Source organism: Salarias fasciatus, chromosome 9 (genome assembly GCF_902148845.1).
Source record: "Salarias fasciatus chromosome 9, fSalaFa1.1, whole genome shotgun sequence".
Lineage (NCBI taxonomy): Eukaryota > Metazoa > Chordata > Actinopteri > Blenniiformes > Blenniidae > Salarias > Salarias fasciatus.
In genome coordinates this window covers 12,659,884-12,773,172 of record NC_043753.1, presented here as the reverse complement: position 1 = coordinate 12,773,172, position 113,289 = coordinate 12,659,884, and the positions used below count along the sequence as shown (strand labels likewise).

Below are 113,289 nucleotides of genomic sequence, written 5' to 3'. Positions count from 1 at the left end.
GCAAATTTTATTTATTCATAATACATTTTTTTCCTCAGAGTACTGTGGCACATAGAGAATCTGTATTTTTTGCTTGTTAATATTTTCCCAGACATGTAATATGGGTTGCAACAAACATTTGCACATAAAAGTGAGTGGCCCTGCCTGTGGAGCTGTGCACCCTGAACCTCTTCATAGTCACTCGCTCTGGATTAAACAGGAGCAAAATTAGTTTCCTTTAACCTCTGTGTGAATCTCTTTATTTCTGAATATCTGGGACACTTACAATAGCAAATCAGACTTCCTGTGTGAATCCGACCTTACAAGTCAAGACGATTATACACAGTCTCTTGCACACAACACTGAAAGATTTGTCAACTATGATTGGGCAATAAACACATTAGTCTATAACATATCCATCTTTTTCACACATATACATATATTAACAAATTCTGTGATGAGATAATACTTTTTTTTTATACATTAGAAAAATACAGGACACTGATGATTGGACCCTTGTGTTGTGCTTCTCAAGGGAAATCTTTACATCAATTTGATAAAACCAGAAACATGCTTTTATACATCAACACCTCTGGAGTACAAGATTGACAAAAATACAGGATCAATGTGCAAAAAAACCCCCAAAGATGTGAAAGGCTGGAATGAAAAAAGGTCATTTTATAGGAGAGGCAGAGCATCCGTGCACAATATCTCCCAGTGCTCCTTTCAGGAAACTCAACTCTGCTCTCACGCCGTTTAGCCAAAGCAAAAAAATCTTTGAACATTCGTATGCATGGCTAAAAGTCAGATGTAAGTGGTTTCACAGTAAAGTAAACCCACACACACATAAAAAAAAAAAGAAAGGCAGTATTCTCAAACCTATAGTGCAGAAGCAGTGCACGTGTAGCACGAGTCGTACCGGAAATGCCTCGTCACCTGCGCTCTCGTAGCGTTTACCAGCGCCGTGACTGGCAGCACGTCAAACGGTAAATGCAGGCTTACACTGAAAGCACCTTGAGTCATCGCACACGAGAGAGTCTGATGGGACCGACTGAGGAGGGTTCCTTTGAGGAGAGAATAAAGCCTTTAATTTGCAATAGTACTTGTTTCAGTGGTATTGCATAAAAACGTTCAGTAAAGTACAAAAATAAATTGCTTGTAACAAAATCATGGTTTCATGGCATTTGTTAGATATAGCCCATCGGATGTCATTATGTAAAAACTTTTACAAGATTTTCTGAAAGCAACACAATAGTTCAGACATGACCCGGTAAAGGGAAAACATGAAAATATACTTTTGTTCAAAAATAAACAAAAAAAAAAAAAAAAAAAAAAAGGCCACGAAGTTTGAAAGTAAACAAAGAGAATGTGGAGGAGGAAGTGAAATGAGGAACAGGGCTACTGCGTGGAGGCAGGATTTCAGACCACGTATCACACCACAGGCAGAGATGTGGGTCTTCATTCAGGAATCAATAAACTACAGTTCAATTGACATGAAAGTACCATCCTACAGTGAGTCTGTAATGAATCTGTGGGTTTGTATACAAATCTAATCAGCTTCCTCTTCTTTACTAGACACTCAACAGTCACTTCATTACACAACCACTCAATAAATGGTACCACTGCCATTGCTTTTCACTTGACAGTCGAATAAATGTATATAATGGCCATTAATGAGGTTGCAGTGGTCCGAATATTCTCCTCTTGTGTACATTAATGGAGGAGACAAAGTAATTGAAAACCCACGAATATTGCTGACATGTTCCGTGGAAAACCTCAGAACGGACAAGGTCGCTACATTTATACTTTAGTGACAGTGTGTGTGGCAGATCTGCTGTGTCTGATCACTGAAAGGTACGAGTGACGGCAATGAAGTGGCTGAAGAGTGTGGGGGAGGTTAGCAATTTGGCTTCAGTATGCTCAACATAAAGACATGAACAGCAGCTTAAAGACTCAAACCAGGCAGCAGGATGGAGCTCGGCTGAGAGAAACAGAAGAAATTACAATTACAATTTCTGTGATTTTGAAGTTCTTGAACAAACTGTTTGGCCAAAGTGTAGTCCAGACTTCAGGCACACGCTTAAACTGTGTCTTTATATTTAGCATACTGATATTATTTTGGTGGAGATTTTACTTATTTTGCTCAAGAAGGTAAATTAATTATTTCCAAATTGTCTACTAACTTGTCTAGAATAATTTTGCATTTTGCAGTTATAATTTATATTTCTCCCATTGAGCATATAGTGGCAGTAACGGAGAGAAACAGTTTGGCCTGGACGTCGAAACAATGTTTTTTTTTTTAAGTACACAGACAAAGATTTATATTCATTAAAATATCAAAAATAGGCAATATGATCAATCTAAAAATAAGGATTACCATCTGATAGCTTATGTTCATGAGAGAAAAAAAAAAACAGTGCTGAAGGGGTTCAGCAGTATCATGAATCTGCTCGTATTTCATTTCATATGAAAGAAAGATGCGGTACAAAACACGGCTCAGCCTCTTTTTCAGACACTGAATCACAGAGAGTTTCACATGTTTTTCCACAGCTTCATTGTACATTTAATCACAATACTCTTTGCAAACAAATAGGAAAAGGAAATGAGCTTCTCTTTGTCTGTACAGATATTCTTTTTTTGACTATGATCACGAGGAGTGTTTGCAGATTTTAAGGCAGAGACACTGGCTGCTGAGTCACCTTTGCATGATAAATAATATGTTGGGGGGGTAACCGAGGATTAACGGGTGAAAGGAGTCATGTTTTCTGTGAGGCATCCAACCGAGAGATGAGGCGGGTGGGTGGGTGACACAGGACAGCCGCCGGCCCCTGCTCGGCCTGGAGTTGGAGGCAGACGCTGGGTCAAGGCACTGGACGTGAGGGGCCCCTGTCCCTGGTGGGGGGTCTGAAGTAGCCCTGAGGGACTTGTTGTGCTGTTGACTGTCACTACGGTCGAAAGACTTTCACCTGCTGCTCTGGTTCCAGCTTTTCTAAAACATGAGTAAAGTTATGCAACTTTAGTAAAAAAAACAAACAAACAAAAAAACTGGGTTATTCAGAGAAAAGAACATCGGCGGCGTGATTGAGCAGACGTGTACCTAAATGTGAGACGCAGCTATAAATCTGGAGCATACTGTATGATAGACTGACAGAAAAAGCTGCTCTTCAATGGAATCAATGACTTGATTACATGTCTTGGTCACTGATTTTGCCCTATTGTCCCGTCGACTGTCCGTCTTTGGTGCCATGCTGAAAAAGCTGCCCTGAATCAGAACCATTGTGTGCCTGCTGCTGGTGAAGGAAAAAAAAAAAAAAAAAGGAGAGAAATAAAGAAAGCCTCAACAGAAAAAGGCCTTTCACCACCGTGAAAAGGAGCCGATTTCTTGTTGGTTGATAAAACAACCTTATCGTCCTGTTCTGCGCGCGTGTTTCCATTTGGCTGCTTTACATCTAATGGGGCTTTTCAGTTACTTAGCCCCCTTTCAGCAGACGTATTCACTTCTACATCCATTCAGAAGCAAACCTGTTCTCTTAGGACAAAGCAGGAAATGTGTGACGTTAAGTAAAGATGAATAAAAGTATGGCCCCGTCCCTGTTTCATTCTCCAGCTGTCTCGGTGGTCAGGCGTGATCTCACACACGCTGGATGTGTGTTTTTTAACAAGACCGAAGGAGTCAGATTTACTGTTTGCGAGGTGGTAGGTGGGAAAACGATCACGTCTTGGACTCACAGGCCGTGTGTCTCATTTTATTAGAAAGACACTGAGAATCAAAGGGAGATTCGTCATGGTTGATCATTTAGATTTTCTGCCTTTGTAGAAAGTTTTCTTTGAAGTGAGCAAAATAATGTGTTTGGTACCTTTGAGTGGAGGCGCTGGGAGCTTCCTCCTCTGATGGCGAGATGAGTCCAGGGTTTGAGGCTGGAAGGACAGCATTAATGTGATGACTTTCATACTCAGTATAGCATGTTTTCCTTACAAATACTGTAATATCGACTGCATATTATGAATTCTCGGAGGCAATAGACATAACATTGAGATTAACATTGAAATTTTTCACATTAGGCTTTAGATCGCTATTTTCAAAGCATAAGATGGGGCTAAAGAGCTCCTTGGGGGCAGCAGGAAAAGTGAGGGTCCGGGAGTTCCTCTTTCCCATCATGGTTGTTTTACTTTCAATTTTTAGGAAAAAAAAAATCAGAATAATAAAATACTAACATACATTTTTAAAAGCATTTAACTAACATGAGAAGCGCCATGCTTCTTTATGGCTTACTAAACTATTTACAACATTTTCATTTTGGATGTCAAGCTACAAGTTTAAAATGGTTTCGTCAGGAAGTGAAAGCGTTCAGGAGGGACAGCGGTCACTGAGGTACCTTCGACTTTGGCTTGAACTTGGAGAAGCGGTTGCAGACGGTCACATTTAACCCGGCTGTTTTCAGAGCAGATATCCTGGCTTCAATGTTCGAGATCTTCACACAAAAAACAAAATGCAATGAAACGCAAGTTAGGATAATTTACAGATGAGTTGCAGTTTTCCATCATAAGTCCGTCCTACCTGCAGTTCCGACTGCTGGACCTGAGCGGCTGCAGTCGCCACCTGATCCTCCAGGAAGGCCAGCTCCGTGTCCGTCGTCCCGCTGCTGATGCTGCGGGCGCACTCCTCCAGGTCCCCCAGGGCGCCCTCCAGGCCGTACACAGCTCCAGCAGCCAGGTACACCTGCACAGAGGAGCAGTCAGGCGTTTAATTCCCACGAACACGAGCCTATCGAGAGGCTGCCGTGCTCCTTCATCTCACGTTTTCCTCCATCTTTGTGAGTCTCTGATCCAGCTTGTGAGTCTCGGAGCTGCTGGATATCGGCGAAGCGCACACGGACTCGGGAGGGGGGAAGTTCTCACCGCCGGCCTCGCCGATCAGCTCCTCCGTGGCGTTCAAGACCTTCAGCACTTCCGTGGTGATGCTGCAGAGCGAGGCCGCCGAGTACTTCTGCATACAGAGTGTACCACCAACACTTAGTGAGCTAGAGAAGGAAAAATCCACTTCACTTATAGAATAAATGTAAGCTCTGCATCAAAAAGGATCATCCAGAAAATCTTTAAATATCCTAAGCTGGATTTAGTACCTCATTATTCCATTGACTAATATAACAAGTATCATTCAACACACAGAGAAAATATATAATTTGGAACATATAAACACACACAAGTGGGGACAAACACTGATATTTCTCAGGAGAAGCAATTCCACATCATGTGACACTGTTTTTATATGAGCACTTTTATCTAATATCAACTTGATCACAGGTATATGTTCAGCGGTCGTTGACAGTTCTTAAAATTAAACCAGAAAACAAATTGAAAATGCAATTTTCAATTGTAGTTTTAATCTTTAAATTAAAAAATTACTATTTTTTCAATCAAACATTTTTTTTTAAAATTGATTAATTTTAAATTAAATTATTTAGGGGCATTCAATGGAAACATTAAAACATAAGCAGCAAAATTAAATATTAAGCTTAAAATGCAAGCAAAAATGGCAAAATACATTTTAAGAGCCAACATTAAACCATTAAAAACATTAAATGAAACAGAAAATCAAGCATTAAAAACATTAAAACCAGAAGACTAATTAAAAAAACAAGAGCACAACATGTCTTGTGCTAAATGATCCAGTATTATATCAAAATTAAAAAAAAGAAGAAGAAAGAAACCAACCCCTCCTTCAAATTCAAATTAAGATTAAGTATGATTTCCAAAGTGATGGAAGAAACTGAATTTATCTTCCAGGCATGGACTTCTTTTCACTAGTGAATGTGCAAAACACACTGTTATTCATTATATTTACAGTGAGTCTCCCTTAATTAACTGAAGCAGCGTGTTTATCCAAATCCATTTCTTCCCTCTTAAACTCAGGCTGCGTCTCACATATAATAGTTCAAAGGTGAAGATTCTGGCTAAAGAAACCTGCTGTTTTGCTCTCCTTGAACAGATGAAAACAAGAATCAAGTAAAGGAACAGGTAGTAAAGAGAGTGATGGATGTCCTCCAGTAATGACCGAATCATTAGATGAAGCTTTTATCAGTGGGAACAGAAGCATATCGATCCTCCTCTCATCCAGACTCTAAAAGGTTTGGTTTTAGCTGAGCAGTGATGTTTTCTGCCATGAAGTACTCTAAAAAAGAACCTAAAAAGGAGAAATGAATATTTTTGAGGTATTGATTGGCCACTGATAAAGCACACGAGCACTTCTTATAGCCAACTATATCTTGAGGAAATCCTTAGTGTGCATAATAATCTCAATGAAATGGAGAAGATGGATCGTATCAGAAACTCTGACTCTCGTTCACTTTCTTACTTCCTTTTTCTAAAGCTGCCTTTTTATACATGCAGTTCTGCTTTCTGTGTTATTCTGACTTCCATCAAATGCATACTGAGACATACACTTAGAAGGAAAACATCTTTGAGAGATTAAAGTTTCTGCCTTTCTTATGGGTTTTACTTTTTTTTAAGGTTCTATACCTGTAGTTTAGCTGGTTCTACTTTGTCTGTACTGATTACTACCTCGGCTATGTCCAAATAGCAAAAAAAAAGAGACTGTCTTCTTCTTATTATTGTTTATTTCTGCACCATTTAACTATAAGTCAATAGTATCTGGTTTGTCCATGAGCCTTCAAAGAATACACAACATCATATTGAGGAAATAGTTTGCCTTCAATGGGCTATGCACAACTCAGCCACTTCCTGAACTTCAGGAGGCTCCTTGTTTCCTGTCTTTCACGATAGGACGAGCTGATTACTGCAGGTGTGTCTGGCCATTTACTGAGGCCAGACACACCTGGATTAATCAGTTCATCCTATCATGAAAGACAGGAAACAAGGAGCCTCCTGAAGTTCAGGAAGTGGTGAAGTTGTGCATAGAGTCCATTAATTTACTTTCTTTTCAAATGCATTTACTGTATTTTTACTTCTTTCTTTCATTCAGTCCTAAATGCGACTCATGAATGATGCATAAAAACAAAAACAGAGGGAACTAAAGCCACAGAATATCACGGTCTGTCAAATGTTTTTCCCTCATTCACATGAAACACAGACAGGCTTGTAAAGGGAGATGTGAAAGCCAGCAGGAATAAACCACACGCTTACATATTTCACACACATTGTGAGGAAGGAGCATTACTCATAGCTCTCATAATGAGTCTGCCTAACGACCCATATCGACCTCCACGCGTCAGACGTGTCGTCCAAATGTGTGTGTGCTTGTACTGACGCCTCTGTGGTACAAATCCCATCTCATGGAAAAGTCTAGTCCTTTTAATAAATGAAAAAAAAATGCAGCCATATAATAGAAATAAGCAAAATACTAATATTATGAAATGTGCTTTTTACTGATTTGCATACATTTAGGTCAAACAGAAAACCTTATATCTTAATACATAGAGTGGATTTGCTGTGCACTGAACATTTACAGTTAGAGTATGATAGAGTTAAATCAACCCTTTTAATTTGACTCCATTTATCATAAAATAAAACTACTTAAAGTTATTTCCATCCTCTCAGTGTTAATCATTTGTTTTGAATGGATTTGTGCTACAATGTTAGAAAGAGAGAAAGAAACATGCAACTCTACAGGGAATCCATACGTGATCCTTCAACTCTTTGCAAAGCTGACAAGCTGTAACTGTGACATTATAGAAGAGATGTCATAACATCCACAACCTAAAATCCAAAAATAGTTGATTGATCTCTTTGAAAATAAAATGCGATGATAAGCAATATGTAGGAAACTTACACTTTTGCAAATCAGATGCTCAAAAAAAGATCTATTATTAAAAATGTGTAACATGTATGTGTTTTGTAAATCTTTGCAGTTTTTTCTGATTGAAGTTAAAAGATTCCACATTAGACCATCTCTAATACGTTCGCACAATCATTAAGCAGTTTGCTTCGACATGCCTGTATGTTTACACCACACACAGGGTCCTTACTTACAATAAATGTCTCTTTTAATGGGCGCGTGCAGCATCACCACACATGTGGTTATTAAATAAATTCAGCGATGCTTGACTCGGGTTTAATTAGCTCTGCGCCCTCAAGCATGACTTGCTGTGAGACACAGGACAGCTCTGCCTGCCATTGGAAATATCTCACCTGGTGCAAGACAGAGGAGAGCAACTGAAGTCTCTGCTGTTGGTTGAAGTCATTAAATTCCACCTGATACACACCCACACACACACACACACACACACACACACATACACACACACACACACACACACACACACACACACACACACACACATACACGAAGAAGTATATGGAGCAGAGGCGAACGCAGCAGAGACAGGGGAGGGAAACACAGGATGAGGGACAGAACAGGACATTTATTAGCACATAAATACACATGGATAGTAGAGGGTGGAAGGATGTGTTTGAAGGAAGAATGAGAAAGACAGAAAACATACATTTATTAAAACAACAAAATCTGACAGACAAGGCTGCACAATGAGAACCAGATGGAGTCTCACCCAATTTACCTGATTGTTGGACAGCACCCCCTCCTGGGATGAAGGTGTAACAGCAGGTGAGCTGGCACTAGATCCGCTTCTTCTTCCTCCTCCTCCTCCTCCTCCTTTTTGTCCCCCTTCTTTCTCCATATCTCTTCGGTGTTGCCTCTTACTTTGTCGGGTGGACTCTCTTCTCCCGCCCCTCTTCTGATCCCGGTCCTCGGCTCTGTCTTCTGGACAAACTCCTCCTCCTCTCTCCAGCCTCCTCTCCCGAACTCTTCCGTCTTCTTTTAGCCTCTCTCCTCGTTTCAGCTCTTGTCCGTTCACTGGTTCCACTGCTTCACTTGCCTTTTCTCTTGATTTGTCACTTGCCTGCTTCCTTTCTCTCTCGGCGTCTTTTAGCCTGGACTTCTCCTTCTGCCGGTCGGGTTCTTTCTCCACCGGCCTCTTCGAGCTCTCCTCTTCAGAAGAGCTGCTGTCTTTGCTGTTGGCATGGCTGACCAGCTGACTGAGCCTTGACTGGAGCTCCTCTTCCAGGGGGTCCACGGAGCCAGGCGGCAGCCCCGGGCCGAGGGACGAGAGCTGGAGGCCCGGAGCCAACGAGTGGGGCGGAGGGGGGCTGGGGGCCGGCGAATTTGGCGCCACTGTGTCCGAGTCCTCTGGCTCAGGTGTCATGGCATCTAATCTGAAAGTGTCCGGTGCAGCTGTGGCCGCTGGCAGGCTGTCAGGAGCCGGCTGCTCCTCGCTTAAAGTCCTCTTGATCAGGGCGTTGAGCAGAAAGCCATTGTTCTCCTTGAATGTGGGGACAGAGGGACACGGATGCATATAAAGAGAGGATACATATTCATAAAAACTGAGCGGACAACATAAAAATCATTCACTGACGATAAAGTGTGTAAAGAGGCAGAGCTACGCTCTCCAATAAAAACTCTTCATTTGCTGCCTCCCAATGGAGAAACAACATTTAACAACCACTGCAGACTATCGGTGATGTATTTTTTTATTGGCACGGTGAGCCTTTAAACTAATTGAATGTGAAGAATCAATTAGAAAACAATTGTTTACAAAGGCAAAACGGGGGTAAACTAGATTGTTTTTACCTGCACTATGGGGTAAATAGACTGTGCATGGCTCTGGTTAAGAAGCCTGCTCTGCTCTGTCGACGTCTCTCTCTTGCTTTTCCGACGTCGCCTGGATCTTCTGACCGGGTCGTTCCGTCTCTCCTCCGCCTCACTGCTGTCTCCCATCACCTGGGAACATGTAATCCCACTTTCTACTGTTAACTCGCGATATTTCAGACAGAATGCCAACATTCATTCAACTTTTCTGTTCAGATTCTAGTAATCTCATGTAAAAATGTAATAATTCCAATAGAATAATAAGCATTTTTGCATTAATCGCCCAACCTTAGGGTTGAAATTCACATCCAGGGCGTCTGGGTGGAGTGGGTACGGAGTGAAGTTCTTCTGAAGGTGTTGGTGGTAGAGCGGCTGGTGATGGGGGTGCAGATGCGTATCCGGCGGTCCTTTCTTCCTCAGCAGATTGTGCGGCGGTTTACGGGGGCAGGCGGACAGCACGGAGGACGCCTCCGAGTCCGAGTTGAGGGTCTCGGTGTTGGTGTACTGGCCGGAGGACGGCGACGTGACGGGGGGGTGCTGGGTGTACGTCCACTCGGGGTCGTGCTGCGAGTCGGTGTAGTACGTCTCGTCGGACAGCTTGCGGCGGAACTGCCTCAGCGCCGTGCCCCAGCCGCCCTCGTCGTCCTCCTCGGAGTCGGACCCCATCTCGTCGTAGGCGGAGACGACGCCGGACTCCTTCTCCAGCACGCTGAACACCAGGCTCTTCCTCTGGGTCAGCAAGCTGGGCCGGGACAGCTGGGAACTGTGGAGGGCGATCCAGTTCCCGTCTGGGCTCTGAAGCACCGAGGACGCACCTGGAGGAACATCCAGGAAGAAAGTATAGTGTATCATAGAATAAGCATTTGGAGTTTGTTACTATATTAAATATTTATTCATTTTTGACAGGTTTTTACTTGTCTACACTTGAAAATAAATATCTGTACTTTCTAATGCACAGTATTAAAACTAGTTCATTCCTTGTTTTAACTAGGTGCAAACCCTGTAAAAGTCAACGGCTGAATAGACACGTTCGCTTCACATAAACTAATCCTCTGAGGTGAAAAGGCCATGGAATATTATTAATCGATTATCATTCTTATAGCGTTCGAGTGAAACCAATTTCTGATAACTAGTATATTATGGTGCAAAAGTACAAAGTTCTCTTCTGAAACAGCTATTAAAGGACAGGGCATTGAGGTGAAAATTCTTTTTCTCAGTGAAATAGTTTGTAAATGACAAATGATATTGTGACAAACTGCGATGAACAAAAGTAGAAAGAACCAGAAAATCACTCCTAAAAAAATAGACCAATTGAGTCCAGACCAATGCAGATCTAAAGGACTAATTTTAATTCAAACTGTGGGCGTACGCTGTTGTAATTCAGGGTTTAAAAAATTGTGACGAGTTAGTTTTGATTTGTTGCTTCCACTGGGTAATAATTCCAGCATTTTAGACTCAACCCTTTAACAATACATGTATTCAAGCAAACAAGCTCCAAGTGAGTTGAACGAAGCTACTACAACAGAATAAAAATATATCCAAAGGTTTAAATGAGACCAAAAATTCTTTAAGATTTCTACAGAGCAGAGGTTGAAGAGTGTGTGAGTGATATTTACTGGAATTATCCAGCCGGTCCATGCTCTTCCAGCTGGGTAAGGACGTGGCCTTGGCGTCCCTCTTCAGAGAGGCGTACTCCTGCAGGTCAGCACCACCACCACCCCCTTCACCACCACCACCACCACCACCACCTGCACCCGCACCCTCCTCCTCTGGACCCTTCTCTGGGGAGTCGTCGCTAGTGAGGGAGAATGCTGAGCGTGACCTCTGCAGGCACACACAGGTACACACACATCAGCGAACAGACGTAGAGCCACAATGATGTGCGCAATCTGCTGCAGTCCATTTCATCGAAGCAGACAGACGTTGGATTCAGATAATTTATCTCTTCCTCTGTTTCTCTTTTTTTAATTGAGTGATATTCCTCAAGTCTTTGAGCAGGTGAATTCATGCGAAGGGATGACGGACAAGGACACATAACCAGAAATCACAACGTTTTTTACTGTGTGAGAGAAAGCATTTCTTTCCCTGGAAAATGTGTACAATTCTTGCTGTGACTTACTGTTTTTGTCAGCAGGTGGCGCTAGGAATCAACCTAATAAATGCACAGTGAGGTCAGATACTCTTAATGTGTAAATCTTTGAATAATACTACCATGATGAAACAAACCATAATAGTCAAACATTCTTAAACGACAAGGATAATAAGAAAGCGTGTCACTCGACTTTTGTAATTCCATGTCAGCTAATTTACTCTAAAGCCACATCGGGTGTTTTACACTCGCTCAAGGTTGCATTTTATTGGTCGTATACTTTTATGAAAAGGTCTCCTGTTTCTTAGAAAAGCTTGGTACCACCCTATAAGTACAGACCGATGCACGACAATGACATCCGATTCACAGGAAGAACGCATCCGTCTTTAAAATGGGAGGGACACGACATTAGGTTTAGTGTTACTGTGCTATTGTACAGATGTGAGTGTAATTGTGCATGCATTGTACTTGGTGAGTGTGTTTGCAGAGAGCTGATAAACAGAGGGCCGTCCCACGGCGGGCTGAGCGGTTGAGGATCCCTGTGACTTTGATCTTCACTGAGCGAAACAGCGGGAAACAGAACGGAGAGGCCCGGGGAGCGCAGCTTTGAAGCTTTACATACACACGCACGCGCACGCACACACATAGAGACACACACACACACACACACACACACACACACACACACACACACACACACACACACACACACACACACACACACACACACACACACACACACACAGTCTCGTATTTCTATCCTCGTGGGGACCGTCCATTGACTCCCATTCATGTCTAGCCCCTAACCCTGACCCTTACCCTAACCCTAACCCACACCACAACAAAGCCTAACCCTAAAGAAATGTTTTTGCACTTTTACTTTTTTCAGTAACAACAACATGGTCAAGAAAACACTGTTTCTCCTACTTAGGACCGGAAAAAGGTCCCCACAAGGCACGTCGTTCCACGTTTTGCTATCCTTGTGGGGACATTTGGCCCCAACAAGGATAGAAATACGAGAACACACACACACACACACACACACACACACACACACACACACACAGGACGATGACAAATCTGCAGGAGTCCCTGCTGACTAGTAGTGTGAACAACTGCCAAGTGTGTGTGTGTGTATACACTGCTGACTTTTTGTATGTGTGTTCCTGTGTGTACTTCACATAACTGGGAGTCTGTTGAGAGTGTGTTGTTGCCAGACTGTGTGTATTTTCCTCAAACCTGGAACACTCAGAGCAGCGATGCAAACTAAACTGTCTGCTTTGGTTTTGTCTTCAGGCGGTTCACTCACATGGACCAGAGCTGATTCATATCTGGCTTAAATGACATTTAAAATGTTGTGCAACTGTTGCTTTTGCACGCCAAAGAAAATAAAAAAAAGGTATTTTGAAACATTGAAGGAAATAGCTGCGTCATGTGTCTTTAGGTCCACTTCACTGCTGCTCACTGGTGTGTTAAACAAATCAGATGATTTAGGAAAAGGGTTTATCTTCTACATGACTATCCAAAAAACTGATTCATAAATGGAAGTCCTTAAACCAGTAAATTTAAAATTGACCATAATTTCAAATGCACTTTAATCAAATGTACCACTTCATATAAACACTCACACATCACATACAACAGCGGCTTTGCTCACCATCAAGAGCAAGTTTGGGGTTTAGGATGGTCCCCAGAAGACACTTTGACACATGCAGAATTGCAAACTAAAAGCCTGTAAGCCAACCTGCTCCAACACCTGAGCCACAGTTGCCCCACAGACCCCGCCGTGGTAATTTTTTAATGATAACCGAGATAGTGGTTTGCTCTCTGTTCAGATGGGATTAAGTTCAACAACTCAAAGTTGGGAAAAGCGAAGGATGGAAAATAGAAACCGAGTTTCCATGATTAGGGGCTGCTTAGGGAGCGACGGCAACAATCTGTCTCATTTAAACCTCTGACATCAAGACCGCGCTGTTCTCACTGCTATCAAAGTGTCAAGTGCCAGTTTCTCCAGGACTGGCTGCCAGAGCCGATTCGGTCTGCGAGGAGAGCGATCAAAAACAGGAATCCCAGCATTTTCATACAAGACCTGTGAGACACTGGCGTTAAAGGGCATGAGTCGACAACAAGAAAATATTCTCATAAATGAGAAATTCCTTTATTTGTTATATGTAAACACTAATAATTTCCCTCTAAATTCAACCCGTCTCGAGGGAACAATGGCCAGCTGTGATGTAGGGATGCTTAGGAGCCCACAGTGACGGCAATTAAGGTGGGAAAAGCTCCTGCTCCTCCAGGGATTTGAACCATTGAGTCGGCGACCTTCCCATTACAAGCTTGCATTGAGAACATTTTATGAGCTGAATAACACACAGGCAAGACATTGTAAGAGTATTTTTGCTTGGCATACACCATGAGATTCCATTTAAAAGTAGAATTTCATAACAAATATGCAGCCAGCTGGTGGAAATATTAGAGACTGGGGGGTTCGCTTCGCCGTCTCTGGGACCGGTTTGCTTGGAGCCACTGAGTCAATAATGGATTCTGCATCATATCAAAGACAGCTGGAGGATGATTTCAGACTCTATGTCCACAAGTGAGCATTGAACTAGAAGTGGACTTTTCTGCTTGGATAATGATCCTCAGCACACCAGCAAATCCACCGAGGAACGATTCAAAGGAATGGAAATGCGGGCTTGTGGAACGGTTGAGTCAAAGTGCAGATTTGAGCTCCATTGAAATGCTACGAAGGGATTTAAAACTGGCAGTCCATATGAGAAAATCCTCAAACATTTTGCAGCTGAAGGAATTTTGGAAAATAACTCAGAAATTCATTGCGGGCTGATGTCAGACAATCAAGCAAAAATATGATAAAAAGCCAACAACGCCCCTGTATTATGTACAGACTGAGTTGCATGGCTGACTTTGACCCATTCAGCTGCAAATTGTTTTTCTCTGTCAAACAAGACATTCCCGAGTCTTTGAATGTTGGCAAACACACTGAGACAATGACCAGTTCGACAAAACACAGACAGGGGAAAATTATACAGCATGGGCTGTCAACTCAGCGAGGAGTGGACATGTTCTTTGGTGAAAACAGACCAAAAAAAAAAACAAAAACAAAAACACACGTGGTGCACAAAGGACGAGCGCATCCTCCTGGACAAGCCACACCAGCAGGACAGTTTCAATTCTGAATGTGGAGCCTCACCCAGAGGGAGTAGGAGGTCTTGTTGGGGTCCTGTGGTCCTTGTGAGGAAGCGTGGGGCTGAGACGGAGAGGGGAGCTCACCGGGCTGGATCAGAGACTGAGGCTGAGGCCAGACAAAGTCATACTCTGTCTGCATCTCTGAACGCTTCCTCCTCTGAATGATCTGGGAGCACCAGCGGGGAGAAGAAGACCATCAAAACAAAGAGAATAAATACCAGAAGCTGTAAACTTTATTTAGAAAATGAATTGTAAACCAAATGTACAACCCTACACTGGCATTTTATATCGCAGCATGAATAATTTATTATGAAGACCATTTACAAAACCAATTATCCAGTTTTCATTTGAGCGTTCGCGGAATATTATGCACTGAAATCCTCAAAGTGAGGATAAAAAGAAACATTTCTATTGCACTTGATAGCTGGTAAATGTTGGTGAAAGGCATTTAAATAAGTGCAAACCTCATCTGCACGCACAAAGTGCATGCAAATTGGAAAATATGATTAAGGCCAAGCAGACGGCATGTGAATTTTAATGTGACGGTATGCAGATTCAGACTCAAGAACTTTCTGGGTTGTTTCTTCAATGCATTGTTTTGCCAAATTATGTGTCAATTTAATGCCATGTAATCAATGAAATGGGAAATGAACCAACAAGAAAACCCACACTGTTATTCAACCTACTTTTTGTACGATTGTTGTTGCAAGTTCCTCTATGAGCTCTTCCTTGTGGTCCCGCAGATACCGAGCCTCATTCTGCTTCTCCTGCAAACACACACACGTACACACACACACACACATATTCCCCTTCAAAGCATCCGCGAATTACCCCAGCAGGGCCGGCGCAGACATCTCAGCCAGAACAACCATGACTGCATCCTGCCGATGCCGAAGCCGAGATGCAGACGGAAGGGGAGGAAAATAAAGAGGCCGTGACAGCCAAAGCAGCAGGGATAGAAGGACGGGAAAGGAGCAGCGGGGTGAAATTGAGGAAAAAAAAAACACAATAAGAAGGGATGAAGACGGAAGGGATGAGACGATGGGATCTCTCACCAAGCTGTCACTGAACTCCTCTGCTTTCGCGATTGCCTCTTCTATAGCTTCCTCGGCGACACGCAGGGCGACTGTGAGCGTCTCTGCCATGCTGTGCCCTGGAATCACACACACAAACAAGCGAGGTGTGCTCATGAACCCCAGTGACATGTGGCCAGCTGAATGTTTTCTAGCCACATAAAGAGAAGTTTTATCCTGTGCCGAGTTTCATCGTTTCCAACCAGAAGTGCCCAAATCATTTCAGTTCAGGGGCTGAACGCAGCCTCATTTGATCTCATTTGCGTCAGACCAGCACAAAAGGAGCACGGCAACCTAAAAATGAAAGCAACTCTGGATAAATAACATGAAAAATGGTACATCCAATTAAAATTCTTTTCCAAAGAAGGAGGAATCTGTTCAGTGAGTCAATTATAACAATTCCTCTCAATGCAAAATACAGTGAAACGTTGAAACACTGAAGAACATGCTTCATATTGAGTTTTGCTTGTTGCATCTAAAAATGCTGCCTGAAAGGCCATGGGTTTTCTATTCAGTGTGTCGCTGGCTAAAGCCTGTCTCTTCTCAGGACGCACCAGTTCTGGAGTCGTCAGCATGCATGCATTTCCATGAATGTATCCCAATGATGATGCATTTAGCACTAAAGATTGTTTATTTTGGATTGATGATTTCAAATTACTACGATTTGACCATTTTGTGATCGATTGCTGCAGGTTGAAACCCTCGATTGATTCAAGTTGAGACGGTTGATGGTACGAGAAGTTGAGAGAGACATGAGGTTAAAATACTGCGTGTGCGAAAAAGCATCAAACTCACCGTGTATTCTGCAAATAATTGACAAGTTAGCCGTCGCAGTCTGACCCGCTCTCCTTCACTGACGGGGGTTTTTACAGTCACAGTGACAGAAGGCAATTAATTACCGAGCACAGCAGAAAAATGAGAGCTATGTAAGAGTCCGCCGCAGCCTGAAGCCGCCGATGCTAATCAAGTGTCTAAACTGTGACAGGATGTAACAGAGCCCTGAGCGGGAAGCAGTGTGTGATGTGAGAGCTAATAGCTGGCCTGCGTCTCCAACAGAAAGGAGGTATTTCAAGAAGACGGAGGGAGGTATTGGAAGAAACCTAACAGCAACAAAAAGCCTACAATTATGATTTTGCTGCACAATGTAAAGACAAAAAAGCCCTGTAAGCATTGTGGAATCTTTTAAAATGTTATTTGTGGCACAAGGTTAAAGGTACAGGCACAATGATGACGACAGTAAAGCGACCAGGACGCCTGATGCATTGCTCAGCCTTTACTTTTGCATTGATGGACTTGGCGCCGTATACTGCAATCAATCAAGCACGAACTCAGCATGCTAAGTCATTTCTAGTCCAAATATCTGCTGCAATGTAAAGATCCCATCAAATAAATAACTTTTCCTTGTGCATGTTTGTGTTAATTCTTCATATTTCTTGTGAGAAAATATCCTCTCTCACATCCAGTTCCCTCCCTTTCTCTTTCTGCACATTCAGATCTGTGGCGGCTCGTTCTGCCCAAGGGTGTTTACTAATGAGAGGAATTATTTATTGACCGTATAGACAGTGAAACTTGCCCTCTGAGGTGAACCCGCCCCTGAGGGGCAGTGGGCTGCTGCAGTGCAGCGCTCGGAGGGCTTTGCAGGACTGGAGGTCGTGTTCAGGGATCTACAGCGGTGACCTATTGGCACAGGGATTCGAACCTCGACCCTCCAGTCACCAAGCTCCATGGCACCAGGTCGCCACCCCAGCTAGTTATGTATCCAGTAGAAATACCTGAATATGTATGCTCCATCTGTACCGTTTAAATGCATAAACAGCACCGACCAGCACAACTATGTGGCGGTTCAAAAAGCGGAATTAGGATTTGAAGTCCACAGGTTTGATCTGGTTACCGCTGTGGCTCCCCGAGCATGACCTTTCACCCCGACCGCTCCCTGGGGATGGGCATGCAGAGTGAAATGGAGACAATTAATTCCCCCGAGGGAATCAATACAGCTGAAAGTAAAAATCTTCCAGAGTGTTTATACTGGAAATACACAACCAATGAGTTGGACTTCAGTTAGAAATTGAAAAGGAATGGTGAAAGGAAAGTAACAAATTAAAAGCACTCCCTTTACTGTGACTGAACAGTATGACTATTTCTATTAATAAAGTAATTTTACTTGTGCAAAAAAAATATCTAACCCATCTAAACTACTTTACTTGTTTCACAATCAACTGCAACAGAAAGAGTACAATTTAGGCATGCTGACAGTGTAATTTAAATATAAATGAAAAATGTTGACACTGAAGAATAAATGCAGTGATTTAGAACTGAAGTGTTTTCAGACACGTGGTTTTATGAGGAGCATACAGACAGTGAAGGCATCACCTGCTGTCCATCACGGTCTACATGTCTCCACCTTGGGGACAGATTTACTGAGACTGAAGGCGATCCGTGCATTGCTGCACCATGATATGATATACCGCCAGTGTGACGCCAAAGTCACACGCACACTACAAACTATCAAGTATTAAAACTTGATGCCTTCTGCAAACAGAGAACCCGCTGACCCCTCACTACTGTAAATACTATCATTAAGAAGCATCTCATTAAATAATCATTTAACATCACTTAAACTCCTCCAGTGAGACATTATCATCTATGTTGCTGTGCTTCTCACACATGTTAAGTGTGTTTGTTTGCAGCCTGCCATTATCTGCATGGCGGATCTTGATCACTCCACAAACAACCCATAATTACTAGTGACCAAATTAGGATTGGCTTTATTATTAGATTGTGGCTTTTAGTTGTGCTTTTAGCTAGTGCACTGATATGCAGATCCAGGTGTGTGTGTGTAGGAATTTCATCTGTCTGCGTGGTGAGCAGGAAGCTGTGATTTGATGAGTGTGTGTGTGCATTTGCAGGAGTGAACGCCAGTGTTTTTATTCGTTCCCGTGGATTTATGTTTGGAGTGTGTGCATGTGAATTTCAATGTGCATGCAATCCAGTGATTAAAAAGAGGACTTCCACTTCGTGTGCGTGCAGTTAATTTTCGGGTTGTGCAGCGGTGACGCGGCTGTCCGCCTCTGGCAAAATGGTGTCATTTGTTAAGGCCATAACTAATGAGCAATAAACAGAAAGACCTTTTAGGAAAACAGGAACCAGTGGTGCAAAAATCAATACAAAGCAAGAAGGGACCGTAAAAGTGGAGGAGATAATGTTGATTATAATTGTGGTGGAAATTACCCATCTGCAGAGTCACGAGCCGCAGCCCGCTCGCGAACGCGTCGCTCACCTTCGCTCTGTTTGTAAAAGACCGAGTCGCTGCCGCAGATGCTGCCATCGTTGTCGTTGCTCCCTTCGTGAATGCTGCTATCTGAAAAACACAAAGAGGGACCAGCGTCTCAGACAAAAGCCTTCAAAGTGATTCCTGTCACCTAAACGCAAACATTCAGCACATATCATAGTCCATCATACTGCAGCTGCATGCTTCTTTTGCCACATTAAAAGTAGGTTGCAGTTGACGCGGCGCCACGAAACCTCTTTTTTGTACTCCTGTCGATTGTACTCCCGTTTCCACTTTGTCATCTTGTCAGTTGTATTGTTTTTTTTTTCCCCCTTCTTCTACCCGATGCTTCTCTTTGTGAATACAAAAACAAAATGACAGTTCAAAAGAAAACCACAATTCATCTGATAATTCCCTTCAAAACAAATCACATGCAGACACAAATCAAAGGCACATTTTCAGAGTGTGCAAGCTTCACCACGCAGTGTGTTTTGTCTGTTTTCCTCATAGCTAATTCAGGCCACGTCCCTTGTGGGTTTTGTGCTGTATTTGTGGAAGTACCTTTTCAAACAAACTCCAAAATCTGGAGTTACAGCGAAGGGACATTGCTGTGACCCAAAATGGAAATCATGTGATATAATTTCCAGACAAAAGAGCCGTGAAAGCCCGGAGAGAGTAATGGTTGCAGCGTCCCCTCCCTCAAAAACCACGTATTCCCTCAGTGGCCCATTACCTCCTGTTAGATAACTCTCCAGCGGATCGCATTTACTGCGGCCTTCTTGTCAGTCCGGCTGTAAAAATGAAGAGCGTACGCTCCAACATGCAGCTTGTTACGAGGACAAACTGCCAGGCGGCGCAGGAAGGCGGAGGCGCCAAACCGCCGAGGCAGAGAGGAAGTCGGTCCCTGGACCGATCACGCTTCAGGTACAATTTCCGCCTCATCCGACTGACCGCACTCCGCCTCAAACATGGGTCCAGCCTAAACGCCGGACGACCCTGGCTCCAGTTCCACCCCTGGTTCTCTCTTCAGCTCGTTTCCATTTCTTAGCGTCGCGATCCAAAACTAAACCAAACATGACCCTGAAAAGCTCCTGCTGCTGACAAAACACAAACACGAGCAAACTCCATGACTCCTGTTCTTGGCCTGTCACCTCAGCTCCGCTGTAAATCTATTCCTGCTCCAGTGGTTGGATACACACAGACCGGCTAAATACTACTGGTGGCTTGTTGCGAGTCTGGCTTGGAGCAGCCGGAGACACTCAGTAATCTCGGCCGTGGCCAGCAGTCAATGCCCGGGAATCAGTTGGCCATTACAAAGCCATCAGTCTTCCACACTGCGGCACTACAAGTGTATGAAAGCTTGCTAAATCTCAATGAGTCAATGCATACATTTTGCTTAGACGAGCAATACAGTCAAGCCAGTTCGGGGGGGGTTCCACGAGCAAGTAGTAAGCCAAGCAAACAAAAACAAAAACGTCAAAACGAAAGATTTGTTCTTCTTTTCCTCCCTTGTTGGCAGCGGTAACACAGCCAGCTGTCAGTAATGCTATAGTATGCAGCTTCGCTTCCAGATGAATTGCCCTCTGAAAGCTCGACGACACTTTGTGATCGCTAACTTGTACATGACTCCGCTCTGACATGCACACTTCACTGGCTGTACCCCAACTGAACAAGATCGCGCTTGATGTTTTTCCGCGTGTCTAACGACGGCGGCTTCTCCCGCACAAAAGCGTGCGCCTTCTTCTCCAACCACGGATGTGTTTTTTTTTCATTCCTTGCTACCATATGCGTCTCGATTTCCAGGCCCAGTTTCCTCCAACAGCAGAACAGTGTAACATGTCCCCAGACCATTACACGCTTCACCTGCTCTTCCCGCTCGGAGCCGGCCGAGGCGGCGCTCGACAGAGCTGTACCGTTCCTGCTTGGTTAGAGCTGAATTATAGCCGCCGGCAGAGCGGAAAGAGACAATAGGTAAGAAAATTACCTGCAGCGGCTCAGGACAATGTAGACACAAAAGGGACCGCTGTCAGAGACAGCGAGACGCCTCGGAAGAAACACACACATCAAGCGAGACCACAAGCAGAGTCAGACACTTCTGTCACACACACGGCTGCAAGCCTTTCCCCAGATTTAACATATAAAATACACTTTGGAATGGATCAGACTGCACCGAATAGAATCACTGATTATTTCATTGTCAGTGCTCTTATAACAGGTAGGATATGCTGAGCAGCGATTCAGGCAAGTTTATCAAAGGCCAAATTGCAAAAATAACATAAGGTAGCCAAAGTGTTGCAGTCGACTGGTGTAACCTTGACTGTATTTCCAAATAAGTGAACACTTGGCTCGCTCTTGGTTTAGTTAAGTAGCTAAATGATAATTAAAGATGCCCAGTAAAGTGCCTTTACTGTATGGATACAATATTTAGTTAGAAAACAAGCTAATAAGTCCTTACAATATAAATACAAACTGTGAAATAATGCTGTGAATAACTGAACAAAAAACTGGTAAGATTTGTTAAAGCTGAATTTTTTTTTAAGAGTAATAAAGTAAACAATAAAACAGAAGCATCATAAAGATACTAATTCAGTAAAATAAACATAATTACAGTTCAGTCTTTAGTTTTATGTATTTCTGCAAGCTCTGGGGTCTTTTTTTTAAACACCAACACATTATCACAGCCTTGCATACGGTGTATTCCCCGTCCCGTTTGATGGTGAATGTGGCAGTTCTGTTTGGTTTAAGGGCGGTTCAGAAGCGATGCTGCTCTGAACCTCTGGTGTCTTTGTGGCGAAATCAGCTGGACGTTAATTTTTTTGGTTGCTCACATGATTGCATATGATTGCATATTTTGTTCTAGTATAAATATGGAAAACAACAACTAAATTAACTAAATGTCAGAATTATTGATATTTCAGCTAGAAAAAAAAAAGAAAAAAAGATGATCACGTGGTTGAAATGACTCAGGCACAAGTCTTTACGGTATGTACGCCGACGACGGCTGCCAGAGGGGAAGACCACATCATCGCCGTGCGATCGCCTCCCATTCATGCCCGCCTGTCATCCATGAGTCACACATGACAAGGCGTGTAGGAGACAATGACCAGTGAGACACAACAGAGTGATGAATTACTCATTATTTCTGCCAGGATTGCCTCGGTGCCTGTTATTACCGGGGTGATAAAAGGTGAGCGTACTGTACTTTCCATCCATCACCTCTCCTGTTTTTTTTTTGGTTTTTTTTCCCGCCGCTCCAATACATTTCTTACAATTACTTTTAATCCATTCTGTTTGAAAGCTTACAGATGTTCTGCGGTATCGCAGGCTAAATTATAGACTGTCAAAAATCACTTACTGTGTCGGATATGATCAACACTCACTACAGTGAGCAGCAAACTGAGATTTCAGACAGCGATGGGTCGTTGTTATTTTGTGTTGTCATTCGTGGAGGTAGAGTATATTCACAGTGTTCTTTTTCTCCGTCTCAAAGAAATTGAGGCGCAGAGTTGGTGCAATTTTAACACTTGAATAAAACAGATAAATATAGTGTACTATATTGTAAGTAGGGAGCGTCAGTATATCGGTGTAGCCCATCGGTAAAGTTTATTTCAAAGCTTCGACTGAACACAACTTTTCTTTTCCCCTTTAACAATCCTGCAGCTTTCAGAGGCAGACCGGCTCGGAGTTTTGTTTGAAATTACGCCAACAACCACCACAGATTGAAGCTCCTCAGACACGGCTTGCATTTTCAAGTGTTTTATTGACTTTTTTGGGTCAATTTATGGGGGCTGTTTAGTGTTTAAATCGTGAAAAAAAAAAAAAAGACAGAGTGGAATGAGGGAGGAAGAAGCTCACAAACAAACAAACACTGACATGAAGACTCCTCAGAGAAAAAAAATCCAGGCCTGTCATCTGAAGTGTGTCTGTGAGGGCGAAACACGACGGATGAAACTCTGAGCGCTACATCGACAAGTTGTTGCAGAAGAAAGCAAACGATGACTGTGAAGGTACGTTCCACACTGGGCTTTAAATGCGGAGTTCATATTTTTTGCTGTGACTGCTGTCGGACTCCCGTGTGAACAGTTCACAGCATGTTCTGATCAATTCTGAAGGTCTTGTGCCTTTTGTGGAGCAGTGGATGCTTCTGGTGTAGAGGAGGCTTGTGTTGATGCAAAGTTTTGTTGATCGTTTGAATGTGACCGCGCGGCGTCCCTCCTCATCCCGTGCAGAACTACGACGCTCGTCTCAGTCACATGAATTAAAAGTCAAAAACACGCCAAGTCAGACTGAGGTTGTTTTTAAAGACATCTGATCCGATTTAGGACCAGATATGAGCATCGTCTGGATCGGATTTGAAGGAAAGTTTGATTTGTGCTGTTTAGACTGTCAAAGGAAAAAGAAGGAAAAATCAGATATGGGTCACTGTGGTGAGCAAGATGAAGGTAACCTGAGTCAGGACTCTTCAGCCTCTCTGAAGTGGTAACTGTCACGAAACGACGCGTAAATCAACAGTTTACTACTTATTGTTAACGTTTTTGATTTGATTTGACTTGATGTCTATTTATTTGGAGCCGACATAAATAGGGAAAAAAAGAAAAAAAGACATTTAAGTGAAGAAAACATCAAGATGACACAGATCTAAATTATACAAACAAAAAAGGAGTAGGAAGAAGCAAAAAACATGTTTACTTCATCCTTATAACTATTGTTGTTCAGAATATTCCAATGGCCTTTAAACCAGGGCACAGTTATACAATATGGTTTGATAAAACCACTGATAGAAAGGAAGACCGAAAATAATTTACTATTTGGTAAAAAAACAAATGCCAAAAAAGGCCGAAAACAACCCCTAACTTGTGCATCCTCTCATAAACAATCTGGGTTAAGCTGACTGAAATAAATTGGGTGTCATAAAAAGACTGTATGTGGAAAGACAGAGGGAGCAAAAAGAATGGGAGTATATAAATAAATGAGCCAGTAAAGCTACACTTAGCGCTCGCATTCCTGAAGTGCCAGCAGCGGCAGCAGGAGGAGAAGGGAGAGTCCAGACGGTTTCCTTTCAATTACAATGCAGCATCTGGCAGCGAGCTCAGCCTCATAAACAGAGTCCTCAATACAATGGCTGAACTGACAAGATGTCTGTTTACATCACGACAGGCTGGCAAATAGCGGCAAGTAAACAAACCCGCATTAGGTTTGTACATCTCTTCACTTTGGGAGATAGCCTGAAGTTTTACTCATCTTCTGAAAAGATTATTTAAATAAAATTCAGTTTTGTCACAAAAAAATCTTTAAAAAAAATGTGCTGGGTTTTCAATACAAAGGCGGTATGCATAATGTGGTTCAGGCAGTGTAATGACAGGTGTGTGTGTGTGTGTTCACAAATTAATTGTTCTCAAGCAGCGATTAAGTTCACATGAAGGGGGTGGATTGCAAAATGAGAGCGCAAAATGCCTTAAATAATTAACAAAGGCCTTTAGTTTTTCATCTTTGGGGAACAGTGGGTGTCACCTTCAAAGAACCTAAGAAGTGATTGATGGGTTAAAATGATCCGCCGAATGGGATAATTACTGTAATGAATGATCCAAGAAGAGAAGCAGGCTGTGGAAAATGACCCAGAAAGCAGCTGAGAGTGTTACAGACTGTTCAGCCACCAGGATCAGAAAATGGAAACACTTGTGGGAAAAGAATTAAAGATTTACAAAAAAAATTGACTCTCAATGATGAAACAACTTTGTATAAAGAAACTGATCAATAAACTTAGACTCTAGAAAAAGACACACTTAGAGGCATTTATTCATTTCCAGTGTGGTTAACCACGGTATCGAAGTAAGATCTGTGGTTCTCAATGTTTTTACTTCTGTCTACATACAAATCTCTACAAACAAATGGCAGCTGATTTATTCACACAACTGTAAACAACCTCAGCTGCATTCCTGAAACCAATAAAGTCAGAATCCTGCAGTTTGCATTACAACAACAATTTTCTGCAGATGTTGTTTGAATGGATCTCCCCACAGTTCGTCTTTTTCCCTAAAAAAAACCAAACACAAACCCACATGTTCTCACATGTGACAATATCCAAACGAGTTTCAGACGTACTCCGGCACGACCTTCATCTCGATCTGCAGCGGGAAGCCTTTAACCAGTGATTGGATGAGAAAATTCCTCGTCTTTTGTCACCATCTTCTGCTTCTTGCTGCATCACTTTGGCTGAGCAGCACTGAGGCAGACTCAAGGTCACGGCTCTCCCTCATCGTCCTAACGCTGCCTCACGTCAAACTCATTCACCCTGCTGCCAGAGAACGACGCTACTGCTGCTGCTTTCCTGTTAAGACTCGTTTGTCAACATTTTTTAAATATCTTGTAAAAGAAAGGATGTGGACCCCCGTGGTGGACACACTTCATTCTCACCAATATATAAAAGCATTGAGAGTTTCCCACGTCTGTTCTAGACTCTAAAAATGGACCTATTATGTTTTTCTTTGAAATTTTAGACTGTAAGTCTGTCTGCATTCAACCTCAGCACCCCGTGATCTTTAGAACAAATAGTTCCAATAGAAGAAAAAAATACAAAGAAATCAAATTAAATAGAAAAGCTGATGTGGCAGCATTTTAAAAAAGCTTGTCTAGCGTTGTGGTATTCACAGTGTTTCTGTTTAAACATATTTTTGATCCCACTGCGGTTCATCAAAGGAGGGGGGCAGCCTCTGGGAATACTTCCAGCCCACCAGATGCTGATGCATGCACACCTCAGGATTTCATCCCTGGACCCCCCCACAAAAGGGCCAAATCTCCACAAGCACCGCAGGAAAGCAGGAAGTGGAACCAGCTACACATTCCTCTGAGAGAGGGGACGGAACGATGCTAATTCACCTCCAAAACAAGACAGCCAATCGACATCCCAACCACAATTCGACCACCAATCATTTATTTGCTTTGAATTGCCCGATTAATGTATAGTTAAAACAGACACTTTGACGCACGACAACATCAATTCTGGCTCTGTTATTGGTTTGAAAAGGTGCCTGCAGCTACAGCACGCTTCAAAGCCTTCAACCTCGTTCCCTTTCCCGTGTTTCTCTCCATTTACTCATCAGAGAGAATTGCATGTTTGAAGGTGATAACATGTTTGAGCATCTCTCAAGTCCCAGTCATCTTCCGGCGTCAGTATGCAGCCCCTCACTCTGACATTTCAAGGGACGTGACGGCAAACACAAAAGGCAGGAGAAAAGTGGGACATCAGTAATCCCCCATTTCCAATGAATGAGATTTAATGTAAAAAAAAAAAATCCATCATTTCTACTTTTGATGCTTTGGAGCACCTCGTTGCATCATAAGAGAGAGAGACTGAACAAAGAATTTCACCATCATGACTGCATTACTACATCAGAGAAAAAAATATAGAAAATATGCAGTTTAAATGCGCATTAAAGATGAGCAGCACAAGAACATTCAAAGCACACATGTAATATCTGCTCTGTTTATTTGTTTTAAGAAATGAGTGGAACATTTTACTAATCTACTTTTCATAATTTTGGGAAGGAAATGAGATGACAGTTGTAGTAAACATGATGCAACAGCCAGGAGAGATGGTTTTCTTGGATTAGTGTAAAAACTGGGAGCTGCAGGACTCAGACTAACACAATGGGGGGGGGGGGTTCATGTTATTTCTCCAATGTCTGCTGACAAACCAAAGTCTCCCTGTTGTTGTGAGATAAACAGCAGCAACCCTCAAAACTACAATCTGCCATTTTCACACAACAATTTTAAAATCGTCTGTCACACGAAACTAAATATACAGCTGCATTTTATTGAACCCAAATGCAGCTGTTGTAGCGCTTGTGTGAAACAGGCAATATCAGGAATGATGGTTTAAATGAAGGATAACAACTTACAAGTAAAATGAAATGGTGAAATTAAGTGTTGAAATAGGTTTAGATTGGTTGAAGTGTCTGGTGGCCAGATGAAGGAAACCTTAAACAAGAATTACGAAAACTTATCAATATAGACCTATGCCGATAATTACAATTTCAGTTAGAAGGGTGAAATAATTCTCCTTAACAATGGGAACATTTTCGGGTTGTAAACTATGCAAAACAGTTGGTAGCATTCACATACACAGGTATGAAAGTACTCTCAGGTTATTCAGATAATACTGATCACAGTCTGAGAAAACAGAAAAAAGCAAATATGTAACTTTCGTGGATTGACAGGTTTTAAATAATGCAGCAGATAGAGGTTCGGCAGGATGTCAAGCAGTAGTGAAAGTGACGGTTTGTGTTCAGCACCAAGGACAGCTCCACAAGCTGCAAATATGACTCTGATTAATGATGTTTCAGTGAAGCACTCGTTTATGTAATGACTGTTTTACAGTTACCTATCTACTAGTGCCAGGTATCATGTTGTTTTAACACAAAATAAAACACTGCACCGACTAGTGACCAGATTTTATTTAATCAATCTGCAATCACTTTCCACTCTTTTAAGGCAGAGTTGTGCCACTAATACACCTGAACACACCCTATTTAAAGATCGTCCCACCTGGGGGTTCACAAATGTGCAGGAATATTTGCGATATCAACCGTATCAGCACCACACATAGAAATGATAACTGGAGGAAACTTACAAAGACACTTGTGTGTGAAACGGCGTCCATGGTGTGCTTATTGAGGAGTGCTTGATTTTGTTAACTAGGAAGAGAGCCAGGCCAGCTGTTCTCGGCTTTGAAGCAAAGTGGCAGCTGGTATTTTTATATTTGGAGCACTGACATGACAGCAATAATAATTTCAATCTCATCTAACTGTTGGGAACTGATAGGCAAAACATACTGTACTGCTCGAAGTGATAAACTGTTATGTTAAATTTCAAGTGCTTTGAGGTAACAGAGCTGCGCGTTGATTTCTATCAAGCTTATTCACCTGACAAAAGCCAGCTAATGATGCTTAGACACATGGAAATCAGAAAGAGGCAGTAAAAGTTTAATTTTTCAGCAAGAAGGACACATGTTTTATTAAAAAAGTGCATTCTTTTCTATTTCAGTAAAAGTAAAGAGGGGGAATCTAAAAATGAAAAGTACCAAAAGTAAAAGTTTTTCACTGGTTTTATCAAGTGGAAGATCTCAGTGAGAATAGTGAGGACGTGCTAGGAGACTCCTGAAGTGGCTAATAATGCTCCAGTCATTTTACCTGCTTCCTGCAATTTCAAAACTGACGATTTTAACAGGAAAATTAAATCAAGTCAAATGCATCGACCACTACATCTCACCAAACTTATTATCCAACTAGTTTTCCCCAATGTGTGTTGCCCCCATACTTTCATTATATGCGAAAAACCCATTTTCCTCATTCTACTATTTTCTGTCAGATCCGATCATCTCCCTGAGCGGTGACACGTATCCTCTCCGTCACCGCGGGCGAACAGCTTTCCAGGCTTCACTGTTTAAAAGAGGAAACACAGCGGCGGTTTCTGTGGTTCCTCCACGCGCCACTGAGCCTCCTGTTTGTGTAATGAATAAACTGCTCAATTTGCCAATACGTCTTGCTTCTTCAGACTTCGATCATATCAACCCTATTATAATTCAGTGTGAACTGCAGTTATTCTCCAGTTTTAGCCATTTTTCCATGACCTTGAGGGCCCGTTTACATGTCAACGAGGGGGGTGGTATTTGTTCCACGTCGCACAGCGGCGTCGCTCCCGTCCGCCAGAGAAGACGGACATGAAAATACAAATGTGCTGCCGTCTCCTCCCGATGCTTTGAAGGTCATGCTGTCTCTTTGGGGACGTGACAGATGTAAAACAGTCGTCTCACTCTCATGGTCTGTCACATCTGCTGACATTTCACACCCATATGGAATTGATTTCACTGCCAACAGCCCCTCCAGTGTTAATAAAAAAAAAAAAAATGGAAAAAGAAAAGAAGCGCTTGCATAAAAGCAGCCTATATTTTACAGTTTATACGAACGCATTGAAGAGACGAGTATTAAGATTCTAGGCAGGTTTCTGAGCTTGATAATGATTTTTTTTTTTCCTTTTGGAGCAAACTAGCGCGAATAAGATAGTGTAACATTAGTTTGTAAATGAGCAACATCTTCATCAAATGGATTTTTTTCCCAATCTACTGATGATTCACTTGACGAAGTGAAATGTCATTATATTCGCATCAATTGAGAGCACATAAGTCTCGATATAAATAGCGATAATCCTTTTCTGCTATATATTTACCAAGACTCCTGTTGCCACCTACGACTCGCTGCAAAAAATAAAATAAAATAAAATAAAAAACCTTCACAACACATTTTCTTTGGAATAATGTAAAAGCCAGGCATGTAGTATTTTTCACAGCAGCCTTCTTTTGACATTGTTGAAATCCCCTTTGATTCAGCCTGATGCTTAACATCAAGGGGGTGGAATAAAGATGAAAAACAAGATATTTTTTCATGTAAACACATACACGAATAGCAAAAAAAAGGAGACTAATGCAGGAGAAAAAAAAACTGACAGAAAGTAGATCTAAGCCTCTCTGGAAAACGGCATTAAAGCTGTAAAATCTGGATCCACAGACGCAGAGCGCACAGAGCCTCCAGAAGCACCGACGTGACGGTATATCCTTATCGGGAGGCTAGTTAGTGGGAGGACGGATGCAAATATCCGAGAATTGGAATCGGAGTAATCTGCAGGGCTCATGCAAGCTGGGAGATACATAATCCTTTCTCCTCTTACCAGGATGATGGAGGAGAGGAGAGGAGAGGAGAGGAGACGAGAGGAAAGGAGTGTTCTATCAAAGTGGATAGAAAAGTGCAGAGGGTTTAAAAAACACTAAATGTTAACATGGAGACTTCAGTCGCAACACCAACCATGTGTGTTCTGTGAAAGTTTCCAACTTTTATCAGAATATACAACAAAAACCTAATGTTAAGGATACCTGGAAATACTAAATCCAATATTTTGCTGATAGATTTGTATATTTAGCTGTGGTTTTCTTAAACTCCACGTTAATCAAGACAAATAATCACTATCCACTGGCACAATGTAATATTTTTAGTGTGTTTTTTATGTATTGTCATTATTGTCTGAGTGCATTTTACACCATGTAGTCTGCTTCTTTACTTTTAAATTCATGTAGGCTAATATATATATATACACACACACACATATTTATATTTATTCTGACACCTCATGCATGTTAAAGTACATCCAAGATCTTTCGTCCTTCCTAGTTTGCAGAGTTTCCAGTGTGATGTGAGAATGAAACGGTTATACTGATGCTGGAACAACAGGCACAAACTGAGCACTGAAAGTCCGGTAACTCGGCTGAAATCCTCTGCTTTGTGGGCTGCGTAGCAGATACGACTCCGTGTGATTTGCCGATATCGCTTAGCTCAGCCAAATCTCTTCATGAATTACAAACGAAATAAACTTTCTGCGTGAGCGTGGCGTATCTCCTCATCTCAACCCCGTCCAGCTGAGCCTCAAGTCTGACCTGGTTTATCCCCTCTGTGCTCCCTTCATCCTGTTAATCCCGTGAACCAGGATATGAAATAATGCCCCAGCCACAGAGGCAGGCCGATCATGATGCAGCCGGGTCAACACAACGTTATGTGGCTCAAAACAAACAAACAAGAAGAAAAAAATAAGTAGCGAGTGGTCTTAGCCAGAGATTACCTGGCAGACTCCGACATGTGTAACGGCCCTGCCTTCGCCAACAACTCATTTCATAAGCAAACTCGGTAAATTGTCTTTCTACAAACAAATAAACAACACTGTGAGATAATAATTAAAAAAAAAAAAGTGTGAAAAATAAAGAGGATAATGGCTGGCAAGTTCCACGCGAGCACTGTCAGCCCTGGCCTTAAACTGGAGAAAATGATTTTTCCAACATGCCAGGGAGGAAGTAATTAAGTGAATCATTCAGCGGGAGAGCGAAATGTGTGAAACAAAGTGAATGATCACTTAACAGAGACGACTAATGAGCAATAAGGAGCCTTGTTTGGTCTTTTTTTCAAGCCTAGTCAAAATCTTGCATCTTCTTTCTTTTTCTACCAGAGGAACCGTTTTCCTGTGTCTTGGTCCAAATTGCTTCAATCACAACATGACAGAAGTGGAAACGTGCTGCTCTGCAATCACAATTATGAAGAGGAGAATCTTCACACGAGAGAAAAGAACGGGAGACAGAATTGCGGCACGATGTGCAGAAAGTGAAGAAGAAGCTACCTGGAAGATCAGACAGTGCTCCTCTCTCGATGATGTGCTTTCTGTAAAGAGTCTTCAAAACTTTGGCGCTGCCGAACCTCTTGAAGCGACTCTTCACATTGTTGTAATACCATTCGAGCGACTGTGTCCTCAAAACCCTGCGCACGAAGAAAGGAAGGAGAGAGAAAATCGAAATGAACAGATGGCATCGAAACAGGCAGGAGTCACTTTTCATTACGACGACACGACACCGGGATTATATCCCAGAGTTTAAGCCAAAACCATTAAATCTGCATAAGTTGATGGTCTTTTAATCATAATATAGGAGATAAGCAGATCATACAGACTTTTTTATGCCATTTATTAAGTGAGTGAAGCCAATTTTCAGGATCTTATCTCAAGCAGACAAACCGGGATGCTTTACAGCGCACTTTCAATACAGGTTGAAGTCTGCTGTCACACTGACACAGTCCACGATTTAAAGCATAATTGACCTTTTAAGGAGACTCGGTGGTGCCTCTCTGTCTGTGCAGGCTTTATTGATGCTCTGAGAGCATTATGTACAGCACTGTTGTGCAAAATCCAAGCAGTTTATCAAGAGTTTTGCATATTTTTGTTTGCAGATGTGACAAGGCATCATTTTCCATACATCTGGGAGTGGCGGCTGGCGGCCGCACAAATGCCAAACATGCAGGCCGTTCCACAGCGCCGACGATTACGTAAGCAGTAATTCATAACCGAGAGGTGGGGGTTATATGAAAAGCCCTCAGAAAAGTGCTCCTTTTGCAGCAGTGTTGCATTGGATTGCATGAAACTCTGCCAACTTGGTATTTAATCTCGCGGTCCCTGCTGCTCTCCTTTTGCCTTTCCATGCCACACACACACACACATACACCAAGCACACACACACACACTCACACCCACACACAGATTTACATTCAGTGAAAAACACAAAAACAATCCTTTTTGTATATTCTTGCCTTTTGAATAGTCTAAAAAAAAATGATACAAATCACCATGACAAACGTACAGACATTTGTCATTCAAGCAGAAATACTGACACGAGTGTTGTTTGAAAGAAACAAAGTTGAAGGCTGAGGTACTGAATACATTTTTCTACACCAGTTTGTTCTTTCCATTGTGTTCAGAACATTCATTCTCAGTGAATGTACATAAAAGAGGAAACTGAAATCTTAAAAATCTGTTGAAAATGTACCTCGATGGTATAAACAGAAAAAAGCATTCTGATGCGCTGCTCTGTTTTGAGGTATAGAGATGGTGGAAGTGACCGAAAGACGGTGAAGAGGTTTTTTTTCCCAGTAGTTTCATGACAGTTTGATCAACAAGTTAGAAGAGTTTAAGAAGGTTTGATCTTGATTGTCGGAAAATGTCACTTAATGTAATTATGCTGGTAAAAAATCACGTGGATCCAGGGGATTTTTGTGAGGAACCGGGATACAGCAGACACCTAGAGAACACTCCTAATGAAAAAAAAAAAAAAAAATCAAACTCCAATTAGATAAGAACATATTTGAACATCCTTACTTCCCCTAATCAAAGACAGAAACAAGGATCAACATGTTTGAGTACTGAACACACGTAATGAAAACATTCTCATACTGAGAGCCTGAGGCGTCTACGATACATTGGTAATTTTTCATCCTTCCTATGGCGACGTAAAACCAGCTAAAAATATCCCTCCGTGAAAGCGTCGTCTTATTCTCTGATTCAGTATGAATGAACTGGGCTCCAGGCTCCCAATTTATTGCGCTAATGTAGCTACGTGCTGCAAAAACTCCATTTTCCAGATAATGAAAGAGCAAGGGAGGAAGTGAGGGAGCACACGCAGAAGATGACAGAGTGTTTTAGTGTGTGTGCATGTTGATGCCTCCGCTCAATGAGCAGACAGGCTGTGGAAGGAGAGGGTGAAAATAGCCACGCTAATAAAGGGATCCTGAGTGGCCCTGAGGCTGCACAGGCTGCCACATCCATCCCCCTCCCCTCCTCCCCTCCTCCCCGCTCCGTCTTAACTTCCCCTCCACTCTTCCCTCCCTGGATTTATTATCCTCCGCCTCTATCAGCTGGGCTGCTCAATGGGCCTCAGCTCCTTAATTTCATGCCACGGGTCAACCTAGTCACTTTAATGGTGCCTGCTGAGCTCCAGTAAAGAGACCTTGCTCTTTTTTTTTTTTTTTTTTTTTTTTCACTCCCCATCTCCATCTGGGCCTGAGGAAGGAGCCACAGAAATGAATGTGAAGGAGCAGCGCAGCATCGAGGTGGCGTCATACGAGGCCGAAATACAAAGCAGATCCACTTGCACTGTGAAACACGCCGGGGCATCAAGGGGCAACCTTTGAACTGAAGGATATATCGACGAAAGGGAGAGAGAGCAGCGCTGCTGTCTGAGCAGAATCCTAATTTATTTTTCAAATCAAGCTGTAGTTGTTCTGTGGTGCATCAAAAGCGGCACAAACTCACTCTCTGCTAAACCCAGTGTGCTGTTTGTCACTGCTGCTAATCCTCATCTGTTAGAATAGCCCGTTTTGCAGTTTTCATATCATTAGTAGAAAAACTAAATCCTTTTTTTCCATGTTTTAATTGCAAAGTCCTTGATTTTCAACTGGTCTTTCAGGCTGGCAATTAAAGTTTTAATCGAAAAGACAACATCTCTAACTGATCGTTTCAGCAGTATTTAGGTTGTAAAACAGTGTTTGCTGCTTACGTCAGTTTCAGCACAACCATATTGGAGCCAATAAATACAATAACAATTGTCAATTTTAGTTTAGATTGTTTTAGGAACAGTGAAAATAAAAAATCCAAAGCTAAAACTCAAATATATTTGAGTTTAAGAATGAACAGGTGAGGATAACATTCTGATTTACTTTTGTTGAAGGTATTCTTCAAATTGAAATAAAGTAGTTTCGACCATAAGTCATGATCAGCAATGTTTGTGTTTTGTTTCAGCTGATACATTTTTATACAGTAATCTTGATGCAGATACATTAAAAAAATCATCTATTTATCTTCTATATAATTTTGACTGTAGATCACAGATAACGGCACACACTCGAATACATATCTTCAAGCAATTTCAGTGTCACTAATTAACTTCAACCAAGTGCAAACTTGCATAATAAAGGCAAATGCAGCATATCTGAAATGCAGCTCAGCCTCACACTGGCCTCGATTGGTTTCTATTCCTCAGCTTGTCAATCATATTTGCACAGAACCAGATCAGTAAATGCAAACTTGAGCGGAGGCTGCTGCTCCCTTCCACACAAACTTTTTTTTTTTTTTCCAAATATATTTTATCTTATAGGGAAGCTTTCCCTCTCAGAAAAAGAGGCGAGTGAGCGAGAGGGATTTAGGACAGTGGGAAAGGCGTCTCGATGAATGAAGCATGACATTGCTTCCCTGGAGTGATCTGATCTAAAAAAGAGATGAAGAAGGGAAGCGAGTGGAGTGGATAAGCAGAGGCTTTCAAGCAAGTGCTCCGCTGTTGTGCGAGCTCCCGCAAAATACTCATTTCATAATGAGGCTGGGAGATTCCCTGATGCTCGGCTGCTGCATGAATAAGTAAGCGGGATTCCTGCGGATGGCCCCTTGACACCAGGCTTACCCTTCCTCCATCATCCCCTCACTTAGCTCTGTGTGGAGGCTGGGGAACCAGCGCCTCCCTTCCTTCTTCTCTGCCCTCTGTACTTCAGAAGACCATTTTGCACATCCAAAAGAGGCCTAAATAAAATATATAGAAGAGTATGGGAAAGTGGAGGCAAAAGTAGATGACTTTGCTGTTTTTCGCTCCTCCAGCAAAGCAACTATTACCATAATTGACTTTCTGGGCCTTCTAATGAATTGGTTCGGCTTCTTTCGGCACGGCTGTATAGACGGGGGGCGAGAACAGAAGAATGAGGGGCGCTTACAAGAGAACTTCAAACAAACACTCTCTTCTGAGTGACTTTTCTTGTTAATAGAAGAAAACAAGATGCAATTTGTGATTGCTCTGAGCTGCGGGGTTAGATCAAAGCATGTGACGTTCGGGTGCCCTCGAGTTGTGAGGTCCAAATGAGAGAGAAGCTGGATGAGTTATTTTATCCAGAACAATCCTGCTTTCGTTTTGATGGCTCTATCGCTGCAGCACACTGATGAAATATCCCTCTGCACATGGGGAAAGAAAGGTTTACAGCACTAATTATGAGACAGGAGTATCAGAGATCCTTTAAAAACTAAGCTTTACATTTCTCTGTGCGTGTTGGAATACTATGAATTAATAAAGAAGAGCATTATTAAAAGATGACGATCAGCCACCAACATCACAGCAGGGGGCAACGCAGCGATGGCCTCAATTCCCAGACACGCTGCAGTATTCATTTGCAGCTTCAGTCTTTATGTCAACACAAACATCAAGAGGTACGAAACCATCTGCCATCCAGAACAGTATTTACCTTGATGCAGACAATATGTTATCGTTCCTGCAGCGGTCTCAGCGATACGGCAAATAATCACTTTCTCTGCATGTATGCATAGGAAGTGGAAGCATTATTTTCATTAACTCATTGAAAAACTATAACAACTGATTAAACATGACATGCTTTGAGGATTTCTAGATTTAAAGATCCCAGATGGAAATTATTATAACACCTGTCCCCTCGAAGAGGAGGTCAAAGGACACAGGAGCTTCAAAAAGTGTCTCTAGATATGCAGACGATTCATCGTGCAGTTAAATGAAACTCAATCACAGTGCAGGCTGTGGAAAACTGTAGAGGAACACTATCAAAGAAATGCTCCCTGATTGTTATTCTGCTGAGCTGTTATACAAATACGAAAACTGGAACCCAAACATGTCCTCAACTGAGGGTGAAACTCGAAAAACAAACATAGTTCACAACAAGGAGGAGATATCAATATTGATTAAATTCTGTGCCTAAAGGAAGGAGAAAACAAACTCCAAACAAAAAGAGTCTTATCTGCAGCTTGTCACTTCTATGACTGCATATTAATAAAGATGAGAAATGTGAAAAACTGAGGATTTACTACATACTGACACTTACTGACTGAGACTATGATTATTTGTGAATGAGTGTGCACGAATACATTCAATGCAACACATAACTGGGTGTAATTAAAATTTCTGGAAAAGACAAATGTATTTACTTAGCTTCAAAAACATGTTTTACACCTTAAAAGACACAATCACAATGTGTCAAACTATATTAGAGTGAACAGCATCCATCCATTCGCTCCATACAAAAAAAAAAACAGTCAACTGTCAAAGCTCTGATGAAGCTTTTCCTGATCTGCTGATATTTGCACACAAACCAACTAACCTATGCACCAGTTTGACTTACAGCGTGCGTTTTGCTTTATCTCTTCATGATTGACGCTCAGATGCGATTTATTGTTCAGACAATATGCTACTGTTCCTGTAGATCTGAACTGCAGCGGCTGCACACTGTTCGGCGATGACTACTGAATAAAGATAACTCTTTATCACTGACTGTATGTTTGGAGTCGCTGTGCGACTGCAGAATTAATCTGGAGAAAATAAGAGGTCTCCTGAACGCCGCTTCATAATAGATACAAATGTTAATCTAATACGACCGAAAATCTGCACAGAATGGCACTTTTTGAAAGTCTATCTCAATTTGTGGAATGCGTTTTGTATTATACTTGCACAGTGCACAATTTAGGAATTGTTTTGCATACAAATTGGATGCTTGGATGTCTGTACTAGTACACGACAGCACTGAAGAAACCTTCCTAAAAATATATAGCGGCTGGCTGAGTCGAACGAGACACAAAAAACAGGGTCACAGGTCAACTGCTGCGCCTATGAGATTTCCACCAAACCTGGTCAGGGTCATTCAGTCCTGTCACTATGATTCAAAGCAGTCTGTGAGTCTCAGGCAGAAAAACAACACACACACACACACACACACACACACACACACACACACACACACACACACACACACGGCGGTACTTCTGTGCATAACCTCTCCAGGAGGAGGCCTGAATACTAATCAGCTGCCTGTGTTTCTGTGATGGACCTTCAGATAGGCAAGAAGAAGAAAATAAAAAGATAGCATCTTTTAAAAATTGGTGCAGGAGTTGTGTTTGTGCAAGGGTTTTAAATTCCTCCTCGGACTCACAGGATGTAAGCTTGTCTTTATTGTGAAGAGAAAAACAATATCACCGAAAGGAAAATCAATAATGTTTTCAGGAAGGCAGAACAATGGCTGAACAATCATGCACATAGCATTAAACCCAGATTCAATATCAGGCCATGTTTGCATGTTCTCCCTCCCACAGAGGGTGAATCCTTCCTTTAGCCCACTGTCTGCTGGGACACGCTCCAGCCTGCGAAATCAGATACAGCAGACAGATGGATGTTTCATGTCGAGGCGAGCAGAGTGACTCTGCAGGTAATTAATGTAGGTCAACGCAAGGAAAGACAATAAATACACAACAAAATGGCTTTTCCATTAGTGCCTACGAGGTTTTATATGATTCAGTTCAGTTTTTAGGGTTTTCCATGAAGCAACAGTTTCAATATGCTTGATCGTCTTGCATTTGTGTTTCACACACACACCCAGCCCATGTCAAAGGTTGCACTCCACTGTAATGGAAAATGAATAATCTAGACGAGTAGTGCTAAAACTCGTGGTTTATGTGGTATTGCTGTTCACCCTGCTGTTTCTGATAAAACGGGACAATGGGGGAATACCAGAGAAAGCTAACACACGGGGGAAAACATGCAAACTCCACAAAGAAAAGCCCCAAACTGGCCTCGAATTAGAGATGTTCCCGCTGTGAAGTGAGATGAGATCACTGCAACACTGCTGTGCAGGCCTCAAGCGAGTATTCATGTTGTGAATGAATTATATGAAAAGTCAAATCAGAAGTCTTAAAATACGAACGCTGTCAAAACACACTGCAACAAACACAGTCAGTCACAGATCAGTCAGTCTAAATGAACAGGGAACTTCAATCAGAGCATCTCTTCACAGCGTTTGTAAGAAAACGCATAACATTTTGAATTTGTGCGTCAGTTTAATTTTCAAGCACACAGGGGAATCTGACTTCCACAGCCTCCAGCAGGTTTACAACAAGGCGTTCTGCTATTTCCACTTACCTATGTCTCCACAAAGCCTAAATTTAGGAGCAGTACAGCTCCGGGCTGTGGTCAGGCAATTTACTCTGCCATCTCTTCCTCGTACCAGTGCTATCTTTCAAGACCCAAAGCTGTCATCTTTACTCCCTCCCTCACGCTTTGTCTTCTCCACTGTTTCTGTCTTACTTTTTTTTTTTTTATCACCCGACGCTCTTCGGGCCTTCACTATGCAGTGTGTTACAGATGAATGTGTCAGCATCTGGGACAGCCAATGGCACATTATGAAAGACTGAAAATGAGTTATATTGGTACGAGGTGCTCCCAGACTGAGCAGGGATAGAGGCACTGAAGTGAATTACAAATGGCTCAAACAGTGTCTGCATTCTTAATAGTCCTAGTTTCCAGAGTTAGTACGCTGCCAATACTTTACCAAAACACTGGACAATGTTGCCTGGCGTTGTCCAATTGCACTTTAGAATTCCTGCCTCACTATAGCGTTCCCATTTCTCATACGTGTGTGTGATACAATCTGCCATGTCGGTACTGCATGTCAGTCTGCTGAATAAATCATGATTGAAATTAAGGGGGATGACTCAGAGGGAAATCAGAGCATCGACAGAGTGGATCAACCCGGCGTCGGAGATAATTAAGTTAGGACGCGGGCCACAATTTGGCTCGTACAGTTCAACATCTGGCCAGATGTCACCTCATTTGTCAGCGTTCGGATGCACACGGGGGTCATTTGAGGATGAGGGTCTGTTCAGAGCGATATTGAATATAGGTCACATCAGAATACTCCCAAACCGTCGGCCGGTGGATGACAAAGACACGCAGTCAGTCTTTTTTACAGGCTGCAGGAGAGTTTCATATATTGTGTTGTGGATGTATAGAGCATATGGGAGAGGGATAATCAGCTCTCAGCCCCGGCACCACATGGGACTCTAAAGGGAGCACACTACAATCCAGCAGCGTAGGGAAATGCAGTGACAGGGTAGACTGCGGTTATGCTTTCTACCACTCAACTCTTTCTCCATCTGGCTACTCTGTGCGGATAATGAAAACTGCAATGCCCTGAAGTCTTTAGCTGAACAGTTATGTGGTGGCAAACTCATCAGGGCTCGATGTGATGAGAGGTGGAATGAAGAAAAAGTCTTCAGACCAACTACTTTTCTTAACATCTTGTGTAACAACTGGCAATTAAATGTCAATAAGGTGTCATCGCTGGTGTTCAGCCGGGTTTTTTCAGGTCACTGTTTGAGTGGAAGGCCTGGTTTTATCCTCTTAATGTCATCAAACACCTCAGTCAGGAAATGAAAATCCTGCGAAATAAAAGGATTGTGGAGATTACACGATGAGAGCAGAAGAGAGCAAGAAAGATGTGTTTTGCACAACCGCACTGCCTCCGCCATGGAAAGGGTGCTGAGACTTCACAAAGTCATTACTTGGGAGTATCCTATTTTTGTGCAGTTAATTATGAATGTGTGTTAAAAAAAAAGCAACAATGATCTTTTTTATTATACTACTGACCTCAGTAAATGTAAACTTAAACAGATAATATGCAGGTATATAGTGTGAAATGCAGTCAGGGGAGAGTAACAGAAGGAGGCACCGGAGAAAGGTCATTAATCTGATTCCAACCAAACATCTTGTACAGAAGTCACACCGAGAAAACGACAAACAGGGAAACAGCACAGCGAGGCAGCCCGATGTACCGAGGTGTCATTCGTAACCGCCTGTTAGTTAGCAGAGGGAGGCAGGCTGACATCGGCAGACAGCTACCAGAAAACACTGCCACCGAAGAGTCGCCTCCGAGAGGACGGGACGGGGAGAGGAAGACGGGGAGAGGAAAGGACAAAAGGACAAAGACGGACACAATGAGCACGATGAGAAAAGAACAAACAAAGGTCATTGCGTTGATCGGTGTCATGGATGCCAGGCATATGAGGCATTTGCTCTGAATGGTCTATTTTTAGAAGTCTTTTTTTCCAGGCACACCCCCCACTCTACATAATCCCAGTGAATCGATCTTTAATGGAATAATGGAGGATGTAAGGAAGCTGTTGTTGGCTATGGTTGCTCTTTAAAGACACGTGTGTGCGATAAGCTGGAAAAGCCAGAAAAAGATTTTTCTTTCCCGTCCATGGAAGGAGAACATAATGCACGGGAGGTATTTCGCAGAAGGGTGCAGGAAAGCTGCAGACTTTAAGGAGTGACATTTGCAGCAGTGGCTCTGAAGCGGTGACCTGCGACCACAGAAAAGTTCACCTCTCTTCTTTGCTGGCCTGATGGGGAAACTATCTGCAAAGCCTTCTCCAGATTAAAAAGGTTTCAGTTTTCGTCGGCGCTGCAGACACCCTGCCTGTCCTTGACTTGAAAGGCACCTCCCTCTAACGCGCATGTGACATTTCTGACATTAGCAGAGCTTCATTGTCCTACACACCGGCGAGGCGACAGGCAGTGGAGGGATAATCAGACTAACACTATTTTAAGCTCTTAAGTGCAAATTGCTACATGTCAAAGATGAAGAGAAAAAAAATCACCACAGTGCACGAACAGAAACAGAAAGCACCGAGGCACACATTGCTTTAAAATCTATATAAAAACGAATATGATTCCCAACAACAGCATGCCGGCTTTAATTTAGGAGAGCATCATGATACAGTGAACGTTGCCAGAGGAAGCCGGAGCTTCTCCAATGACAGCAAAGACGTTTGCAACAAAGCGGCTCCTTTTACATTTAAAGTGTGTGTTTTGTCTGCACCCGTGAGTCCAAATGTGAAAGTATTTTCCTTTTGAAATGATTCCCGTGTGGCTGCGGCCCCCGGAGGCAGCGGCATTCTCCACTCTCACGAGCACATTTCATTAGAAGAGAGGCAGCCAAAAACAAAACAGGCCAATGAAGTTAGCCATTTCAATGCACTCCCACCAATTAGAGAACCGACGAATGACCTGCTTCCCAAACAAGCCTCTGGCTGCCCTCATCCCGGGAGCAGCGCCCATTAAGTTAGTCACACAACACCAACCAAGAAACAAAAATCAGCACTGGAACAGCAGCCTGCACTCACAGTTCCCGTCTCTGCTTTCTGTGTTGTTGTCTCACTACGCTTGGCTGACCCCTCTTTGCCTTTCCCCTCCTTGAAACATTTTCAAATCAGGGTCAAATATAATCTGTTACACATGCACAGAAAATATACAGCTACTCAGTCATTCAGATAAATGCTTCCTGTTTCTAACATTAAGGGTCTGATGTGTAGTATAATGACTAACATTTCAACTTGAGAGGTCATTTTTCCTCATGACTAATATTTGAGATCTGGTCTTCAGTTCCACGGATACTGATGCATTTCTCTGGTCATAAGTCTAAAAGTATTGATTTCACATTTGGCTTCAAAAGAGAATTACACACATGTCAGGATTTAATGGGCCAAAACAGATATTGAGGTTGAAAACAGAAGGACTAAAGGACTGTTCTCCATCAGAGGCAACAAGGTGTTGGTTCATATTGTATTTAACTAGATTTCTGACAAATTAACTCTGTCTGTTACAGTCAAGTTACTCTGATGTAATGAATCAGACTCACTGGTAAGTCTACAGTGTGAAGTCGTCAACCCTCTCAGTAGTTGTGATGTTTCAGTCAAGGCCGGCTGACCTCCACTGACGGCTCATTATCTGTTCAGGGGAAACTCGTCCAACCAAGCATCTGTCTGAAAACCCTTCTGGGCTTCAAGTTGCCTCCGTCTTTCAAATGCATCTGCAGCACTCAGCCAGATTTAGGTCCTCTCCGTTTGATATCTGAAAATGAGCCGTGTGCGTTACCACATAGGCCGGATCACGAATACGCATTCTGCTCCACATGAGGAATTTCAAAGGAAGCCATATTGGACGTAGCAGTGCTGTCAGAGATGGCAGCTATTTAATTTGGCGAGTAATCTTAATCTCTGATGACATATCGCGGTCATTTTATGGTCCAGCGCACCAGACCGATAACATATTGGTGCTTTAAAAATAAAAAAAGAAATTAGATGAAGCGTAGGATCGAGAGCAACACAAACTGAATAAAGAGAGCAGGAACAAAGTCTGCTGAAGCCAGAAGATGAGCATTAGTTTATTTGGCATTGAAATAATTCTAAAAGAAATGAATTTATTTCCAAATGCAGCAAAGTAAGTTGAAATCCTGAAGCCGAGGTAGTTATTAAAAAAAAAGGGAAAAGAGCTGAGCTAATTTCAAGGTGTGAGCGCCACACTGCTGCATTTTCTCGTGCAACATAAGCATATATTTGTTTTTGATTTCACTGGCTATTGTCTGCGCTCTTCCTGAAACATTCACACCATGAATAACATCGCCAACACGCAGCAGCAGGCGCGCTGACAGCCAGAATCAGCGACTCAGCAGCTTGGACTCACACTGTGACAGAGTTGCTGATGGTTTGACTCCGAGCCTGTGAATTCCCTCGTATGTGCGATCGGGCGGGGATACACCACTCTCTGCTGCGCTCTCTTCAACTAACACTCCTTTTCTATGCCAACAGTGAATATAATTTATCATATACGAAACACATCAAGCACGTCTTTTCTAATGGGAGTAAAGCAGGGCTGCACACTGACGCAATGACGGTGAAAGTCGCTGTTTTAACTGCAACTGATAAAAAGAACACTTTTACAATTCAATATTATTTTTTTCTTTTAAATGTCTAATTGAAGAGTGTGTACATGAATATGTTAACGAATGACAACATTTAGATGCCTTTCTATATAAAAAAAAAGTAGTTTGCTTTCATTATATTCAGCGTACGTTCAGTTCGAAAAGAAGTGATTCAGTAAAATGTACATGTCTTTACACGCTACTTTTTCCCCATGATTTCCTCTCAGAAATGAGAATGAATGAGGCATGCAGGGAAAGCACAAAGGTCAGGATCCCGTCTTTATTCCTGCATTGGAAACCGAGCTGGCATGAAATGTAACAAAAGTGAAACTTGGAAGACTCTTAAATTGAAGTTCACGCAACTGAGAAATTAAAAGAATGTTTTATTTTTCGGCGCAGGAGTCAGCAGACATCCAGGTTCGAAGCTCCACATTAGCACGGGGAGCCCAAAACAACTGAAAACAGCTGAGGTAAACGCACTTCTGGTTTGAAAATGAAGGGTAATTACTCCTGCTGTACGAACCATTTAGTGTAATGAAAATTATACCTGATTAGTCCACAAGCACCTACAACAAGCTCACATACTGTTTTCAGTTTGTAATTGCCGGGTTCAATATTTCCATATTACCTTAATTCACCCGGGTTGTGCCGAGGGCGGGGAAGTTTGAGGCGAGCTGCACAGGTGAGCGAACGCACCTTGAGCGACTCACACGACTCACACGCCGGTGCAGAGCGAACGGCGCTCTGGCCGGCTCAGTCTGGCAGACAGGGCGTGGGAGACTGATGGCGGTGAATCATTGATGCTCGGCACACAGATCACAAACAAAAAAGCACGCCAGATGCATGCGTGCACACAAACGCGGGCGCACGCACATTTATCTCCTCGCTCTTACTCATCCTTTCCTTTCCCATTTGCGGAGGGGTGTTTTTTTTTTTTTTTTTTTTTTTTTCTGCGCGCCATCGCTGATTTTGTGGTGACAGAGACAGATGGAGGGATTGAGAGGGGAATGGCTCACCAGCAGAGGAGGAGAAATCTCTCTCTGCCTTTTCACTTGGAGTTGAGATGAAATTAATAGCTGCTGCTGACCTTTAGCATCCTTCTATGTTTCACAATGCTGATTCTGTTTACTTTTTTCTGATCCAATCAGGAATACAAAGCCTTTTACAAGTCTTACGCAAGTCGTGCTGATAAATTGTGATTTAATACTGATTCATATTGGCTCATGATGATCATAAAAAAAGGGCAAAATCATTCATTTATAACATATTGAATGTAAATCGCAAAGTTTCTAAGAGGCGATAACAGGGTGGCCGTATACAGACTGCTACTATACAACCATGCTGGACATCATATGAGTGGGAATATACATCGAAGAAGTGTGACGGTGTGAAGTAGGAGAGAGGATGACAGATTGCATGCGGAGATGGATGCTATAGAGACGAAATACAGCACTGCCATCCATCAAGCGATGGCCTCCTCCGACAGTCGACTCTACCCTGCATGACTTACCCATCACAGTGTCATTCTGGGAGCGTTTCAGCTCAGTGTGATTGAACAAAATGTCGTTTTGAAGTCGTTTCACAGTGAGGTCGGGTTCTAAGGTTATAATCTACAGTATATTCCATCTCTCCTTTTAATTTTCTATGTTAAGACTCACTAAGTTAAAATATTCTGCAACAGCTTCACGGGAGCCCGAAGCCAAAACATCCCAGGGCAAAACACTTCAGCCTTTACCTCTGTTCAACACGGACGTGCACTGATAATGACAGCAGAGTACAAAAAAAATCACACATGGCCGGCCATTTAAAGGGAATGTATGAGGTCAATATCTAGGCTAATGTGCATGACCAGCCTTTGAGGCCCTTCCGTTAAAGGTTGAGGCACTTCTGCAGCTCCTTGGCTTTGATCATTCACAAAAAAACCTTTACCCTTCCTCTTTCATGTCATGCCTGCACACACTGGTGCGCATCGTACTCCAGGCCAGGCGGGGAGCACCGCTGCATTATTCATACTAATGCCGTCACACTGAGTAATAGAAGCCATGAAGGAGTGGAGGGCGGATGGTGGAGGACGCTGAAGGGTGGTGGAGGTGGGCGGCGGCAGCGGCGCAGACCCCCCCCCAGTCTCTCTCTGCCTCCCAGGACCAATCGTTCTGATCATTGTCAGTGACCTCTGAGAGTGATCAGCGCAGACATCAAGGTGATCCTCTCCATCTGAGGAGGTCAGTGTCCGGAGGGACATGCAGGAATCCGGCTGGGACTGGAAGCATAAAGTCCTTTTTTTGGGGAAAAGAAGATGAGCTCGCGTCGCCAGTTTCATCCATTTGTTCTCGGAATATATTTTTGACATTCGCACATAAAAAAGTCCCCAACATTAATATCAAAGCAATCTGTTTGATTTATTTTTATTCATGCTAGAGGAAAACATCAGCTGAACGTGTAGAACATAAATCCAAATGGCGATGGCTGACTGCTGGAATGTTTTCGTCGCGACCTGCAGAGGAGTGGGCGGAGGGAAATCCACGGCCGGTGGTGAGACGAACTAATGAACCACACTTGACTTAAGCGCCCTCACACTTTTCACTCATGTGATGAAACTCCAGCGAAGGCTGAAGGTCTGATAAATGAGTGTGTCGTGGCATATGGAGGCGGAAGAGGAAAGGGATTAGCATGCATGAAAAACCTTCATCTACTTATGTGGAAACCACACATTGCCTCATTTCCTCCTCCATCCCCTGATGTCTTTGCATTTAATCGTGCCACTGTACACGTAGAATCCAATTATTGACGGCTGTGTATGTTTTATTCACGTGCCACATTTTTGTAAATATTTTTGTCACAAATCTGCATATCTGGTGGCGGATAAATACGAAACACAGCATGAGGTTTTATTTACCCGCCTGCAGGTATATGAGGCTCTGGCATCAGAGGGAAACCGTTATTCTAAAGCTCATCTTGCGCAGGTAGAGGAGCAGTCTAATTTTTCAACCATCGGAGCATCAACAGGCAGGTTTACAGGACGCCAAATCTCAGTCATGCTGGATAAGAAAAAAAATGTGTTTGCTGAAGCCAATTTTCCTGAGATGTGTACATTTCAGAGGGAGCTGAAGTAAACAGCAACGGAGTGCGGAGATGCGAATCCTGCGGCTGTTCGGTGGCGTGAAAAACGATCTGGGCCGAGGACGAGTGAAGAAGACGCAGCGGCTCACAGAGGCGGCAGAGCAGAGACACACAACACGGGTGGCACAGAGAGAGTGAGAAACAGTAAGAGGGGGTAAAAGGAGAGAAGATGCATGGGAAGACCTTCATGCAAAATGCATGAATCCATGAGTCAAGCAGCCACTACAGAATCTGCGGGGCTTCGACAGTTCACCGCGGCAGGTGAGAGCACTGGTGCTTAGTTATGGACGGTGTAACGCGCGAACAAGTGCTGGTGGCAAATGAAGCTGTAAGACCCAACAAATATCTCGCAGTGGTGACTTACAGTCAAGTTCTTAAGAGGTAACAGCACAAGCTCAGAAAACACACCGCTTCAATGGAGGCCCCAAATGAATCGATATTTAAAGTACCCAATAAATATCGCCTGAGTTTCTGCTAACAAGCTTATGAGCAAATTGTTTCAGCGATAATCTATAACGGCGACACCAAGTAATTTTCCCAGGTTCTCTCTAAGAAAGGCTGTCAAATCGCTCTCAGAGCTCCGATTTCCCAAAACACTACAGTGAAAGCAAAAACACGGCTACTTTCTGGAAGACAGAAAAGAAAAGAAAGGTCGAGTTCACAATTGCAGCTGTGGTCATCTGAAAACAACGGGAGCAAGTCGGCCACTCTTAGCCGCAGCCGTGCAATTGTGTATGAGTGTGTTTGTGCATTAATGCATTTTGCATTTGCGCCATGCCAAATGTGCACAGCGTGAGTGTGTGTCTGCAGGCTGCTTTGAAATCTTCCCCATTGGCAGCCCTGATGTGAACGGCTGCTTTGATCCCGTTTGATTCAGGAAGCATCACCCGAGTTCCTCCACTGCCGCTCTGAACAAATAGGCGGAGAGGCACAGAAGCAGAGGGTGGGACGGAAGGCTTCCTATTGTTTCCAGTTGTGCTGGTTGCTCTGGATCACCGGCTGTTTCATCCAAAGCCGCCTGCAGCAAGATGTTCTGCGACATCTCTGCCGGAAGCTTTTTAATATTTAACTGTCCACTTCTGTTGTTGGGTAAGGTGCACACACTTTTAGAATAGTGTTTGAAGTAAAAACGAGGAACTTTCCATTTGCTGTTGTGCTGAAGCAGACTGTCTACAGCAAACAGCCACGTCGGCCTGTCTGGTGTTTGTTTATTGGAAAAATGATGGAATACTTATGCTGGATTTTAATGCATGAAACCAGCAGCATGGTGTGAAATGTGTCCCCAAATGTTCAGCTTTGACTGCAGATAGCATGAGAAATCCACGTCTTAATTTGATATCAGTGTTTAACCCTCTGGAATATCTTTGGATTAATAGTTTAGGAAAGATTTATTGATTTAATGGTTGGCCAAAACGGATTTTCTTTCTCGACATGGAAGCAACAGTGTAACAAAGAGCTAGCCAGCAACAACATCCGAGCCCCCAAAGCCCTGTGAGGTGCTCATCTAATAACATGTGATGATTTTAAACAAATGAGATCAAACAGCACTCCTCGCTCAGGTGGGAAATCACCACTAAACAAGTTGAACGGGGTGCAGCCAGCTCCGCAGCGTCAGCCCCATTTAAAGCGGTGAAAAACGGGAGAGGAGGTGCAATGAGACACGGGAGAGGAGCAGTGCACAAACTCTGCTGCAGAGTTGGAGAGAATACGCAATCAGGATGTGTACATACACAGATCCCAAAGAACCGCAGGAGTACAGGGAAAGTGGGATCCTGATATTAGCATATTCATCTAATTGGTATTCATTTACACTGGCTCTCTCTCCCCGAACGTTAAGGCCACATGTGAGATGTTGCGTATTACATTTCTCTGCATTCAAGTGCGTGAGCTTCAAAGACAACGGGGAGATGCCAGACAGCCCTCCGAGGCCTCTCCCAAGTACGTGCATACCATATTATACTGTAGTCAAATAATGTGAATCACTTTTGAAAATCAAAGCTATATTATCATAAACTTCTACATTTATGGTAATGCGTGCCGGGATGAACCTCTTTTACAGTAGCAGTAAAAGTGAAGGTAGAAGAAGAAATCAAGGCTCAGTCCCATTAAGTGCTCCTGGTAGTCACGACACTAAATCAAGAAGCAAATAAAGAAGGAACTCCTCTTAATGAGATGAAGCCTTCATTAATTTATGTGCGTTTTCATTACATTGTTTATACCAAAGAATAACACACTTAACAACAACTCTAACTTTAACGATGATAGTCCAAAATATCTATTAAATCCTATAAACTTTTAACTTTAATTGACTTTTAGTCAGTTCATAAAATATTCATACAAATGATTTAGTCTGATGTACTGAGTTCACATGTATGTCGAATGATTTAATTATTAAATATTGCAATATGAGAGATTTTCTGGGTGATTTTGTGAAACATTTTCACACACAAACCACTGTAATCACAACTTTAACCTTGGATATGATGAGTTAGTGTTACCTCAGGCCTCGTCATCACTCTCAACCTTCAAGTCAGTTCGGAGCAATGGCCAGAAAATATGCTCTAAATGTCACTTTGATACGGCGGCATCAGAATGGATTATGATCGAGCGTTTGTGTGCTGTGCCGGGAAAAGGTCATGACATATCGCATGATTCGCACGTGGAAAACTTTACAACGAGCCCATCCTGACACCAATCGGACGCGCATCCTGGAGTCTGCTTGGTGGTGCACTGCAGAACAAGACGATCAAACATTCAAAGCATGACGGCCCATGGGATGACACCCGAGTGTAAAAATCACTCTTGTTAGTGATTGCAAATGTAAGAAAACACAAAGACCAGAGCTGAGAAATTAGTGATGCAGCAGTGAAAGCTAGTTACCCTACCGCAAGCAAAACAGAGGCAAAGCTCGATCGCAAGGGTGGATCTGCATGCTGAAAGCTGCTAAATGAGGGTCTCTGAGCTTTCATTCATATTGATTTGAAGAAATACACTTAGAAAAAATGTCTGATTTTTTTTTCATCAGATGTGCAAAACAAAGCAAAAATCAAGAAAATTCAAGCCACAAATGAAGGGCTTTGGTTTTTAGACATTTCAGGGTAATTTGCAGCAAGAAGCCTCATTAAAAGAAGCAGAATGCTGAAAATACACTTGCTTAAGTTATGTGAATAGTTAGTTAAATAAATATTGACTTTTTCACAATGTACTTCCATTGCTTTCTTTTTAATAAAATGCAAACACTCACAGCTGTCATTTAAGAAAACTTCAATGTTCTGTTATTTCACTTATACAGATAACTGGAATATAATTTGTATGCATTTGGCCCCTGAACTTAAAAAGAACATTGTACGAGTATAGAGACTAAAAACATTGCACAATCCGTTATCACTATCCTAATATAAATGATTAGCTAAATGTTTTATTCACTAAAGAAATGGTAGTTTGACTGAAACGCACCTAGTTTCTTATATCGTTACTAAAACTATGTATTTTTCGCATTCTATGATTTAGTTAAGCGAACTGGTGGAGAGGAGATGTCATTTAAGGCATCAATGCATTATTTTATTTTCCCTGAGATGGATCCCTCTCAAGAGACATAAATCATCCTAAAATAACCTTTCATTGGAAATCATTTGCAGTATAATCAGAAATATTTGGGTATTGAAAAAAAAAAAAACTAATATTGCTCTTTTATTAAAGGGGGCTGGGGGTTTGACGGAGGAGGAACGTGCGATGAGTATGAAAATCTTCTTCCACTCTGCAGAGAGTTGAATGTGGAAGAAGATCAGACAAGACGGTCTGCCTGAGGAAGGGACGAGGCTGGAGAGGAGTGAATAAGTGAATGTTGGAGGGGGGAGGCAGAGGGGGAAGAAATATTACTAATCAAATAACACCATGCACTCAAAAATCCCGAGAAAGACATAGTGGAAAAAAGAGGGAGGGCAATGGCAATAAGCTGTGATTTCAGTGTTTATTGAAAAGACTCCAGCTTTGACTCCTAATAAGAAAGCAGAGATCCTTCTCACTGATCTGTCAGTCAGGAGGCTTCATCCTGTGCTGCCAGCCCGTCAGGATATGAGAAATGAGTGGCTGCACTGTGGGGCGTCTCCCGAGTTTGAAGATGGTTTTGATGGATCACATCTGCAGGAGCAGCCGGTGTAGAACAGAGCCAGCAGCGAGCCGAGGGACGACCGAGCGGAAACGGAAATTCAACATGCGCATTCAGACTCGAGCAAATCTGTGTGCAGTAGTTACTGACCTGCAGAGTTTGCCTTTCTGATTTGTTTTAGATGCAATAAAACCCATAAACTGAAATAGACAGAAACACACAGTTCCTCATATGATTTCTTTTCAGGAAAACCCGGCGCACCCGGTGTAGAAGTTTGTACCATCTTCGAAAATAACAATAACACAGTTCACTGCTTTCAATTCAAATGACCTCTCTTTTAATGGGACTGAATAAAAAAACTATTTCAGATTTATTTTACAGTTTTTCGTCATGAGAACTGAACGCATCGGATGACCTGCAGACTGCTGTTGCTAGGATACGCAGGACATTCATGCAACATTAAGGCGGGACGTCATGCAGCCCAACAAATGTCAATTAAATATGCCCATGTTTGCTCATGCTAAACTAAAAACAATATTTTGTGTGAAAGAAAATGGAAAAACTAATGTATTATAATACATTATGCATGCTGGGAAATAAATAACTCTGGATTTTCTGGTGCTTTCAGATTTGTTATCCTGCCAGACTAAAGCTGGACGACTGGTTGGTTTCAGAACCATATCTATGATTTTTAATCATATATTTCCAGAGAAATATTTGGCAGATTTAATTTGACAAGCTCCTAATCGGTGCAAGACATACATTTAGATCTGTTGCTTTAAGGGACATAATCCGACTTGAGAGTGGTAAAAATAATTGAAAAGATGCATAACTGAAACAAATAAATAATCTACCAAACACTGATTCCCTTAGTGTTTATGCTTTGTTTATATACTTGCCAATTATTTTTGAATGTTCATGACTGATTGAGTGGTTAATAGAAAGATTTTCTGGTGCTTTATACAGAAATATAGATTAGATATTCACAGAAATGACTTCACCAAATGACTTCCTGCAGCTTTAACAAAGTTCTCGTACAAGCAAAACATTTAGTTATGCAGCACACAACAGAGAGAGAACTATGAAACAGCATTACCAGGTGTTACAAGCCGCTGAGCACAACTGTTTTGGGGTTTTACATTCTGAACTCCGAGGCAGCGGTTCCTCTCTTCAATCCCACTAACCCACAATAAAAACAACGGGAGCTTTAGCTTCTGTTCTGATCCACTAGCCAACTTACTGCATAAACCGCTTTGGGAATCATGAGATTTCCAATCACCTCTGTCCTGCAGGCCTGCTGCGTTGAGCCCTGTGAGCCACAAATGACCCCATTCACGTGGAACGCTCCGGCATGGTTTCCTCGATAAAGAAACGACGGGGGAATTACCCACAGGTTCACATCGCCGGAAGTGCGGATTGCGTTACCTCTGTGCGGCCGGGCTCACAGCTGGACCCGGAGCAGTGCTCACATCAGACATGTGACTGATTTAGTGTCACCCACACAGACCCCCACACACACACACACACACACTCAGAGGAGGAATCTGAAGCTTGAACAAGTGAAATCAGACATTAGTGACTCAGAGCAATATCTGTAAAATACCACACGACTGACAGGATTTAACACACCCACAAGAGGGAGCGTTCAAGGCTCTGCCTGTGCATGCGTGCGCAAACTCATGTTTACCTGTACAGCCGTGATTTATCGCCTGATATACAACCTCGTCCCCTGCAGAGAAAAACGCTTTCATGGAACACGAGAGGTCAGGCAACGGGAGCACTTAAACTGCACAGACACAGTACAGTATAGACACGCATTAATAAGCACTGATCGCACACACAGACACACACACATACACACACCGCTGTGATCGCTTCAAGGCTGAAAATCTCAACAGTAATTAGTTGGAGAAAACTCTTGCTCCAGCCGCATTAGTAAAATTTGAGCACAACTTCAGACTCTCAGGCTATATTTCAATTAATGAGCACTTAAATAGAACTTAGTGAAACACCACTCAGGACCGCTGCTGTTCTCTCCGTGCACGCGTCTCCTCCACGTGCACTCCTCTCGCCGCACCGGCCTGTAGATCAAGCACAGATCACAATCCAGAGTTATGACCGGCAGGTGGCTCCTGTGTCAGACGGGCTGGACGGGAGAAGACAAGGCCACAAAAGAGAGGGAAGAGGGGAAGACGGAAGGAGGGAGCGTGATTAGTGGCTCTCTTTCCTTTGCCTGCAGATTCTTGAGGAGAGGGATTCAGCTGCACTTCTGTTGAGGAGCTTCCTGCAGTTCAAAGTAACTAATTTCATCGATTACAAGTGCTGATTTTGACGAAATGTTTGCGCGCCCATTTCCCCTCACAGCTAATGTTGTCCTGTGCGATTTCAATATTTCACGTAGCGCGAACGCGGTGATGAATGAAAGACGGGGGACTTCCATTTTTCACCTACTGAGGCTTGCAGCGTGCTATTTTGGATCTCGATTGGGAAAGAAAACACAAGAAAGAGCGCGGCAATAAATTCTCACACCAGCTGCTAAAAACGTGACAAAAGCACAGCGGAAACGAGTCAGCGGCAGGCAGAGCACACGGGCATGCTCGCACAGAGAAGTCTGGTAAAAACTCAGCCTCGGCGTGCACGCATCTCATTTGCAGCCCGGTGCTACAGGGCTCACCCTCCCAGCCCAGAACTAGTTTTACTCTCCCACACTGATAAAAATACCACCAGGAGGACAGAAAAAGATCACAGAGTCTCGCTTCATCTGCGAGCCGCAGGTGCTCGTCTGGCAGCAGCAAGAGAGAAGTTAAAATGCTTAAGTCTTCATGACCTTTTGTATCGGCACAATGTTGACATGATAAAGATTTTTAGTACATGAAAAATATTCACAGATTGCAGAAACCAAATGGTCAAGTTTGAAGGGAGTCAAAGGAATGCGCAGTGATGCAGTGGCAATGTAGAAACCTGGCAGATCAATAATCCCAAATTATTATGCAAACATGTGATAGAAACCGCAAAAAATAGTGGTTAAAAGAAAGTTAACGTTTTTGTGAGTCATAAAAGCAGCTGGCCTTGCGAGCCAATTTCAGAAAATCAACAGAAGAGTCTTGGAATCAATAGCGACCGAGCAGCATGTAGACACATGGGCAATGAACACTTATTCTATAATATTCAGGGGAAGAATAAAGGCGAAAAATAGAGGTGAAAATATCATCAAGATGTCATGTACGGGGCGGCGAGGTGGTGCAGTGGTGAGGACTGCCGCTGCACGGCAAGGAAACCGTCCAGTCTCTAGACGGGGACTTCAGATTGGCCGCTGGTGTGAATGATTTCAAGTGTGCAATGTTACATACATACTGTTGATATGCTGCAAAGTTACACATCTTCAGTTGCTGACAGACATTTTGCTTCATTTACATGCTTTAAAACATGAAATAGATTTTAATACTGTTTGTCAGTGTAGCTTCAGCAGCTTAATAAATGATGCCATAGATCATGATTCAATCTGTATCATAATTTAGAGTTTAAAAACTGAATTAATCTCTACATTTTTAAAAACAATGTATTGGTGAAACACAGCTGTTCCACTCAACCTTAATTGGTTGAACTTGATCACAGTAAATTGTCAGTAGGTGGAAAAACAGGTAGGTGGAATTCTGAACCGTTGTGATGCGTATGTTCAACTGCTATAGCAGCACAAGTAAAGACCCAACCGTCAGCAACACTGGCTTTAATCATTCATTTTTCTCGTTCTCTGTCACAGTGCACTATCACTCCAATCAAGTTAAGAATCATCAATTAATCTGTTTTGATACTCTCATCTTTTCAAGAGATTTCTAATTTGTTGACCTATTTTCAACTGAGGTGCAATTGAGCAAATTTCAAATATTAAGCACTGTAATGTATACACTGTTCATTTGTTTTTCTTTTTGAATTCTCTTGTTTTGTTTTGTTTTGCTGGCCCTCCATTTATATTGGAGAGTTTTTCGGTATCTCTGTGTGGCTATCCAATTTTTTATGCACTTCTGGAGTTAAAAATCATATTTTTCCAAGCGGACGAAAGCATATACATCTATTTTATCTGTCTACACACCCGTTTCTAGGGTTTACCCTGCATTTACTCACACTCAGCTGGGACTGGCTCCAGCCACTGATGGGATGGATTAAGCTTAATAAAAGATGGATGGATAGATGAATGAACATACCGCTGTATGGCTGACGGCGTTTGTTAATCCCAGGTTTGTTTGTTCATATTATATATAGATATATATATATGCAGATCCTTACCAGATGAAAAAAAAACATTTCTTCCTGTGCTCACAGTTTATAAGACGTGACAGGGGGCTTTATTCAAGAGGTTTCATTGGAAAAAAAAAAAAGCAATTCCTCGGCTTCTATTACCACTTGCTACACTTCAGTAAGTGCTTGTTAACTTGTATCCGAAGACCCCCTAAAGCCAATCAACTACTTGGCCTTTAAAGATAGGCAGGCCCATTGAGAAGAGTCAAATTAATGGCGGGGAGAGTTTGAGTGAGTTTGTGTGCATGTGTGTGTGTGTGTGCGTGTGTGTCAGACATGCCGTTACTCCACCATGATGGTGCCAGAGTTTGCAGAGTCTTGCATTTAAAATACAGCAGGCCGTTAATGTCGCTCTACAACTGCAGCAGAGCTCCTGTAAATGTGTGTGTTTAAGTGGATTGGGTTTGTTTGAATGTGCATGCATACTCACAGACTGTGTGCCTTGACTCACACACACGCGCGCAAACACAAACACACACTCTGACAGACCACGTCAAAGTGCCTTCATACATGGAGTATTACATGGTCATGAATAAAATGTCTAAAAAGACATTTAATGGATGAAAAGCAATTAAACTGAGCTCCCAGCACGGCTACGTGCGTGTGTAAATGCATTGTTGTGCACGTGTGTGTTGTTTCCATATCTGTGTAAAGTATACGTCTGCAGCAGATGCCTTAATCTCCTCACTGCCATGCCTTAGGAAGAGATTATGAAAGTGGTAAGAACCATCACTTTAGTATATTGCTATTTTAATGCATGCAAACACACAATATGTGCACACACACACACACACACACACACACACACACACACACACACACACACACACACACACACACACACACACACACACACACACACACACACACACACACACACACACACACACACACACACGGTATATTTACAGTACATTATGGACACACTTCCATAGCCTGAAGAAGCTATATAGCCAAGCAGAACTGTCAGCCTCTGCAGATTAAGCACAGATATGAGCAATCGCTCAAATGAAGCTGTGGAAAATGGAGAAGGTGGCGGCTATAGAGTAGCAGAACTGCACAGAGAGAAGAATAATTGGCACAAAAACAATTATAAAACCAGAAAACAAGCAAGGAAGGGGCTGAGGGGAGCCGGGAAGTGCTGTACGAAGGCTGAGACAAAGACAAAGAAGACCACAACAGTCTGAATGCCAGTGAAATTAACTACTGTTCACTGGGTTTTCATCTCTTAAATAACGGCGCACTTCTTTCCAGCCTGTACTCTTCACCTCTTGACCTTCCTTCCTCATCCCTCTCTGGCTCCTTGTTACAGTTTCCCCACAGCTTTGCGGCTGATCAGCCAGAAAAAAACCCCAGACATTTCAGTGACCACTAAAGATGTTTTGACTCCTCTGTTAAATGCACTGGTGAGAGGTATTCATGAGCGTGTATCACAGGATACGGAGGTTAATAATCCAACCGGACCATAAATGGTCATGCCTGTCCCGCTCGCTCTGCATGTGTGTCTCTGAGTGTGTGTGTCTGTTTAACAAGGCGAGAAGGGTGTTAATACACAGCTACAGAATTACTGAGTCAGATCTCCGTGAATACGACCTGCTTTGAGAATGTTAGTCCTCCAGCGTTCAACATCATGACATTTATGCTCCCCAACATCCACCTCAGCCGCAGCTCCTCATCAATGTGATTATCAAACACGCAATGCGCTCACGCCTGTTTGGTGACGGACATGTGTCTGCCTGGACATGCGCGACGTTCTCTCATTTTTGTGGGCCTCTATGCGCCAGTGGGTGACTTTAGCCTCCGAGAGTGTCCATGTGTGCGATGATTACAAATCTGCTTTCCCGTGATGGATCACACTCGTGAGCAGCACGGCCACGCCACTGTGAATGCTGATGGACAGACGGTGCGTGTGACTGAGACCATTTGGTGGCTCGTGTCCTTTGTGAATTGACTTAGCATTTGGATTCGGCTGAATTCCTCAGAGATGTTTTGCAAACAACTGCGGGAAACATTCTGAAAGCCGATTAAACTAATTTCAGTCAAGCTTTTTTTGTTCTTTTCAAGAAATACGAATGCATTAGTCCTCCTCTGTATTCGCTCTCTTTGCACTCCATGTATCATGAACTCCAGTATTTCCAAAATAACGTTGAGAGCTCCTCTAGTCTGAAGCTCAATACTCCTGCAAGCTGTAAATCACTGCTCCAAACGACATGACTCCCCTCAGGGAGACTAATTCATGCTAAAACCAGATTTAAACCTGTTTAATGCGCTAATGAAAAGTGCAGTATTTATATGTAGCTGGTTGACGGCAATGTTGTGACATCAGGAGGCCCATCTGTGATTCAGTCTAAACCCCTAATGAGAACATCATTGAGGCCCCGGCAGGGACACACACGCACACACACACAAACACACACACACACCAAAGAACGGAGGTGAAAGAGTGAAGGAAGAAATGATCGATGCAAACCTTGCCACCTCTTTTGACTGCCATCATCCGTATCCCCACTCTTCCCCCCTCCCCTCTCCCTTCTCATACAGCAGGACCGAGGGCAGCGGGCCTAACTCAATACGCCGTGGAGCAAAAATCAATAAAAGAGAGAGCGCCCGAGCTGGGGGACTGGCGAGAAGAAATAAGGCCAAGTGGAGGGGCAGCACATTTTTGGACAGATTTGTCACTGCTCTGCTATCCTGTCCTCCTCCACTTAGAGTAACAGTCAGAAAATTCAAGGTCCACAACTAACACGCTTGTCCTTGTACTGCAGCATTAAATATTTAATACCTAATATCTCAATAATGTACTAAACGACATTTGTGGACCCCATGTGGAATTACTTTTTTGTAATTGGAAAATCACAACCTCCAAGTAATCTGCTCTTGCACATTGAAGTCAGATGCAGTGGCAGCCCGCATTCGTCTTATATTTCAAGCTAACAATTGATTAGAGCCATGACTTCGCCGGGAATTGGCTCTCACACAATCCAGATTACAGTGTTTCTCCACACCCCGCCCAAGACGCCCGGGCACACGGTCTCTGATGAGACGGTACACGAGAAACACCCCCAAAGGCTTTGGACATACGTGCATGCACCAACGGTCTCACCTGACTCGCATACGTGCACAAGCAGCTCATTTGCAAATACAGCCAGCTGCTGTGGATTTACCCGCCTCTTGTGTGCCGCTGATTGTTTTTCCTCTTAATCACAAATTTGCATTCCGCTCCTTGAAACCCCGTCTTGCAGTTTTTAAATGCGGGTGTGATCAAGGGGGGAAGCAGGAGGAAAAAGGAAGCCAAAAAAAAACAATAAAAATGACATGAAATTATATCAAAATTAGAAAATTTGAGGAAAACATGCATATTTTAACCTTTCATCTCTCACTGTATCTTAATCCGACAATTTCCTCCACTCCTCTGCCTCTCTTACAGCCCTTTCCTCTAATACCCTCATATTTCCACACCTCTTAGTACACGAGTGAAAAAAGAAGGAAACACTTTATTTGGACTGTAACGGATGTACTGTTTAAACCAAACTGGAACAACAAATTCATAAAAAGACTCAAAAACAGACATCCGCTCAGCGGAGACTCCTCCAAAGTCCCCTGTTCCCTCTCAGTCGTTCATTCATTCATTCATTCACTTTTCCCTTCACATCTGTCTCCTTCAGCGCTCCTCCAGCCCCATTCATCCCCCGTCGTCGCTCACCCGCCACCCCATCCACATAACGCCCGTTCAAAAGCAGCTTTCTCCTCACTTCGGCGTCCTCCAATCAACTAGTTCACAGACGCCCTCGTATGTCTCGTCCCCATTCATTCCTCCGCCGCTCCACTAATCTCCCTCGGCGCCGCCGCGGGTGTGTTACATGTGAACGAGAGTGAAGAGAAGGAACACTAACCTGCCCTTCTGGCACGCGGCGCAGAGCCAGGCTTTGTCCCTCTTGCTGTAGGTGCAGCAGGTCTTGCAGACGTTGTACTGGCAGTCCAGGCACTGGCGCTTGGGGTTGAGCAGGAAGGTGAAGGGCGCGCAGCAGCGGATGCAGCAGTGCTCGTTGAAGCGGTGCTGCTTGGAGAGGATGGAGCATCTGCTACCTTCCTCCGCCAGCTCCTGCTTCATCTCACTGAGAGCGAGCGAGCGAGCGAGTGAGCGAGAGAGAGAGAGAGAGAGAGGATTGAATGGGGGAGGAAGAGAAAGAGAGAGGGAGACGGGGGAGGGGGAGAGAGAGAGAGAGAGAGTGAGCGTCTGGTCGAGAGGTAGGACACAAAAACAGCAAAGGAGACAGCGCAGAATAACTGGAGAGGATGGGGGTAAATTAAAATTTTAAAAGGGAAGTGGAGTATTAAAAAATGATGGAGAGAAGGGGGCAAAAGAGGGTCACGGGGGTAAAAACAGCTCCAGTGTACCCTTCTCTCTCTCTCTCTCTCCCCCTCTCTTTCTCTTACACTGATTCTGTGGAATTACAATGATGGCTGACATTTCAATTTGCTTGGACCCATCATGCCTCGTTTGGCCAGATCAGTCAAAAATACAGCTGAGGAGAGCTCGCCGTGCGGGTACGCTCCCGCCGACACGGCAACACTCGGTTAATTATTAAATAATGAGGTTAAAAATCCTGACAATGAACTGGGGTAGACGGGGACCACAGTCGAGGGTCATGTGCTGGAGGCTTTCGATTCGCATGAACAAGTGTGACAAAAAAACACTGCAATACTGAAAACTGGAAAGCTGTTTGGGCACATTCCTGCAGTGTGCATAACTTCACACCATCTCACTTTTAGTTTCACTTAATTAAACTCGACAAGAGTGAATCAATTCAATTCAAAGTCTGCTCTAAAAAAAAAAAAATAAAATAAAAAAAAAATGATCGAGATCGACAGCATAAAACAGGCTGTTAATCAGTGTTTTAACCAGCAAAGCGGCTTTACCATCCGAAGCCTCAACTGTTCACATAAATTATGTACATGTTTTTTTTTTTTCCTCGGTGGGATTTGTGCTGACTGAGCAATGCGCCACGAGCAGAGGCTACAATAAATTATGTAATGTTTTGCATTTATATCATAAACCTATCACCATCGGCGCACTTGGCACCTGTGGCCGTTGTGTTTTAAAACAATACACGGCGAAGAACGGAGGGCCTAAATAGCACATCCAACCGTGTTTACACCGTCAGCCATCGGTTGTCATTAGGCGTGAATGGAAGCAGAGATGCGGAGATTAGGATGTGGCTGCGAGCAAGGTGTGAAAGTGAGCTCAGCTCAAATGGGCAGCGAGTGAATTATTTAAGATGCTTTTCGGTACAATACACAGGCCAGGCGTTCGCCGATACTGCAAACAAGTAGAGCGCATGCCATTTCTGAGCAAAAAAACAAACACAGCAATGTATTTTGAAGAAGAAGAAGAAGAAGAAGAAAAAAAGGTTCCAATATATTCACTTTTAAAGCAAAATCCACAGGGAAGACGAAGGTCTTTGTGTTTCCAGTGAAGCCTTCAAGCATTATATTTACTGGAAGCTCAACAGACATGCAACAGATTGAAAAATATGTACTCCCAAATGCACCGAAGCCATCAAGTTATACAAGGAAAAAAATAAGTATGTAGCAAATGCTGAATGCAGCATATTGTAAATTTCCTGTGTGGAATGTGCGAGCAGTGGGGGCCATGCAATCTCCGGCTTCCCTAAGTTATTAACGTTGTTCCTGAAGCAGATCCTCTGCTGCCTCGCTGATTGCTTTTCATATGCATCATTAAACGGAGAATATTAACAAGACGAACAAACCATTTCATATAGTGTGTCATACGAGAGTGGGTGTAGGGGTGGGTGGGAGGGTTTAAGGGCCAAGGCGTATAGATACTGACATAAACACAGCGGGTTGAGCAGAGGAGCTCTTTTATATTCTGCACACACACGTACACACTCAAGGTCGTAACTGCTGGGAAATGACGGCCAGAGTCAAATCAAAACATTTACATGAAGTTTATCCACAACATTTCGAGAGGCTTTAATGAGAGCTGAAATATCTGTTTCAAAAAGGAAAAAAAAACTCTACTGAGGTTGTGGTAATTGAATGACTTCCTGTGAGCCAACGTAGCTACACTGAGACTCATTCTCAGGCTTTAAAGCGATACTTCAACATTTTGGCAAATTGGCCCATTTAGCGCAATTCATTAGTCATTTCGAACAGTATACTTACTTTTTTTTGTGAGGGCGAGCTGTTGTTTATTCAGAGGTGAGTCGGGGAAGGTTTTCGGGACGGACACAATGGAAGTGGACGGTATTTTGGTTCCCCCTCGTCAAACTCATCAAATACACAATCCAACAACCCCAAAACACATTGGTGGGCAAATTATAATCCGCACATTCACTACGCTGTGAAATATTAATGCAAAATTACCACATTGAGTTGTTTATGCGAAGATTTCTAAGACGGAACTACTTGTCTGGGCGTAGTGATTTCAAAAGAAAAAGTAGTTCCCAGTATTTGCTTCAGTGTCGTAACGCCACAATATTATTTGTAGGTGTTCCACAGCGTAGTGAATGTGTGGATTATAACGTGTCCACCAAAGTGTTTTGGGGTTGTTGGATTGTGTATTTGATGAGTTTGACGAGGGGGAACCAAAATACCGTCCACTTCCATTGTGTCCGTCCCGAAAACCTTCCCCGACTCACCTCTGAATAAACAACAGCTCGCCCTCACAAAAAAAAGTAAGTATACTGTTCGAAATGACTAATGAATTGCGCTAAATGGGCCAATTTGCCAAAATGTTGAAGTATCGCTTTAAAGAGCAAGTTCAAGTCAGCCAAAATGCAAAGCGAATCCTAAAAAGCCATTAAAAATATAAAAATGATAGATTACATAAAAACATAATTAATTTTGAGTCATTTTGGTACCAACCATACATGTCTGTTGAATTGAATAGTTGAAGAAATGTGCTTTCCAAATGAAGCTGCCTTGCTTTTATCGCTTTACTAGTCCAGCCCACTCAAGGTCAGACTGGGCTGTGTGTTGCTTCCAAACTAAAATGAGTTTGTCCCCTCAGCGTGAGAACAACATCTGTTAAGATCCAGTAAATATCTCTCTCAGCGGAGGCTTTTCTTATTTCAGCACGACGATACTGGATCCAACACGGACTGAGAGTCCAGGTGACGCAGGCAGTTTGGGACTGCTGAGCAGCTGAAATCCTTCATCAGGTTCGGATGTGACTGCATTTCTTTCACAAATTGCAGGATGCTCATCGAAGTTGTATTTGGTCCAATCCCAACTATTTTTTTTAGATGTTTTTGCAGCAACATTTAAAATTAACTCATATTTTTCTGTGTTGCTTACGGCATCTGATATGATCGGATTTTGTTTTTTTAATACAGATTTTACACATCGCCTCTGCCTTTTTGGAATTGGGGCTTGCACACGCAGCCCGTATTTAAATTTCAATAACTCAGAAAGAAATTGCCTGGAAATCTGATAAAAAAAAAAAAAATCCATTCTGCCATTCTCTGTGATAGGAGTTTAATGAACATCCCCTGTTAGATGCAGATGAACTCAGGCCGTTTAATTAAATGAGTGAGCAAATGCACACATATACCCAAAGTCAAGACTGGGGGGAGGGGGGTGAGTCGTCATGCCCGCCATCCCCTCACATTAAGCTCGCACCTCCGCTAATGAGACATGAAAACCTGAGCTGGCTGCAGAGCCATGGCTGCAGATACATCAGGGTCATCCGTGTGTCACTAAGGCCCAATTAGTTTAGGTTAGAAATAACACTCATTGGTTTTTATTAACAGAGGACCTCGCCGACTCTGGGGATGTTACCCAGCACCGAAGACCCAAGCAGAAAGAAAAAATATAGTGATTTTAGTAAGAGCATTTTCAAAAAAGCATTGATTAGTATCATCAAATGAAAAAAAAAAAAAAAAAAAAAAAAAAAAAAAAGATGTTTGTTATAGTAAAGTGTGCAAACTGTTCAGAAAAACTAAAAAACACAGCAGGTCGTAGTCTAATTTGTTAGTGATAAGTATGTCAGATGGTTAAAAGGTTTCATTTTATTGTAGTTTGCTCATCATCGAATGTGTTTTCAGTTCGACTGAACGGCTATTACGGAGCATTAAGCACATTTTATGTATTTTGGCTCACTGATGCAATTTCAAGAGATGAAGTGTGAAGACAAGTGATAATCCAGCACTGACAGCTGCTTATATCAAATCACCAAATTACTGAAGATACTTCTATCATGTACATTTGAACCTTTTATTAGGCCAGCGACCATATTTGGTTATTTCTGCATTTCTTCTCGTTTCTTTAACACTAATACTTGAAACATTGATGACGATCATTAGAAACAGGGAAATTCTTTTTTCAACAGCTCACGTTTAAAGCAGACTGGCTCACAAACAAGATTAAAGATATAATAAATGTGTGCACCAGTCAGCGCAGCCTTCACCAAACATGCTCTCCAAACTGGACTCTGCCTGATTTCCTCTGAAAGCTCCTGTGAATTTTGCCTCCTGTAAGAAAAGGACCAAGGAAGGCTTCTGGAAGCAGAGTGGAAAAAAATGAAAAATAACCTTAACAGGAACAGAGGTGAAGAAAAGAAATGACAAGCATGAAAAGAATGTCCAAGTATCAGAAGTTTCCACAGTTTCCTTGCTTCCAAACAATTCTTTTCATTCCTTTCCATGGCGGCTGCCATGAAAGGAGCTCAATCCGTCGAAGTTGGTTGGTTGGTTGTTTGGACTTTATCAGTGAAGCTATTAGTCTTTAGAATTGAAATGAGCTTCAGTTTTGATCAAAATGACTTTATCTTCTGTTAACTTGTGAACCCATATTCAGTACAGTTGCCTGTTTCTGCGATAACACACACTCTCTTATAGAAACCCAATGTTTCCAGTTCAGAAAGTGAAAATCTAGGCATGGCCAAATATGTGTCATTCTGGGAAGCATATTGCTTTTCAACATATGTGTTTACTCACTACAACTTTAAAGTACTAAACTATCTTTTATAACACATTCAATGAACGTTAAGCTCTTTAAGCTGGTTGGTATTTACATTTAGTAGTGGAGAAATAAAGTTTACTGCGTCCACATGGGCTCAGCTTCTGTTTTCATAAGCTAATGGAGTCCCATTTAATACGTATACATAAAAATAATTGTAAAACAGTACCGTTAAAGTTCTTCATGCTAATACACAAAGTAAAGCGGCAGATGTTAATTCATTTAGAAATTCATACATGCACCCCAGCTAACACAGAGTTCTGGCTCTGAGCAAACTTCCCATCAAAAGATCCATATTTATAAGTCATAATAACTCATTACCATTCACTTTTTTGTTTTTCCAGTCGAGGCTAAATGACACATTACTATTCAACAAGGTCAGTGACTCATTTTAATAAATCTTGTTCAAAACATGCATCGCAGCACAGCCTTAAAGTTTCAACTCATGTTAACGAGTTATTTCAGTTATTTCAGATTGTCAGAGTGAATCTAAGAGTGCTAGTTGTCTCTGACTGACCGGAATTATTGGACGTGTGTGTGTGTGTGTGTGTGTGTGTGTGTGTGTGTGTGTGTGTATACCTCTGAGCTGGAGGTATGAATATACGGGCCCGTTTTAGTGATCTGGGGCTGAATATCGGTTCACAGTGTTTAAAATGTGAGCAGCCAAACTCTTGAAATTAAAACTATTGATTATGCAAACAAGCCAGTGTGCACGGTGGGCATCCTGTGGGTTTGTGCACGCACGCACAGGTTCAATTCTTAATTCGAATCAGGTTCAATTCTTAATTCGAATCAGGACCAGGGTGATGGTATGTAAATCGAATGAAACGCGGGGTATCTCTGACAGACTGTCACTCCGGGCAAATATTGTTATTGCTGAATATCTATTAACTTGGTTCTCTCTCATCTCTCGCTTTCATTTTCCATCATGTCTGCCCTGCTTACCCTTCTCACTCACTCTCCTCCTGTCTGCTACACGTCTATTAACAGCTATTTTCCCCTCGTTTCTTTGCATTTCACCATCCATCTCTCTGCCTCTCTCTCGCGGCTGACTAACAGGCCGGCTTGGGTTTAAGTTTGTGGATGGAGTTGAATTATGTTATGGCCTGATTTGTAATCTAGATAATGGTGTTTTGCAGCCTGGCCTGGAAACAAAAACAATTGCAGTTTTTCCAAATGATGTATCGTCGTCTCGGCGGCCGTTTCCCCCCGCTCAGCGTGGTGCTGGAGGGTTATAACTCTCAGAAGTGAAGCCCTGACGACCAACAAGCGACTGGAAGTCCTCCAGAGGAATCATGAAGTGCAAATGCAACACCGGTTTAGAAAATGCAACTGCATGCAAAATGGTCTTGCTGTTAATACAATCAAAGCTCTGCAGGATAGGAGTGTACCGGTACTTTACTCAGCAAAGCAGAGGTATAAAAAGTATTGATTATCTGCATCTCACATGTGAAATAAGTCAAATATTACAGTCGAAATGCAATTTTTGTAAGTCTTCTCTTCAGATTTAAAGAAAGAATATGAGATGTGAGACTGTTTTTTCTCTTTTTTACACAATCTTGCCACATGTTGACATCATATTGTTGCAGATTGAAAAAAACAAGCTAACCCACGCCTGAAGAGCGGGAATCGAATTAGGTTGGCGTATTTCAAATCCTCCTTTTGAGCTCTTTCCTCCCGAGCCGTCAGAGTTTGCAAATGTTTTCATTATTTTCAAACAGAATAAAAATCATAATTTGGGGGGAAATATTTCACAAAGTGTGCTCGAGTGTGAAAGCTGTTATTTGTGCAGGTGTTGGAGAGTTTCAGACTAAATCCAATAAAATCATTTCCAACCTAATTTGGCATTTCTGTCCTGCAACTCCTCATTCATCAGCCAACATTTACACAGATGCCAATACATCTGTGAAAAGCTCACGGACTGATGTGGCCAATTTATTAGTCCTGCTCTAGCAGTCCGTTCCATAAATTATAAAGTAACAAATTAATCCAACAAACTGTCCAGTAAGCGTTGGTGCATTTCACTGCAAACCAAAGAGGGTGGCCTGTGTAACTCAGCTTCCTCCAGGAGTTTAACTGCTATATAAGCTGTTAAATTCAGGAGCGCAGAAAGATGAACTTGAAAAATTAAAAAGGCGTTTGAGTATTTTCATGTAAAATTCAAAGACACTGACACTCCAGTCAGTTTACATATCACACATATCTTAAAAATATCCTATCGGGGCTATTCAGCAACATTCACAAGTCATAAGAGATTACTGAGTGTCAGGATGACATATTTAACAGAAAGAAAAAACAACATTAAATATTCATTCTAAATCAAATTCACATCTAAAGTGAAACTTGCTGTTTTCCTTCAAGGGCTTCAATGTACCAGAATGCATCTGTCATTTAGGGACATGCATGGATCTATGAACCAGAGCAGATACAGACACAAAAACATGTAATCTGCTGGAGCAGAGCATACCTGCAATGTCTGGTCTGCACATTCAAGCGTCTGCTGAAAGGTTTCTAATCACTTAAGAGGATTAAAGGTGTTTCCTCTGGATAGTGATTAAAAGTGGGTCACCAAAAGGCCAGAAAAGTACACTAAATAAATATATTTTATGTTCAAGCTCTGATGCTGCACACCAGAATTCCTTTATTTTAACATTAAAGTGCACTGTTGTCATTGGCTGTGCAGCCTCCTAAATTCACTATTAAGTTACTGTACTATGATATAAGTTGATATTTATTTATCAGCTTGTAGCTGTTAGACCTGATACTCTTATTCTTCCAATTAGTTTGTTATCCATCAATTATGTGAAATACGTTACCAAATAATCTCCATAAAAACCATATAATTCTGCTCTCTCTCTGCATTCGGTTCAGAAATGTTTCCCATAAAATACAACTTTCCCATGAAATACTACTTCCATTTAGTCTTCCTTTCTCCTCATTGATTCTTAAAAAAAGTCAAGAAAAGTGGAATACTACTAAAACCCATTCTGGCATGTAGGTACACAAATCCTCCAGACCGTTGTGACGTCGGTCCTGAATGCATTTCCTTACTGCAGGATGTCTTAGTGATGGAATTATCTCTGTAGTAATGTGAACACATGGTCAGTGCTGCGGAGGACAGTGGAGAAAACGGGCAGAAAACACACCGCCGAGCCTTTGATCTGCCTGCTGCAGAGGAAAACCCACAAAACCAGCTTCCACTGTTCCCCGGAGCGGCGGTGAGTCACAGAGCCCTGAAGCACAGGGATGTGGCCGCACTCCCGGCAGACAAGAGCAGCTGCGTGAGCGCATTATGTCTCCGTGTGCGTGCGTTTATTGATCTACGGGTATACAATAGCTAAATGTGCTTGGTAATTGTGAACTGATTGGCTTTCTGAGTGTTTAAGAAATCTTTAATTGAAAGTGAGCGTTTTCAAATGTGAGGATTTTGCTTTCTTGTTTCTGTTTGTGTCTCTTGTGTGTGAGAGCAGGACCGGATTCCCTTTTCAACCAAAGACTAAGATCCTATAATATTCAGCACTGCACCAGAATTTAAAAGAAATGAAATAAAAAAGTATCTACGTCATTGTTATTTCTACACACGAAGCCTTTATTAAACCTGTGTAATCTGCTGTTCATCAAGTTTTTTCTCTGCACTTATTCAGGCTGTAGTTCCATATTAAAAGTCTATTTCTTTGTACATCCTATGTAGATTAAAGCATGAGGAACTTATATCTGCTCAAGAGTGGGAAGAGTATCGAGATCACAGCAACGTTTGTCTCACTTGAAGAGCTAAATTTGCATTTAAACCCTGACAGGGTGAAGCGGAGTTCCACAGTTTATCAATAAATCCTCCATGTGAGAGCAGACAGAACCGACACTCATCCCTCATTCTCCTCTGCAATGCGGTGTCAGACCGGTACGTAGAAGGTAGGTTTTTACGTCACTCAAGTTTTGGTTTGACTCATGTACAGGTGTTTAAAAAAAACATTCATGTAATAACTTTGGTTATTCTGAATCTGATGAATCCAAACAGGTAAAAAACTGACATAAAATTGAAGTTATGGATCGAGAGTAGATCTCTTCACCATCATGATATTGATAGCTACAGAAGCTGAAGTAGAAGACTTTCTTGCCTGTGATACACTCTTCACACCTCATAATACCATCACATTTAGCTACATGAGAGTGAGTCATGAGGAAAACAAAAATCTTTTTGCTGACTTATTTAAACGAGCAACACAGTGACTTTCTTTCAAACTGTGCCTTCTCTTGAGGGCGATGTACTGAAATAATATCAATAGATTCACAATCATTCACTGGGATTGTATATTCATGGTCTGCAGAGATATTAGACTCAGGTACAAATTTCAACCTTGCGGTAATCCAAAGCAGAAAGCCAAAAACCAGGGGAATTAATTTTTTCTTTAACATGATGAAACTCTGCTGAAAATATTCAAACCTTACATTGAGGAGCAAGTGACAGATTTCAGCCTAAACCAAAGTGGCAGATGGTCAGATTTGTTTTGCTCTCCCTGGAGTCATTCCACTCGCATAATTTAAACATGGCTGTCAAAACTTCTACCTTCTGATCCGGGAAATATTATTCATATATTTTGCTGGGGGACAAAGTTTGAAACATTTGGATTTTGTTAAGGAATGTGTCTAATTTATACAGCATGCATTAATAATCATGTTCATTTTTCTGTGGTGGCCTTGGCGCGCTTTATCCATCTGCTGCATAAATAAAGAGATACTGCAGGCTCTCTTTTTGCGCCCATCTCTTTCTCGCTCTTCCACAGTGTGTGGTAAAGTGAAGAGTGGTGCTTTTTAATGTGCAATATGTCTTCTCCTTCTTTTAGACTACCGATCATTCTGTAAACAACGCACAAGGAGCTCAAGGTGACGACCGCAGGGATGATGGTGGAGCTGCAGCTGCTGCTGCGCTCCCAAAGACTCCCATTCATTCTCATTTAAAATTAATCAGGGTGGTTAACGTGCGCACACACACGATCACACACCGCAATAGTCTGTGCGTGCGTGTGTGGTTTATAATCACTATATTCTTTGCTTTTCATGCCGTATGTATAAGCGCCACAACAACTGTGGGTGCATAATAGATGGAGTTCAAGCACAGACTCCAATAGAATGTGAGTGAACCTTCTCTTAGCGGCTTATTCTTCTGAAGCTGAATAAACATTCAGCCCAAGGACGTTTTGAACACACGCTCAACGCCATGGCCACCGTTTCTGAGAAGATCATTTGCAGCAGCTGCAACTGTTCCACGTAATGTTTTCATGTTTCTCAGGTGCTGTACAAGAACACAGGGAGTTCAGATTCCTGCCTCTTCTGGCAGTTTGTTGGTAACACACACCACCTCCTCAGATGTCCGCTGCCCTTTGTGCACCACGGTAATTTCAGCCTTTATTGCTCAGCATTTATGAGCGCCAACTCTGACATAATCCGCTCAATTTCAGGGTGTCTACACGCTTGGCAGGTTTGGTTCGATTGCAACGATCGCCCTGTCAGTGTGGTTCGTCTGTGGAAGTGTGAAGGCTGCCGTCCAAACATGTGCTGGGGTTTGATTGAACCATGATTCCAACATGGACCCAGGCATACAGAAAGACCACAGGATATGACAGAAGGTAGAATAACAGCACCTCTGTAGCAGATCTGTACTGGCATTTTCAACCAAGCAATCCGTGCTTTGACTTCTTCATTGTGGTTAGGACTGTTCTCATAACAACAACGTCCCTGGGTTGAATTGGACGGTCTCTTCTGTGTTGAGTTTGCATGTTATCCTCCTGTATGCTTCAGGGACTCTGGCTTCGTCCCACACTCCAAACATGCATGAATCTGAGTCTAACTGGAGACTGTAACCTGCCTCGAGGAGAGATTGGAAGTCTATGCGAGTGGCTCGGTTTGTCCCGTGATGGATTGTTGCAAGGTCTCGGGTGTACGCTGCCTTCTCCAGTAGCCGGCTATGACCAGCTCCAGTAGTACTGAAGATCCAGAGATCAAGGATGGTTTGTTCTTTATGCATAAAAACAGAAACGTTGTGAAAAATTTAGCAATTTGTGTTGTGACATATGCATCGAGAAAGGAGTCATCTGAAAATACTTTGCTTTAACTGGCTATACTTTTGCATATGAGGGGTTTGATTGGTGGACAAAACACAGGAAATGGTCACTAAACTTCAAATCAAAATAGCATGATTTGATGTCTTTAACAGACTCAAAACATTTAAAACACTAGTGTCAATGCGGACATGGTGATCAAAAAGCCAACCTACCAGCACCAAGAAACATCCATCAGCTATTGCTTTTCGCTTGTAATCAATAGTGTTGCACATACACACCCATGCACAGGCGCAAATGCTCCCAGGATCAAAGCCCACTTCAATATCTTATGGCAGGCTGTGCACAGACCCTACACACGACTATAAATCACCTTCTCGCACCCTAAAGGAAAGTTCTTACTCCAGAACTTCAGAGCGGATGAGCCCAACCTTCTGCTGCTGCAGCTTGGTTTTCCCACAGGAGCTTATTTTGAAAGCATCACGATGCACAACACAAGGACCAGCTCCATTTTCTTTCCCACACACATCACTTCAACCCCAGAGGCTTTTCCAGCCCGTTGAGCAAAGAGGCATGTTGGTAAACACCGTGAGGAAGATGACACATATGCAGGCACGCAAGCATAAATGGATGTAACACTGACATGCATGTGAAAGACACATGGGGATGTAGGGAAGACTACTCAGTGACTGATTCTGTCACTATAGGGACACTGTGTAAAGGAGTCCAGTTAAATACCATGCTGAATGTACAAAAAGAAGAAAATAAGTCTTACATGAGCACATCAAACAATTATATGCATCAGTGGTTTGATATATTTTAACTACAGTCATCAATGTCACTTACAACATCCATTTAACTAATTGCCCTGACTGGAAAACTTTGCAAACAATCTTTTCTGACAGGTGGTGCGTTCAATTTGCAGGAATGTACATATTCCTGCAAGCTATAATCGACTGCATTAGTATAATCTGATTGTCTTTCCATTTCAAGTTGGCACGCCAACACACTCAGTGTTCAAAGTTACTGCAAATACAGATTAATGGCTGTATTGAAGCACATACATATATTGGGAGTGTTAATATTGACGCGGCCAAACGCCTTTTAAATGTTAATTTTCCTCGCAGCTTTGCAGCAATGCCAGAGCAATTATGAAAGGCTATATGCAGAGGAAGAATCAATTACACAGATTGTCCAGGCAGATTATCAGGCTGCCAAAGCTCTGAGATCCTTCTCATAATTAACTCTTTCCTGTCAATCTCTCCCTATTTTTTGCTCCCATAATTTCCAACGTTTACAGTTCAAAGGTTACATTTCTGTGCTTGATTTTTTCATGTCTTCCAGTTTCCTTCTAAGAACTTTATGACGCTGTAAGTGTCTGCCCTATATTGCAGTCGAGGTTTACTTCAAACCCTCGTTCTATACGTCAGCACTCTCCAACATCTTTATCTCTCCTCTTCCCACCGTGTCCGCCCCCATGTATAAACCCATGGATGAAATGAAGCCTGTGAGCTACGAGGAAGACTTCTCTCTGAACTAACTTTGGCTGGTGACGATTATCCAACAGGCCAATAATGAGCCCTCACTTTGGGAAACAATCCAAGTCAAATGTGTGCTCGGCTGATAACGTTTCCAATCAGAACACTCTGCCCGCATGCAGGAAAATGAGGGACAGATAAAGAGCGAGAAGCCGCACATTATTTTCCTCCCACTTCTCCAGTAGCGCAGACTCAGCAAGGTGCAGAGATAATGTGGAGGTGGGGGAATTCAGTTTTGGCCTCTGGTAATATTGTTTTGATCCTCCAATTTCACAGCATTGACAGATTGAGCTCAAAGGAAGCTATACCTATTTAATTTGACCCACACCTGCTCTGGTACAGGAATGAAAAAAAAGTATGGAAGAATTCATTTCCACAAAAAGGAAACTGAAGCAAAGCAGATTTTCTGGGATCCAGCAATGTAGGTGTGCTAAACAGGGCTGCATCGATCCATCTATCGCAGCACATTTTCACTTTTAAGCAGTACAAAAGTGCTTTGCATTATCATTCATAGTCACTCGGTCACACACACACATTCACACACCGATGGAGATACTCGGCTTCGGTGTCATGCCCAAGGGCACTTTGATACAGGGGCATGTCGCGCTGGGAAATGAACCACCAATAGCAAGATCAGAGAAGAGGCCAGTCTTCCAGCTGAGCCTCGACCCCTCAGTGAAAAAAGTGGAAACCAAAACTGAAAAAAGTGATGGCTGACTACAGGATTTCACACTATAATGTTGCTTCATGCAATTTTGAATTGAGAATAATTCATCAAAATGTCCAATAAACACTTATGCAATTGATAGATTTCACCAAAGCAAGATATAAAATACTCCAGATTTGCATTTTTTTGTTGAATCTGTCACTTCCTGTACCTGTTTCAAATGAAAAGTCCCTTTAAGCTGAACACAACCGAGACGAAATGTGTGCAATATCAATAAAATGACAACCTGGATGACTGAATAAACCCACGAGAGGCCGGCGCTCCAACCTCCTTCAATCTGTACCCCTCATCCCAGAACGGACTGAAGCAAACACTTCAATATGAGCTCCATCACGTCACCTCTTTTTACCACTTCATCACATATATCCCAGAGCAGCAGCAGCGGCCATTACAAGTCACTACAGCAGGGCCAGATTGTTGTTTCACTGCTGAATAATCTCTATTCGTGCAGAAAAATCAAACCTTACCTGCCAATTTTGCCGCATGATTGTCAACCACACCAGGAGATGCCAAGTGAAGAGGAAATAAAAAAAAAGGAAAGGGGGCTGTGAGGAGATATCCAACATCAGTGGCTCAATCAGGAGGGAATAGACTGTTTGCAATGAAGAGGAGAGCCAATCTGCTGTGAGACAGCCACATGAGAGCAGTCACAGCTTGCAATGTGTTACAAATATGCTTCAGCATGTTTTATATAAAGTGCGGCAGCATTCACAGGAATACATGTCATTCATCAGACTGCCATCTCCATGTTGGTTTATGTGCCGTTTATTTAATTCATTGCACATTTATTATATTGTGGCCAACAAATGAAAACGTAATGAATTTAGAAAACAGTACAATTTTTTATAATTACAGGAAGGCTTTGATGCGTTATTTTGGGATTGGGGGGGATAATTGCAGCCAATATCAAGCTTCCCAATATCCTGCCTAATGATGTTTTAGCTGTGGTCCACCAGTGCTGCCTGTGAGAAGATGTGTTTCTGTATATTAAGAGGAGATCTGGGATAGCCGCCAGGGAACGAGGGGCTATTTCTGTGGCAACAAAGACGCAGCGCTACAGAAGAGCATCGTTCACTGAATTCCCCTGTGATGAAAAGAGAACTGCATGCAGGGAAAATAAAGAGGAATGAGCAAAAAAAGAGAGACAGACAGAGAGGAATAATTAGAGCTGAACCAAGCAGAAGACAAGAGGGAGATATTTTCAGGACCTGCCAGTTCAATTACAAGCGAGGGGAGTTTGGCTCTGACATAATGGGGACCCCGGACTCTCCCACTGGCCTGGGCCCCAAATCCCTGTTCCATTCTGAGGTAGCCTGCCTGGCAGCCACCGCCTGCCTCCTGGACCTCAGAGCCTGTATGCGCTTGTATTACTCAAGGTCCTTTAACAGCGCCACACTGTGGACATGCTTCTGAGGACAAACAGCTAAAGCGTGTGTTTGTGTGTACAAATAAGACAGAATATAGTCTGTGTGGATCCATGGCCGATTTGACACTTGTCATGTTACATCACACACAAACACACAAGTTAACACGCTCCCACTTGTCTTGAGCACACACATGCACACACTCACACGCACAGTCAAATCAATCTGTCACACATGGCCTCAGCACTCTTGGCAACTGCAAGAGGATTCATATTGACTTGCACACACACACACACACACACACACATACAGCTGCAGCATGACTGATGTTTTTGTGAGGCAACAGCAACCAGGGCTCATTTTCATGTCCAGAGAGAGCAGCTTTTGTCAGGGGTAATTTGGGGGAAAGACAAGGCAGAATGCAATATTGAGCACAGTAGACAAGGTATTGATTGCAGTCAGAGAAAGGGACGTATCTGCAGCTTCACGGCGCTCTTGAGTGGAGGGATAAAAATGGCCGCTAATGGCAAAATGCAGGGTGGCAGCACCTTTTATCAGCACTGAAAGCATTTTGCGTAAGTCGCTCAAATCAAGTGTAAATCCAACAATGATACCTTTGTCAATAAGTGACTTAAATGAAGAACATCAAACAAAAGGGTAATTATATCTCTTACCTCACAGCAACAATAATACCTGATTTGAGTTCAAGTCTGTGGGCCTTTCTGTGTGTCTGCATGTAATCTTCCATGTGGTTTGTTCCTAGTGTCTAAAAACATTTGGAAAAATATTGATGCAGATTGTTCATAGTTATGAATGACAGTGTGTCTGCCTGTCTTTCTCACCGTTTGTCCTGTGATGGATCTGAAATCTGTCCGAGGTGTAGCCTGCCTTCCTGCACAATCAGCTGGGATCCGCTCCAGCAGCCCATGAAGCCCAATTCAATATCGCAGGATAGGTGATGGATGGATGGACAAACAAAAGCCAAAAATGAACAAGATGCTAATGGGTGAGCGCTTGTCTCTCTCTGTTTGCTAACAGCTCAGTGATCACAGACCAACAAGGCTAATGCACTTCCCACAGCTGATAGACATGCATATTGGATTTATGATAATGCAGTGCGCACGGCAAATCAATAAAGCTAACCTGATAGTGACACCAGTGCTTTCATTTGCATGCAACATAAAACCTGCGTTTGTCCATTTACACCTGGAATAGATGGGAGAGCAACAAGCCATCTGAAAAAAAGGTTTTCCCTCAAATCTATTTGGAGAAAAATAAAATAAAAACAGCACTTGGATGTGTATATACATACAACATACATGACAGTCCTTATTAATATGTGGTTATGAGGTTAAATTAGCTCTTTATAAAGTGAATTGTCTCCTCACATCACTTTTTTTCCACTGAAATGGCTTTACCCTTGTAAGAAAGCTGGAGTTTAATGGTTGCTATGAGCCACAGATCCATTGCTCATGTTCTAAAGTGTCCTCAGATAACCTGCAAGCACTACTCATAAATACACTTACCTCAGACTAAACATTTCCAAACACACACCATACACGCTGTATTTATGATATCTGGATTGAGCGAGAGGTTCAAAGCATGCTGCGATTTCATCCATTCATGCCGTACACGTTCATTTACAGAGTGGTTATTGCTTCCTGAGGCACTATCGCCACTGAAAGGGCTATTTTCTTCATCTCAGATGGAGGAGTGCAGGCAGACCCCTGTCTGTAATCTTGCACTTACACAAAACGTGTAACATAAGAGCCCTCATGTTCAAACGAATGAAAAACACGCTCACGTCATCCACCGCAAATATTCTGCCGCAGACAGTCACATAAGTCAGACGGCCGGGATTTAGAAAGAAGGAAGAAGGGTGTGAACGCGAAAAGCTTTACAGACAAAAATGCCCTTGCTTTGGTCACCTTGGGGTTTCTTGAAGCGGTTTGGGTAAGAGGGAGAGAGAGAACGAGAGAGAAACTGAGTGCTTGAAAGGGATTTATCTCAGCTGAACAGGTATAGCTCAGCCAGAGGTTGGATGTCCAGGACTACTGGGGGATTAGCGCAACATGAAAGGACACTCGGACGTGTTTTTGCTCCAGCAGCTGCAGCATTAACCACCCGTCTTTTGACCAAAAAATGAACCAATATCACAATGAAACACAGCCAGGACAACACAAATATAGAAAGAGTTGTCACGTGCCTTCTACAGCATCCAGTGAGGACATCATAGAGGTTGGTCAGGTCACACAATAACGCAGCTGCAGGCGACGGTGTAATCACACTGCATTTATCACGAGGTAACAATGAGTCAATCATTACAGAAAAGTCCAGTCAGAAACCTATTTCTCATTTCATTCAGCTGCAGAGCCAGGCTGCCTATGCAACACTCATGATGCTGAAATAACAGTGTTTATGTTGGCATTTGTCTTATATTAGTAAAGAGACAATTAAATCTAGGTTAGCAGAGAGGAAACAGTCCACTTTTATCTTCCATTTATGTTTTACTCTTTACTCTGTGTCATTTGCTGGGCTGTGTGGGAATGTGTCAAACTGACTGTAAGACACTTGTATAAATCACTCCGACTGTGTTCATACGCTGAATATTGTGGATGCGGCTGAGGTGACTTTGAGTGAAGCCCTGACATTAGGGCGTCCCTGGTCAGCCATCTCTCCATAACTCAATGTAATAAAGTTTGGAGCCCAGGCCACAGCGATGACAGGGACTGACCCAGCCCTGACACCCCGTCCATTGCCCTGCATTCGTAATCTGAGTGTGGCTTGACATGGATAGTTTTTTGGCTTTAAGGAGTCCAATTCTACCTTGTAGGTGCCCTGGTCTGTCAGTGTGTTCGGACTGATTTAACAGGTGAAATCCATACTTGCACAGGTACGTAAGCTCTTCATTCACTCATAATTCCTGGTAAATTACATAATAATATGTCACTGCATCTGGTATTATTAAGTCAGATTACATATTTTCCCATAATTCAATGCAACGTCTCTTAAAATACAGCTAAATGAAACATCAGTGGAATATATCACAGCACAACAACTGCCCACTTCATCGTACCAAAGAATAATTACAACGTAATGTCTCTCTTTCATGCTCACTCACACTGTGTTTGCGCAGATATGGCACGTCTCTTCATCGCTCAGCTGAGAACCGGCACTGGCAGATCTAAGGCTTGGCAGACAGTCTGCTCTCGTATGCATGCAAGGGCACGTTGTGTGTTTACTTCACCACGCGCACGGGTGTCAACCTTCACAACCCCGACTCTCAACTGAACAGACAGCCTTGATGGCAGCCATTTATCTCCCCATCTGATTGCCGTCAGCCGTCTCATTCTGCCAAAGGAAAGGCGGGGCGGGGGGGGTATGCTTCATCCGAAAAGGGTAAAATGCCACAGATTGATTGCAAACTGTAACATAAACAGCTTTTTCTAAATCCTTCTTAAAAGTCAGAGCTAAAAAAAAAAAAAAAACAAGGTTGGAAGTTTATAAAGGAGGGAAAAAAACGATACCAAGGAGACACAAAACTAGCAGGTTGACTTGTTGGATGCGGATGGATCAACGTAACAGTAAAAGCGAACATTGATGAAACATACAGGGAGACAAAAAAAGATACGAAAAAAGAGAAGGTAGGTTGGAGACATATTCACTCTTCTACATCCATCTTGGCCTCGTTGCATTTCTCACTGATCAAACAATAGCTGTCTGGAACCAAATAAAGATGTCGCTGCTGTGGATGAAAGTTTCTCAGTTCTTTCACAGTATGAATAATCCTTCAGACTTGTGGTATTTTCATGTTCAATAGACGAAAAAGTAACGCCGTCTTGTCTGATTTGGATTTTATCCTCAGGTCCATCCAATATTTCTAAAGAAGGATGAATGGACTCAAGGATGCTTACTTTGAAAGGTGGGTCACCAACTACTTTGCTCTGAAAGAAGAAATGTAGGTTATTTGAAAAACACTTGACGGCAATACAGCTTTGAGAGAAAAGTGCTACCTTCTTAATTGCTGATTGGCATCTAAACATAAAAGCAGTAAAGATGTTTATGGACATAAACAATACATATTTTGGCACACAGACAATTTTTGCCTCAGTGTTTTTTCAATAGGCATTTAAATTCTAAATGGTTTGAAATCCAAATAAGCTTTCCCGGTGCATATATATTGTGAACAGATTTTAATGCTGAAAAACAGACATTTTCCAAGCACAAAGCTCAACAACAATGTTCTTCCAAGGAGTATTTTAGACAGCTAACATGGAAAGTAATAATTTCTGATAATCTTTGTACTTTGTAAATTCAAGGAGATTATTAAACAATTAGAGGCAAAGCCAAGAAAAGAATATTAAGCCAAGCTAAAGTCTTCAGCGTTAACCTGTGAAGCAGGTCAAACTTTCAAGGTGTGCACAAGAAGATGATGGCAACAAGAAAAACATAAACATCGATTCTGTTTGTGTTTGAGTTCACGTCAGCAGTTCTTACTGAAATTTCTCTCATAATTGATTGAAATATGGCCCCAAAATACTAGAGCAATGTAACTAAAGCAAAACCAGCATAACCAATGAATAAAAAGCAAATGTCAGGCAAAAGCACAAGGGGGGGGGGGGGGGGGGGGGGAACAAAATATATGCACACGTACAAAAAGTTGTTGACAGCTTTAGACAGCGTGTATCGGTTGTCGATTAAAATAATTCAGCTGTGTGTGAAGTTGACCTTCGGAAGAGGCAACAGAGCTCCTGTATATTCATTAAGATCCAGCCCCAAAGGAGAGAGGCGGCGGAAGACAACGGAGGCTGTAAACAGACAGTCGGCCTGTTTGTCTCGTGGCTGCGGTTGGTAATGTCATTAAACACTGTAACTTTGTTAGAAACTTGTGTGTTGCTTCCTAATTACTCCCTAGAGGAGCAAGAAATCAGCTACATATTCACAGACTTTAGACACTTTCTGGCCTCTCATCAAATATTCTCGAGGTGAAAAGAGTTCATATATATAGATGAGTTAAGGAGTAGAAAAAAAACGGAATACTACGTCATTAAATCGCAAAAACTTAAGCAAAAACTGCTCCTTCGTCTGACCTCTGTGTGAATGAGCGGTTACGAGTTCTCGGTGATAAATACAAAACACAATGGCACTACATCAGTGTGTGTGTGTAAGAGTGTGACTGTCTCACACTCGCCTTATATGCACATGACGAACTGCTCCCCCGAGTGTCTTGTAGATGTTAATGAGGATTAACCTGGCCAATATAGACAGAGATGTATTGAATTACCAGATCTTGCCAGAGGAAACGTCAAAATGAAGTGAAGAGATCAGAGTTTGATTTATCTTACGAGAAACTGCCTCAAAAGCGGACATGTCTCTTGAGCCACCATCAGAGATATTTCATTCTCTTATCAGCTATTTGGACCGTCTTCTTACTACAATCAATGACCTTTTTCTTTTCCCTGCTTGCCCATAAATTCTCTTCTATCCTACAATAACTAATGGTTAAAGGAAGAAATCAGTTTGCTTCGAGACAGGAATGTTGGTATTTTGTGAAAATGTACAAAAAGATATTCCTACATCAAAAAAATGTAAACTTCTGAGTTAGAACAGGAGGCAATAAGCAGATTTTAGCTTATCTCAGCTGGTTGGAGAGGAAACGAGCCAGCTGAGCTCTCTTCAATGTTATAAAATATTCAAGCAAATGTTAATTTAAAACCTTCACATTTGCTGATGGTTGTGTTTTTGAACTCAGGACAAAGGCAGTTTTGAACTTGAGCCTTAGTTCGACTGAATCAGGTCAACTACACTCGGTTATGTGTCTTGCAAGACGATTCGTCTGCAATCCAAATGGCTTCAACACTTCAAGCCTTTTCAAATGCTTTGAGATTTCCACCCCCTGAAATAATGACAACAAGTTGACTATGTACGGTTTAAATAATACCAGCATTGTATGATCCATCTATTAAGTTTCTAAGCAATACAAGCAACATTTCCCTTGTCACTGTAATGCTTGATGGGTAAATACAAAGTAATTAGCTAATCTTATGTTTATTTCAGAGCTACAAAAACTATGTTTGCAAGATTTGAGAACAATACTTAAAGATGCTATAATTAACGATTTTACTTCATCTTTGGAAAACTGCTCTCTCACTTCCAGTTTTAACGTTAAGCTGAATTAATACCCTCGTGGGTCGAGTCTTAAACTGATCAAAGACAAAAGTGGGATCTCTTTGGGTTTCTCTTAAAATTGGCAGACATATTCCCCAACAAGTGGAGCAAATCTTTCAGTAATCTCCTCCTACATCTCCCCACTGCACTGGCCTGAACACACTGAATCGAGTGGAACGGGACTGCTGGAATCCTCAAAGTATCGATGACAGGTGATGAGAGGACAACGTTGTTGCCCGGAGCCACGTAGTGACAGACAGCGATGACAGGGGACGACCTACGAAAGAAAATGAACGACGCTGGTCCGGGGTGAGACTGAAGGAAGGCAGCGAGGGAGAGAGAGAGACATCGTGGGGGAAAGAGTGAGTGATCGCCATGGAAAACGGAGAGGGGGGAACTGTGGGTCGGAGCAAACAGTCAGAGGTTTCCAGAGAGCGGCGAAGAAAACGGATTATTGTGTTCAAAGGCCACGTTTGTGTGTTGGCGTGTGTGTATTCAGCGCACAACACACAGATGGGTGAGTCATCGCCGGACTCATGTTGATTGCTAACAGTCAGATATACACACTAAGTCTGTGTCCCAGTTCGGGCTGTTTGGATTCATGAAATCACACAGAAATCTGGAGTCAATGTTCTGATGCAAAGACAGATTTCCACTCCAGCACTCGGCCTTTGAAGGGCACAGGACCACACGTGTGCATGTGTGTACATCCGTCAGTGTGTTTGTGTACCAGCAGACATGTGCGCCCACAGAGACGAGCATTCAGGCAATGCGGTTTAATTCCAAACAAATCCTTATCTCGACATTAATCCCTATATTACGGCAGGCTTAGCTGATGAATGGCGATACCTTGCTGGGTATGAGCACGTCTGGCGCATGAGGAGTCACTATTTCAATTTCAACATGCACTTTACAGCAATCAGACATTACATTAAGACTGCTGACAGACAGGTGCAGGGCCGAACACAGATCATATTTTTTCATTAGCAGTTTGAACATTTTAGTCATCAAGCGAACATTTTGTTCACAAAGTTGACAGTGAAGATCCAACCACTTGGTCAAAGCATCTCCACACCTGCAGCTTTTGCTTCTCGTCTGAAGTGGTCAGTATCTCTTGTGTGGAAGTCCCACTGATGTAGAACCGTGCAAATCATTTTACCCTGATGGCAGGAGCCTCTTTTTACCAGGATGAGTTCCTGTCAAGACACAAAAATGAATCGGACAAAGGAACAAGGTGGAATTCCTGACTTGAGCTTTGGCAGCAAGAGGAGGACTGATAATAACAGAACTGCTACAGCTGATTGGTGTACATTTGATAGTATATTAAAAGAGGATAGTTTGCCAACGCCTTGAGGTGATCTTAGTTATTAACATTTTGTGTGGTGCAGGACAAGGGGCGCTCACCCAGACCGAAGCAGTACGTCAGGGACAGCGGGGAGACATTCGTACGCATCGGCCATGCCGATGAATCCTAATCCAAAATCTCCTGACGAATGACAAACAGCCAATCTCATTAGAAGGTGCCACTGTTGTTATGGCAACGGAAAGTGACTGACAAGGTTGTATAAGTAAGAGTGGAAGATTAGGAGAGGGTAATTACGGAGCATGCTCTTAAAACTTGCACGCCGACTTGGCTTTCCTCCGTTCTCTGCTCTTCTCTATTTGGGTTTTAATTCTCCGCATTTCCCATTCAGCCCTCTTTATATTAGTCTCTCAGTATCAGTCTCGCTCGTCCTCGAGCATCCCCCCCCCCCAACACACAGTCCTACACACAGACGCTCAGAGTCCACAGTGGTGGGCTGTGCTGCTCTGTGAATCACTGCTGCATCCTGCTGCTCGTGTAGCTGCTCTTGTGTCCCACACAGTTTGATTCACACACAACCACAGGCCTGCGAGCCCCCGTAGCCCTCTCCACGGTCACCTCTGAGCCTTCACACCCCTCGCAGTGTGTGAAATCCAAATTTATGCGGTCTTCTGATGAAACCACCACAACACCACTGTTTCAGTGTAAAATAGTTTCTTTTTTTCCTGTACTGAAAATAGCAGAAATTAAAAGACACAGCTTCCTGTTATGTACTTGAACCCAGACCATCTCACTGTGTTGCCCCTTCAAAATATAAATATAATAAATCATATGAAATATGACAATAAATGGCATTAACTGAATGTGGCTTGAGGTTTAGAACCACGTGCAATGAGAGGCTGTTTGATATGAATACATTCAAAATAATTAGGTGGACTTTGAATAGTTTCTATTTGCGAAATGTTAAATCACTGAAAAGCCTCGCTCCACAAACCGATCAGAAAAATGCTTATTAGCCGGAGGTTAAGTGCCGCTGTGGCCTTTAGATAGAGCCGGGCTTGTTTTCCTGTGGCCAGTCGCTGTTCAGCTCAGCTAATTGGTTTCCTGGCAGCACAGTTTCTTCATGTTTACTGTACAAACATGATATCAATCATCTCGCCGTACTCTTGGTAACATCCCGAAGAAGCGCATTTACAATGCCAATGGAAAACAACAACAGAATGCATACCCCTCCCCACAAAATCAATCAATGAGGTTATATTATAACCCTATAGTGTAGCTTACAAAGTCCCCTGACTATAATAAATGAAACAATGCACCACAGGAGTATCGCAGGATATGTGGGTCCCTGCATAGCTTGTGGTTAACAAAATTTGTGCGAGTCCTGCAGCCAGCGAGTACAAAACAATAAAGAACGAACAGAAAGCCCAAACTGAGGTCGTAAAATATCGCCGTTGCCAAGGAATATGGCTGAAGAGGGCGACACAGAGTCCTACAGGTGAAATATGAAAGGAGAGGGCTGAGGAGAAGGTCGGCATTGAGGTGTTCGCACACAGTGTTGGATTTACATGCCTACCTGACGGTGTTAAAGAGCCTGTAAAGCTACACGCATCATGTGTTCACGGCCTGAGGCGGGCTGCATGCGTCTGAAGGAGATCATGATGCCCTTGACTGTTCTGTCAACCACATTCCTGAAAGCCACTTTTCCCTAATTAAATGACTTCATAAATATACCCAGGTTGAACTGTGACTGAGCAGAGAATAATTATTGCTGGTACAACACCAGGTAGAGCGTGATAGGATGATAAAATATTGCCCATACAAAAATGGGGCAATAAATTACAGTGAAGGGCAACAGCAAAGGTTTCCTCCGGCTGGAAACTGTAACTTTGCTCACTTTTAGCGTAAGAATAGACGGGATATTGGTGTTATGTTGTAGCCAAGAGCTTCAGCTATTTTCATGTTAACTGGTCTTTCTACCAGTTATACCTCAATACACCATCTTGTGGTACAAGTTGAAGTCGTTGACTTCACCAGCTAACGTCATCCAGTCGAACACTCGATGACTGTAGCTGGTAAACCAACACCATGACTGCAGCTTTCGCTCATTCTGCTCATCATTTGTGGTTAATTTGATTTACAGTGAACTAAACGGATATATATTGCAGTTTTAACTCTATTTTTGGAAATGAAGAACTGCAGCATTTGGAAGTTAAATGTTATTTAGACACAATAGAAATCTGTTGGAAAGTGTCAAACTGACCAAAACGATGCTGTATTTCACATCTTTTAGTTAAAAAAAAAAGTGATGATAAAAAGATGATAAAAAATTATTTGATCAAATTTGGGCTTCTTATTCTCTTTATATTACCAGTACAACCCTATGAAGATTGAACAAGAAAGATGATGGATTCATATTTAATTCATGTTTCATTGTTGCTTCAATTAGTTCTCAATCAAAACAACGTCTTCAAAAACTTTTCAGAGATCGAAACTCAAAGTGAAAAGGAAAAGGCAGTAGGAGAAAAGGCGTCGGTGGTGAAGTTACAGTTTAATGGCGTATTACACAAAGCAAGCCACAAGACAAAACCGATGTCTCAGACCAGCGGAAACAGTTTCTCTTTCTGAGTCTCAAACTCTTAAGTAACCACCCATTCAAGCAAGAAGCAGTTTGTAGAAAACAATGTCCTGCTCTCCTGTGAAACCGGTGTACGTCCGCACTAAACCTTTCATGCTTTGTTGATTTTAATCTCTGAAATCACAGATTGCTCTGAAGAGGCCACAGGGATGGATAAAAGAAGTCAAGTTCGGAATAATGTTTTAGGCTTTCTCGCTGTAAGTGTGATACAAAGGATTTCCCCAAAAATCGGTCAACCATCCTCTAAAGCAATAATGTGAATTTATAGAAAATTGGCCACAGGTGGATTTCAAAGGGGACGAGCAGGGTCGGTAAGTGGCTTCTCCCAATAGATCCTGAGAGGAAACAATGTGTTTTTTTAAGGTCATGTTGGAATAAACTGGATGCCTTTTGGCAAAATACAGAAATTATACAATCATATCTTTAAAAAGATTACATCCTCCACCCTCATCTGACTCACAATGATCTGATCCAACGCCCAGCTGGACTGCATGTGCAGCAGTGGTGCATGTCAGACGCATGAACAAAAGGTCAGAGGGGCGATCATAGCTTAAAAAATGGTCACATGACGAATACTGCACATGTATCTGCTCAATATTAATACGAAGTTTTGTAGTTTTTTGCTTTGACTTGCTTAGATGTCTTGTTTTAAAACTACTTTATTTTCAAATATTGCAAAGATTTGACAGTTTTACAGGTAATGATCAAGAAAATACAGTATAAATTCAGTAAGGGTATGCACACAATCACAAACTACACACATTAAAAAAAAGTATACACATTCAAAGCTAAAGCAAAGGAGTTGTATTGCATGCATCATATGGACTGCTCTAAAATGCATTTGATTCAGTCGCATCACGGAGGCCTGTCAGGATCAGCTGACTCGCCATAAGATTACAAAACTGCATCACAGCTAACCCGATAAAATGCTTATTAAGTCTTTCTGGCAGGTTGTAAAGTCATCTTTAAACTGACACAAAAAATAGAAACATGTTACTGCAGGAAAATTCAGTCCAGCTAATTACGTATACTGTTGTCTTTCTTTGTTCTGCTTCTGCGCGCGTGAGTGCGTGCGCATTGACGGCCAATTAGATCAGTAAAAATGATGGATAAAAGAAAGACCATATCTGATCATTCATAGCGCCAAAATGGAACGAAAGTTGAGAAAGATTGTACTATAAAAGAGCAAATTGATGAGTTCCTCCATAAAAAGAGCTGAAGCAATTATGGGGATGTTTTATAAGGGCGCTATTAAGGGAAAAAAAGCAGAGAAGAGAGAGCGAGTGCAGAGTGGCAGGGACAGTCAGACAGGATGAATTTGATGACCTTGCTTGTTCTTTAATACTTCTGTGATGATAAATTAATTATTAATTTCATAATAATTGCATATTTCTACATTTTAAAGCAATACATGGACTATGTATTTGGTTTCTCACCTTGCTCTATATATCAGTTTATTTAACATGACTGGGTGAGATTAGTGTTATGCTCCAGACAGCGACTGACTCCGTAGAGGATTCTGCATCGAACACAACTCCATGATGAAATCTTAACCTTGTCTAGTAGTTAAATTGCTGTTTTGACAGCAATGTGATTTTGGAAGATGCCATAAAACAAGAAAGTCTGTGTTTTACTTAAATTCAATGGAATTTGTGTGTGTAATGCAGAATGATTAAGCAGAAGAGGGGGTTGTGTAGAGCATCCCTCCATCCTATCAAATCCCACCCTGGTGTTTAAGAAGTGTTTTCTGATGGCTCTGCAGCTCTGAGTAAAGGTGAGCATCTGCATGAAAGTTAACCTGCCTGGCACACGACTGAAATTAAAAATTCATTTAACTGATTGATATTTCTGGTGCCATACAGCAAGTGGGGAAGTCATTTAAATGCATGCATCTAATTTGCTCTGCTCACTGGGAATACTTCTCACTGCACACAACAGCAGAAATAAAAGCTCCACTTTCCTTTTGGCCGAATGTTTGAGCTCCATCAGCTGCAAAAAGAACGACCAGACCTCTTAGCTTCTAACTATCAAATATGTTCGCAACTAGACGAGAGTTTTGTCATTTGTGCTTGCAACTAAAAACATAGCAAAACCAGATTTATTCCATTTCATCTAACATCTCTCTGAAAAATGTAAAAATGCTCCCTAAAAGTGAATCAAATGGGTTTGTGAACCAATGGACATTCCCAGCAATCACTTAACCTGAAATACTAATTGGTGAAGCTTAAACCAGCTTTTAAAACAATCTATATTCTGGTAAAATGAATATTTCTTGGTTTAATGGTCAGAATATCAATATATTTAATGGATTTCTGTCATGTGGCATGTCATACATTATACAAGTCCTTTATATAATAAGGTCTGCATAATACTGAGCATTACAGTTGAATATGCCACTCATGATGAATAGATTTAACTGGCTCTGAAAGGTCATCTCACTTTTTTGTAATTCACGGTCACTAAAAGCACCAAGGTGACGGCACAAGGTTTGCTTGAGCACGAATCGAAAAAAAGCACTAATGTGGAGCCTTTTCTGGAGTGACGAGTGAATGAAATAAATACATTTTCTCACAATCAGGAGGGAAGTTTTACAGGGGGCGTAAAAGAAAACGCGGACAACGCTGATTGATGTATTGCCTTCATGTAAGATTGATCAGACCAGATGTGGTTGGAAGGAATAAAGATTGTTGTTGTTGTGCAGTTGTTGAAAGAAATAGTTGAGAGAGAAAAGAGTAAAGGGGATAAAATAAGATATCTGAAGTTATTAATGTGATTGTTATGAGTGAGGGGTACCCGTTTGTTCTTTTTTTTGTTAGGCTAAGAAGGCTAAACTTGCAAACACAAAACATTAAGGCATGTTTTGGAGACACATTATTTATAGTTTAGTCTCCCAGTCTGACATATACTATTAAAGGAGTGCAGCAATTTCATCTTTCATTTTGAAGATAGCCCAGCTATAAGACGAAGAGTGGGGGGGAAAAAAAGGAGCTCCTTTAGCAGAATTAATGAAAGCCATTTATCAACATATAGAATCGGGGTGAAGTGTTGCTCTTCTTACTGATGCAAAAACAAACAGGCCTCACACTCCAGAATCAGACTCCTCCGTGTCCATGTATGGGTCGTAAACAAACAAACAATTAGACCTACATGGAGGGAGCAGGTCCGGCCTGCACTTCCACACAGCTGCACTGCAGTGCACTGACCCAGCCCTCGTATGTCACGTCTCCGCTAACAGCAGAACAGCCAATTTAACTCCGCGCATCCACTGAGTGAGCTTCTAAATCAGTGTTTAATCACTGGAATGACAAGCTCTGCTAATTATTGCCCTCCTCCTCCTCCTCACCCACATCCTCGGCGCTCCTTTGCCCTGTCTGCCGTCCCCGCGGTGAGCCGCCTGCTCCACTGCTCCACTCAGGCGACAAACGGCGACTTCAGACTTTTGTCATTCGTGTTTTATGAGCATCTGCTTCTGACCTGCTAATTCTTACGATCGTTCCACGCGCCTCAAAGACACAATTCACAGCCTTGCTGTGTTGGTAAGCCATGAACAGGCCGTGATATGTCACAATAGCTTCCTGCCGCTTCCGAAAAGTTAGCTATGAAAACAGTTGCAATGCTTTTGGTATGCACCATGTGATAAAAACAAGTCAATATTTTTTATGAGATGTGCACTTTAATCAGAGATCATTCTCTCACCGTTCTCAGTTGTCACCTACCGAGAAGCCTCAACACCTATGGACAAAAACAGACTCTTAATGAAAGATTCACGCAGCCATGGGAGACTCCCGAGCCTGTTTGAGATGAGAAACTGCGTGTGGCTGCATCTGTTCGTCCTCGCGACGCTGCCGGAAATGAAAGTATTGAGGAATGAAGGGGAAGGACACCATGAAGCTGGAACTTCTGTTTAGGTGCTCTAATACTTCACATCACAGATAAATGTTATGTTTCAGAGGGATAACTCAGTCAAACCCTAAACCCATTGAAACGAAGGAATAAATCAACACGACAGTTTCAGAGCTAAAACCCACTGCACCTAATCAAGAAATACCATCTGCAACCATGGGAGGGCACCAAGAGCAGCACAGAAAAAAAGTGAAATACATTCATCTTTGGTCTTTGGTGCATTAAAATCGTGCTATTAACTGTAAACTGTTCTCTCAGAGAGAAGTGATGAAGGTTTAATGACACATTTCCTCTCAGAAAGCCAAAGAAAAAAAAGCACAGATTTCCTGACTCTCAGTGTAAACAAGGAGTCATTTCAGCTTTTGGTTGTTTTTTCTGCTTGCAGCTGAATGTTTAAAACATACCGAGGAAGAAACTATTTCCTATTTTCCTTTCAGGCAACAGAATTGGTCAGAGGAGGGAGAGTATTAGAAATACTGAATTAAGTTTAAAGACAGGGGGGAAAAAAACAAAAAAATCAAGTCTGATTCTCGCATGTGGCTTGAAGAGAGACTGGCAGACGAGTTGCGTGTCGCCCAGTCTGGTCTGGGGCCTGTGGTCGGCCTGTGGGATGCACAGAGTGCAGCCATGTGGAGACAGTTCAGAGCCCAGGCTCGACAACACGGACAACAGTGCTCCCTATGGGCCCAGCGGAGAAGGTCACTTTCCAAGACACAGACACAAGCTGGAGACAGAGTGTGCATTTTAATGGTTTGGAGGAATGATACTTTCCAGGTCCTTCTTCCTTAATAAAGACGGCTTAAAAAATGAGCGAGGGGAGTTTTAAGGGTGGAGGAAAATAGACTTATTTTGCCAACAGTGCAGTCTGTGTGTATTACAAACGTGATGTGTTCTGCTTTGTTCTGGCTGCTCTCCAGCGGAGGGAATTTGAAAAGAAATAATGGGTTGAAAGTGCTGACATTCAGCTTACAGGATGTCAGGGGGTGTTCACATCTATATGAAGCTAACAGCAGGAGTCCAGCGTTTACTGAAACCATAAAATGGTCTAGATTTTTTTTTTTTTTTTTTTTTTTTTCCAGCTCATTGGTCGAGATGTAAACATGTCAGCAGTTTGCGCTGTGGAAGGCTTGGTATCTATTTAAAGTTTTAAACAAATATGTACAGAGTGAAAGTTAATAATGTTTTAAGATTGCAAAAAAAAAACCCACAAGCAGAACATTTTTTTTTTTTTTTTCCACAATCCAGTTTGTGGTCGGGCCTGGCAAGCCCCCTCTCGCAGAACAGTGGCAAAACTCCGCCGGCATATTTGAGTTAGCAACTCACAACCTGGCAGGCCGGTGGTGCAGCTGTGCAAAGCCTCAGCGCAGAGGACCCGCTCATAAAACACAGTCAGACCTCCAATAAAACAGAGGGAAGTGACAAGATTAGTCTGACTCCTGTGCAGCCTGAAAAAAAAAAAAAAAAAAAAAAAACAGCTCCCAATGAGGAAAGCAGGTGGTGCTGCAGCATCAATGGACCTCCGCACTACAGCGTTTCCAGGGATTATCAGTCCGTCTCCCACATTCTGGCCGAAAAAGTGGTTAATCCTGCTAAACATAGGCAGCGGGACGCTAACCAGGCTTGCTATATATTTAATTGCAATCAAGTATGAATGTTGGGTTTCCCTAAATGACAAAAAAGAAAGTCTGGATATGTGATCCGCATGTCTCTGGCTGTCCTCGAACAGGCCGCCGCTTTCCTTCACCTGACCACAACTGGAACTGCAGATGTGGAGCTGGACGGGGTCCAGAGCTGAGCCAAGCGTGGACGGGCAGACGAGCAGCGTGAATCGCGTCTAAATCCACCGATAAACTGCACAGCTCTACAAAATTAGCAGTTTACGATGGCTGAAAGAGGTGAGAGCGAGCGAGATCGCAGCCCGTACAAATGGAGTATCTGTCAGGGGAAGGTATTAGCAGCTCGGCCAAAACCGCAAACATCAAAGAGAGAAATGGAGAGCGGCAGAAACAGAAAGCAGAGAGAGTTGCTCACAGAGAGGCAGGAAGGACGAGAAGGGGGGGGGGGGGGGGGGGGGGGGGAAATAGTCGATTAGCTGACAAAACCCTCAGCCTCCTTTGTGCAGAGTCGCCACTAAAAAGGAGAGACTCCACTTTGAGTTAGAACTCACTTTTCTAATCAGCTGCCTCTGACTCAGCAAGTAACTGGAGGGGAGCGTCCTGGTGACGGTGCTCTGACAGCAGCGCCTTGAATTATGAGGCTCTGTCCCAGCCGTCTCCCACTGCTTGTTATGGTGGTATTTCACCACACGGATACATCTTATTGCTCCCAATGTGAGAAACTGAGCTGCAGCATAAAAGTGAATCTGCCTGGATGAAGGAACTAGACGCTGCCGTTCTTCTGCCGTTCAGGCTCTTTAGAGCAGATGCTGTTACAGGGATCAGAAGTAATCCAAATAGATGCGGGGAAGATTAAATCACAGCGTGTAAGCACTTCCATCTGAATATATTGGCCCAATCTGACTGAAATGAAGTTCAGATTGGAGGCGGCGTCGTAGCTCCGGTTCAGATCTGATCACAGTTCATCTGATTGCTTTCCTCTGTCAGAGCTGTGTGTGCATGTCTATACTCACTCAGATTTATTTGGTTTTGCACTTTCAAAACAAACACACCAAACTTGTTTAGAGTAGCTAACAAATCTTCAGTATTGCTCGGTTTCCAGGTAAAAATTAGAAGTGGGCTCGTGAATCACTAACAGTCATTGTTGATGTGAAAAGCATTATGGGATAGATTTCTTATCTGTATCAGATTATGTTCTAGGTTCATTTGAACCTATCCATCAATTCCATCTCTGAACAGCGTTGGTGTAAATGTGACAAGATCGTCTTTCACTTTGACAGCAAACTGATGATATAAATGCAGTTAGCATTTCAATTTGCACACTTTCAATCTTCAGCAGAAGGCCGCGGCCAGATAAGGTGGCATGATTAAAGCACACATTAAGCTGAACAGGAACTTTTCCTTCTGCAAATAAAAAAAAAAAAAAACACAGAACAGCTGCTGTGACAAACCTTCAGCAGACTCCTGACGCATCTGCATCTCTTTTGTCTCATCAAGGCCAGATGAAAACATCCCCCAACTCTCTGTCTTCCCTCCGTTTGTCCCGTTTCCAGCCTCAGACAGTTCTTATCTGCTCCGCTCCTGCCCAGCCCAACAGTTTCCACGTTGTCCTCGGCGAAACCGCACATCAGACTCCTCGCTTCCACCGCAGCTTATCTCTTCTGCTACAGTCTCAAACAGGCGCACGAGAGGTAAACAAGCAACGAGCAGCTCTCTGTACACCGAACTTCAGGCTGAGTGGCTGGGAAGTACAGTAAGTGTGTGACGGAGCAGAAGAGCTTCCTCCAGGTGAAGCATCACAAACACAGAATCTATTTCACTTATGTAGCGCTTTGTTCCGCCACCTGAGCAGTCCGCAAAGTGCTTTACACCTTAACCATATTCACCCAAACATTCCACTGGAGGCTCAATCCACCCATTGGGAGCAGGGGTTTGGTGTCTTGCTCAAAGGCGCAGGGAAATAGGGAATCAAACCTGCAACATTCAGACTGAGGGTCAAACATTAGACCAAACAAACAAGAAAAGGGATTCTTTAAACAACTGGAGTCCGTCTGAAGCCAGATCACCACAGAATCGCCACACAGCTGTTTTGTTTTTCACAGATTTCGTGGATTTTTTTTAAAATCATCTTTCAGACCGCTGCTTGCGGATATAAAGCAATTTTTGAACATATTTTGAAAGCACTAAATGTTGAAAAGTACTTCAGCACCAAAATTGGAAGGCATGATACACCTAATGATTTCACTGTTGATGTGATTTTTCTTTGATCCTCCTTTCTCTTAGATGTATCAAAGCCATGCCATCCATTACAAGCAACCTTAAGCTGTATATTGGTTAAAAATGTAATTGCAATGCCTGACAAGAAAATAAGCCCCGGTATCTGTTTCCTCTAAATGATTCACTGCCAGTGAGCCTGAGTGCAGGTTAAAAGGTTGTAAAATACACACTGCACAAAACTGCAGCGACCCGCCATTAGTAAATATTTGAAAAAGGAGGGCCTGCGTCGAATAAAAACACCAAAGCAACAGTTTTCTCAGAACATGTGAGTCCTCCAGTCGTCGCACGGAGGAGAGGGAGAGCCAACCACTGCACCAGCGGTGACTCATCATCGCCTGAAACCAGCCACACAACCAGAGATGGATCCCCAGAGAGACATGAGCCAGTAGAAGAAAAAAAAAAAAAAACATAGCCTGGAGAAGAAGAGTGGCACCTCCAAATGACAAAACAATGGAGTGAGCAAGCAGCTTGATCCAATCCACACTGGTGAGCATGTGCAGAAAGGGGAACGCTCATTTGAAGAAACGGCATAATAGCAGCGAGGCAGAAATCACAACAGATTTCAATATCGACCAGAGAGAAAGAAGAAAACTGAGTCAACCACTCACTGGAATATACAAAAACAACCCATTTCCTTTACTGAGACCTCCCTAAATTGAGTGAAATGCTTGTAGTTGAATCCCCCTGGCGTCTCACTTTTATTTGTTCATAAAAGTAGAACATTTTGCGGTGGTGTGAATCACAGACAGGATGATTCTGATGTGAAAAAGCATTTTTTTGTTCATGTAAATTAACATCAATAGATTTGTATGTTTCAGAATGACTAGGACGTAGGTATTTGTAACACATTTTTCCATCTGAAACTACATAATTTTAACTTAAACTTAACTGATATTTGTATATACTTAGTATTTGCGAGTATTCTTTATGCGAACGTCTTCGTCCATCATTTGTGAAGCACTGAAAAGTGTCGAATAAATAAAGATGAACTGAATCACGAGTCAAGGCTTAACCTATCAAATGATGCCACGAAGGTCGGCGTCTGCTCCTCTCACCTCAGACCACAGTCAGATTTAAGCGCGGTGTTGCAGAGACTTTGGACAGCTTTATGCACTCATCATCGGGCTGTTCTGATTACAGGTCATGGACTGAACGGTCAAGCCAGTCTGGCCAGTGGAAGTCAAAAAGTAATTTGTTTAATGAGTGTGTGTCAGTGTGAGATTAACTAAACGTCTCTCACTGTTTCAAACATTATTTTCTATGCAATTAAAGTCTTTATAGCCACAATTTTCCTATTCTAAACAGGGAATTCCTTAACATTTAAAGGCTTTTAACACTGATTAGAAGGCAAAAGTAGTATTTAGTGAAGTTTGTACCAACACTTCACAACAGGCATCTTTAATTTGGATAAATTGGAGGTAGCGATAATTTGGTGAGACCATCATGTGGTTGAGCGTCAGGAGGAGCGTAGGAAAGGTTGTTTAGTTTCCACAGGAACCAGCTTCAGCTGAACTCCATGGAAAACGAGGCTGTTGTGAGAAGCCAAAAACGCACAACAGCAGTCAGAGTTTCGCCAAAACATCAAACATTAGAAGCTTTGATGAACAAACACACTCGGAATTAAAAGGTGAATAAAATGTGTAGCGCATTTAAGAGACAAACAGAAAGCCCTGCACCTCACTCTTTCTTCCAATTAGGCTATTTTTCCATCAATCAGTTGATGAAATAATTCCTCTAGTCTTTTAGTCATGCAAAAAAAAAACAAAAAAAACTATTTATTCTCATGACTACAAACAGCAGCTGCATGATTAATGAAAGCGCTGCGATTCAAAGCACACATGAAGCACGAGGAGCTAAAAATAATGACAAGCAACATAAAACGAGCATTAATAAAAAGGAGAAATAACTAGATGCTTCCAATTAAAATTTGTGTTAAAAGGAAGCATAAAAAGTAAAGGCGGCAGGACGAACGTGAGAAGGTTTAAAACCGTAAAGTGTTCATAACGTTGGGGTGAGCCATTAAAGAGCTCTAAGAGGTGATTTAAGTGTCGTCCATGATCCTTAAGAGGGTGAGAAAAGAGTGGAGAAACCCAAGTAGCTCTGCTTTAATGGAAAGTGTTTCATGTGGTTTCTTGGTGCGTTGTTTTAATAGAAGGGAGAGCCTATTATACACATCAAAGCCATAAGAACATATTAAATACACAAGGAATCGGTTTGGCTTGCATGTGTGGAGGAAAAGCAGTTCAAGTACACAAACACACGGTTCAAATACTGTAAGAACCACCGGCGCTGCCATGGCGATATCGACTGAAAAATAAAACACCGAAGTGTATGTATAACAAACTATGGGCCGTATAATTTAAATACAAAATATGAGATAAAGATTAAAAGGAAAAGAAGCTGAACGTGGTGTGAAACTGTGCATCCTCCCCTGTCTTGCGTTGACTGATGGAATACAGGAACAGTCCTGAGGGAGATATCGATCAAATGCTGGCCATTTCCTCAAGATTGTAGACTCAAACCATCAAAACACACACACACACCAAAATAAACCCAAGAGGTCTTTAACGTGAGGCAAAACATTCCCCTGCCCCACCCCGATCACTCATCTCCGTCTCAGCGACCAGCAGCCTCGGCGTCGGCTCCGCAGGCAAAGCGAGTCTCAATACACGCTGATCAGATTGAGCCCATCTCGTAAATTAGAGCCGCTGAGGTTCGGGGTCAAGCGTACGGCAGCAGCGGAGGGAGATCCCCATCAAACTGAGTGGATGGAGCTCAGGACTGAAGGGAAGGCCAAATTTAATTTGCTGCGTTCTGCCAGCAGAGCGGATGACGTATCAGGAACACAGTTTGCCGCCGCCGACGTCATGCGATGGAAACAGATTACATCCATCCCGCCGGCAGAGCAGGAATCAGCTGATGCGCCGCTTAGTGCAACGGGCTTCACGTGCAGAGCCAAGCAAGCTACCTGATCCACATACCTGCTGAGGACGACGCCTCTGTCTGTTTAAATATGCAGCACAATGATGCGCAACGCATATTTCCAGTGAGCCAGCTCATCGAAAAAATATTTAGTCTGAAGCTTCAAGCGGCTGTTATTACTTCTTAATCTGTGAAATGCTCTTTGTTTATAGTGCATTCATTACATGACTTGTGTCATACAATAATATATGTTTGACAACTGTGATTAAAGATAATCCCATTTCGTTGTACATATAATATATAAAAAACTAAATTTACTTGATGTACTTGTAATCATGTTATGTATGTTTTACATGATCTTATGGATGCTGAGTCTTTTTGCAAAACAGACCTCAATCTAGATGGGATCTGCTTAGAAGTCAAAGATGAAATAGAAACAAGAAAAAAAAAAAAAACATTGTATTTTTCTGAATGTGTAGCCCAGATATTCTTTTTTTTCTGATTTAAAAGGATTTATAGAAATATTCTCATCGCTGTGAGAATCAGGAGGATCCAGACTGACCTCAACCTAAATAGATGCAACACTTTGTGTAACGTAGAAGTAAAAGGGAAAAAAAGGAATGCAAGACGGAGAGACACATTCTTAATTCAAACTTGACCTCGAAGAAAACCTGTGAAAGAGGGAGAAGAAAAAATAAATACGGCTGCTGAATGTGAGGAAGTGACTGCAGAGCGGAACGAGAATCAGATAACATTAATAACGGGGCGGATTCAGAGCAGGAAGACATTCACAATCGGTGTCCTTGTTGAAGAGAAATGTTTGAAGTCGCGAGCTTGAAGAGTACAAACAGTCGGCAGGAACGTCCTTCAAAAGGAATACATTTCACTCTGCGCTTTGAATACATTTCAAAGTCTGTACTTTTAAATTTCACTTAAGTAAAAAAGTTCCTTTCGTTCTTCTACTTTTACCAAAGTTTATTAGTTTTTTTCCACAAAGTATATTTATATATCTATGAATATGATCTGTCCGTTTATTTGAACATGCAATTTAATGAAAACAAATAAATCTAGAGGATGTATTGACGTATCCGCAGCAGAACAGAAGCAGAGAGAAGAGCCGCATACAGACTCCGCTTCTCTAATGAGCAACTTTCTACTTTGTACATCTGAGCTCCGTCTCCCTCCTCACCTCTCAGACGCTCTACAATCCCGAGAGGATGTTTCACCTTTCATTGTGATTCCCCTCGCAAAGGCGGACCCTCTCCGCGGGGGAACGGCTGAACCCGACCACTGTAACCTCGGCTCTCTGCTTGCGGCGCCGCTGCAAAACAGCACAGACCCTCGCGATTAACATGGCCGCTGCAAGTTCAGTCGCCTCGGTATCGAGCAGGAGATAAGGCCCGTGGGATGAATGAGGGGCTTTTTATGAGACAAATGAGTGCTGTGTCTCTGAGTGTAATCAAGAGCCGTGCCGGGGTGAGAAACAGGCGGCAATTATTCAGACAAAAGAAGTCCCCCCCCCCCCCCGCCTGTCCTGCCAGGTATCACTGGCTCCCCCTGGACGGAGAGAGGCCTCATCCACGCCTGCCCTCCATCTCAGCACAACACGGCCACCGCTAATGAGTTCCTACGGAGGCAGGGAGGAGGTGAAACAGGGGAACTGAGAAGGATGTACGAGTGAAGGGAAAATCTAGCGAGGGCGAGGCAGATGTTGAGACCGACACGTCCACCGCGACAGACAGGACACAAAAAAACCAAGCCTGCAATTTTTCCATCGCGGCCAACTATTTTCCTCTGGCTGAAGAAAAGGCAGCTGACATTTGTCCTTTGACGAAGGTAATCACAGCTCACCTGCGGAAATCTAGAAGTTATAGCTCGGGCAATTGCGCTGAATTGGTCTTAGTCTTCCCGAAGCTAACACTAGACTTTATCTTAGCAGAAATGCAGTATGGCTGCCGGGCGACGAGGCTGAGCGGTGACCCGTTTACCTCCGTTTGACCCCCGGTGAGCAGAGGCTCAAATGTTACTGCAGAGAAACCTGTCAGAAAACGCTAAAGCGGCGCAGGAACTATGAAAGCGACTATGAAAGGTGGATTATTTTTCACTATCTCATCAGGCAATCCTGTGGGCTCAGCAGCTCCGGAGGATGGCGGCGCCGTGCGGCCGCTGATTTGTCACACTCGGGGGAAATCAGAATCTCTCTCCATCAGATGCCGTAAGCCACCGTCTGTGAGGGACCCTTTGCCCAAGAGAGAGAGATCGTGAACACACACACACATACACACATACCTTCAGAGGGGGTTCTTTCTTTTCTTGTGATTCACTTTTTTAATGTGGTGCTGTTAGATGTCACTGAAGTACGTCTGCGGGGAAACTCAACCATGAAGTGTCCAAAATAATCCCACCAGATTTAACACATCTGTCAATACAGTCTGATTAATGCCCCATTCATCCATCCACTTTTACGACGCTGGACCCAATCCCGGCCAACTTTTCTTTACAGGTAAGATACTAATTTCTTTAAGGACGTAAGACGCACTGTACCTCATGATTTCACCTCACTCTGCATGCATGTGTGTAAACACAAGTGGAGTATGCGTGAGCACACCAGTGTACTGTATAATTGCCGTGGTCAGGGGGGCTATATTTCTATCTTCTAATTAAATTTAATCATATTAATATCATCGACTAAAAGAGCCACATTAAAAACTAATTAGAAATCACAGAGTCGGTGGCAGCCGTACAGCCCCAAACACGAGAAAGCAAATTAAAGCGGATCAGGAGCCTCGGCGTCCATGTGCTCAGAAACCCGCCCTGCAACACTGCAGAAGACGGCGAGGGGAGGGTGGTCTCTTTTTCCCTTTCAGAAGTGAGTCAGTGTCATTTCAATATTTTATCAAAAACATGATAAGAACTTGTAATAAACATTTCCCGTTGCAGGTCGTTTACACTCTGACCTTTATAAATCTGCCTGGCTTCTGATCCACCGGCTCACTCTGTCCTGGCACAGGGAAGGATGACATTATTAAAACATCTACTGGATAAAAGTCAGGGCACAACAAGCAGCTCTGATTGAACTACAATTACTGCCTCGCGGTCGTTTGCCAAGCAGAAAATTCTCTGTTGACATTAACGTCCGTCTCGATCCAGAGAAACTGGAAGCGAGGTTCAGAACTTAACATCTCCTCGGACAACACAACTTTATTACTGAGCAGACCAAGGTTAAAATGGCACAGATAACCATAACAGTAAGTCATGGTTCAATATAGACCATCGTTAAACCCAAGTCGTTTGCTTGCTGATCGGTCTTTACTGTTAACTAAATGTGACAAACCAGTGCTGTAAATCGAATGAGGCACATTGCATGGCTCATTTTTTCCCCCATTGCCTCAATTGCCATTGCTTCAATAATGAAATGTATGATCTTGCATGATTATGATGGTGCCAACAGTCATGTAGTCAAGTATTAGTTAACCATCTTGCTTCACTGAGTGAATATAGTCCATCTAAATCCATGTTTGAGGGCCTTTCTGTGTAGAGATTACGTGTTCTCCATTCCTGGGTTTTCTTCAGGGACTGTGCCTTCACCCTGAGTCAGCTGGGATCAGTCGTAAAGCCAGATAAAACTAAAGCTGGATGAAGCTGAATGAATGAACCGAAAGTGGATTTTTTTTTTTTCCTCAGGTACTCCGGTTTCCTCCCAGAATCCAAAACTCTGCATGTGAGGTTAACTGATGAGCCTGAACAACCCACAGGAATAAACCTGAGTGTGTGTTTGTCTCTGACAAACGGTCCAACTAAATCCATCAAAACTCAGCAAAATATAAATAAAATGCCAACATTAGAGTGGATAATTCAGTCAGTGAAGGAAATAAATGATTTGTAAGACTAGAGAAAACATTGCATGCAGGGGTTTTTTTTTTATCTTGAATTGACAGATCTGTGAAGATATAAAACAAATAACATAAAAAAAAAAGACACACGGTGTAACATTTTCCTGACAGTCCATGAAATGTGATGACTCACAAAATTATGACGGCATTACACCTGCCGACGCTGCTCCAAAAAAAAAAAAAAAAGGTCAGAGAGATTTGTCCTTCCAATTTGTTGTGCACAAACACACGCAGCACTCGCACATCAAAAACCGTCCACATCAACATGACTCAGACGAATAACCCACACCGATAATGTAAGACGGCTAATCCGCTGAAAAAGGACAACTTGCAGCCAGAAAAACACAAGTACCGCAACAACCGGCCCGACCAAAATTAACTCCATCGACGCCCATTTTGGCCGCCGTACAGAAATACACTCGCGCTAAAGCCGGAGGTGAGTGAGGTGATCGCCCATGTAAAGCTATTACAACGGGAAGAGAGTCCCATGTAGCCGTTACTTATCACATCGCCGCAAACTGTGGGCTGCTTCACGTTCAAAAACATCACATGCTAACACATAGGAACTCGACACGGGGATTATGGCACAGAATAAACACCTTACAGGAAAAAGAATAATGCACATCTGTTTAAAACAAAGGAGCTTTTCAAGCACCCACAAAGCTATGCTGGACCAGTAACACGATTTCTGGATTTTCCCTCAACTCAGAGAAAGCGGGGTCATTAGTTCACTAGTCTGGAAATCCTGCTCCGCCAAAGAAATGCCACATTATTCAAGGGATACGCAAACTAATACATGGACCGATTAATATCCGCTGGCTGTGTTTGAAGGAGAAACGTTTGACAAATGTGAAAACTGAGATGAAAGGAGACAACCTCGGAGCTCAAAGTCACTGTCAGAAGGTTGGTCTGTTCTCATTTAGCGCCGGTTTAACAGAGGAGATGGCAGCCAAGCCCAAAAGGGACTTTTCTGCAACAGAGGTCAATATCTTCTGACTGCCTGTGCTCTGAAATCCAATTACACCAATTTATCGATCCTCATGAATAAAGAGTGGTTTGGACCAAACAGAACCTGACTGTGCCTCATCTCGGCTCAAACACTTTTATTGTTTTAGGTTGTCTGCCGTGAAGCCGGCAGCAGGAGAGTGTGTGTGTCGTGGCACAGAGCTAAAAGGATAAATATAGAGGGAAACCGGGTTTGTTCTGTGTCATTTTTCTGCAATCGCCTGTCAAAATGACTCCCAGTGCAACTCCTTCACCTGTCTGCTGCAATAACCTGAGACAAAAGGACAAAGACGTAAACAAGGCAAAAGCTTGTGAATCAAACGCCTTCAACTCACTGGTCAACTGAGCGGGAAAAAGCTGTGAAGAAGCTCCGTTTTTACTTCCACTAGTAGCAATCAAACATTAAAATACAGCAGCACAATATGTGTGCACAATAAGAAGAGCTCTAATTAAAAAAAATGCCTGTGGGTCCAACTCGGTCTGGCTTATCTGAACATGACTTCATTCTAACTTTCACAACTGCACTGACTAATAAGAGCCGCTGATTCAATGAACCACCCTCCATTATGAGGAAAGCTATAGTAGCGTCATGCTTACTCCAAACAAATAAACAGTAAAACTAATAAAGAAAACGAGATTAGAATGAATGCTGATTATAACGCAAACAACCTAGAAAAACAAAAACAAATGTAGAACAGAGCTGATAAAAGTACTCACATCTTTTAAACGATTTACTCTTAGAGTCTCTAAGACTGTCAACCCTCAGACATTCAAACTCTCGCTCTTACAATTTGTACATATTAACATGTTCTTGTTGCATTTGTTTGATTAACTTTTCATTAAAATGTGCAAAAACAGCACCTAAAACTGATTTGACATTATTTTCTCAGGCACTAATTAAAAATCACATGTTCTTATGTGTACTTGTTGTGTAGACACATTTAATCTCCACCAAAAAAAAAAAAAATAGAAATATCACTCCAAGCATTCATCAAAATTGGACGGCTCTGTGTTATTTTAAGACCATGTGTATTATAGCACTGAAATACAAGCTTAATCAGTAGCAATGATACCGATCCTGATACAACTTTTAGCACAGTTCTGAGGAATATAATAATTTTGTAGATACTCGAGGTTTTACTTGGCTGGAGTTTAGAAAAAGACACTCTGAATTCCATTTAAAACCTTTATTTTGCCATTACTTTTGAAACTGAATCAGCAAGCGTCGTCATTTGACCGCGATTCGATTGACTTCACTTTTAAATTTGCCACCGTCTGCAGCTTCAGCGTCGATGAACGTTACTGTCAGCTGCTTTCATGTTTTCACTGCAAATCTTCAGCCCGACAAGCCAGCCAGACCAAGAGAAGTCTCCTCGCTTATAATAACCAAGTAGAAGTCATCTGTGACTTCTGATCCAGTATTATTGGGTATTTCGTATTCTTTATCGCACCAGCAAACGTTCACAAGGGGGCTGGAATATCAGGGAGCCACATATTTCTGTGTAAAAAAAAGACAGACTTGTCTCAGCTGCATTTGAAACGACTTGTGCAGGAAGCATTACTGCTACAGTAATTGGTCCATCTATACAAGGACTTGCGAGGCACTTTCATAAAGAGGATCCTTCCTAACACCGAGAGCAAATTACCTGCGAGAGCCACCCGAGGCTGCAGCTCCAGCCATCTTCTCACTGCTCACACAGACGCAGGCGTGGATGGATATTTCGGTCTATAATCATTTCCCAGTTTGTCTCCCTCAGGAGTGCTTGTGCTGTTTGCTAAGTAGACCCATGCCTGTGCTCCTTTAAAGCTTCCTGCTGCCACATAATGAGGCTCTCCAGCTGGTTAGGCACTGAGACGGCGGAGGCCAGAGGTCGAGAGACTCACCCTCTCGTAATTGGCAGAACCCGTGGCCTTCTGCAGCCCAGCGATCCGGCCGCTGAACGGCGGGATTTATTTTCATGTCACTTCGCCGGGAAACGCCGTGCCGCACGTCACAAGCGAGGCCATTAGCCGGAAAACATGAAACGAGCAGGACGGCAACGGAGACCAAAAGAAAACAAGAAGTGATCCGGAGAAAATAAAAACAACAGTTCAGTCTGTAAAAGATAATGAAGTGAAGGTGAACAAATAAGGACTTCAGCTGTAGGGACAAACACAGCTTGAGCACAGAGAGGGACATCGCCGGGTTTCCTGGTAACAGCGTGAGACCTGCTGTTCATCCACAACACTGTCATGCTATGTCAATGTAGAACTCAAAAGTTTGCTGGGGTCTTTTTTTTACTATTAATAATCCACAACATGGCAATAAAAGTTATCACACAGTCTTTAAAAAAAGGCAATAAAGTGCAGTGGCATCATAAACTATCTGCAGCAGCCACATTAAAACTTTAGGTGTGCTAAAGAACGGCGCAGATTGCCCCTAACTAGGCTTACAGCAATCTCGATCATTTTATTTACATATTTATAGCAGCTGAGGCAGAAGGCAATGTCGGCTAAGTGTTTCAACGTTTCTTATTATTTAGCATGGGGGGGAAATTAAAACGGAGCATTTAAAGTGCCAGCTGAGGCTTCAACCACGGCATGAATCCTTCACCAGTGTAATTTACAACTCTGCGGGACTGATTTCATTCAAGGAAAAAAAACAAATGTCAGCCATGCATGGAAGAGACGCAACCCACAGTGAAGGAGAGCGACCTGCTGAAACACTCATCAAACATCTGCACCGAGCAAGCTTTCACATCCACGTTCAGATAGTATACGCTGTGAAACATTCTGCATTTCAACACAACAGATGTGGGTTTCTCTACGTTTTAATTAGCTGCAGTAACCCAGTACACAGAAAAGAAACACAGGAGGAGGAGGAGAAGTACCTCTTACTACAAACATTCAAGAAAATCTCATGCATTTGAATGTGCAACTCAACAAATCCCTTGGTATGAAGACAAATGAAAACAGGCCCATAATACCCTGAAACTGCTGTATATGCATGCAAAAACACCCTTTCCTGTCAATAAAAAGTAATCCCTCATGATGCTGTGTAGGATAAAACAAAACAGAAACAACTGTAAGACGTTTACTGTGTAGTAAGCCGTTATCATCAAACAGAATTAGATTAATGATCCTTGGTTTTTCCTTATTATACACACAGCAAAGCAAATCACTGCACCATCACGGCACCCTTCAGTTAAAAATCTGAATGCGAAAACAAGAGAAATTAAAGAGAAAAAATAAAACAAGACATGGAATTTGTATTGTTGGAATGTCTGGAACTAAAATCTAAATAATCTATTTTTAATATAAGCTAAACACGTTCACTCACCTTATGGTGAACTGAGAGTCACAAATTCACCGAACATGCATGACTTTGCACTATGGAAGGAGTGTCCAGAAAAAGCTATAGCACATAACCGGACGGTGACAAATTCACTTGCTGATTTAACAAAATTCTGAGTCATAAAAAGTGCATAAATAACAGGAGATTTTCAAAATTATTTTTAGGGTATTCTGTTGCTCAATAAATATGCTTGTGATTACATCAACATCATTCTGCTCATCTTCCTGCTGTAAACATCCCTAATAACAGCCTCAGAGCCAATAATTATTTTCGATCATTCATGACAGCTCGCTGGGGGAAGATTTTACAGCCTAGTAATTTGGGACTACAGCAGCTTTGCTTTGAAACCAATTCTGGGAAAATAGGGAAAGTTACAAGCAGTGCAGACCGACGGCTGCATTCTGGTCTGTGACGCAACTTTGTTGTGCTCCTCGGCGGAGCTAAGATGTTTTAGTGCTTTGCGTAAAGCAGACTAATCACTTGTGGCATTCGCTCAAGCACAATGAGCCACTGAATATCACAGTCTGAAGAAAGACATTTAATCTCCGCAACAAAACAGCTGATGCTCGGGCCTGGTGGGTAGTGGAAGGAGAATTAAAAGATACTGGAAAGTCATATTTAAAACACACACTGGGTTTTGTTCGACTCCCACTACAGCTGTGCTCATCTGACCCACATCGGAGGCTGTCAGGAGCAAACTGAATCCCATCTGACTGCAGGATGAGGGGCGGCGGAGTGAAGGACAGCAGGTGAGGAGAAGGAAGAGGCCAGCTCTCGTCTCACGTCACAGTAAGACGCTGTGACACCGGCGCAGAGCTCCAAGGCCTGAATAAATACAACCCAACAGAATGGACAGCACGCACGCACAGGACAAGAGAAATCTGTCCAGCAAAAAGAGAAAGGTGCATAAGCGGGGCTGAGAAAATAGCGGCTTTTAATAAAACCAACCCTCAACACTTCAATTAGATGCTACAAGCACAGATGTAAAAGGAATCTAATGGAAATAGCATCCCTGATTCTATAAATAAAGTACTTACTGACTAAATGGTCTGGCTACTTCACTGAATGCTCCATTTTGAACACATGACAACAAAAAACTAAACTATTTTGACATGTTGTGATTTGCTTAAACTCACCTGAAGCACTCGGTCTTCAGTCGTAATGTGATGTAGTGATAACGGTTATCTGAATTACTATTTTAATTTCAGGTCTTTTTTTAATACAGACTCCAGTGAATGCAACTGTTAACCGCACATTTCTTCACAAGCGTCAAAAATCCTTCATTTTATGCGTACAATTCTTGGTCTTTGGGCATTTTCCTCTTAACACTTGCCACAGCGGATCATCTTCCAAAACCCACAGTCTCCTGTATCTTCCTCTGAGGCATCAATCACCTGCTTGTCTTCCCTCGCTGCACCTCCGAACCTCCTTATTGGCTTTACTCTCCTGCTTAAAGGCAAACCCATCCTCAGCATGCCTCTTCTCTAGTAGTGTTCTCTTTGATTTACGTGCATCACTCTTCTTCCCTGTGGCTATCTGGCGTGACATTTTTAGGTCTCTCAATTTGTTGTTAATCCCACTTTTATCTTCTGTCAATATGAATTTGCAAAGCAGTGCATGGAAACATAATATATCGCAGAGTACAACTACACATATGAGAGGGAAACCACGGATCCTCTCATTATATGATTCCTCTCTGCTGTATTAAACAATGCCAAAAAAACAAACTGCGTTCCAAAGAGAAACAGACCTCCATGCACCAATTTGGCTTGTGGTAAAATGCAGAGCTTGTCACATCAGCTGTGCCTCAGTACTTTTGCTGAACTATAATTGGACAATCACTGTTGAGGGGTAGGGGGTTTGCAAACAGTTAATTAACATGGCAGTGAATCTCAGACATGTTATTTGCCTCTTGGTGCTTTTTGTCTATATTTGAGTGTTTCCTAAGGAGCAGCAGGGGAAAACAATAAGGGTGTGTATGTATTAAAGTGCAGGAGGGAGAATTCTATATATGTGAAGAATTAAGCTTTCCGGTGAATTACGTCTCTCCTGTTTGTGCAAAATGTACAAAAATGTTCGAGAAGTCGTGAAAAGAGATATCCTTTCTCACCTCAGCCTCTCCTCCTCCTTCTTCCGCAGCTTCATGTCCCTCTGGACCACTTTGAGGACGTGCTCGGCCTCGTCGTCCGTGAGGCCCGACAGGTCCAGCTTGCGGCCCATCGCTGCTGCCCTCCTGCTGCCGGTCGAAGGGGGGAGGAGGGAGACGAGGAGGAGGAAGAGGAGGAGGAGGAGGAGGAGGAGGAGAGGCACGGTTGCGCTGGAGGCCGACGCTGGGACGAACCTGAAGAGAGAGAAACAGAGGAAAAGGCTGTTGATCTGTGGGAAAACGTCATTTCAACAGCTCCTCTGTACTCTGCTCGATTTGCCAGAATCTAAAAGAAATTTAGTCATTTCTGACTTTAATCAACCTCCGAGAGCAAACTAGTAACATCAGCCGCAGCTTCCTGCCTCACGGTGTAATTATGAACCAAAGTATCAAACTCACATTTTTACAAAGACAATATCTCGACATGCACATTATTCAGACAGCTTCTTTTTATGATTGGTGAAGGAAATTGCCGGTGCAGCCTGCTTGCCCGCAGGACACACTTCTGTCTGTAAGCAGCTAAAGACAAAATGAATGAAAGCTGCACATGATTGATTTTTCTTGGATAGCTTTTGCTTTTAGTGATTTTAAGTAGCCCCAAAGGACAAATCATTTGAACTTGTGAAATTGCTCATCAAAGAAACTTATCTGGCTTTTATTGGAGTAAAAGTGTTCGAAATATTCTGATGAGATGAATGTGGCGCCTCGAGGTCCTGAAAGCAAAACCACCTCTGTCCTTTTATCCTTGAAATCAATTTTGTGTATACATTTTCAACCACATATTGTTGAGTTGTGTTAATTTACACATTCCTGTTATTCCTGTGCTGTGATAAATAAAGAGATGGAGTGAGGAAGAGATGATGGAGAGGTAGGACCTTAAATATAAAACTAAACAAAAGGCAGGAGGAAGAGAGGAGCAAAGACGGATGAGGAGACGGACAGGAGGAGAAGGTCCATTAATGGCTGCAGCGTATAAACAAGATGGGAGAGCATCGGCCGTGGAGAGAGCAATGATGACTCAGAAGGCCAGACAATTATGTCTATTCTATTATTGGGCCAATACCTCCATCGACAGAGCACGTATTACTCATTCCTCCAGATATTTCAGGGCCTCTCCCCCTCCACAACGCTGTTAAACTTCGGAGGGTTTTAAAGTTCAACGGCGATTTCTGGTTCTGACCTCATGTTTCGTCTTTGTCTTAACAGCCCGGCACCTCCTCCTCCTCATGGTTCACATGGGAGAAACCCACACACAAAGCAAAGCTCCTTGGAAATATGACACCGTTCAAAAGGGAAATAGACAGGCTTTCTAAATACAGATATATGTCATAAGATTTATCGCCAAACAAATAAAATAACCCACTGAACAAAACTGTGACATTCAGCTCAATTTATTCCAAAACACTATTTCATATTGTCAAAGTAAAATAAACCTCAGTGTGAAAGCAGTTGTCAGTTTATATGAAATAAGAGACAGAGTTAGCAGTTTAATTTATCCGTACAAAATACCTACATAGGATGCATTTATGACTCATTTTCATCGGCAGGAATAGAATAGTTTATTCACAAGGGCATATGCAAACACTGCCAGACATACACACACACTGTCACACATGCAATGTGTGAGGAAGAGTTTCTTTTTTTTTTCCCCCCCCAACAAGCTCAACCAGAGTTGAAAAAAAAAAAAAAAAAATGCTGTAAAGTCTCTCCAGCTCAGAAATGTGGCATCACACAGTGTAAATACAGACTGCCACAAAACCATTCACAAAGACGTCTCATTCAGTCCCTGTGATCGGAGGCGTCATCCTTTACCTTCGTCCTCAATGAACATTAAAATAGACGTTCATCTAACACATGGAGGTGCAGACATCTGAACCCGCATGTGCCTTATTGTAAACGGTGCTTCTATTAAACAGACAGCTAACTGCAGCTGAATTTAATTCTTGAGAGTGGCACAACCCTCCCCATCTGACTCTTGGCAGGAGGACGCCGCCCAGCAGTGCTGGACTGTTCATGTAAATCATTAGAACAGTTCTCATATTGTATCAAACAACAGTTTTTTGTTTTTTTTTAAGGTTTCTATTGCACTGCGGGAACATCTACCTGCTGCTTAGTGTCTGTTTTCTTCCATGAACATTGTGAGTGAACCACAGACGCAGCTTCTTTTCTCTATCTGACAAATGATAGATGGATAGGATTTGTAACTTACATTGGCAGAAGCAGGATAATAAGAACTGAACCAGAAAATCAACCTATCAGCGCTGAAACAAATGACAACACCCACATCCGCTGGCTGGACTAACATACAGTACGAGTCTCCTCCATTCTTGAAGCATAGCAGAGATGAATATAGCGTGATTACATGGCCATTATTGTATAGCCACAAGGGAAAGCAATTATTCTGGCCTTCTTTTTATAGTGAGTGGTGTCAAGGACAGGGCTGGAGCACAATATATGGGTGAGAGTGTCTCAATCTGAAGCTTCAGTGAGGCATACGCCTTGGACAGCCCTTACATACTGTACACGGAGATTATCCATTTTCACGTGCGAGTATTTTCAAAGAGATGCACTCAGACAGTCTCACATCGTGTCTCAGATTTCTGATGAGGCAGTGTCAATAGCCTGCGGCATCGCTAACCAGCCACCACTGTGAGCAGAGAGAGAATGAGAAATCCCCCCGAGCCGACAGAAAAGAGCCCTGCCTCAGATGTTGAAAGCTTCACCAATCCTCCACCGTCTCAGTGAGAAGGGAACTTAAAATTGTCTTGATGAGCTGGAAGCTCAAAGTAGTGACTGGTACATCTTTATTTCTCAGAGGTCAATGCGGTGTTATTGAGAACAAGTGACTCCAATTCCCAGCACATCTCCACAAATGGGAAATAATACAAAGTAGAGTAAAAATCTGAGGTTATTTCACAAAGTCTTCATGAGAAAAATCATGAATACTGTTCTCATTCTTAATTAGATCTGGATAAAGTAACAGCACATGAAGTCTTAGGGAAAACTATTTTATAGTTAAAGTTTATTGTCATTTTTACTGGAGCTGCATTCCAATTCAGCGGACAAAGGGGAAAAAGTCAAGGTGCTTAAAAACCAGGTCCCAGTGAGGAGGCTGGAGTTCCCTGAGAAAACCCACACAAGCACACTGGTAACAAGAGCCACTGAGCAGCCAGCCGTCCATCCGTCCGTCCAGTTCCTGGCTGTCGTGGACTGGACGAGGTTTACAGGATGCAGATTCTAATCCAGCTCTCACTGGGCAGCAGGGAGGGGAAGTCAATGAAAAGGTCGACTGTCCATCACAAGGCAAGGAAGGACAACATCCAAACACAACGACACTTGCGGCTTATTTGGAGTCAGCAATTAACCGAACAGGCATGTGTTTGCAGTGTGGGAGGGTTATGTTACCAACATCAAGCCCATGAAGGTCCAGCAGGAAATCTGCACACCACACAGATAGAAAACACCTCAGAATCAAACCCAAGTCTCATTTGTGCTACAACACTGCTAACCACTATCCCATCACACCACCTAGCATTTGCATAAAACTCTGTTCTCACCAGAACCAGATTTGTAAAGAAAAGCTCCATTTCAATGTTACTTTCAGCACCCTTTGACCTCGGCAGCACAGTACACTGCACACCTAACTGAGTCCAGTCGGATGAGCAGACAATTGCATTTATGTTTGATACAAGCAAGACACAAATAAAAGGAAGTGCATGAACTCCTGCCCCCCTCAGGGAGGGGGTCGGTTGGCTTTGTTATGATGCCTGTGGCATTTTGCTGGCATGGTAAGGATACACTTCAACCCATAAGACAGATAAGTCTCTGTTAATCAATGCAAAGTTGATTATCATCCAGAAAAAAAGCGAACCTTGTGGGAGTTATGAAGCCGGTGCTGCGGCTTTCATCGGCGGACAAACCATAAGAGGCTTTGAACAAATGTGAAGGACAGTACTCTCCATCATCAAATGAGGGAATATCATTAGTAAGGATAATGATTAATTCCTCCAATCAGACACTTGCAGAAAAGTTTCCTACATGCACTGGAATAGTTTGGCTGGCCCGATGTTTGGAGTTTAATTAAATCGGTCGTGAAAGCAAAGACGTGATTAAATAAAACCCTGGTTTTAGTTTGCAGGGAAATTCAAAGCACTACACGCATCAATAACTAACTTTGTCTTGTTATAAAAACACCAAATTTTCCCCCAATTTAAGCGTAACCTGATTTAAAATGTGTTGTAAGAGGACTACCAGGCATTCATTCACTGTGTATTTTTTTGGGTTCCTATTCAAGTTTCCCTCCTCGACAATTTCAAAAGCAAAGCATGCTGATCCTGCATTTTCAACACGTCCCACATCGGGCACTGTCGAGAGTATTTAAGGATATTTTCCAGGCAGGCTTGTGGTGGCGTTGCTTCAACCATCCATTTTTCCTGTTTTTTTGTTGAGAAATATAAAAACAGCAAGTTCGGTCGCTTGCGTCACATTTTAACTGGCACCACGAAGAAGCGCGCCAAAGTTAACATCGCTAGATTACAAAAGCAACAAGTTGAGGCCGACGCTCTCAGTGCAGGGGGAGGAAGAAAATCACTTCTGATAGAAAATAGGTCACAACGAAGTATCTCTCAGGAGAAGAAACACACCGTGTATTCTTTTTCCCCCAAAGGACACGCCATGTGCGTCAATCAATCCTGTCTTTAATTAAATAGACACGCTGATAGTAAATCATCCCAAATACACTGGAACAGAGATTAAATTGACTCATCCTAGCTTGTGCTGCAGAGCACTCAGCTCGCTGGCTGTCCATCACCTCGGAGAGTCAGCTGAGGATGGGCGAGCTGAGGACAGGGCCCTGTTGGAGCACTAAAAGGGCAGGTGCAGCCAAGCACTAAATGAACTGCTTGTTTTAGACACTCTCTATTGGATCAGCTTTTTTGCCGCAGCCAGAGGGACGGAGATTGAGAACTGCTTGAAACGAATATTTGCACTGACGTCGAACACTGGGAACTGACTTTGCAAATCTGGATTTTCTCAGTCTGCGCGATGTCGTGAAAAAGCGTCCCACACTGTGTTTAAAGAAGGAAGGATAAGAGCATGGCAGATAGAACATAAACAGTTGTTTTTGTGTCAGGCAGCCGCTTAGCCCTCGTTCTGATCATCTGTCTCACTTTAGCCACATAACAGCAGAATCATGGCTGCGCTCTTGTAATCAAAGACATGATGATCATAAGTCTAAATGACATCAAGACCCTGTTTACAACCCAGCCATTAAAACGGAGCTCATATCCAAATTGGATCCAGATATAATTCTATCCTGATTACATTTGCTTTTTCTATCAATATTCATTAAGATCCAAGTTAGATTTGATTGCTTTGTTCAGGTCCCATCACATCTTAAACCACTTTTTTTCAGACTTAAGGCAGAACAAAAGGCTCTTTAAAAGATGAATATTAACTCTCAAAACTGCATGTGCAAAGAAACTTTTGATTTTTTCCGATGTAGCTGACTTTTCTTGAAGCTCAGCCATAAAGCTGAGGAGAAATCCCAATCACTGTGAACACTGTTGTGGTAATGGTTCAGCTGTGGTCACACAGCAGCGTCCTTAGGTGTGTGTGCGTCTGTTTGTGTCGCTGCATTTGACCTCTGGTCGACTGCTGACCCGTCCAGAGAGCATCCTGCTCTTGCCTACACAGTCAGCTGTGATCAGCTTGAGCTTCCTGCAGCCGTCGTATAGCCATTTATCCAAGTTTGATCAGGCACATGATGGATGGAAATCCCTATGCAAGCCTAATATACCCAAAACTTCATATGAAGGGAGGATACCATGAAAAACTTTACGTTTTATGCACCTGCAGTTGTGAAACAAAGTTATGCATCTCATCTCATCTTAGTAGAGTTTTACCCACGACAAGATCATTACGGTTATACAAGTGAAAAATCTTCACCCATATCACAAATATTACACATTGAAGGCTCGGTATGAGGACTCCTTTATCATTTGCCACTGTTTGACATCCACCTCCTGTGCCACATCCATCACTACCTGCCCAATTACCACTCGGTGCAAAGCAAGAGGCAAGAGGAGTAGGGCTGGTGAAGTGACACTGCTGCAGCTCGATGTGCGAATACACCCCATGCACACACACATTGCAATTACACAAAAACATGGTTTAATCTGCCGTGTAAAAATAAAACAAAGCTGATTGAATCTCTATGAATAATTGTGCATGTGACTAAGTGACGAGGAGAATGTGTTGTATTCCTGCCAGCGGGATCTCCATTCTTTTCTTGAATGGGTTTCTCAGAATAGGGGGATATTCATTCAGCATGTGGGTGCGTGTATTGCTGATGTCCTCCAAAAGTGTCAACAGGTGACAGTCAACACCAAACCAAAACACAAACAGCAGAAATAACCTGCACTGAGTCTAGATCCCTGCAACCTGCACGCCCACTCTCTGGAGCTGCCAAGTAAGGATTTTCAGATTACATTCCTGCGGGTTAAAGTTTCTTTTCCTCCACAAAAACTCCCGAGACAAAACATGACTTTAATTCTAACTGGATTCTGCTCATGAAATAGAAGCATTTCACTTTATTTGCTGAGGATGAGTCACAACCTGCACCCCTGGATCGGCTATTTAGTTTTTTTCTACCTGATGATCATATCCACTTTATTATCTCAAGCTTTTTTTGTAGCTTTACTTCCAAAGACCCCGTTCCTCTTATTTTGATCCATCACCCATTCATTGCAGTCACGTTGCCACGTTAGCCGTGACTGCATCATAACATCTGTGCGCTATCAAAAGCCGGCTTTAGCACCTACACTGACACACATCGAGCTATGCTTTATATATATTTTCTGTCAAAATAAGATTGCAAGCATGCACCAAATCCTGCAGGGGGAAAAAAAGAAAAGAAAAACCACACGTCTAAAGCAAACACGTGACAGCGAGCGACATTTCAATCTGCATTAATTGCTGCTAATTACAAGCCGCTATCCTTCACCCATCCGCGGCGAGTTGATGTGGAGAATCACTTACACGGGATCAGCGGGATCCGACTGACCGCCAGTCGCAGCCTCGTCCACCTTATTCCAGATAATATGTCCAGAAAAAAAAATAAAAAAGAAAAAAGAAAAAGACGCGGAGGGAGGGATGCGCCTCTGCGAGTGTAAACTTCCGCGACACCTGTCTGTCTCCCTGATACTTTTCCTGCAGCCGGCCCCCCTCGACTAGCCGGATTATTATTTATTTCTCTCACCACCCCCCCTACTCCAAAGCTGCAAACGTGGGCACCGCTGAAAGGGTGATCACGAGGTTTGTATTACACGGAGGAAGCAGGAGGGGGGGAGGGCGCACGGAGCGCGAGCGAGGTGAGGGATTGGCACCCAACCTTGATTCTGTGTTTTTCTGACACTCCAGTCAAGGAGCCGCGAAGGTGGGTGGATATTGAGGTGGGGTGGGGTGGGAATCAGAGCAGGTCGGGTCTGTTTCACTGTTAAGATGATCTGATGTGAAATCCTCTGTTTCCCCCTCCTGGCACCTGTGCATCCTGCGCTCTGCTCCTGCAGGAGGAGGAGTGAAGGGGGGGGGGGGGGGGGGGGGGGGGGGGGGGAGGAGGAGGAGGAGGAGGAGGAGGAGGAGGAGGCACTCTGACGGCTGCATGCTCCATTCACAAACACACTCACATCTGCATATGACCCCCAGAAAGAGATCACACAAGCAAACTGGTCCTGTGGAATCTTTCCATCATAAATCAAATGGATTTTATTTGTTAATAGAATAAAACAAAAATATTTGCAGTGTTGCTCCACATAGAATAGAACATAAAGAATAAATAGAACATGAATTACAAAAAATATAAAAAATAATAAAGCAAAATAAAAATTAAATTAATACTGTTAAATAGTAATATATCCAAGGCATATAAAGAATGAAATTGACAGAAACAGAAAAAAAAAACACAAAGAAGCCTTTGATAATTTGTGGAAAAGTTCAACATATATTTGCATAAATAAAGCAATAAGCTCATTTTCTTGAGAAAACATACTCAAACATCAATGATCTGGGTCAGAATTCTTCAGAATTGAGAGTTAGCTGGCTTTGTGTCCACAGCCTTCAGAAATGCTGACACTCCATTGTTGCAGAAACATTTACTGGGCTGCTGCCACGCATGGTCGATTTTTGCGAAAAATAAGGAGCTCGCATAACTTTGCAATTACAGGCTATTTTACTGAGATTATAAATCAAGTGTGCCTGGTGATTTCTTTACCCTGCGTCTAAATAAAGCTGCAGGTACCGCCAGAGCAATTGTGCAAAGCCTTCCACATATCAGACCCTGTTTCCACAAGCAAAACAATTCCTGCAAGAGTGATTGATTTAAGTGCTGGAAATCCATGTGGCCCAGTTAAGTCCCGCCCTCACACAGATTGTACCAAATCAGCCACAATGCTCCAGCAAGGGCAAATTCCTGTTTGATTTATACCAAAAAAACCAGTGTGCGCATATAAACACACACTGGATTCTTTTGTTTGTCAGGAGAGTGGTGGTTGTATGTATTAGTACGTCAAAGGCAGGGATTAGTCAAGTCTTTAGCTCGAGTAAATATGATGGCATAGCAGATGTTCAGTGGTGCACTTCAGAACGAGTATGCTTATTATGGTTCAGCGCTTATTGCTCGGAGATTTAAATAACACGTCTGGCTTATTTA

At 42.6% G+C, this 113,289-nt stretch overlaps 1 protein-coding gene across 2 annotated transcripts; it reads right to left on the bottom strand.

The window, feature by feature from the left end:
- Positions 1–2,366: 2,366 nt before the first annotated feature.
- On the bottom strand, positions 2,367–104,663 carry myripb (myosin VIIA and Rab interacting protein b). Of its 2 annotated transcripts, XM_030100135.1 has the most exons (17): positions 104,547–104,663; positions 58,604–58,825; positions 31,452–31,588; positions 19,248–19,328; positions 15,953–16,050; positions 15,584–15,664; positions 14,902–15,063; positions 11,218–11,425; positions 9,890–10,416; positions 9,584–9,733; positions 8,514–9,275; positions 8,128–8,190; positions 4,778–4,966; positions 4,538–4,699; positions 4,356–4,451; positions 3,837–3,897; positions 2,367–2,968 (listed from the first exon to the last, which is right to left on the bottom strand). In XM_030100135.1, exons 1-17 carry the CDS (start codon positions 104,654–104,656, stop codon positions 2,925–2,927), a joined length of 3,153 nt encoding a protein of 1,050 aa, XP_029955995.1. In that variant the 5' UTR covers positions 104,657–104,663; the 3' UTR covers positions 2,367–2,924. The 2 variants fall into 2 exon arrangements, with proteins under 2 accessions (XP_029955995.1, XP_029955996.1); XM_030100136.1 differs by lacking the exon at positions 8,128–8,190.
- Between the last annotated feature and the right edge of the window lie 8,626 nt (positions 104,664–113,289).

Coding starts and splice junctions, on each gene's coding strand:
- myripb (XM_030100135.1), bottom strand. CDS start 104,656: ATGGGCCGCAAGCTGGACCTGTCGGGCCTCACGGACGACGAGGCCGAG. Junction 58,826..104,546: donor AAGGAGGAGGAGAGGCTGAG/GTGAGAAAGGAT, acceptor GCTCGCTCTCAG/TGAGATGAAGCAGGAGCTGG. Junction 10,417..11,217: donor GGACCGGCTGGATAATTCCA/GTAAATATCACT, acceptor ATGTTCCTCCAG/GTGCGTCCTCGGTGCTTCAG.